Source organism: Crotalus tigris, unplaced genomic scaffold (genome assembly GCF_016545835.1).
Source record: "Crotalus tigris isolate CLP2741 ecotype Arizona unplaced genomic scaffold, ASM1654583v1 scf7180000024427.8105951120:4207309, whole genome shotgun sequence".
Lineage (NCBI taxonomy): Eukaryota > Metazoa > Chordata > Lepidosauria > Squamata > Viperidae > Crotalus > Crotalus tigris.
This window is the reverse complement of record NW_024100595.1, coordinates 3427753-3547972: the sequence shown is the minus strand read 5'-3', so window position 1 is coordinate 3547972 and position 120220 is coordinate 3427753. Positions and strand designations below refer to the sequence as shown.

The 120220-nt window shown below is 42.6% G+C and overlaps 1 protein-coding gene across 5 annotated transcripts; it reads left to right on the top strand.

Moving 5' to 3' along the window:
• Nucleotides 1-9383: 9383 nt before the first annotated feature.
• Nucleotides 9384-113363, top strand: HSD3B7 (hydroxy-delta-5-steroid dehydrogenase, 3 beta- and steroid delta-isomerase 7). Of its 5 annotated transcripts, none has more exons than XM_039330319.1 (8): nucleotides 9384-9437; nucleotides 36382-36461; nucleotides 73889-74053; nucleotides 91920-92063; nucleotides 104719-104827; nucleotides 107050-107149; nucleotides 109286-109448; nucleotides 112120-113363. In XM_039330319.1, the coding sequence occupies exons 2-8, from the start codon at nucleotides 36449-36451 to the stop codon at nucleotides 112542-112544; spliced, it is 1119 nt and encodes a 372-aa protein (XP_039186253.1). In that variant the 5' UTR covers nucleotides 9384-9437; nucleotides 36382-36448; the 3' UTR covers nucleotides 112545-113363. The 5 variants fall into 5 exon arrangements, with proteins under 5 accessions (XP_039186253.1, XP_039186255.1, XP_039186254.1 ...); XM_039330321.1 differs by lacking the exon at nucleotides 9384-9437 and adding an exon at nucleotides 14669-14696; XM_039330320.1 differs by lacking the exon at nucleotides 9384-9437 and adding an exon at nucleotides 24393-24445.
• Nucleotides 113364-120220: the final 6857 nt, after the last annotated feature.

Here is a 120220-nt window from a genome sequence, read left to right as displayed (position 1 = left end):
CACCGAGAACTGTGTGTGTCCCCACGTTTTGGACCACATGAAGTTTCCGGATGGTCTTCAAGAGCAGCCTCGTGCAGAACACATTGCAGTAATCCAACTGGAGAGTAACCACAAACAAAGTGTCGCAGTCCAGGAATGGCCACCACTGGTGCACAAGACGGATCTGTGTAAAGGGCCCCCTTAATCACAGCTGCCTCCTGCTCCTCAAATGGGAGCCCTGAGTACAAGAAGACCCTAAATTACACAACAGAGGTGTGTGAGAAGTGCTACCCCAACAAGAACCAAAAATGGACACATTACTGGACACCGAAGGCCCCAAAAGCCACAGGACTGGGTCTCGCTATGGTTGAGTCCAAATCAACTCCTCTCCATCCAAACCTTTATAGCTTCCAGGAACTGAGCCAGCACCGCAATCATGTCGTTTAGCCAACCAGATGTCTAAGTGGGCATCATGAAGATGCCCACACTGCATTCTGTGCCCCTAGATCGGGTCCCCAACCCCTGGTCCGTGGACAGGCATCGGGCCGCAGCATGGCAGCAACCATGCCGCACAAACAAGCAAAGCTCCATCTGCGGGATGCAGGCAGCACACAAAACCACGCCCCCTCCGGTCCGCGGAAAAACCTCTCACCATGTAACCAGTCCCTGGTGCCCAAAAGGTTGGGGACCCCTGCCCTAGATAACCTCTCCCAGCAGCCTCATGTACATATAAAAAGATAAGATAAGATAACATAAGATAAGATAAACCTTTATTGTCATTTTTATACTTGAGCACAACGGCACACATCAAAAATGAAATTTAGTTGCCCGCTCTCAAAGTGAAACACATACATAACACAAACCTAAACATACTATGAACAACGTATGTATAGACCCACATCCTTACATATACGTAGCAAATAAATATTAAATATTGTCCATCTTGAATACATAACGGAAGGAGGAAGCTTGAGAGTTCGCGAGGTTAATGCTGTAGGGAATGAAACTCTGGCTGAATCTGGATGTTCTGCTTCCGATACCCCTAAAGGAGAGACTCAAGCACCCCACTCTCCAGGGGCCTAGAACTCAATCTCTCCCTCCCCCAGCATCACAAAGGGAAAAGGCGAAGCAGCACAACACAATGTGTTGCTTTTTGCAGATAGGCACGAATATTTCACATTATCTAAAATTATATGGAAATAAGAGGCTAAAATCCTTCAACCAGCAGGGAAGTATAGGTCCTTGATTTACAACATTCAGTGACCGTTTGAAGTGCCAGTGGCACTGAAAAAAAGTGACTTATGGGACTGTTTTCACACTTAAAATCATTGTAGCATCCCCAGGGTCACGTGATCAAGATGAAGACACTTGGCAACTGACTCATATTTATGACGGTTGCAGTGTCCATGGGTCATGTGATCCGCGTTTGTGACCTTCTGACAAGCCCAATCAATGGGGAAGCCAGATTCACTTAACAACCGTGATACTAACTTAACAACTGCCGTGATTCACTTAACAACTGTGGCAAGAAAGGTCGTCAAATGAGGCAAAACTCACGTAACAACTACCTCACTTAGCAAGAGAAATTTGGGGCTCAATTTGGTCGTAAGTCGAGAACTACCTGTAACAGTGTGGTCAGAACAAACGAGGCCATTTATACCCGGCCATTCTTACTGACTTTCATTACACTTATATGAATTTCAGATGATATTCTCTTTATTTATTTATTTACTCGCCCGCTTCTGCCTCCTCTTTTTAAAACAGCTTTGATATCTCCCACTTTAAAAAAAAAAAAAACTTACAGAATCATTTTTCATGCCCATCTACAGATTTCAAGCAGGCAAGCTTAAATAAAACAGAAAGATCCTGGGGAAAGGAAAAGGAAAAGGGGTCATGGAAAATGCCAATTGATCTTCAGGGTGTGTGTGTGTGTGTGTGTGTGTGTGTTGCATGTATTTTCAGGAACTTTGCATATATTTCTTTATCTTTTTTTCTCATTGCTTCACAGACCATTCTAAATTTTGCTAAACCATCTGCTAAATCAGTGGTTCTCAACCTGTGGGTCGGGACTCTACTCTACTCTAGTCCATATTCTCTATTCTATTCTATTCTATTCTATTCTATTCTATTCTATTCTATTCTATTCTATTCTATTCTATTCTATTCTATACCATTCCATTCCATTCCATTCCATTCCATTCTTCACAAGCAGTCTTCATCCCAAGCTATTTTAAACCTAAATCAGGCAGTTGTTCCTTCTGGGCTGTTTCAGCAAGGATTAGGATGGTATTTCTTCTCCTATTTTAGATCCATATCTTCTTGCTTCATTCCTCTCTCTCCTTTAGGCCAGAAATGTCACGTCTCATTATTGGCAGAGTACTGTTTACCTGGGGGGCATTTTCCTTGCCTACGCTATCCTTGCACGTGTGCTCATGTACATACACAGAGGGGGGGGGGGGAGAGAGAGAGAGAGAGAGAGAGAGAGAGAGAGAGAGAGAGAGAGAGAGAGAGAGAGAGAGAGAGAGATATGCAGGTGCAAATAAATAAAGTCTGTAAAATATAGTTCATGTAGCAAACATTTGAAGCACAGATACCAGTGAGGAACAATGAGGTAGTCGTGAATAGACGTGTAACAGCTAATCCTGGCAAAGTCATGAAATACATGCCAGTTCATAATTTTTCTATTTCCTTTTTGTCATCCTTTGATCTCTCTAGGTTTCTTCTCTCTCTTTTCTCCCCCCGACCCCCCATACTTATAATCCTTGCCTCATTGCAGCTGTCCTTAGCAAAGCAGGGAGGCATTTCCTTTGCAAATTTTGAGTCACTTTCATATTCTGTGAGGTTACCAAACATCTAATGCCTGATACCTTTATATCCAGAATGCAGAAAATGTCACAAATTCCCCCCAAAGTGCTTTTTCAAAAGGCGAGCTGGGACTGGGCACTAACTAACAAAATGAAATTCAATGGTGAAAAAAGCAAGGTTCTACATTTAGGCAAGAAAAACCAAATGTACAAGTACAGCATAGGTGGCACCATGCTCAATAGTAGTAACTGTGAGAGGGACCTCGGAGTCCTAGTAGACAATCACCTAAATATGAGCCAGCAGTGTGCTGCAGCTGCCAAAAAGGCCAACACAGTGCTAGGCTGCATTAACAGAGGGATAGAATCAAGATCACGTGAAGTATTAATACCACTCTTCAATGCCTTGGTAAGGCCACACTTGGAATACTGCATCCAGTTTTGGTCACCACGATGTAAAAAAGATGTTGAGACTCTAGAAAGAGTACAGAGAAGAGCAAAAAAGATGATTAGGGGACTGGAGGCTAAAACATATAAGGAACGGTTGCGAGAATTGGGTATGTCTAGTTGAACGAAGAGAAGGACAAGGGGGGACATGATAGCAGTATTCCAATATCTCAGGGGCTGCCATAAAGAAGAGGGAATTAAGCTATTTTCCAAAGCACCTGAAGGCAGGACAAGAAGCAACGGGTGGAAACTAATCAAGGAGAGAAGCAACCTAGAACTAAGGAGAAACTTCCTGACAGTGAGAACAATTAATCAGTGGAACAGCCTGCCTCCAGAAGCAGTAAATGCTCCAACACTGGAAGTTTTTAAGAAGAGACTGGACAGCCATTTGTCCGAAATGGTGTAGGGTTTCCTGCCTGAGCAGGGGGTTGGACTAGATGACCTCCAAGGTCCCTTCCAACTTTACTACTACTACTACTACTACTACTACTACTACTACTACTACTATTATTATTATTAACTTGCTATGGAACAAGAGTTACACTAATATCTAAGAAATAGCGGAATAGAATCATTAAAGAAAGGATGCCAACGGAGGAACAAAATGACTGTGAATGACAAAAGTTCAAATAATGTTTTAATTGTTTTAAATAATTAAACTGAATAGTTGAATTGTCCTGTGGCAAGTTGGCCATAGTGAAGTGACCCGTGGTAAGTTGGCTGCAGTGAGTTAGCTGCAGCAAGTTGTCCTATTCCATTCAGACAGCCTTTAAAAATCTGGTGGTGGCCCAAGGTTGGGGGGCGGCTAAGTAGTTTGGATGAGTCTCCTTTTGGGGTATAGAGACGGTATGTTCTAGCTTTTGATTGTCTGCTTGCATAGGACATTTATGTTTTATACTTTGTTTTGTGTTGTTTTGTGGGCTCATAGATTGTGAAGTTGCCTATGTCATTTGGAATAAGGACAACCTAGTAAGGTGAGAACTAAATCCAGGACATAGTATATGGTTCCAGGACACTGTATTCCTGAGTTTATGAAGCTATTCCTTAGATTGAGATCCAAGAACATCTTGAGGCATTAAGACAGTGTTTCTCAAACTTGACAATTTTAAGGCATGTGGACTCAATTTCCAGAATTCCACAGCCAGCATTGCTGGCTGTGGAATTCTGGGAGTTGAAGTCCACATGCCTTAAAATTGTCAAGGTTGAGAAACACTGCATTAAAGAGATTCCACGCGCATTGGAAATTGGTGCAAACAATTCTGGTTCTCTGACTAGAGCAGTGGTTCTCAACCTGTGAGTCGGGACCCCATTTGGGGTCGAACAACCATTTCACGGGAGTTGCCAAACAACGCAGTCCGCCATTTTTTCCCCCTTTTCCTTAGCTGTGCTACTCCCTTTTATTCTATTGGCTTTTGAAAGCCAATAGAATAGACTCTCTTGAATAGAGTCTAATTCTATTGGCTTTCAAAAGCCAATAGGAATTGTCCAGGCTGTCTCTGCCCTGCTGAGCCCGCCAAAAGTCCCATTCTGCAAACGGTGCTGCACCAGTTGAGTAGTCCTCGACTTAGGACCGGTTGAGTAGTCCTCGACTTACGACCGGTTGGGGGTCGCGGCATTAAAAAGGTTGAGAACCACTGGACTAGAGTCTCCAGATGTTATTTACCATTAAATCTAGATCATGTAGAAACAGGTTTCTTTCTCTTCTCATTTATAGAATATAAAGATATTGTTTAGAAAATGGATTGCAGGCACTTACCTTAATATCAGGAAGATGAATCACACACAATTATCTTCTTTGTGAAGAAGAATGTAAAGAATGTAAATGGAGGTTTCAAAATAAAATCTTTCAGATTCATCAAAACAAAAATGTTGGGGCAAGATATCGTGGCAATTCCATGCCAGTCAGAGGTGTTTCTCCCCAAGTAGCTAAGTCACAGGAAAGATATGTTTTCCTCCAAGTGGTTTAAATTAATACCTTTACAAAAATCAGATTTATGTAATAAAAGATGCAGAGCTAACCAGGAGGAAAGAATATAGTTAATGGCTGTAGCTTTGCTTTAAACTTACTATAAAGATTCCAGGGAAGACCTTAAATGATTTTGATAGTTAACGGAAAATAAAACTAACCACAAAGGTATTTCTAACTTAGCCTGGTTCTTTTAGGAGAGTATAGAATACAAGAAGTAACCTGTGGAAGATCATTAAAGGAAAATCTAACCTAGGAGAAATTTCCTGACAGCGAGAACAATTAACCAGTGAACAGCTTCCCTGACTCATGTTTATGACGGTCGCATTGTGCTGGGGCCATGTGATCACCTTTTGCGACCTTCTGACAAGCAAGCAAAGTCAATGGGGAAACAATAGTCACTTAATAACCGTGCTACTAACTTAACAACTTCAGGGATTCACTTAACAGCTGTGGGAAGAAAGGTCGCAAAATGGGGCAAAGCTCATTTAACGACTGTCTCGCTTAGCAAGGGAAATTTTGGGCTCCATTGTGGCCGTAAGGCGAGGACTACCTGTATCTACTGGTTGTATTGTCCCTGACCTTCACCTACTTTCTTTGCTAGTACGACGCAGTCATTATGGTCCGTCTACAATAGACAAATGGCAGGCTTCTCTTTGTGAGTCTGCCTCTCCTTCGAGTCTGCCTTGAGCTTTGTCCATCTGGCTGAGAAAATAAGTTTCCCCACAGATAAAAAGTAGATTTTTCTCTGCCTATGTTGCTCTCGCAACCTGGGATGTTAACAGGATAACTATATGCATAACAATTCCTTTTATATTGCACAGTGTTATTACCGGTCCTAACCAGTGATCTGATGTAGGCATAAACCTGCACAGTTTAGGACAGTGATGGTGAACCTTTTAGAGACCAAGCGCCCAAACTGAAACCCAAAATCCACTTATGTATCATCAGGTGCCGGGTGGGCGTGGCCCATTGGGTGGGCGTGGCTGCGGTGGTAACGGCAGTTTGGGTGGCACTAAAAAGTTCAATCTATCAATTCCAACTTTGCAAGATCTTTTTTTTTCCCCGCGAGAAGCTGAAATTGATTGATTGATTGAACCTTTTTTTTCCACACAGCGACGGAGGACTAAAGCGAAAAGGTTTTATAAAACCCAGCTGAAGGCCTAGGACTGGGGCGACGGTGCGTGTGCCCACATAGAGGGCTCTGCGTGCTACCTGTGGCACCCGTGCCATAGGTTCACCACCACGGGTTTAGGATATGCGTGTCTGCACCCTGCATAATTAAAGCAAGGGAGGAAAGGAGATATGAGGATATCTGGGCCCTGTCCTTCCTGAGGATTAAAACACGTCGCTGAGATGAAAGCATGCTGAGGCCAGAAACCATAAGAAAGAAACAACGATAAGATGGGCAAAAAATTTTGGTTATGATATAGAATTAGAAAAATGGCAAATGTTATGGGAGAGAAACTGTAAATTAACAATGTCAACTTCATACAAAGAAAATCTGTACAAAATGTTTTAATATAGATGGCACCTTCCACCAGCAAGATTAGCAAAAATGTTTAAAAATATGTCAGATAGATGTTGGAAATGTAAACATAACATAGGCACGTATTATCATATTTGGTGGACATATGGGAAGGCAAAGGCCTTTTGGAAAAGCATACATATGTGGTTAGAAAAAATATTGGGCGAACAAGTGGATTTTAAACCTGAACTTTTTTTACTAGGCATTATGTCTGAAAAGATTAATGAGCAGAAATTATATTTAATTCTACATATTACCACAGCAGCAAGAATAATTTTTGCACAGTTCTGGAAGAATGAAGGATTGCCATCATTTGGGGTCGAACAACCATTTCACGGGGGTCGCCAAACAACGCAGTCCACCATTTTTTCCCTCTTTTCCTTAGCTTTTGAAAGCCAATAGAATAGACTCTCTTGAACAGAGTCTAATTCTGTTGGCTTTCAAAAGCCAATAGGAATTGTCCAGGCTGTCTCTGCCCTGCTGAGCCCGCCAAAAGTCCCATTCTGCAAACGGTGCTGCACCAGTTGAGTAGTCCTCGACTTACGACCGGTTGGGGGTCGCGGCATTAAAAAGGTTGAGAACCACTGTGCTAAATGGCATTCTCAAAACTTCCAATGCAGATAGTCCTCCTGGTCACAACGGAACCCAACATTTCTGCCGCTAAGCAAGGCAGTTGCGAAATGGGTTTTGTCCCATTTTATTTTTTCTGTTTTTTTTGCCACGCTTGTTAAGTCAATCACTGCAGTTGTTGAGTTAGGAACATGATGGTTAAGTGAATCTGGCTTCCTCATTGACTTGGCTTGTCAGAAGGTTGCAGAAGTGGATCACATGACCCCGGGACACTGGAACCGTCATAAATACATGCCGGTTGCCAAGCGTCTGAATTTTGATCGCGTGACCACAGGGATGCAGCAATGGTATAGGCAGTGATGGCAAATCTTTTAGAGACCGAGTTCCCAAAAACTGGCCCCGCCCCCGCTCCACCTCCTGCCCCGCCCCTGCCCCACCCCCATGCCCCACCTCCTGCCCTGCCCCTGCTCCACCCCCATCCCCCACCCCACCTGCCATGCCCTCTGCCTGCACCCTGCAGCATCAACTGTGCACGATGGGGCGTGAGGGCAGAGTCTTGTCTTTGCTGCCTGGCTGCCGTGTCCTTGGCTGTGCTGCTCTGCATGGGCCACGCGCAGGGGCGACTCTCCTCCAGGGGGGCTGCTGGTGAGGAGGGGGCCACGGGGGGAGGCGAGGCTGGGGCAATGGCACGTGTGCCCACAGAGAGGGCTCTGAGTGCTGCCTCTGGCACCCGTGCCATAGGTTCGCCACCACTGGTATCGGGTTTCCTGCCTGAGCAGTGGGTTGGACTAGATGACCTCCAAGGTCCCTTCCAACTTTATTATTATTGTTGTTGTTGTTGTTAGTATGAAAAATGGCCATAAGTCACTTTTTTCAGTGCTGTTGGTAACTTTGAATGCTCACTAAACAAATGGCTGTAAGTCAGGGACTACCTGCATGTTCATTGCCTCTTTTTTCTCAATCGCTGTAATGCTGAAATATCTACAGTAACCACTAATATAACGTTTAATGTACGTTTATTAAATTTACTGCATTTATTATGGAAAATAGTACGTCTTTAGCACGGGATTAATACATTCGTGCTCTCTCTTTGCTCAAGCTCAACTAATGCAGAGATCTAATTCCAAGGTCCTGTACAGTCATGCAGACTTTGGACAAGGGTTAACTTGTTCCCTCCACACCAACCACTTAACTCATGCAGGGAAGGAGGAAAAAATGCCTTTGGCCTCCAACAGTTCAGCACAAAGTTTATTGCCCAATCTGTCACCACAAAAGCAGCCGTGTGCGTGTGGCACCTCCTATAATAAGCGATTATATTATTACACACATTTTCATGGATTACAGTCTGTCTGACTCACAGCAGTGCAGAAATGACTACAGTACCTGTGGTCATTTTTAAGGTGGACCACAACTTTGTGTCGTTCTTTCAAGGCCACTCAGCCTATCGAAACCCTTCTGCTCTGTCGAAACATTTTTTAATGCAGCTTTGCTGGCTGAGGAATTCTGGCAGTGGAAGTCCACAAGTCTTAAAAATTGCCAAGGTTGAGGACCCCTGTCTTAATGCACGCCATCCATAAGAGTAATGGAATATCCATTGGGTTGCCAAGTTTAGATCAAGGGTGTCTGACTTTGGCAACTTTAAGACCTGTGGACTTCGACTCCCAGAATTCCCTAGCCAGCATATTGCTGACTGGGAAATTCTGGGAGTTGAAGTCTACAAATCTTAAAGTTGCCAACGTTGGACACTCCTGATTTAGACCAACTTTCCCCAAATTTTGCAGGGAAAACGGTAGGAAAAGATAACCAAAATCCAGTTAGGACAGTGGTTCTCAACCTATGGGTCACGACCTCATTTGGGGTTGAATGACCATTTCACGGGGGTTGCCAAACAACGCAATCCGCCATTTTTCCCCCTTTTCCTTAGCTGTGCTACTCCCTTTTATTCTATTGGCTTTTGAAAGCCAATAGAATAGACTCTCTTGAATAGGGTCTAATTCTATTGGCTTTCAAAAGCCAATAGGAATTGTCCAGGCTGTCTCTGCCCTGCTGAGCCCACCAAAAGTCCCATTCTGCAAACGGTGCTACAAGTTGTCTGCAGCGAAGGCGAGCTGTTTCCACCCCTCCCTGCTGAGCAACTACTAAAAATGTAAGTAAAAGAGGGCCAGGGGTGGGAGATGGGAGGCTGGCGGGCGCAGGGAGGGTTGCTGGCACGCATGGGGCCCGGCGAGTGCCTTACCTCCCTTGGCCTGGGCCAGTTGGTGGCCCAGCCAGTGGTCGGCCTGCGCTGTCTCTGCCACTCGGCCGGTGCAGGGTGCGGAACCACGCATGTGCGGTGCTCCCGGGCAGGGAAAGTCCTCAACTTACAACCGGTCGGGTAGTCCTCGACTTACGACCGGTCCGGTAGTCCTCGACTTACGACCGGTTGGGGGTCGCGGCATTAAAAAGGTTGAGAACCACTGAGTTCGGATGATAAAAGTAGGCAATAAGATCTGTATTTCTATATTATTTTTAGCTGAGTTTTGAAATGAAACATTTTCACTGTTTAGCAAAGGGGAAAATGGGATCGAGAGCACATCCGGAAGTAAAGACTCCTTCTTCCAGAAAATAAATTATGGTTTTCATCTGAGAGCATAATCCACAGGTGGAGTGGGAGTGGGCAGATTTCCTCCTAGTAGATCCTACTTGACGTGGGATCTGCTCTGTGGTCACATTCGCACCATGCTGTAGTTTGCATGGCTGAGTTGCCCAACACACTGAACCAATTTCAAGGTGTACAGCCAGAATAACAAGTCACACTGTACACTATGTCCAAACTAAATAAACAGATCTTTGGTCAAAAAAAGCAGCCAACCTTTGTTCTTGTTTAACTTTGATAGTTACTGAAGGGAGGCAAGTGCCTAAGAAAATGTGCCCTTCACTTCATTGCCAATTTCACCCAGAATCATATCTTAATCTGTCATGCAAAAGTCTTTTTTTTAAACGATCTTTTTTATTAATTTTTTTCCCATCAACATATGTTAATTTTTCCAATCAACAAATTGTCTGGTATTTGCTAAACTAATACATGTTCACTTCCTAATCCTTCATTCTTTTCTCTAACCAAGAATAAAATAAATTCCAAATTTTATAATAGTCCGTATCTTCTTTGTCTTTCAGCCTCATAGTTACTATGTCCATCTCTGCACATTCCAATATTTTCGTGATTATTTCTTTTTCTGATGGCAATCCTTCATTCTTCCAGTACTGTGCAAAAATTATTCTTGCTGCTGTGGTAATATGTAGAATTAAATATAATTTCTGCTCATTAATCTTTTCAGACATAATGCCTAGTAAAAAAAGTTCAGGTTTAAAATCCACTTGTTCGCCCAATATTTTTTCTAACCACATATGTATGCTTTTCCAAAAGGCCTTTGCCTTCCCATATGTCCACCAAATATGATAATACGTGCCTATGTTATGTTTACATTTCCAACATCTATCTGACATATTTTTAAACATTTTTGCTAATCTTGCTGGTGGAAGGTGCCATCTATATTAAAACATTTTGTACAGATTTTCTTTGTATGAAGTTGACATTGTTAATTTACAGTTTCTCTCCCATAACATTTGCCATTTTTCTAATTCTATATCATAACCAAAATTTTTTGCCCATCTTATCGTTGTTTCTTTCTTATGGTTTCTGGCCTCAGCATGCTTTCATCTCAGCGACGTGTTTTAATCCTCAGGAAGGACAGGGCCCAGATATCCTCATATCTCCTTTCCTCCCTTGCTTTAATTATGCAGGGTGCAGACACGCATATCCTAAACCCGTGGTGGTGAACCTATGGCACGGGTGCCACAGGTAGCACGCAGAGCCCTCTATGTGGGCACACGCACCGTCGCCCCAGTCCTAGGCCTTCAGCTGGGTTTTATAAAACCTTTTCGCTTTAGTCCTCCGTCGCTGTGTGGAAAAAAAAGGTTCAATCAATCAATCAATTTCAGCTTCTCGCGGGGAAAAAAAAAGATCTTGCAAAGTTGGAATTGATAGATTGAACTTTTTAGTGCCACCCAAACTGCCGTTACCACCGCAGCCACGCCCACCCAATGGGCCACGCCCACCCGGCACCTGATGATACATAAGTGGATTTTGGGTTTCAGTTTGGGCGCTTGGTCTCTAAAAGGTTCACCATCACTGTCCTAAACTGTGCAGGTTTATGCCTACATCAGATCACTGGTTAGGACCGGTAATAACACTGTGCAATATAAAAGGAATTGTTATGCATATAGTTATCCTGTTAACATCCCAGGTTGCGAGAGCAACATAGGCAGAGAAAAATCTACTTTTTATCTGTGGGGAAACTTATTTTCTCAGCCAGATGGACAAAGCTCAAGGCAGACTCGAAGGAGAGGCAGACTCACAAAGAGAAGCCTGCCATTTGTCTATTGTAGACGGACCATAATGACTGCGTCGTACTAGCAAAGAAAGTAGGTGAGGGTCAGGGACAATACAACCAGTAGATACAGGTAGTCCTCGCCTTACGGCCACAATGGAGCCCAAAATTTCCCTTGCTAAGCGAGACAGTCGTTAAATGAGCTTTGCCCCATTTTGCGACCTTTCTTCCCACAGCTGTTAAGTGAATCCCTGAAGTTGTTAAGTTAGTAGCACGGTTATTAAGTGACTATTGTTTCCCCATTGACTTTGCTTGCTTGTCAGAAGGTCGCAAAAGGTGATCACATGGCCCCAGCACAATGCGACCGTCATAAACATGAGTCAGGGAAGCTGTTCACTGGTTAATTGTTCTCGCTGTCAGGAAATTTCTCCTAGGTTAGATTTTCCTTTAATGATCTTCCACAGGTTACTTCTTGTATTCTATACTCTCCTAAAAGAACCAGGCTAAGTTAGAAATACCTTTGTGGTTAGTTTTATTTTCCGTTAACTATCAAAATCATTTAAGGTCTTCCCTGGAATCTTTATAGTAAGTTTAAAGCAAAGCTACAGCCATTAACTATATTCTTTCCTCCTGGTTAGCTCTGCATCTTTTATTACATAAATCTGATTTTTGTAAAGGTATTAATTTAAACCACTTGGAGGAAAACATATCTTTCCTGTGACTTAGCTACTTGGGGAGAAACACCTCTGACTGGCATGGAATTGCCACGATATCTTGCCCCAACATTTTTGTTTTGATGAATCTGAAAGATTTTATTTTGAAACCTCCATTTACATTCTTTACATTCTTCTTCACAAAGAAGATAATTGTGTGTGATTCATCTTCCTGATATTAAGGTAAGTGCCTGCAATCCATTTTCTAAACAATATCTTTATATTCTATAAATGAGAAGAGAAAGAAACCTGTTTCTACATGATCTAGATTTAATGGTAAATAACATCTGGAGACTCTAGTCCAGTGGTTCTCAACCTTTTTAATGCCGCGACCCCCAACCGGTCGTAAGTCGAGGACTACTCAACCGGTCGTAAGTCGAGGACTACTCAACTGGTGCAGCACCGTTTGCAGAATGGGGCTTTTGGCGGGCTCAGCAGGGCAGAGACAGCCTTGACAATTCCTATTGGCTTTGGAAAGCCAATAGAATTAGACTCTATTCAAGAGAGTCTATTCTATTGGCTTTCAAAAGCCAATAGAATAAAAGGGAGTAGCACAGCTAAGGAAAAGGGGGAAAAAATGGCGGACTGCGTTGTTTGGCAACTCCCGTGAAATGGTTGTTCGACCCCAAATGGGGTCCCGACTCACAGGTTGAGAACCACTGCTCTAGTCAGAGAACCAGAATTGTTTGCACCAATTTCCAATGCGCGTGGAATCTCTTTAATGCAGTGTTTCTCAACCTTGACAATTTTAAGGCATGTGGACTTCAACTCCCAGAATTCCACAGCCAGCAATGCTGGCTGTGGAATTCTGGAAATTGAGTCCACATGCCTTAAAATTGTCAAGTTTGAGAAACACTGTCTTAATGCCTCAAGATGTTCTTGGATCTCAATCTAAGGAATAGCTTCATAAACTCAGGAATACAGTGTCCTGGAACCATATACTATGTCCTGGATTTAGTTCTCACCTTACTAGGTTGTCCTTATTCCAAATGACATAGGCAACTTCACAATCTATGAGCCCACAAAACAACACAAAACAAAGTATAAAACATAAATGTCCTATGCAAGCAGACAATCAAAAGCTAGAACATACCGTCTCTATACCCCAAAAGGAGACTCATCCAAACTACTTAGCCGCCCCCCAACCTTGGGCCACCACCAGATTTTTAAAGGCTGTCTGAATGGAATAGGACAACTTGCTGCAGCTAACTCACTGCAGCCAACTTACCACGGGTCACTTCACTATGGCCAACTTGCCACAGGACAATTCAACTATTCAGTTTAATTATTTAAAACAATTAAAACATTATTTGAACTTTTGTCATTCACAGTCATTTTGTTCCTCCGTTGGCATCCTTTCTTTAATGATTCTATTCCGCTATTTCTTAGATATTAGTGTAACTCTTGTTCCATAGCAAGTTAATAATAATAATAGTAGTAGTAGTAGTAGTAGTAGTAGTAGTAGTAGTAGTAGTAGTAAAGTTGGAAGGGACCTTGGAGGTCATCTAGTCCAACCCCCTGCTCAGGCAGGAAACCCTACACCATTTCGGACAAATGGCTGTCCAGTCTCTTCTTAAAAACTTCCAGTGTTGGAGCATTTACTGCTGCTGGAGGCAGGCTGTTCCACTGATTAATTGTTCTCACTGTCAGGAAGTTTCTCCTTAGTTCTAGGTTGCTTCTCTCCTTGATTAGTTTCCACCCGTTGCTTCTTGTCCTGCCTTCAGGTGCTTTGGAAAATAGCTTAATTCCCTCTTCTTTATGGCAGCCCCTGAGATATTGGAATACTGCTATCATGTCCCCCCTTGTCCTTCTCTTCGTTCAACTAGACATACCCAATTCTCGCAACCGTTCCTTATATGTTTTAGCCTCCAGTCCCCTAATCATCTTTTTTGCTCTTCTCTGTACTCTTTCTAGAGTCTCAACATCTTTTTTACATCGTGGTGACCAAAACTGGATGCAGTATTCCAAGTGTGGTCTTACCAAGGCATTGAAGAGTGGTATTAATACTTCACGTGATCTTGATTCTATCCTCTGTTAATGCAGCCTAGCACTGTGTTGGCCTTTTTGGCAGCTGCAGCACACTGCTGGCTCATATTTAGGTGATTGTCTACTAGGACTCCGAGGTCCCTCTCACAGTTACTGCTATTGAGCATGGTGCCACCTATGCTGTACTTGTACATTTGGTTTTTCTTGCCTAAATGTAGAACCTTGCTTTTTTCACCATTGAATTTCATTTTGTTAGTTAGTGCCCAGTCCCAGCTCGCCTTTTGAAAAAGCACTTTGGGGGGAATTTGTGACATTTTCTGCATTCTGGATATAAAGGTATCAGGCATTAGATGTTTGGTAACCTCACAGAATATGAAAGTGACTCAAAATTTGCAAAGGAAATGCCTCCCTGCTTTGCTAAGGACAGCTGCAATGAGGCAAGGATTATAAGTCTGGGGGGTCGGGGGGAGAAAAGAGAGAGAAGAAACCTAGAGAGATCAAAGGATGACAAAAAGGAAATAGAAAAATTATGAACTGGCATGTATTTCATGACTTTGCCAGGATTAGCTGTTACACGTCTATTCACGACTACCTCATTGTTCCTCACTGGTATCTGTGCTTCAAATGTTTGCTACATGAACTATATTTTACAGACTTTATTTATTTGCACCTGCATATCTCTCTCTCTCTCTCTCTCTCTCTCTCTCTCTCTCTCTCTCTCTCTCTCTCTCTCTCTCTCTCTCTCCCCCCCCCCCCTCTGTGTATGTACATGAGCACACGTGCAAGGATAGCGTAGGCAAGGAAAATGCCCCCCAGGTAAACAGTACTCTGCCAATAATGAGACGTGACATTTCTGGCCTAAAGGAGAGAGAGGAATGAAGCAAGAAGATATGGATCTAAAATAGGAGAAGAAATACCATCCTAATCCTTGCTGAAACAGCCCAGAAGGAACAACTGCCTGATTTAGGTTTAAAATAGCTTGGGATGAAGACTGCTTGTGAAGAATGGAATGGAATGGAATGGAATCGAATGGTATAGAATAGAATAGAATAGAATAGAATAGAATAGAATAGAATAGAATAGAATAGAATAGAATAGAATAGAATAGAGAATATGGACTAGAGTAGAGTAGAGTAGAGTAGAGAAGAGAAGAGAAGAGAAGAGAAGAGAAGAGAAGAGAAGAGAAGAGAGGAGAGGAGAGGAGAGGAGAGGAGAGGAGAGGAGAAGAGAAAAGAAGAGAAGAGAAGAGATAATGTGAACTGGACTAGACGAGACGACTAGAATTAGACTAGATTAGACTAGACTAGGCGAGAAGAGAAGATAAGAGAGAATACATAGACTGGACTGGACTGGACTGGACTAGACTAGACTAGACTAGTCTAGACTAGACTAGACTAGACTAGACTAGACTAGAATAGAATAGACTAGAATAGAATAGAATAGAATAGAATAGAATAGAATAGAATAGAATAGAATAGAATAGAGCTGGAAGGGACCTTGGAGATCTAGTCCAGCACCCTGCTCAAGCAGGAGAACCTATACCATTTCAGATTGGAGACTGTAGTTGAATACACACATCATAAACCCAAATATTACTGCATCTCCTCTTTCAAATGAAAGCTTCAACAGTAAAATGCACCTCCCTTATTTTGGTTTTATCCTCAGCTTGATCACAGAAGATAAGATGCTGAGCGGCAAAGATTATCTGCATTTTTTCAGTCCTACTACAAAGCTATGGAATCCCATGCAGAGAGAGATCTTGGCCTGGATGATCACTTAAACATGAGCCAGCAGTGTGCAGCAGCAGCTCAAAAAGCTGATACAATCATTGGTTGTACAAACAGAGGCATGGAATCAAAATCACGTGAAGTATTAGTACCACTTTATAAACCCTTAGTAAGATCACACCTGGATTACTATATCCAGTTTTGGTCACCATATTACAAAAAAGATGTTGAGACTTTAGAGAAAGTGCAGAGAAGAGCAACTAAGATGATTAAAGGCTTGGAGACTAAAACATATGAAAAACGGCTACAGGATTTGGGTATGGCTAGTCTGGAGAAGAGAAAGACTAGGGATGATATGATAGTAGTGTTCCAGTATTTGAGGGGCTGCCACAAAGAAGAAGGGGATCAACCTATTCTCCAAGGCACCAGAAGGCAAGGCAAGAAACAGTGGATGGAAATTAATCAAGGAGAGAAGCCACTAGGAATTAAGGAGGAACTTGCTAATAGTGAGAACAATTAACCAGTTCAGCTTGCCTTCAGAAGTTGTGGGTGCTTCGTCACTGGACTTTTTAAAGAAGAGAATGGACAGCCACTTGTTTGAAATGGAATAAGGTCTCCTGCTTGAACAGGGGGTTGGACTAGAAGACCTCCAAGGTCCCTTCCAGCTCTATTCTGAATTTGAATGTGCTTGTTGTTGTTAATTGCGAAGTCGTGTCCGACCCATCACGACCCCATGGACAACGTTCCTCCAGGTCTTCCTGTCCTCTACCATTTTCTGGAGTCCATTTAAGTTCACACCTACTACTTCAGTGCCATCTCATTCTCTGTTGTCCCTTTCTTCTATTGCCCTCAATCTTTCCCAGCATTAGGCCCTTCTCCAGTGAATCCTTCCTTCTCATTAGGTGGCCAAAGTATTTGAGTTCCAACTTCAGGATCTGGCCTTCTAAAGAGCAGTCGGGGTTGATCTCTTCAAGGACTGACCGGTTTGAACGCCTTGCAGTCCAAGGGACTTGCAGGAGTCTTCTCCAGCACCATAGTTCAAAGGCCTCAATTCTTTGGCGCTCAGCCTTTCTTATGGTCCAACTTTCACATCCATACATTGCAACTGGGAAAACCATGGCCTGGACTATACACACTTTTGTTGGCAGGGGGATGTCTCTGCTTTTTAGTATTCTGTCTAGATTTGCCATAGCTTTCCTCCCCAGGAGCAAGCGTCTTTTAATTTCTTGGCTGCAGTCCCCACCTGAGGTGATTTGAATGTGCTAATCTCCAGAAATACCCCAAAGAGAACCAAGCTATTCTACAGATAAGTATCATTTGCTGCTATTCATCAGGAGTCTTGGCAAATCTATTAAGGCAGGCAAGGGGAAGAAAAAGACAAAAGAGAATCACGACTGCAATTATGAGGGTGAGAGAAAGCTGTTTTATGGTCTGTACAACTGGTTCTCCGTTAGTGCGGATCCCGTATCCCATCAAGCGGTTGTGTCATAGATTAGTCCTCACTTACTGACTGCAATTGGGAGCAACAATTCCATCACTAAGAGGTGCAACCGTGAAGGGAGATGTCACGAGAGATTTACCTTAGTTTTACTGCAGTTATAAAGCAAATCACTGCAGGTCACTAAGCGTGATGTCAGGTGATTGTGACTTCTAACTTCCTGCCCGCCTCCCCATTGGTTATGCTTGTCAGAAGGGAGGAAGGGAAGGAGGAAGGAAAACCAAATAAATTCCACTGACATCTAACCATTTTACTGCTGGATCAGCAGGATTAGATCCTGGGCAAATAACCTTATGTAAGCCACGTAAGCCACAAAGAGCAGAGCGTGTAGCTTCCTTCCAGTTGTACATCTCACTATTCAGCATGTCTGGATTAGAAATTAGGAATAGATTAGGAATCCATCAGGAATAGATTAGGAATCTATTTCTTTTGGCCCTTGGGTATTACAGCCGCCATCCTCCTTGGGTGCTAGGTCATCCTTAACCTACAACCAAAACTGGGACCGGCAAATTCATTGTTAAGTGGTGCAGTTGTTAGTCGAGACAGCACACGTGACATCACTGCAACCTTCCTTGCTGGTTTCCCCATTGGCTTTGTGACCTTGGGACGCTCCAAGCGTTGTTAAGTGCGAGCTGGTTGCTAAGCACCTGGATCGGGATCATGCAATTGTGGGGACACTGCAGTGGACGTAACTGTGAGGACCGTGGTCCCTAAACAAATGGTTGTACGTCAAGGATTACTTGTAGAGCAGGGGTGTCAAACTCAATTTCATTGAGGGCCGCATCAGCATTGCAGTTGCCCTTGGGAGGGAGCGGGTGTGTGTGGCCAGGGTGAGTGTGGCCTACTGCGTGGGTGTGGATGGAGTGGGTGTGGCCTATTGGATGGGCATGGCCAGCTCTACATTGTGTCAAGGGTGCCTGTGGGGGCCTGGGCAGGAGTGGGACAGATCTGAGGGTCTCTGGCAGAAGGGGGTGGGACTGGGGCAAGTGCCAAGGCATGGTCCACTGGAGGAGCCTCACTACCTGCTGAAATCCCTCTGCTGGAGCCCATCAAGCCTGATATGTGAAGTAGGTGAGGGCCATTTGCTAGTCCACGGGTCGGCAACCCACGGCTCCAGAGCCGCATGCGGCTCTTTCAGCCGTCTCCTGCGGCTCCCAGCCATGTGCAGTGCCAAAAAAAAAAAAAAATAGGACTAAAAAAGTTGAACCAATCAATTCAAACTTCTCACGAAAGAAGTTTGAATTGATTGGTTCAACTTCTTTGGTTTGTGGGACGCTGTTCACCATGGGCTCAACATAGATGGGGGGGGAGACAGCTCCGGAGGGAGTCAGCCCTGTAGCAAGAAGCCGGTGGTCCAAGTGGAGCGGCACGGAAGACCTACCGGTCGGCGTGGGAAACTTCAGTGTTGCCGGTGAGTAAGGCTTGGCCTCCTCGGCCTGATTCTGCACCCCAACGACCAGCTGGATTGGCTTTCACTGCTCCAGCCTGGGGATGCCAGCGGCATAGAAAGTGGTTTGGCAGCACTGCCGTGGCCGGGGTGTCCTTGCAGCGGACAACTTGGGCTCGGATATTTCCTGCGGCTTGCGGCTCGGGACTGGAGACACTGGTGGCGCACGGCCCGGACTGTCAGTAGTGCCATGGGACCACTGCCTGCGGTGCCAGTTAATGCGGCATGTTTCCAGCGGTGAAAAAGGGGCCTGAGCGGAGGCGGAACAAGATGCTAGGCAGCACGAACTGAGCATGGTCTTGATAAGCAACAAACCAAGGCCCCACGTCCCTCCTGCCACCGCTTAGTTTGTGCTGCCCAGCGTCTTGCAATCGGTTGGACAAAACAGGTGGATAGGATTGCAGCCAACGATAGTAGGACATTATGGCCGCCAACTCTGGTCTCCACCTGGGCGGGCAGGCAGGCAGGCGAGCAAAACCTCAAAATCTTTTTCATTCATTTGCAAAGAGAAGACACTGGTGGCGCATGGTCCGGGGGGGGGGGAAGACAGCTCCGGAGGGAGGCAACCACGCAGCCAGAAAGCGGCAGTCCCAGCAGAGCGGCACGGGAGACCTACTGGTTGGTGTGGGAGGCTCCAGCGTTGCCGGTGAGCAAGGCCTGGCATCCACAGCCCAGTTCCGCACCCCGACCAGCTGGACCGGTTTTCACTGCTTCTTTGCAAACGAACGCAAAAGGTTTTGGGGGTTTGCTCGCCACTTAGTTCGTGCTACCCAGTGTCTGCCTGCCTGCCTGGTTGCAGGCCTCTGTGCTCCTTCCCTGAAGCATGCAATTGCTCAGAACCCATCCGAAAAGGTGCTGCTTCCCTGGTAGGAGCTGAGTTTGCAAGCCTCCTTGGCAAGCCGGGAAAACTGAAGGTTTGGAGGATTCCCTCCTGCTGTGGAGCTGCAGTGCCTGGCCCTGGGCTGACGGGGGAGGGGGTGGAGGGTATCCGGGGCCTAAAAAGTCCTCCATGACAGGCTCGGGGCCGGCCCTCTTTCCCCGGCCACAGGAGAAGGGGAGGTGCAGGCTCTCCGCCCGGGCGGGCAGGCAAGAAAAACTCCGAAAGCAGGAGAGAACCCTCCGGACCTTCGGTTTTCCCGGCTTGCCAACGAGGCTTGCAAACTCGGCTCCTGCCAGGGAAGCTCCTTCCCTGAAGCATGCAATTGCTCAGAGCCTGTCCCAAAAGGTGCTTCTTCCCTGGCGGAACCAGCAGTCAGCTTGTTTGTGACGGCCTCCACACCTGATGCAACAAGAGAAAGAAGCTGCCTTGTCAGGTTGCTGCTGAGGGCGTTTTTCTGGAGGTTGCTGCAACCGATTGACTTCGTGGTCCGATTCAAAGTCTTCAACTCTCTCGGCATCCTCTTGATGGACAACCTCCGTGCAAGGAGGGTTCTTGGAGAGCCGCAAGGCCTTAACAGTTCCGCCTGCTGCTTCTTTGGCCGTTATCTCCCTTAATGTGGCAGCACGATCTCCCTTAATGCATCTTGAAATGAGATAGTCTCTTTAGCAAAGATCTTCTGTTGTAGTTCTCGGCTTCTTGACCACAAACTAAATGGTCCCGCAGCCTTTCTTCAAGATCTTTGAATTCGCATTGCCGTGCAGCTTGGCAAAAAGCGGCTATGAAGTCAGTGGTGAACTCGCTGGGACGTTGGTCTCGCTGTTTGAAGGTGTGCCGCCAAGCAATGACTGAAAGCTTGGGCCCAAAATGTTCTTTGTGCATCTTTTTAAGTTCTGCGTACGCAATGGACTCAAGCGGCGCTGGTGCAACCAAGTTCTCTGCGATGTCGAATGTTGCTTGACCGCAAACACACAGTAGTGTTGCAGCCTTCAATCCGTCATCTCGAACTTGGTTAACTCGCAGGTAGTTTTCAACTCTTGCGACGTAGGAGCTCCACCTCTCTGGAGGAGCGACGTCAAATTCAGAGAGTCTTCCTATCTTCACCATGGTGAGTCTTCCACGGCCTGTTTGATGCCTCGTGCTGCACAGGCTTCCGTGGGACTTCCAGGGCGGATCCTTGGAAGCACTCTCCTCCAGCGTTTCCATACTGGCAGGATAGAGTGAGCGGGGGGTGGAACGCCATTCCAACCAAGTGCTTGCTAGGCCTTTCCCCCGTAGTGACTCAGCTCTTCGAATTGTGGCAGCACGATCCCACCTTCATCACCAATATTTTGTTTTCTGCTTGGTTCAGCATTGAAGAAGCAGTAATAGAACAAGTACTTCTTTACTGAAGATCAAAACAGAAATTAACAAGCATTGCTCCACCCCTATTTATACATTCAGTTCTGGTCAGCCAATGAGAGCACAGTATTCTCCCTCTCAAATGAATAATTAACAGTCTTGTAGACAGCAAGTCTGGCTAGCAGGCCACGTGGTCTGCTAACCGTTCCTGTACAGATCTCAGCCATCTGCTCCATAAGTTTAACTCAATACATTACAAAAGGTGCCTCTGTGCTGTTGATCGGCTCTTGATAATGAATCTCTTTTTTCACAAATGGAGGTGAATATACATGTCCCAGGATAATGTTGCAGGATCCTATCTGTGTCTGTCACCAGGACCAGAGGTTTAGTCTTCTGAACTTTCAGACCTGTGCTGAAGCCCATCCTCAGGGAACTTCTCTCTAGCAGAGTGTGTACTGTTCTGTGTGTGGTATTGATAGTGTCTGTTGTAAGTGGCTTTTTAGATGTTGATTGGAGTATGTTGATGGCTGGCTTTTAAGTCATTAGCTGTCTTTTGCTTGTGATGCCCAGAGAGTGGTGGGATTCAGCCAGTTTACACCGGTTTGGTAGAACCGGTAGGTAATTTTTTGTTGATTTTGGTGAACTGGCTGATACCCTAGCCCTTTTTTGCAAGGACCAGAATGGATTGCCGAAGTGAGTGGATGCCACTTCCAGAAGTCCATTCTGAGCTGGGGAGGCTTCCCAGGCCCAGAACGGCCCACTGGAAGTGCATGGACACCACTTCCAGAGGTCCGTACTAGGCCAGGGAGGCCTCCCCGGCTCAGAACGGACTTCTGGAAGTGGCATCCACGCCCTTCTAGTGGGCCGTTCTGGTCCAGGGAGGCCTCCCTGGCTCAGAACAGACTTCTGGAAGTGGCATCCATGCAGAGAACCAGTTGTTCAGGTATTTGAATCCCACCACTGAGCCTAACCCTCGCCTTCTAAGCATTTGATAAGCTGGTGGTAAATCAGCACTCCTGTTGATTGATGAGGCGCCTGTTTCCCAGCCTTAAATCACAAATTGTGCACTGGAAAGATCGCTTGGAGGTGGGAGATACTTCGAATGTAATCTACCAAATCCTCTGTATGGATTGCCCCTGTGACTATGTAGGACAGATGGGGAGGCAGCTAAGCACCAGACTGCAAGAACACAAGCGGGCAGTCAGACAAGGAGGCCCAAACTCATTGGTAGCCTCAGATTGTAATGAACAAGGACATACATTCAATTTTGCAGCTACCAAGATTATTGGATGAGAAGGCACAAAAACAGCCAGGGAAGTGATTGAAGCCTGGGAAACAGGTGCCTTGTCATTCAACAGGAGTGCTGAGTTACCATGAGCCTATCAAGTACTTAGAAGCTGAAGGCTGGGCAGCACAAGCAAATGACAGCTTTTAATGACTTAAAAGCCAGCCATCAACACAACCCAATCAACATCTAAAGAGCCACTTACAACAGACACTATAAATACCACACACAGAACAGCACACACTCTGCTAGGGAGAAGTTTCCTAAGGATGGGCTCTAGCACAAGTCCAAAAGCTTGGAAGACAAAGCCTCTGGTCCCGGTGACTGACCCAGACTGGATCCCACAATCTCTTTTTTTTCCTTCCAGCAGAATTTCCAGAGTCCCAGAATCAATCGAACCAAAAAAATTTTTTTTTAATGCCAACAACAACAACAAAAAGGCTTTAAAGGGTCTCTCTCCTTTGCCCATTATCCTTTACTTATTATTGCAGTGGAAAATTTGCACTGGAAGACCGAAGGAGAAAAGGTGGAGAGAACTGCATTCAAATCCTCCCATCGTCAGGAAGTGCTCCATGTCATGGCTCAAATTAGCCTACCTGACAGAGATGTTGTAAAGGTGGCAAAAATCAGACCCCCCAATCTTGAGAGGTCCTTGTGCTCTCTAAGCTTAGCTGTTTCCTTGATTTTGATATTGTTTACTTCTTGATTGTTGGTCTGATGTTAATCTTGGTGAATCTATGTTTATCTGGGTGTTGATTGCCAGTGGGGAGGTGTTTCGGTCTTTTCGTTCCTTTTTTTGACTTGTTGATTGTGTCTTTTGCACAGTATGTAGATGTTGTGTATGTCTGTGTGTCCATTGATGGACAATTGGTCAGCTTGCCAGGCCCCTGGGAATTCTCTGGCGTTTTTTTTAGACTCGCCTTGTTCTAGGATGGCCACACTTTCCCAGTTGAAAGTATGCTTAAGTCTGTCCATATGTTGTGAAATTAAAGAATTTTCATCATGTCTTCTGAACCAACCAAACACCCCCCCCCAGGATCACTCCCACCAACACTGAACATGGCAAACCCCTAGAACATTGATGGCGAACCTTTTAAAGACCGAGTGCCCAAAAACTGGCCCTACCCCTGCTCCACCCCCTGCCCCACCCCCACCCCCCCTGCCCGCAGGGCCACTCATCGCCTCCAGGGCCGCTCAGGCAGCCCAGCAGCGCCATGATGGCCATGCTCTCTGCCCGCACCCTGCAGCATCAACTGTGCATGATGGGGCGTGAGGACAGAGTCTTGTCTACGCTGCCTGGCTGCCATGTCCTTGGGGGGAGATTCTCCTCCAGAGGTGAGGGGGTCGCAGGGGGAGGCAAGGCTGGGGCAATGGCACGTGTGGCCACAGAGAGGGCTCTTAGTGCTGCCTCTGGCACCAGTGCCATAGGTTCGCCACCACTGCCCAAAATATCAATTGAGAGCAAATCCCTTTCCTTACACACACTGTTGATGTTACCTAGTTTGGCTAAAGAAACATCTGCAAGAAAACAACCAAGTTCGGAGAGCATCAGGGTTTCTATTCTATTCTATTCTATTCTATTCTATTCTATTCTATTCTATTCTATTCTATTCTATTTTCAATAAAGATTCTGTTCTATTCTGTTCTGTTCTATTATATTCTCAATAAAGATTCTATTCTGTTCTATTCTATTCTTAAATTACTGTAGTACAAACTCCGCATTTCAACCAGGAGCTACAAATACTCTCCTTTATTGAGATTTCCCCTCCCCAACCCGCTCTGTCGCCCCCTAGTGCCCGCCTCTATTCTACCTGGTAATCAAAAAGTATATAAAATTAATCAAGTTTTCTGCAATCCGGACCGAGTCAAGAAACCGGCCCCTGAGCCAGAGTGGCGGATCCCCGAGCCAGGTTAAAAGAGGGGTGGTTGAGGGGAGGGGTCAATATGCGGCGCGGCCTCTACCCCACCAATCCCGGGGAGGGGTGGGGGTGTTTGTCCCGAGCGGAACTTCAACAGATGGGCGGGGAGCTGACCAGCTGAAAGAGACAGGCTGCAGCCGCCGGGAAGCAGCTGGAAGAGCTGCGATCTTTGCAGAGAAAGCGAACGGTCGGCGGTGGGTTTGCAGGTGCGTATGCGGCGGAAGACGGTGGCCGGGCCGGGCCTCGTGCAGTGGAGCTGCCTTTTGCCTCTGAGCGCGTGCAGAGCGCGCTTGCAGCGAGTTTGGGGAGCTAGATGTAGTTCTCAACCCTGGCGACTTTCAAACTCGATCGTCCCATCTCCCCTCCTCCCCTCCCCGGCATCTCTTGGCGATGGATGCAACCCGGAATATATATATACGAGACGCCCCTGGATATCGAAAGTCCGGACCGGGTTGCCGCCTCGTCCGCGACGAGTTGAACTTAGCTCCGCTCAATTCAGTTAAACCGACTTTCCCTTTTCTTGAAAAACTTTTCCCGCTCGCTCGCCAGGCGCTCTCTGGAGGTGACGAGTTCCTCTGCCCATCCTCCCCGGCTACCAAGGGTAGCAGGTGATGGGAGGTGCGTCCTGAACGTCGGGATGCGCGAGGCTGATCGCGAGTGTTTTGGGGCTCTTTAAGTCGGTTTCCCGTTCTTTTGCATGTTGAATGGCGTTTTCCCATCTAAATATTAATTTGCAAAACCGTCTTTCCTACCCGCATTCGCCAAGTCCGTAAGTTACAGTTTGCACCACGAGGGAAGAAAGAATTCCATTCCCTAATTTGGGAAAAAGGCTTTGCTAGGATCTCCTGTGCGCGCACACACACACACCACACACACACACAAGGTGTTATTCTTGCTCTGTTGGACGAGTCGTTTGGCTTGGCTTTCTTTCTGGAGCTCTCTGTTTTCTTCCGAAGGAGAGCAGTCATTTATCAAAGAAAATTTTGGGAAACACCCCCCCCCCCCCCACACACACACACGCATTGTTTCTGTGCGTTGGAGGGAGGGTTGAACCCTTGTTTTGGCCTTATGTGCAAAAAATGTGGACCCGATTAGTATTGGATGAGGGACCACCAGGAAATGCCACAAATGTGGGTTGGGCTGGGATCCAAGAGGAAGTCAGGGGCAAACTATGGCTATATGGAAAATAGCTTGGATGGATCCAGGTGTTTGGCTATCATCTCCTGTCCCCTTCCCTGCTCTCCAGCTCTGTCTTTGTTTCCCAAGAGACAAATTGTACCCTACCTTCACACCTTCTTTACAGGCAATTTTCCTCTAGTATCTTCCCAGCCACACCCAGGCCGTCCCTGCATGAGATATAGCTAGTCCTCGACTTGCATCCGTCCATTTAATGACCATGCAAAGCTACAAGGGCACTGGAAAAAAAAGTGGGTTATGATCGGTTTTCACACTACTGACCGTGTGAAACACATCCCCAAGGTCATGTGTTCAAAACACGGGTGTTTGGCAGCCGGTTCATAATTAAGACTGTTACTTTGGCCCAACCTTGGTTAGAGGGCTCTGCACATGCTCTGGCTGGCCTTTGTGGTTCCGAGGGTTGGGTCCCCAGCCTTAGGCATAGCATGGGAGATGCAATCTGGCCAGCAGAGAATCAAACTGCAAAGTTATTTCCCACGATTCAGCGACTGCATTCCAGAAGGGACAATGGTCAATTAAATTGAGTCTCACACACAGAATAAAATGCAGGCCGTCCTTGACTTAACAACCACAACTGAGCTCCAAATTTCTGCCGTGCGGTTAATGAACATCAAAAAGAGAGGAAGCATCAGTTGTGTGGGTGGTGGCACCATTTTGAACTTTTGGGCCCTCCCCTCCGCTTTGCAGATGTCCCTGCTCTTAATAGATTGCTTAGGATGCTGAACACAAAACCCAGCAATGTTTCTTAAATCAGGCTCCGATGGGGACCTACCTAATGAATGAATAAATGCCTTAGTCTGAGCAGGCCTGGACAACACTCCTGCCGTTGCATTCGGTTATGTGTTTTCAGGTGTGCTTTCCTGCAAGACCTGTTGATTAGCTCTGTTGGGCAAGGCTCAAGTTTTGCTACCTGAAATAGTTTTAAGCTACAGGGCTATTTCCACCTGCCTGGTGTGGTCCCCATCAGAGGGTTGAGATACCTGTACGGCAGAGTTTGCCAGCCCTGGCCACTTTAAGACCTCAACTCTCAAATCAAATCAAATCAGAATAGAGCTGGAAGGGAGTTTGGTGGTCTTCTAGTCCAACCCCCTGCTCAAGCAGGAGAACATATAAAGTTTGAGACAAGTGGCTGTCCAGCCTCTTCTTAAAAAATTCCAGTGGTGAAGCACCCACAACTTCTGAAGGCAAGCTGTTCCACTAGTTAATTGTTCCCACTGTTAGGAAGTTTCTCCTTAATTCCAGGTTGCTTCTCTCCTTGATTAGTTTCCATCCACTGTTTCTTGTCTTGCTTTCTAGTGCTTTGGAAAATAAATTGATCCCCTCTTTTTTGTGGCAGCCCCTCAAATACTGGAATACTGCTATCATGTCACCCCTGGTCCCACTTTTCTCTAAACTAGCCATACACTTTAATCATCCTAGTTGCTAATAGTAGTAGTAGTAGTAATAGTAGTAGTAGTAATAATAATAATAATAATAATAATAAAGTTGGAAGGGACCTTGGAGATCATCTAGTCCAACCCCCTGCTCAGGCAGGAAACCCTACACCATTTTGGACAAATGGCTGTCCAGTCTCTTCTTAAAAACTTCCAGTGTTGGAGCATTCACTGCTTCTGGAGACAGGTTGTTCCACTGATTAATTGTTCTAACTGTCAGGAAATTTCTCCTTAGTTCTAGGTTGCTTCTCTCTTTGGTTAGTTTCCACCCGTTGCTTCTTGTCCTGCCTTCAGGCGCTTTGGAGAATAGCTTGACTCCCTCTTCTTTGTGGCAGCCCCTGGGATATTGGAACACTGCTATCATGTCCCCCCTCGTCCTTCTCTTCATTAAACTAGACATACCCAATTCCATCAACCTTTCCTTATATGTTTTAACCTCCAGTCCCCTAATCATCTTTGTTGCTCTTCTCTGTACTCTTTCTAGAGTCTCAACATCTTTTTTACATCGTGGTGACCAAAACTGGATGCAGTATTCCAAGTGTGGCCTTACCAAGGCATTGTGAAGTGGTATTAATACTTCACGTGATCTTGATTCTATCCCTTTGTTAATGCAGCCCAGCACTGTGTTGACTTTTTTGGCAGCTGCAGCACACTGTTGGCTCATAGTTAAGTGATTGTCCACTCGGACTCCAAGGTCCCTCTCACAGTTACTACTATTGAGCAAGGTACCTCCTATACTATACCTGTGCATTTGGTTTTTCTTGCCTAAATGTAGAACCTTGTTTTTTTCACCATTGAATTTCATTTTGAAACTTTTTCCAAAGCTTCAACGTCTTTTTTGTAATGTGGTGCCCATGCTGGCTGGGGAATTCTGGGAGTTGAAGTCCAGAGGTCTTAAAGTGGCCAACGTTAGAAAAGCCTTTTTAAAGGAATTGACAGCTTTTCTGTGTACGTCTTTAAGGATATTGACAGTTTGTCTGCATACATTCAGCTGTTGATTTATCCACGACCGGGTTCCCTGTTTTATGAGAATAATAGTGAAAGCTAGAACTCCCTTCCTCTGAGAGTAAAAGAGTGTGCGTATAATAAGCTCACTGACCTTTCTTCCATAGCAATAGGGAACTCAGCCAAATAGCTTGGAAGATATCAATGTCAGGTGACATGGGGGAGAGAGAGCTGACTTGTGCATTTTCAGGTTGTGCAAATCGTTGGAAGAGGTGTTGAACCGGGCAGGTGCAAGCGATAAGAGTCTGTTTGCAAATCTCCCAATGCTGCCCTTATTTAGCACCCTCTTTCCCAGCATGCAATTCTGCAAATCCCATCCCTTTACTTAGCACTGCTTTCCCGTGCATTGATGATTTTATTATGTGGCATCAAGTCAGTTCCAATTCCAAGTGGCCACGTGGGTGGGTTTTCTCCATCAGGATTTCTCCCTAACCTTGTCTTTCCTTTCTTCCAAGGGGGTCCCCCATTTCCATCATAACTGAGTCCTTCCACCTTACTATGGAGCATCCTCTTTTTCTCCTTCTTTCCAACTTTCCCAGCTTTCAAGCCTTTTCCAGATGTTCTCTATCCATGTGGTTTTCTTGATAAAAATATTGAAAATATTATTAAGGAATGATTTTAAAGAAATACAGGTACAAGCACCTATGACTTCGGAAGGCAAAGCTGTTCCACTGGTTAATTGTCCTCAACGTCAGGAAGTTTCTCCTTAATTCCAGGTTGCTTCCCTCCTTGATTAGTTTTCATCCATTATTTCTTGTCTTGCCTGCTGGTGCTTTCGGAAGAGGAGGAGGACAGGGTGTGTTGTCTTTCACAATCATTTGTGCAAGCTGGCCTCTGAAGCAAAGGGATAGCTTTGCCAGCATTGGTTAACAGGGTTGTCCAATCAAAAAAATGAGATAAGATAGGTGTGGAAATATTTGTTTTTACAACTTTTGACAAGTTCTCTTAACTCCTGCATTGTTTTCAAGGAGCTTACAGCTTCCTCTATCGCTGATCCTAGATTCTCCCTAGGTTAATAGCAGGCAGTTATTGGGTTATAGGTAATCCTGTAAATATGGGTCAGTCGCCAAGCATCTGAAATTTGATCACATGACCAGGGGATGCTGCAGTGTTTATATTATTTTACAGAATAACCCCTTGCACAAGCACGAGACATTCTCTCCCAGGCTAACCTACCTCACAAGGTTGTTGGGGAGAAAAGCAGAAGGTTTAAGTGCTGTTTAAGTGCTAATTTCAGAAATTAGGTCGACTTATGTTAAAAATAGAATAAAACAATCATTTGGGCGAATGTTTGAAAAGTTCGCTTTGGTGGTAAAAGGTTGCTTGGGAGAACTGAATGGTCTAAAGCTTCTTTAAAAGCCGGTGTGGAGGATGGTCAGCAATGAGGATGCGGAGGCCCATCTGCAGGAAAAGAAACCTTGGAAATTATAACCATACAGGAAGAGTTATTTGTTTTCAGTTGTACATTCCAAAATAGCTGCATTTCTTAAGAACTTCAGCTTAACTCTTGTTAAACTGTATTATCTAGAGCAAATTCCTGAATGTGTGTATCAAAGTAAGGTGAAAAGTTCACCCTGTTTGAAAGTTTAAGGAATCAGGGCAGAGTTTGAGAATCCCTATGTATGGGCTTTGTTGTAGCAATAGCAATACCACTTAGACTTATATACCGCTTTACAACCCTCTCTAAGCGGTTTTACAGAGTCAACCTATTGCCCCCCCCCCAAAATCTGGGTCTCCATTTTACCAACCTCGGAAAGATGGAAGGCTGAGTCAACCTTGAGCCAGTCAGGATCGGACTGCCGAACTACTGGCAGTTGGCAGTCAGCAGAATTAGCCTGCAGTACTGCATTTTAACCACTGTGCCATCAGGGCTCATGTAACTTGCTAGATTTTGGTATCTTTCTCAAAACATTGTATTAAGGGGCCTGGGGCTGTCCTGATTTTAACTTTAGGTAATCCTCGACTTACAAATCCAAATTTCCCATCGCTAAGCAAGACAGTTGCTAAATGAGCTTTACCTCTTTTTACAATCTTTTTGCTACAATTGTTAAGCAAGTCGCTCCAGTTAAGTGAATCCTGCGGTCATTAAGTGGATCTGTTCCCCCCCCCCATTGACTTTGCTTGTCGGACGCTGGCTGAGAAGGTTCCAGATGGTGATCACATGATCCCAGGAGAGTGCAACTGTCTTAAGGACATGCCAGTTGCCAAGCACCCAAATTTTGATCACATGACCCTGGGGATGCTACAATGGTTGTAACTGTGACAATTCATCATAAGCCCCTTTTATCAGGGCTGCTGTAACTTTGAATGGTCACTAAATGTACCGTTGTAAGTCAAGGACTACCCATATTTTGATATTTCTCATTCAGAAGGGCTTCCATGATTAATTCATTTTTGAAATTATTGAAGTTGGAATGAGTTGCTGTCTAATTTCAGTAATAGCTTTGCTTTCTGAAGAAGAGAAAAAAGTGAAATTTGGAAGGGAAAATATTCTGTATATGCTTAGAAACACTTATCTGTTTGAGTGGCTACTGAAGGTGAAACCTATTGATTCTGTGAGTGAACAAGAGATTGTGTCTCTGTGAACACAGCTTGCTAGCTCCAAAAAAACAATAAAGAACATTAAGGCCTGATGCAATGGTATAGTTCCCATAATTTTGCAGGATGGATTCCCATCAGACACTGGATCACAACTGATCCCCATTTTAACCTAATGTGCAGTGTAAACTCACATTCTTTCTTAAGAAAGAATGAGGCTCTTTTAAACACATTATTTTTTTGCAATGATTTTATTAAACATAGCAATTAAACTAAAACAAACTAAAAGAATATAAAAGAAAAAAAGAAAAAATAGAGAGTGCAGAAAAGGGGAAAAAAGAAGGAAAAAAATAAAATAAGGAAAAAGAAAAGAATTATATAAAGAAATGACTTCCCCCTTCAACACAACTATAAATAACGTTAATAAGTTACCACATTATCTTAAAATGCAATAAATGATGTCTTCTTTCCATATCATTACCTCTTAACTATGAACAAATCTTCTTAAAGACATTATTCAGCCTTAGTCAGCAAAAGTCTATTAAGGGTTACCAGAAATAATAACATTATTTATTTTAACTTTGGTCAAATAAACCAAATTGACATTCCTTCCTTTTACTTTTAACTATCTTAATTTTTTAATCTCTTCAAATAATGTCCTACAACTTGAATTCTTTTCATTTTTTTTCCTTTGTCCATTCTCCCAAAAGTCTTCAAAGCTTTAATAAGACTCTTACGCAAATCTAATTTAGGAAAGCTACCCAGGTCATTCTTTAGGTTGTTATTTGTATATCCTTTTTAATTACTGTATTCATTAGAGAGCCAGCCTGATGTAATGGTTAAATTGCTGCCCTGGAAGTCTCAAGAGAAGATTGTCACTTTCAGTCCTGCCTTAGATATGCAAGCCAGCTGGGTGACTCTTTGTGTGTGTGTGTGTGTGTGTGTGTGTGTGTGTGTGAGAGAGAGAGAGAGAGAGAGAGAGAGAGAGAGATGACAGAATCTCCATAGACATCAAAAGGCAAATGAAATGTTCCAGAATCTTTTGGGATACAGAGAAGATCTCAAAAAGAGACTGGACTGCCACTTGTCACAAATGCTGTAGAGACTCCTGCTTGGGCAGGGGTTGGACTAGATGACCTACAAGGTCCCTTCCAACTCTTCTGTTCTTTTCTGTTCTGTTCTACTTTTTCTCCATTTGGCTTTGAGCAGCAAAACCCTGTAGACTTCATTTCTGGGCAAGCTCCCGGGTTAGCGTGGGTGAAAATATGCACATTGTATTTCGCAGGAGAGTGAATTAGTGCATAGGTCAGATAAGCCAAGGAATCTGCTCTATCTAATCATATCTCATAGTAAGTCATTCTCAGAATCCAATTACTGATAAAAGCAGTAGATATGTTTCCATTATGTATAGCAGAAAACTGCCCAACTCTTATGTAAGGATGTCTGTGTCATCCACGTGAAGCATATTGCTCTTAATATGCTTCTTGTTACACGAGACACACAATGCTTAGCCATGACGTTCCTTGTTTTTGGCTTGGTGGGATGACAAACTGGGATATTGTGGATTTATTGAAGAAATCGCAGCCAACACCCTAGCTTGCCAATTGCTGTCAGGATTTTTTTTTGTTTTTTTGTAAAAAAATGTTTTATATAAAGTATAAAAAATACTTCAGATAAAGAGTAAAATAAATTTATACACACAACTTTCGGTATTGCTCACCCATTTCCCCCCAAACCGCACCCACCCTCTAACCTCTTCTCTCACTTCCCTCTTTCCCTCTTCTTCCTCACTCTCTCCCTCTCCTCCTTTTCCTCAACCTTCCTACTTACTTCTCCCCTTCCTCCTATCTTTTCAGTCCGGATGCAGTCCAGGGGAAATGCCTGAGCAATTCCTCTCTCCAAATTTAAACATCAATATTATATACAATAAAACTATTTCTACTTATCTGAGCTATTTAACCTCCAACCCACCCTCCCCCCACCCCCCTCCCTCCCACTTCCCAGAGCCAAGTACAGGGTTATACAAACATATTAAACATAATCTATTTAAGTTTACTAATTTATACAATAACCAAAATCATACTAACTCTTAACTCTCTTCAAACTTTAACATCATAATTTTATAAACAAATCCATTACTCATAAAATAAATGAAACTTTGTAGTTCCATATTTCTTCTGAACATATTCTATCCATCTTCTCCATACAATAACATACCTCTCTTGTGAATGGTCCTTTAAATATGCAGAAATTTTAGCCATTTCTGCTAAATTAGAAACCTTAAATACCCATTCTTCTAAAGAAGGCAGAGAATCTTTCTTCCAATATTGACCCACCAGTAATCTTGCTGCTGTTATTAAATTCAACATTAAAAATTGCTGTCAGGATTTAACAACCATTGCTCAGGCCTAGTTTTCTCCCCAGTGATATGCTACAGACCTCAAGTGTCTAGATCAGTGATGGCGAACCTTTTAGAGACCGAGTGCCCAAACTGCAACCCAAAACCACTTATTTATCACTGGGTCCCAGGTGGGCGTGGCCTACTGGGTGGACGTGGCTGTGGTGTTCATGGCAGACTGGGTGGGTATGGCCATGGTGGGTGTGGTCACCTTGATGTTGCTCGTGGGCAGGGCTGGGAGAGATCCAGGGGATTTCTGGCAGGTGGGGCGGTGGGCAGGAGGCTTGTGCTGCGGGGTGAGGCAAGGCGAGGCAAGGCGGGGGTGCCATTGTCACAGGGCAAGGCGAGGCAGGGGCCGGGGCGACTGCTGCCTGACACCATCGGCCCCCGTACACAGAGGCCAGTGTGCTGGGATGCAGCTGGCCACATGGGACCTGGTGAGTTAGCGGGCGGCTGGTTGAAGAGGGACAGTTGCCATCTCCAGGGCATGGCGCATGTGCCCACAGAGAGGGCTCTGAGTGCCGCCTCTGGCACGTGTGCCATAGGTTCGCCATCACTGGTCTAGATTCACACATCAGAATTAGCCCAAACCTCAATCCACTGAGGTTAGCGCTGTTTCCTGAGATCTTTTCAACTCACAAGATTGAGGAACTAAACACCTTTTGTCTCTTATCTTTAGAAAGAAAAAAAAAAGATGTTCCTTCATAATGTTTTGCAGTTTAGGGTTTGTCATCTTGGGCTCTTGCCATCCTGGAGTTGACGGGAGTTATAGCATTTTGGGAGCTGTAGTATTTGGGGTGTTATGATATCTTGACAGCTGGGGGCTCCACCTGGGAAAAACTACACGAAAGGTTTGTGGCTGAAGGTTTTTACAGCAAAACAAATAAATAAATGTGGGTTTTGATTACAGAGAAGGGAAGGTAACTCTCTGATGCAGGAACCAGCAGACAAACCACAGTGAACAAAACTCCACTTCTTGTTCCCAAGCTGTGAGAAATAAAAGGGGTAATTAAGCTGTCACAGCCACCAGTCATGATGACAGCATAGTACAGTACTGTTTAAACTCTTGGAGATAATCTGCTTTCTGTTCTCCGTTGCTGGGGTTTCTTTCCGTGCCCCAGTTCTCCTCCTCATCTGGGGGACATTGACAGTCACTGTGCAAGCAAGCCTGCCCTAGCCACTGTCTCGCCACTCTTCCTCTTCCCTCTTCCCTGACTCTTTTCCTTCTCTAATTTTGCTTCCCTCCCTCCATCCCCATCATTTGCCCCCCCCCTCTTCTGGCAGCAGGTGCTACGTTTCCCAGCCTTCAACCGCTTTGAAGGTGCCTTTCTGCAGATTTAACGCCAAGGTGCAGGGGGGGGGGGATAAATCAATACCCTCTCCGCTCTGCAGCTTTGATGGTTTAGCCCAGTGTTTCTCAACTGCTTTAAGATAAGTGGACTCCAAACTTCAGAATTCCCCAGAGAAACTCTGATTTAGCTTGCAAAAAGGGTTGACTTATTCTGTTTCCCATCTTTCCACTGCCTGCCAAGCCGTTGAGCGTCTTCTGTAGAGCAAATGCTCCTTTTCTTTTCCTTTCCTTTCCTTTCCTTTCCTTCCCTTTCCTTCCCTTCCTCCTCTCCTCTCCTTTCCACTTTCCTTTCCTTCCCTTCCTTCTCTCTTCTCTCCTCCTCTCCTTTCCACTTCCCTTCCTCCTCTCCTCTCCTTTCCACTTTCCTTTCCTTCCTCCTTTCCTCTCCTCTCCTTTCCACTTTCCTTTCCTTTCCTTCCTCCTCTCCTCTCCACTTTCCTCTCCTTTCCTTCCTCCTCTCCTCTCCACTTTCCTCTCCTTTCCTTTCCTTCCCTTCCTCCTCTCCTCTCCACTTTCCTCTCCTTTCTTTCCTCCTCTCCTCTCCATTTTCCTCTCCTTTCCTTTCCTTCCTCCTCTCTCCTCTCCTCCTCTCCTCTCCTTTCCCCTTCCCTTCCCTTCCTCCTCTCTCCTCCTCTCCTCTCTTCCACTTTCCTTTCTTTTCCTTCTCCTCTCCTCTCCTTTCCACTTTCCTTTCTTTTCCTTCCTCCTCTCCTCTCCTCTCCACTTTCCACTCCTTTCCTTTCCTTTCCTTCCTCCTCTCTCCTCTCCTCCTCTCCTCTCTTCTCCTCTCCTTTCCCCTTCCCTTCCTTTCCTCCTCTCCTCCTCTCCTCTCCTCTCTTCCACTTTCCTTTCCTTTCTTTTCCTTCTCCTCTCCTCTTCTTTCCACTTTCCTCTCGTCTCCTTTCCTTCCCTTCCTCCTCTCCTTTTCACTTTCCTTTCCTTCCTCCTCTCCTCTCCTTTCCTTTCCTTTCCTTCCTCCTCTCCTCTCCCCCTTCCTCCTCCCCCTCACTCTTTCCCTTTCTCTTCCTCGCTTCCTCCCCCTTCCTCTCCTTCCCCTCCCCTTTCCCCTCTCCCTTTCGGTCTCCTTTGCCTCTCCCTCCCTTTCCCATCCTGCTCTCCTTTGCCTCTCTTTCCCTTTCCCATCCCCCTCTCCCTTCTTCTTTCCCTTTCCTTCCTTTCAACAGTACTCCAAAGCCTAGAAGACTTTCTGCTTTGAGGCTGGGGGATGTTTTCAGGACTCAGCCAGATCCTTCTTGCCTTGATCCCCCCCTGCCTCCAATTTTTCCAACTAACATCTTGGCTTCTTTCTAAATCTCTCTCTTCTACCACGACCCCATCTGAAGAGACCATTTGCCTTTTCTCAGGAAGTTGATGTCTGGGTAATAATAATAGTAATAGCAATAATAATAATAATAATGTTGGAACAACCTTTATTTCAGACAAATGGCTGTCCAATCTTTTCTTAAAAATGTCCAGTGTTAAAGCATTCACTCTTCTGGTGGCAGGTTGTTCCACTGGTTAATTGTTCTAGCTGTCAGGAAGTTTCTCCTTAGTTCTAGGTTGCTTCTCTCCTTGATTAGTTTCCATCTGTTGCTTCTTGTCCTGCCTTCAGCGCTTTGGAGAATAGCTTGACTCCCTCTTTTTTGGGGCAGCTCCTGAGATATTGGAAAACTGCTATTATGTCCCCCCTCTTCATTATATTAAACATACCCAATTTCAGCAACCGTTCCTTATATGTTTTATATCTGTAGAGAAACCAACATCAGTAAACCTGGCCAGCTAGCTGCTAATCTTGCCTACGTTCAGCTCTCTATAATTACTGTGGATGTCAAATAATAACTGGCAGGTGGTGTCACCTAACTTGAGTTGCTGGTGTGTTGTTTGTGAGCCTCTATATATTTATCTTCCAAGCCACACACATGTAATTAAAATAATCTGAATCATAGGGTGATTTAAAAAGGAAAGGCTGGAGATATTCTTCATCTTACTTGTTTTCTTTTTCCAGCATTTGAAGTCTTGGACTTCTCTTCCTTGATACCAGAACTGGAAGTTATTCTGGCAGTAACTCAAGAATGCAGATACCTGGTAAGTGTCTCATGAGAACTGAGAATGCCGGTAAGAAAGAAAACAGTAACTGCAATTATAAAATGCCTTACAGAGAACATCTTATCTTTCATTTCTTTCTTTCTCTCCCTTTATACTAGTGAACTTTATAGATCCGTTTCTCCATCCATCGTTTATATAATTAAATAGTGCAGAAAAAAAAGACAAAAACAAAGCAACAGAAAGAAAGTAACACAACAGTAAGAACCACCATTATATGTATCTCCGAACCCTTTTCAACTACATAGCTATTATGTGGAAATTGATGGTTGGATAGTGGAACTGGAATTTCTGCATTGTTACTTCTAGAAACCTAGTCCTCCAATGCTGGATAAATAAATTTATTGACCAGATTTCTTGTTGGATTGACATCTTGATGTTCCCTGTGAGTCACTTACAAACGTAGATTAAGTACTATGTGGACAATTACGATGCAGCATGCTCAGCCTTCATGAACATTGTTGTGGGAATTTTATATACATATCTATTTGTAATATAAATAAGTAGGGGAAGGGGCTCAGGAACAACATCAGAACTCTCTATCCAGAAAAATGCAGGGCTAGGAAGGGTTAGGATCCTTTCCCAGACTCTGGTAGAAGGCCTAAAATTGAGGAAGACACAGATCATCTACAAGGGTGAGAAAGGAATTTTTATAATATGCTCCTGTTTTTCCCCCTCTTGTCTGAATATTGATAGGACCTCTAGGTCTCCTGCTTTGGGTCTGGAATAAGGGGCAGGGGGATAACAGAATAACACAGTTGGAAGGGACTTTGGAGGTCTTCTAGTCCATCCGCCGCCTCATGCAGGAAACTATACCATTTCAAACAAATGGTTGTCCAGTCTCTTCTTAAAAACATCCAGTCTTGGGGCACCCATAACTTCTGGAGGCAAGTCGTTACACTGATTAATTGTTCTAAAAGATGGGTCCCTTGTTGTTTGCTTCCCTTTTGATTTTGCCCAACTAAATTCTCAAACCATTTCATCCTTCCAGTCCTCTTTTTCCAACTTCTCTGGAGCCTTTTACTTCCCTGTCTCTTAGATGGTGGCCTCCAAAGGCCCAGTCTCTCTCTTCTGCTGCTTCTGTTATTATTATTATTATTATTGTGGTTGATTGTATCATAATTTCAGCCAGATGTTCAGACTGAATTTGGGAAGGAGTCCACCTATCGAGTCCTTTCCAAGAACCTGGGATAGGTAGATGTTGATGTTCGATGGTGTTAGAGCAGTGTTTCCCAAACTTGACAATTTTAAGGCATGTGGACTTCAACTCCCAGAATTCCACAGCCAGCGTTGCTGGCTGTGGAATTCTGGGAGTTGAAGTCCTCATGCCTTAAAATTGTCAAGTTTGGGAAACACTGTGTTAGAGGTACCGTCACAGGATCTAAGCTGTTCTGAGTAAAGCTGCCTTTTGCAATTGACCGGTGGGGATTTTGTCAGTGCCGATGGTGTTCAAGTGATGCTCCGGATGTTTTGGAATTGCAGCCAAGGTGCCTATTAACTATTGGTACTGCCTTTGCTTTCTTTTGCCACGGACATTCTACTTCTACTTGCAGATCTTTGTATTTTGTTATCTTCTCCAGTTTCTTGTTTGCTACCCGTCTTGCAGTTTGAAGTGATCCTGAGCGGCTCCTCCTGCAAGATGCTCCTAAGGCAGGCCAAGACTTTTGATCCTACAGTTGACTTTTTTGCACTCTCTTGCAGAACCTCTTTCTCTATCTGTGCTTCTGTAATGGGCTGTGTGAATGACCTTGGGGAGATGAGGAAAAGAGGTGCTGCCAAGGAAATGGTCAGAGAAGAGAGAGAGAGAGAGGAGCCCTCAAGTCATTAAACAGTCAGAAACCTAGGAAGGACCTACCCTAACTGATCAAGCAGTTAAAAGTGACGGTGGGAAGTTTGTACCTTCAGACTTGCAAGATTCTATCAATGTAGCCTTACTATAAAGTCTAATCAGTTCTAGTTGCGTTTCCTGTCTGGCTTACCTAGACTCACTGATAGTTTCTGCTAATGCTGAAATAATAATAATAATAATAATAATAATAATAATAATAATAGTAATGAAGTTGGAAGGGACCTTGGAGGTCATCTAGTCCAATCCCCTGCTCAGGCAGGAAACCCTATATCACAGGTCGGCAACCTGCGTCTCCGGAGCCGCATTCAGCTCTTTGAGCCTTCCCCTGTGGCTCCCAGCCTCCTCTGCCATTTGCAGAGAGAGACAGAGACAGAGAGAGGCACTTGCACTTCCCTTGCACTTCCCTTCTCTCTCTCTCTCTCTCTCTCTCTCTCTCTCTCTCTCTCTGTGTGTGTGTGTGTGTAAAAAGAGTGGACTCACAGTGTTCTCCGATGAGCTGAAAAGCTTATTTGGGCAGGGCTTCTCCCTTTGCTGCGTCTCTGCAGGAAGCAGGGAGGGCAGCAGAGAGTTAGACTCGGGAATTCTGGGAATTGAAGTCCATGAGTCATAAAAGAGCCGAGGTTGCCTACCCCTGAGCTCGTTGGAGAACAGCTTGAAGCCAGCTTGCCAGGTGAGCAGAAGATTGGAGAGAGGGAGAGAGGGGGGGAGGGGGGGAGAGAAAGAGAGAGAGAGAGGGAGGGGAAAGAGAGAGGGAGAGGAAAGAGAAAGGGAAAGGAAAGAGAAAGAAAGAAAGAGAGGGGGGGGAAAGAGAGACAGAGAGAGACCCTTTTGACATCTCAAATAAAGATAACACTGCATATATCCTTTTTTACCTTTATTATAGGTATATGTGTATATATATATATATATAGGTCTTTGGTTGTTCGGGTTTTCTCCCGCGTAAAATTGGAAGTGTCTTGGCGACGTTTCGACGAAGTCCCATTCGTCATCTTCAGGCTGGTGTTTTCAGCTTCGTGCTTCAAGCAGCAATGTGTGGTCTTAGCTGTTTCTTCCTTTTAACTGCCAGTGGGGGTATGAACTGATTGGGTGGGAGCTTGGCTGTGTTCTGATTGGGTGGAGGTGTGTTCTGATTGGTTAGGGGCTTGGCTGTGCTCTGATTGGCTGGGGACCCCTCTGCAACTCAGACTAACCTGAGCACAACCAAACAGAACACTCCCCCAGCCAATCAGAACACAGCCAAGCTCCCACCCAATCAGTTCATACCCCCACTGGCAGTTAAAAGGAAGAAACAGCTAAGACCACACATTGCTGCTCGAAGCACGAAGCTGAAAACACCAGCCTGAAGATGACGAATGGGACTTCGTCGAAACGTCGCCAAGACACTTCCAATTTTACGCGGGAGAAAACCCGAACAACCAAAGACATATATATATATATATATATATATATATATATATACACACACACATACATACACACACACACACACACACAATAAAGGTAAAAAAGGATATATGCAGTGTTATCTTCATTTTAAATATCAAAAGAGTTTTGCAGCTCCCAGTGTTTTGTTTTCGGTAGGAAACGGGTCCAAGTGGCTCTTTGAGTCTTTTGGGTTGTGTACCCCTGCCCTATACCATTTCAGACAAATGGCTGTCCAGTCTCTTCTTAAAAACTTCCAGTGTTGGAGCAGTCACCGCTTCTGGAGGCAGTTTGTTCCACTGGTTAATTGTTCTAACTGTCAGGAAGTTTCTCCTTAGTTCTAGGTTGAATAGTTTCCATCCATTGCTTCTTGTCCTGCCTTCCGGCGCTTTGGAGAATAGCTTGACACCCTCTTCTTTGGGGCAGCCCCTGAAATATTGGAACATTGCTATCATGTCCCCCCTTGTCCTTCTCTTCATTAGAGTACATACCCAATTCCAGCAACCGTTCCTCATATGTTTTAGCCTCCAGACCTCTAATCATCTTTGTTGCTCTTCTCTGTGCTCTTTCTAGAGTCTCAACATTTTTTTTACATCGTGGCGACCAAAACTGGATGCAGTATTCCAAGTGTGGCCTTACCAAGGCATTGTAGAGAGGTATTAACACTTCACGTGATCTTGATTCTATCCCTCTGTTAATACAGCCTAATACTGTGTTGGCTTTTTTGGCAGCTGCAGCACACTGATGGTTCATATTTAGGTGATTGTCCACTAGGACTCCGAGGTCCCTCTCACAGTTACTACTATTGAGCAAGGTATCCCCTTGCTCTGCTAATGTCCTTCCTTCCACTATCTCCTCTGGGACATCAGAAAAGGAGGAATAAAATTTATTTTTATTTATTTATTAGTATCCTGTCTTACTTGTTTTACAAGTAACTCCAGTGGCGAACATATCCAACACACCTTTCTCTTCTTATTTTTCTCACAACAACTGGATTCAGCCTTCCAGGCTGGGAAGGTGGGGAGATCAAACACAAAATAATTTGGCGTCTCTGTTGAGTCCTCAGCTTAATGACAATAAATCACAGAGCATCTCGTAGTGTTAAGAAGCCTTTATTGTTGTTTCTTCAGCTCCGTTTCAGCTCTGAGGCACGCAGGCCTCTCTGCCTCTCTTAAGAACTCTTCCCAGGACCAAATGGCAACATTTGGCGTGCGCGCGAAGCCGGCACCAGCCAGTCTGGTCCCGGGCAGCTTGCAACTGCCCGGGACCGTTGCAATGTCCCGAGCCTGCCTTTGCAGGCTCAGGACACAACAGTCTCCTCTTCTGTTGATTTAGAAAGTGCAGTTCAGACAGTGCAAACTAAAACTGATGGTATTTGCCTTTTTTCGGGCAGCCACCTCACTTGGCAGTCAAAGGGCCTTACCTGTAGAAACAGAATAATTTAACATCTCCTATACAAATATGCAATCGACTTACGATTGCAACCAAGCCCAACATTTTCACTGCTGAAGTTACTAAGTTGGTAACATGTTTGTTGAGTGAATCTGGCTTCGCCACTGATTTTGCTTGTCAGAAGGTTTACATTCAAATTGCCTAGCACAGGGGTCTTCAAACTTGGCCCTTTTGTGACTTGTGGACTTCAACTCTCAGAATTCCTCAGCCAGGCATGCCTGGCTGAGGAATTCTGGGAGTTGAAGTCCACAAATCATAAAAGGGCCAAGTTTGAAGACTCCTGGCCTAGCATCTGAATTTGATGGTAGGGATTCTGTGACAATCGTTAAGTGAAATAAACAGTCATTTTTTTCAGTGTCATAACTTTGAGCGGTCACTAAATGAATCATTGTAAGTCGAGGACTATCTATAGTCTACTCCAGGAACTTGGTACATATGCTTGGATTGCAAAATAGAGCATTCTTCTCACTGACTGTCCCCGTATCCTGAAACTCCCACAACCTGAGTAAAATTATATTTCTGTTTCTGTTGCCTTTGTGTTGATATTTTTTTTATTAATCTTCAAATTGATCTTAACTCTCTTCACAGAAGGTCCATCTCATTATTTGGGCAACAGTACGGATTGTTTTCTCTTCTCCGATTTGTTTTGACTCTTCAATTAACCTTATAATCCCATTATCTTCTCGTCTTGCCCAACTCTGCTTGGCTTCTTAGTCAGATATGACCACTCTGATCCTGCTGCGTGCTGAAATATTTTGAATCAGAGTTTAGTCATTTTCTTGTCAGCTCAATTCTTAGGGCAGAGGCAAGATGTACATTTAATCATTCATGCCTCATTTGTTAACAGTACACAAATCCACTTTCTTGGGGCTTTAAATATGTTGAAAGGGGAGTATTCAAGTCTGCAGTCCTCAAGAGAAATGTTTTTAAAAAGGAGGGATCAAACTTGGAAGCAAAAATGAAGTTGATCAGGATCCACCAACCCTTGTGTTCTTGGAAATGTTGAAAAGATTTGTTTCCTGAGCCAGAACTGCATATAATCAGTGTGAAATCACTTGTTCTCTCAGATATCCCCAGATACCAAGATTGATGGTGAGGTGAGGCGGGATGATATGATGTGCTTCATATTTAAGGTCAGATAATTCCCATCCATCAATGTTTAGCAAAGAAGGACTATTACATCCTTCTATTTTGCAAAGCAGGGAATCTCAAAGATCTGTAACTTAGAATGGGTAGGGTTTATAAATTATTAGCATGGATTTCCTAATGTGTTGCTTGATGAGCTAATATATAATTTCATTATTAAAATCAGCAAACCGTACCAGTGAAAGTGTGTGCTGCCAGGATTACAAGGATTCAGCGATGCCAGTTGTCTTTCACTGCGTATAAAGTGGACATTGTGTGAAATTTTGCAGCCTCATAATCTTGGTTAGAAAGAACTAACCTTCCAGGCCTTACGGGTGCAAGAATATCTGGCTAGGTTTCAAAGTAATTGCAAAAGGGAGGTGGTGTGCCCATCAACCAAAGTTAGAGTATAACCAAAAAATAAGTGAAGCATAATAAATAAATGTGAGATACAGCCACATAGTCCTGATTCTCTTAATGGATGGGTTTCAATTTCTTTTGTTTAGTGTAATATTTCTCAACTAAAGCAACTTTAAGACGTGTCGCCCTTCATTCCCAGAATTCCTCTAGGCAGCTGGAGAATTCTGGAAATTGAAGTCCACTCATCTTAAAATAGCTGAAATTAAGAAACACTGGTTTACAGTATATGTACAGGTGATCTTCAACTTATACCAGTTCATTTAGTGACCGTTTGAAGTTACAGTGGCATCAAAAAAGTGACTTATGACTGCTTTTCACACTTACAACTGTTGCAGCATCCCCCTGGTCATGTGATCAAACTTCAGATGCTTGGCAACTTACTCATATTTATGATGGTCGCAGTGTTCCAGGGGTCATGTGATCACTTTTTGTGACCTTCTGGCAAGCAAAGTCAACGGGAAAGCCAGATTCAATTCAAAACTGTGCCACTATCTTAACAACTGCAGTGATACACTTAATAGTTGTGGCAAGAAAAGTCGTAAAATGGGGCAACGTTCACTTACCGGTAACAACTGCCTCGTTTAGAAACAGAAATTTTGGGCTCAGTTGTGGTTGTAAGTGCAGGATTACCCGTATAGATTTTTCCAGTCTCAAAGTAATTTAAAAAGTATTCTCCTTCAAAACATGCCCAAGGCCTATTGATTTTGCTGACCTAATACATGTACTTTTCTTGGGCAACAATATTGAAGAAATTTGCCCTTGCCATTTGTGTTTGATTCTGTGGATTCATTTTGGACCCCCGTAAAAGGATCCACTGGCCTCCCATCCAAAGGCTAACCTAATAATAATAATAATAATAATAATAATAATAATAATAATAATAATAATAATAATAATAAAGTTGGAAGGGACCTTGGAGGTCATCAAGTCCAACCCCCTGCTCAGGCAGGAACCCTACACCATTTCAGACAAATGGCTGTCCAGTCTCTTCTTTTTTTTTTTTTTTTTTTTATTGAAATTTTTCAAAAGTTTTACAAATAAAAATCCACCCCCCCCTCCCCAACCACCCCACCCCCCCCCCGACTTCCCAGAACTGAATATAGGATTATTTAACAAATATTTTAAAAATAACATTTGCAATTTATAAAATAATTAATAATAATAATAAAAATCACAGTAATAATATATATAATAATAATATACATAACATAAACTTTAAAATGAATAATATATACTAAAAAAGAAAAAAAAAATAAAAAAAGAAGAGAGAGAGAGAAAGAAGAAAGAAGAAAGTAGACGAAGAATAAAGCATATATATATATAAAAAAAAATATATATGAATAATAATACATAAAAAATGTATATATATAAAAAAGAAAAAGAAGAAAGAAAGAAAGAAAAAACAATCATTACAAATTATAAAAAGGCTAAATAATATTTTTCCATATCCAAATTATGTTGTATAAAATTTATCCATTTTTCCCATACCGCAAAAAATTTTTCTTGAGATTGCTCCTTTAAGAAAGCCGAAATCTTTGCCATTTCTGCCAAATACGAAACTTTATGAAACCATTCTTGTAAAGTAGGCAAAGATTCCTTCTTCCAATATTGTCCTATTAACAACCTAGCGGCTGTAATCAAATTTAACATCAATATAACCTCCTTAGCATCACAGTCAATAACAATACCTAGTAAAAATAATTGCGGAGTAAATTTTACCCTCCTTTTAAAAATTCTTTGAATATTCCACCATATCTTAATCCAAAAAGCTTTTATATGCTTACACGTCCACCAAATATGGTAATAGGTAGCATCCAAATATCCACATCTCCAGCATTTCGGCTGTAGATTAGGGTACATAATGGACATTTTCTTTGGGTCAAGGTGCCATCTATAAAACATCTTATAAAAATTCTCTCTTAAATTTTGCGCTTGTGTGAATTTAACATTTCTTATCCAAATAAGTTCCCAAGTATCCATTGAAATCGTTTCACCAATATTCTGTGCCCATTTAATCATACAATCTTTAACTAGTTCAAGTTCTGAATCTAATTCCACTAAAACCCCATAAACTCTCTTAATATGGGTTGGCCTTTGATCTCTTACTTGTTTTAAAAAAATTTCATCTTCTCTAAGCCAGCCCATTTTACAATCCATCTTCCATCTATCCACTATTTGTCTATATTGGAACCATGAATAAGTTAAGTTTTCATGTGTTAACTCTTCCAAAGATTTTAACTGCCAGTCTTGGCCATCCCATCTTAATAACTGTACGTAAGAGACCTTGTCCATATTTACAAAAAATTGGTCCCAGCCTTCCAAATGAAGTATTTCTGTATTTGTTAAATTCACCCAGTCGCTAATCAATGTCAATACTACAGCATCATAATACAATTTCATATTTGGTACCTTGAGTCCACCTCTCTCACGAAAATCTTGCATTATTTTAAGTTTCACCCTTGGTTTTTTCCCTGCCCAAACAAATTTATTAATACCTTTTTGCCATTCATCTAAATTACGTTCGTTCTTTAAGATAGGTAACATTTGAAACAAAAAAATAAACTTTGGCAGGACATTCATTTTAATAACTGCAATTCTGCCCATAAGGGATAACTGTAAATTATTCCAGTTTTTTAAATCCTTCTGTACCTCCATCCACAGCTTTTCATAATTATTTTTATACAATTTTACATTAGAAGCAGATAATGTAACCCCCAAATATTTTACCTTATCAACAATTTCAAAGTCTGTTAAGTTAACTAGAGCCTGTTTATCACCATTAGTCATGTTTTTAGCTAATATTTTGGTCTTATTATTATTAATTTTAAAGCCAGAAACACGTCCATATTGTTGAATCAATTGTAATAATTTCACCACCGAAGAAACAGGTTGAGACAAAGTAACAACCAAGTCATCTGCAAAGGCTCTTAATTTATATTCTTTTTTATTAATTTCTATTCCTTTTATTTCTTGAGACTCCCGAATTTTAATCAACAAAATTTCCAGTGTTAAAACAAACAATAACGGAGACAACGGGCATCCCTGTCTTGTTCCTTTTTCTATTACAAAAGCCTCTGACAAACCCCCATTTACAATAATTTGAGCAGTCTGTTTTTGATATATATTGGATAATACTTGTAATATATTTTGTCCAAAATTCATCTCCTTGATTAAACACAGCATAAACTGCCAATTCACTTGATCAAAGGCTTTTTCAGCATCCAAAAATATCAGGCCTGCAGAGACTTGGTTATTCTTTTCTAAATACTCTAATAAATTAATAATTTGTCTAACGTTATTCTTCATATACCTTCCAGTTATAAAACCCGATTGATCCCTATGTATAAACTGCTGCAAGATCCCCATAAGCCTGTTAGCTAAAATTTTTGCAAAAATTTTATAATCCACATTTAAAAGAGATATAGGCCTATAATTTTTAGGCAAAGTAAGATCTTGACTATCTTTTGGAATCAATGATATAAATGCATTACGCCAGGATGGAGGGATCTCTAACCCCTGTAATAAATTATTAAACAGTTCACACAACGGTTGAGTCATCTCTTCTACTAAAGCTTTATAATAAATAGATGTCAACCCATCCGTACCCGGCGCTTTGCCCAATTTCAATTGTTTAATAGCTGTAACAATTTCTTCCTTAGTAATTAAACCATTAATCTTTTTTTCCTGATCTTCTGTTAATTTAGGAAAGTTAACTTGTGCCTAAATAATTATTTATATCTGTAATTTGAATATTAGTACCCTTATATAATTTTTGATAGTATTCTAAAAAAGATTTCTTAATCAATTCTTTCTGATAAACCAATTTACCATTATAATTTATTTTATCTATATTCCTCTGTTTCTGTTTTTTTCTTAACTGATAAGCCAACCATCTCCCTGGTTTATTAGCATTACAAAATGTATTTTGTTTCATAAATAGCAAATTAGTTGCAGCTTGATCAGCCATCAGCATGTTAAATTGTGTTTTTAACAATTTTAAAGCTCCTTTAACCTTTTCATCTAAGGGATTTGAAATTAAAAGTTTCTCTTTTAATTTAATCTCCTCTTCCAAGTCTTTCCGTTTCTGAGTCTGTTTCTGTCTATGCAAATTATTCATTTTTATCAAAATACCACGCATAAAAGCTTTACTTGCATCCCAGACCATTGACATTGATGTTCCCTTGTTCATATTTAAAGTAAAATATTCCTTTAAACATTCCTTTAATTTATGAACATTTTTTTCTTGTTTAAATAAATTCTCATTCACCCTCCAGGATCTCCTATCTTCCTTCTCTACAAACAGTTCCATCCAAACTGGACTATGATCGGACAATGTCCTAGGAAAAATTTTTACATTCTTCACCCTGTTGTATAAATCTGTTGTGATCAAAAAGAAATCAATTCTTGAGGAAGATTGGTGTCTATCTGAGAAAAACGTAAAATCCTTTTCTTCTTGATTACGTTCACGCCAATAGTCTCTCAATTCCCAATCTTCTTTCATATCAAAAAAGGCTTTAGGTAATTTAGCCTGTTTAAAAAAGGTAGAAGAGCCTTTTTTGTCCATTTGTATATCTAAGACACCATTCCAGTCTCCCATTAAAATCACAGATCTATAGTCCAACAAAGTTATTTTCTGATGTAGTAACCTATAAAATTGCTCCTGTTGCTGGTTTGGTGCATACAACCCCACAATAAGAATTGTCTTGCCATATAAACCAAGTTCAAGCATAACATATCTTCCGTAAGGATCTGATTCTAACAAGGTAGCGGATAGATTCTGTTTAACATAGATTACCACACCCCCGTTCTTCCCAGGGGCGGGAGATACAAAATGAGATCCCAAGCGAGGATTATTTAAATATTTTTGATCTTTAGCTGTAATATGAGTTTCTTGCAAGCAAATAATATCATTGTTATGTTGTTTCAAATAGTGGTAAATTTTTTTTCTCTTTTGAGGAATGTTTAATCCATTAACATTCCAGGACAGGAGCTTTGCCATCTCCCTTGGCCTTCAGCCTGGAGAAGATCCGCTCAAATTCTGCTGCTGATGAATATGTAGCAGAGCTTTTGGGTCTTGCTCCTCCCACCGGCACTGAAGCAATTTGCTGAGTAGATTCTTCAATTTCTTTTTCTTTTTCTTTTTTCTGTTGTTCTTTTTCTTTACGTTTATGTGCTGCACGGGTCATTCTCTGTTCTTTAACCTCTGTTGAGACATCCATACCACCTGTCCAGCAGTCATCATCCCTGTACCTTCAGATTTCTGTTCCATCTCTTTGTCACTCAAGACTTTATGCATCATGGGCAAAGGAGAGCCTGCTCCCAGGACCGTTTTATAAAATTCCTTAGCTTTAGCAACTGTATTAAGTCTATAACGTGTCCCCGCATGGCTCAAAACAATGCCCATCGGAATCTCCCATCTAAATGGCATTTGTCTTGCTTTAAGTTCATTTACTAAAAAAGCAAAATCTTTTCTGCTTCTTAAAATTTTAGGTGGAATTTCCTTTAAAATAATAATATCTTGGGCAGCAATCTGAAATCTTTTATTATAAAAAGTTTGTAGAATCTGATTTCGCAAAGACTTCTTAGCAAAATATATCACCACATCTCTAGGCAAATTCCTCTGTTTTGCAATCCAAGAATTAACTCTATAAATTCTTTCCACATCCCCACGTAACTCTTCTTTATCAATATTCAAAATAACAGCCAAGTCATTAATCACCATTTCCATCAAATCTTGAGTTTTATCTTCTTTCAGACCCCTTATTCTCAAAGCATATTCCATCTGTCTATACTGGAACATAAGAATATCATCTTGTGAAGTCTCCACTTTTTTCTCCATATCTTGAAATTTATAATCCAAAAGTTCAACTGTTTCTTCAATTTCCTCTACTCTGGAGTCCAGCTTCACAACCACTGAGGCCATTCCAGATAGAGCTAGAAGTATATCATCCCTCAAAATAGCATTATTCTGTTCTAAAAGCTCCTTCATCTCTTTCTTCATTTCCTCCTTAGTTTCAGATTTATTCTGGTCCAAAAGTTGTTTCATTTCCTCCCTAAACTGTGAGACAGCACTTACCATTATTTCTTTAATGTCTTGTGCTGATGTGCCAGATGGGGGAGGTGAAGGTGGAGTGGATTTAGGTTGCTGCACTGAGGGTATTATTTTAAGTTGTTGTTGCACAGTAGAAGTAGCAGGAGAAGAAGTTACTTTAGAAGCTGCAGTAGCTGGTTGTCGTTTTGAAGCCATTTTAATTTATCTTCCTTTCTTCTTAAAAATACCGATAAAAATAAGTAATCCAAAAAAAAAATAAAAATAAGATAAAATAAAATAAAATAAAATCAATCTAAAAGTCCCCAAGAATAAAAAAGTAAAAAAAGTAAAAAAAAAGCAGTATTAAACAACAATTCAGCCGATCCGTCTTTTAAAGGAAAAAAAACTTTCAAAACAGTATTCTCCTTCAAAACATGCCCAAGGCCTATTGATTTTGCTGACCTAATACATGTACTTTTCTTGGGCAACAATATTGAAGAAATTTGCCCTTGCCATTTGTGTTTGATTCTGTGGATTCATTTTGGACCCCCGTAAAAGGATCCACTGGCCTCCCATCCAAAGGCTAACCTAATAATAATAATAATAATAATAATAATAATAACAAAAATGGTAGAAAAAAGAGCAAAGAAAATCAAAAATTGGTCAGCACCAGGTGAAGATGAACTGCATGGGTTTTGGTTGAAACATCTAACTGTTATACACCCACTCATTGCCAAGCAATTCAACAATATACTACAAGGAGGAGAATTTGAAAAGTGGCTAACAACTGGGAAAACCTACCTAATAATGAAAAATCCAACAAGAGGGGCAACACCAGGTAACTACAGGCCAATTACCTGCTTACCAACAACTTTCAAATTACTAACTGGTGTGGTAGCTGATGCAGTACAACAGCATCTAGTTGAAAACAATCTCTTTCCACCTGAGCAGAAAGGAAACCGCCCCAATAGCAGAGGAACAAAAGATCAACTCCTAATAGACAAAATGATCTTGGAAAACTGCAAGAGAAGGAAGACCAACCTGAATGTGGCATGGATTGACTACAAAAAGGCATTTGACTCTCTGCCACATGATTGGATAATAAAGTGCCTAGAAATAACAGGAGTCAGTAGAAACATCAGAAAATTTGTGCAAAGATCGATGGCACAATGGAAGACACAGTTGCAGATCAATGGTGAGAGGCTGGGAGAGGTTAATATCAAGAGAGGAATATTTCAAGGAGATTCATTATCACCATTACTATTTGTTATTGCACTGTTTCCTCTGTCAACAATACTGAATAACTCAGGACATGGCTATCAAACATCAAAAACATCTGCCAGACTATCCCACCTCCTTTATATGGATGATCTGAAGCTGTATGGAAAAACATCATCTGAAATAGAATCGCTGCTCAACACTGTCCGTATATATAGCCAAGATATTGTAATGGAGTTTGGCTTGGACAAATGTGCCCCACTTACTATCAAACAAGGAAAAATAGTGAAAACTGAAGGAATCAAGATGCCCCACGAAAATAACATTAAGAGTCTGGATGAGGAAGAGTACTACAAATACTTGGGTATCCTTCAAGCTGACAACATCAAGCACACTGAAGTCAAGAAAAAGATTAGAGTGAATACATCAAGAGAGTGAAGAAGATCTTAAAGTCCAAACTCAATGGAGGAAATACCATAAAGGCAATCAACACCTGGGCAATCCCAGTCATTAGGTACACAGCTGGAATAGTGGACTGGACTCAAGCAGAACTAAAAGCAATGGATAGGCAGACCAGAAAAATAATGACAATGAATCATGCCCTTCATCCACGCAGTGACATTGATAGACTTTATCTACCAAGGCAAATAGGTGGGCGTGGAATGCTACAAGTACATCAGATGGTTGAAGAAGAAAAAATGGCTTTGGAAGAATATCTGAAGAACAATGATGAAGATGCACTGAAATTAGTATATCAGGAAGGCTTACTAACTACTGGAGAGACCAAACTGGCCTACAAGAAAGACCAAATGAAGAACAGAATAGAGGCATGGGAAGACAAAGCACTACATGGCCAATACATGAAAAAAATAGCTGGGAAAGCAGATAATAATAAAACCTGGCAATGGCTAAGAGCAGGAAAATTGAAGAAAGAGACCGAGGACTAATTCTGGCTGCACAAGACCAAGCCTTAAGGACAAATGCATACAAAGTCAAAATTGAGAAGACAGCAACAGACAGTAAGTGCCGCCTATGCAAAGAAGCTGAAGAAACAGTGGACCACTTGGTAAGCTGTTGCAAGAAGATTGCACAGACTGATTACAAAGCAGCGCATGACAAAGTAGCAACAATGGTGCATTGGAAGATCTGCAAAAAATATCATTTGCCTGTAAGCAAAAACTGGTGGGATCATAAAATAGAGAAAGTCATAGAAAATGATAAAATTAAACTGCTCTGGGACTTCAGAATTCAAACAGACAAGCACCTGCAACATAACACCCCAGACTTAACAATTGTCGATAAGAAAGACAAAAAAGTCTGGATAGTGGATGTGGCAGTGCCTGGAGACAGCAGAATAGACGAGAAAGAACTGGAGAAGATAACAAAATACAAAGACCTACAAATAGAAATAGAAAGACTGTGGCAAAAGCAAGCAAGGGTAGTACCAATAGTAATAGGCTCCTTGGGTGCAATCCCAAAACAACTGGAGCACCACTTGAACACCATTGGCATTGACAAATTCGCTATTAGTCAATTGCAAAAGGCGGCCTTATTAGGAACTGCTTCCATCCTGCGACGATACCTGTAATACCATCAAACATCCACATCTGCCTATCCCAGGTCCTGGGTAAGGACTCGATAGGTAGACAAAATGCCAAATCCAGTCTGAACATCTGGCTGACTGTGCGATGATCATAATAATAATAAGTTGGAAGGGACCTTGGAGGTCATCAAGTCCAACCCCCTGCTCAGGCAGGAACCCTACACCATTTCAGACAAATGGCTGTCCAGTCTCTTCTTAAAAACTTCCAGTGTTGGAGCATTCACCACTTCTAGTGGCAGGTTGTTCCATTGGTTAATTGTTCTAACTGTCAGGAAGTTTTTCCTTAGTTCTAGGTTGCTTCTCTCCTTGATCAGTTTCCATCCGTTGCTTCTTCTTCTGCCTTCAGGTGCCTTGGAGAATAGCTTGACTCCCTCTTCTTTTTTGCAGCCCCTGAGATATTGGAACACTGCTATCATGTCCCCCCTCGTCCTTCTCTTCGTTAAACTAGACATACCCAATTCCAGCAACTGTTCCTTATATGTTTTAGCCTCCAGACTCTGCTTAGCTTCCCAACCCAAAATTCCTCAGATGCTTCTACCTGCTAAGGTTAAAACAGTTTAGAATTTGACAACATCATAATTCTAAATCTTCTGCCATAGCTTAACATTCTTGTTGCTGGGATCTTTTCAGACAAGTGGGTTTGCAATGGCCTGGCTTTTACAAGCCTATATGAGAACATTGACAAAAGAGCCAAAGAAGATAAGCATTGTGAGCAATGTTCTTTCTCAATTTTCCTCTTGCTGTGCTTGCCAAAACAGATCACCAAAGGTTAAAACCCTTTTGCTCAGGAGCTGCATTTTTAAATTCAGCTGTCCAGCTGGTGAGTATCTGAATAGCAAGAATGTCGTTTACCCGAACCCATCAGTAATAGTAACAGTATAACAGAGTTGGATGAGATCTTGGAGGTTTTCTAGTCCAACCCCTTCTTACTCAAGCAGGAGATCCTATACCATTTCGGACAAATGGTTGTCCAATCTCTTCTTAAAGTCCTCCAGTGATGGCGCACCCACAACTGAAGGCAAGCCGTTCCACTGATTAATTGTTCTCAGTGTCAGGAAAGTTCTCCATATTTCTAGGTTGCTTCTCTCCTTGATTAGTTTGCATCCGTGGCTTCTTGTCTTGCGTTTAGGTTCATTGGAGAATAAATTGACCCTCTCATCTCTGTGACAGTCCGTCAAATATTAGACGATGCTATCAAATCACCCCAATCCTTCTTTTTGTTAGGCTAGACCAGGGGTAGGCAACCTTGGCTCTTTTATGACTCGTGGACTTCAGCTCCCGGGATTCCTGAGCCAGCATGGCTCAGCTTGGAAATCTCTCCCTTTCCCCTCAGCATGGCTGGCTCAGGAATTCTGGGAGTTGAAGTCCACGAGTCATAAAAGAGCCAAGGTTGCCTACCCCTGCTCTAAACTAATAAAGTCTACATTAATTAACATTAATTATGCTTTCATATGTTCCTCTAGGTCAGGGGTAGGCAACCTTGGCTCTTTTATGACTCGTGGACTTCAACTCCCAGAATTCCTGAGCCAGCATGGCTCAGCTTGGAAACCTCTCCCTTTCCCCTCAGCATGGCTGGCTCAGGAATTCTGGGAGTTGAAGTCCACGAGTCATAAAAGAGCCAAGATTGCCTACCCCTGGACTAGACATACGCAGGTCCTGCATCCATTCCTCATATGTTTTATTAGCCTCCAGTCCCATAATCTTCTTTGTTGGTCTTCTCTCCACTCTTTCTAGAGTCTCAATATCTGTTTTGAATCAAGCTGACTAACCTTTCATACATACACAAACACTCACTTTTTTTGTTATTCTCTTCTGCACCATGGTGATTTTTAGAAAAGATTTCCAGTTCAGTTTCTAATTTCTTTCCTTTCTATCGTGGGTTTCCTACTTTTGAAATAGTGAACAGTGTTTGATCTTTGTCTGTGCTTGTTTATTTTGCAACTGACGCTAAAAAAGACTTCTTTATATTCTTGGGTTCCCTGGGCTGACATTTCTCAGAACTCGATGTAAGCTGAAACTTCCAGTAAATGCTTATTCATTTTGATGGGCTACGTGAAATGCTCCAAATATCTTGTTATCTAATATTTAATACTCTAACCATTCTAAAAATTTCTTGAGAAGAGTTGTGATAAAAAAAGCCAAATCAAATAAAACTGCTACTGAGAGGGAGAAAACAAACATCTTTTATCAGCATTCAAGTAAAAGCTAAAAGATGAAAAAGTGTAAATCAAAGTAAGATTGTTTCCTCTTGAAATGAGCCAAGACAGTTTATTTTCCACCCAAATATTTATCCTATGGAGTTGTTGGCAGGTCTCTGTCCATTAGACTTGGATCTGCATGTAGCTGGTAATTAATTTAGAATAGGCACTAAACAGGGATGTTGTTTTCTTTTTCATGAATCAGAATTACAATCATTCAAGATTCTGCGTTTGAAAAAATAAATAAAACACTGTCTTTTCAAACAAATTAAGCTCTGGCTGTTGCAGTTTGTGAAAAGTTGTTGAAATATTTGAAGCCAGTTCAGATTGTAGGTAGGATAAGAAGGAAGGGTTAACTAAAAACATCCCTTCCTCCTAAGTCTTTAAGCATAAGTAAATAGCAAAAATCCTCATTCTTTTTAATCTCATCTGCTTTTCTTTTTCTTCACTCCTGATTTATAGATCTTGATTTCTATGATAAATGTGCCTCTGGCTTTCTTGCTGCTTCTGTTAAATATTAGGGAGTGTCTGCTGGATTTGACAGCAGCTATATCTTAGTGTGCAGCCAGGTAATTTGAATCAGTTTTCAGAAATCTAAGCAGGATGGGCCAAGGTGAATTCAGTCTGCTCAAGTTCTCAGTGTGATGTAGGCCTTGACATGTTTTTCCAGCTCTTGGGAGTGTTGAAAAAGGAGTTCTAACAATAAGGTCTTTAACAGCTGCTCTCTGTCAAACTAGGTAAAACAGAAAGTGGGTCAGAGTGTTTTGCTTTCTGTGATTTACAGAGCTGTCTCTACAGTCAAACGATCAAATTGGCCAAGCAGGCTTGCTTATTCATCCTACGCAGATATCACAAAAACTGGATTCTGTTTTGTCTCCTTTTGCATTTGGGTATGGATGCAAAGCATCTCAAATATAATGTCATGGTTCCGAAAGATGAAACTCTTCAAAGAACTTTGAGGCATTGTTTGCCTTAAAGAATCTTTAATTGAGCAACATAGCTTTGGCACGTACATAGGCGAAGCCAAAATCTGAATTCTCCTCCCCTAAACACATAGTATCGAAGCATAATTCACTTCTCCATTTAACAGTCATTAATCACATTCTCCAATTAGTTTGAAGTGCTAACTTTCCCCTGGTTCCATAACCCACCATTTCTTATCTTCTCTTATTACAAATAACCTCAAAGAATACTCTACTGAGATATTGTTATGTCTAACAATCCCCATGCACATTCTTCCCTCTCCCCTCCAGCACCATCTAATTCTAACTCTAAAAGTAATACACAGGTTAAAGAGAAAATGGCTACGTCTTCATATATTGTCAAAGCAAGAACATTTGATGTTAGCAGCGTTGACAGCAAGGCTCAACCAGAAACTGAGTTAAAGTCGCTTAGTTCGTTTGCCAAAACTCTAGCAGCACCGTGGGAGGTACTTGCTGTGATCATCCTATCACAAGAGAATGGAAGCAGTAATCTAATACATCTCAAGGCCACCTGCTTGCACACAGTCTAACAGTTCATGATCGCCAGCCTCATTTCTTTTGGAGCATGAAAAGTAAAGTTTCTGAATTGCTCACAGATATGCTGTCCTGCTCACTCACAAACATAACAGTGGTTTAGTGGGTTTATTAATATTCTCCACCAATTCCCTTCACCAAAACCCTAGAACTGCCCCAATTAAGTCCAGCCAAAAGCAGACCAATGCTTGTCCACAAAGCAATGGTCAATGAGTCCACCAGGCAAAATTAAGTCCACAATACAAGAGGGTTCACAAGACAAGAAAAGTCCAAAGTTCACAAGGCACGGTCTAAGATGTCAATCCAAAGCAAAGCAGGAATCACAGCTATCAGAAAACACACAGCTAAGAAATGAACACATTCCCAGCATTGCTTCCATCTGTCTGCTGTGCTAAATAGCCAGCTTCCGATGCAGCCCATCAAGGGGGGCAAGGCTGCCTCCTCATGAGTAATCAGGCTGAGCTTCACTGCTCCTGCCTTTTCTCTGCCCTACATGTTCTCGGATCAGGTGCAGAAGGCAGTTCCTCTTCCTTGTCAGTGACTAGCTGCAGCTGTGAGCTTTCCCCACCTGAAGTCTCAGGGATGTCCTGCTGCAGCTAAATCCCTCTCAGACAGCTGCTGGGAGTCGTTGACCAACTCCCCTCTAGAGGTGCCCAGAACTGTTTCATTCTCCTCTGAACTGACATCTGGAGAGGTATCTGGGGAAGCGTCCAGGAGAAGTATCACACCCGAAACCTGTGAATGAGATTTGGTGATGATTAACTCGCATGGATCAATGATAGTGTAACCACAGGATTACTCAATAAATCAGATTGTATTGTTGCCCTCTCCTTGTTGACATAACACCCAATTATTTTGTAGCGCAGCATGCAGAAAAATGCAAGATGCAAAAGGCGGAACCACCTTTTCCTGAAAGGTTCATTATCAAATGTCTTTTAATACCCAGGAGTTTCATTTTCCCTCCCTCATCTCTCTGTTCGAATTATGTTGGGAAACATGGGTTCTGTTATCAGCTGGGTACCTTTCCCAGGCTTTCCCAGAATGCTGGACTACAGGTTCCATCATCCCCGGTCAGTACACCTCTTTTTTCTGCCCCCAAGAAAAACAAAGAGCTTGGTCTAAGGGTGGTTTCTAAGCCCAGCTGAGAGCTTTGCACTCCCATTCAAAAAGTGGAAGGCATCTTAGCCAATTCTCATGCTTTGGCAGTAGGAAACCATGGTTAGTACAAACTAAGTAAATGCATATCCCCTTTTAATTGTCATTACAGATGATCCTTGGCTTACAACCATTCGTTTAGTGACTCTTTGGAGTTACAATGGCATTGAAAAAAGGGACCTACAATCGGTCCTTGTATTTAAGACTGTCACAGAATTCTCACGGTCCTGTGATCAGAATTTGGGCCCTCGACAACCAGCGTGCATTTCCAATGTTCGCAACATCCTGGGATTGTGTGATCGCCATTTGTGACCTTCCTAGACAGCTTCCAACAAGCAGCGTCAATGGGGAAAGCTGAATTTGCCTAACAGCTGCGTGATTTACTTAACATCCGCAGTGATTCATTTAACAACCATGGCACACAGGTCGTAAAATCAGGCGTGACTCAGTTAACAAACACCTTGCTTAGCAATGGAACTTTTGATTCCATTTTGGTCGTAAGTGAAGGACTACCTATATTTGCTCACTTTTTAGTGCTGGGAAGCAGCAGCTAAATAATTCCAGCACAAACGGAAACATTTCTCATCAACGGACAAATAATTATCATTAGGGATGATGCTATAAACCAAGGCTTTTCAACCAGTGGTACAGGTACCACCTGTGGTACGTTGGAACCTGGCAGATGGTATGCGATCATCCTAGAAAAGTGGTAGCGGGAGAGGGGAATCAGCTGAACTGGTGGCAGCACCGCACAAGCCTGAGCGAGAGATGGCTGGAGCTGCAGGGCTGTCAGGGTTCAGGAGAAGCACCAGGATCAGCACCAGACTCCAGCTGAAGCTCGGTGCTGATCCTGGCGCTTCTGCTGAGCCCAGAAGAAGCGCCGATCAGCTGGAATGTTGCAGCCTCTCCAGGGTCTTGTGATTTACATTCAGATGCGTGGCAACTGATTCATATTTATGACAGTCATAGTGTCCCAGGGTCATGTGAAGTGACCAAAACCTGCTGCAACCACCCAGCAGATGGGGGGAATAAAAACCAAATACCCCCCCACCCCACCCCCGCTGCCAATCCTCAACAGAAATGCTCACAACAATGAAAACCTCGGACAGGAGGAAGAGCACCGCCGGATGGGCAGGCAGGTGTCTTGCTCGGCTGTGGCTTGGGGAGCACTTTTTCAGGGCCATTGTAACTTCGAACAGTCACTAAGCGAACTGTTGTAAGTCGAGGACTATCAGTACTTCATTACTTTTTTCCTTTTTTTTTTGGTCATCAAGTTTTTGACACCTTGCTAGGTGACTGGTGGTACTTGGATATTGCCATATCCTAAAAGTGGTACAATGGGTGAAAAGGTTGAAAAGCCCTGCTATAAACAATATCCATTGTTTATAAACAATTTTAGAATATTGTCAGTACTCTGTTTTTTTTTTTTTTTAATTGCCTTGATTTTGAGTAGTTATTCTAATTCATTGTCACATCCTATCTTTTTGGTATTTTTTGTTGAGGAATCCTCTTTTGGAGATGATTTTAAACAGGGAGTACCCATGAGAAAAAAATCCTGTCCTTTTTTCCTTTAAAAAATACTTTTTTCTTTAATGGAAATTAAAGAGCACAACCAAAAAACATAGACACAAAGACCAAAAATAAAAATAAAGGAGCAAAAAGAAAAGAAAAGAAAAGATATTTGCAAGTTGTATAAAACTGAATAAAAAATTTAAAGATAGTATTAAACCAATACTAATAATTAGTTTAAAAGTATTAATATATGCTATTGAGCTATATTTAATGGTATAACAGAATAACAGATTAATAGAGTTGGAAGGACCTTGGAGGAAATGGCTGTCCATCTCTTCTTAAAGACTTCCAGTGTTGGAGCATTCACCGCTTCTGGAGGCAGGTTGTTCCACTGGTTAATTGTTCTAACTATCAGGAAGTTTCTCCTTAGTTCTAGGTTGCTTCTCTCCTTGATTAATTTCCATCTGTTGCTTCTTGTTTTGCCTTCAAGCGCTTTGGAGAATAGCTTGACTTCCTCTTCTTTGTGGCAGCCCCTGAGATAATGGAACACGGTTATCATGTCCCCCCCCCCTTGTCCTTCCCTTTATTAAACTAGACATACCCAATTCCATCAGCCGTTCCTTATATGCTTTAGCCTCCAGTCCCCTAATCATCTTTGTTGCTCTTCTCTGTACTCTTTCTAGAGTCTCAACATCTTTTTTACATCATGGTGACCAAAACTGGATGCAGTGTTCTAAGTGTGGCCTTACCAAGGCATTGTAAAGTGGTATTAACACTTCACGTGATCTTGATTCTATCCCTCTGTTAATGCAGCGTAGCACCGTGTTGGCTTTTTTGGCAGCTGCAGCACACTGCTGGCTCATATTTAAGTGATTGTCCACTAGGACTCCGAGATCCCTCTTACAGTTACTACTATTTCTCCTTGGTTCTAGATTGGTTCTCTCCTTGGTTAGTTTCCATCCGTTGCTTCTTGTCCTGCCTTCAGGTGCTTTAAAGAACACCTTGACTCCCTCTTCTTTGCGGCAACCCCTGAGATATTGGAACATTGCTATCATCCTTAGTCCTTCTTTTCATTAAACTATATAGATATATCCAGTTCCTGCAATCATTCTTCATATGTTTTATTCTCGAGACCCCTAATCCTCTTTGTTGCTCTTCTCTGAAACTCGCTAGAGTCTTAATATCTTCTTTATATCATGGTGACTAAAACTGGATGCAATATTCCAAGTATGCCTTACCAAGGCATTATAAAGCTATACTTTTAACACTTCATGTGATCTTGATTCTATCCCTCTGTTAATCCAGCCTAGAACTGTGTTGTTTTTTTTGGCAGCTGCAGCACATTGCTGGCTCATACTTAATAATTGTCCGTTAGATCCCTCTCACAGTTAGTGCTATTGAGCCAGATTTCACCTAATCTGTACCTCTACATTTGGTTTTTCTTGCCTAAGTGTAAAGCTTTACTTTTCTCTACGTTGAATTTCATTTTGTTAGATGTTAGCTATTAAACACAGAGATGATATTTATATCAATATAATCAATCATATCATTTTGAAACAATAATTAAAATCAAATCACTGTTCACTAATGAGCAAAGGCAATTGGTATGACAAGATTCATTAATCAGGATGAACGATTGCTAAGATGTTTTTGGGGAAAAAAAAATCTATCCCTGTTTGTCACCGTTCAGACAAGGTCTCATATTTCAAAATCTCTTGTTAAAAAATAACTCAAACTTTAGATGTGGCACACCCATTTCTTCTTCTAGTCAGTTATGCATCAGCATAAAAGAATAAAACAGAAGTGATGACAGCAGTTTGAATGGAAAGCGAAGTTGTTTTTCTCTTTCTTTTCTGATATTTACTGGTCCCAAAAGAGGGGAGGTATCGTCCAGGAAAGGAGTAGCACTTTTGTCCAAAAAGCAAATTTGAGAGATTTTCCTTCATCTGAGTAAAAAAACTTTTCTCACTTCCTTCCTTTTTTTTTTTTTAAAAAAAATTCTTCTAAGCTGAACAGGGCCATGTAAACAAATGCATATATTATTATCTCCCACACCAGAGGAATTGGATCCATATACAGATATCCTCGATTTACGACCAGAATGGAGCTCACAATCTGTTGCTAAGCAAGGCAGTGGTGAAATGCATTGTGCCCCATTTTATGACTTGTCTTGCTACAGATATTAAACGAATCATTTCAGTCGTTAAGTGAATTGTGCAGTCATTAAGCAAATCTGGCTTCCCCCATTGACTTTGATTGTCAGAAGCCAGTTGGGAAGGTTAGAAATGGTGATCACGTGACCCCAGGACACTGCAATTGTCGCAAGTCCATGCCAGTTGCCAAGCACCCAAATTTTGATCACGTGATTATGAGGATGCTGCAATTCTCGTAAGTGTGAAAACTGATAATAAGTCACTTTTTTTCAGTGCCGTTGTAACTTTGAACCGTCATTAAATGAGTGGTTGTAAGTCAAGGGCTACCCCTAGTGCCATATTCCATGAAGCAGTTTTCCTGGCTTCCTCTTCTCCTCAAAACCTTCTTATAGGGAGGGATCCCAAAAATGAGGATCTTATTAGACTGAGCAACCATAATAAATTAAAAAAAACCCAACTCATAAGGAAGTGGAGGGAAAGATGGCGGTCACAACCATGTGATCAAAGCCCTGCCCCCCTGTATGGTTGTTGCCGCCATCTTGTCTTTTTTTTGACACCTACCCTGTGGACCCCCATGTTTTTTGCCTTCTATATCTATGCGATACTGGCGTTCTTGGGAAGATTTGAGGCAATTTATGCAGTTTTGCAAGTGAATGACTATAAGGTCGGTGTATTTGATGTCTTGGCTGGAATGGGGTGCAAATGCTGGTAGAGAAGGCACTGAGTCCTTGGGAGTAGAAGATGCTTTATTTCTGCTTGACCGCTTCGGAAAATGGGCACTGAATTACATCTGGGACCTAGTAGTTAGGTCTTAGAGTAGACCCAAGGAGACTATTGGCTCTAGAACAGAGATCTCCAAATTTGGCAACTTTAAGACTTGTGGATTTCAACTCCCAGCATTCCACAGCCAGCCATGCTAGTTGGGGACTTCTGAGAGTTGAAGTCCACAAATCTTAAAGTTGTCGAGTTTGGAGACTCTGCTTTAGACATCCATGGGAGCTTCGACTCAGATCGTTCTTTTCAAGACATTCCATCTAACATGGTGATTGTGCAGAAAAAGTGGAGGAAGGAATCTGATGGGCACCACCCTTTGCTCCTTGAAAGAAAGGCAGCCTTCACAATTGGCAGATGAAAGATCAATCCTTTCTACCCTTATGTTTATTAAAAAATAACTGGCCATGTAGGTAATCCTTGAACATCCTCAATCTAATGTAGAGTTTTTCTCTCTTTAGATGTTATGCAGAAAATACGTTGTACAAACCATGGCAACTTGAAAAAGTGTGGACTTCAAATCCCAGAATTCCCCATATGCTGGCTGGGGAATTCTGGGAATTGAAGTCCACATATCTTAAAGTTGCCAAGGTTGAGAAACTTTAGATTAGAATTAAATCCATCCTTAGCTATCCAAGAGCACTCAGTGTATCATATTCAGCTCAGGCTACCCCAGGTTGGGATAAAACAAAAGAAGATATAAATCTCATAACTCAAAACCAATCAGTGAATCTTAGCTGAAAGCCAGGAAAGAGGACTCTGAAAGCAAGGAAAGAGCATGGCCAGTCGTGAGGGCTGCTGGGAACTGTAGTTCAGCGCTATCTGAATGAGGCCTCTGTTGTATAGTCACTCAGCCAGCCTTCCGCAGTCAGTCTTAAAGGCACATCCACACCTTAAAGAAGAGCTCGACCTTTCTTATTAAGGATTAAGAAACCCAAAAGCCTTCCTCCCACTATAAAACTCTGCAAAAGCAGCCAAAATAGGATTTCGGCTTTGTAAAATACAAAAATCGATTGACCCTCTCATATGTATAATAGAGCCAGCTGCACATGAGACCAGCATTTGCTCTGAAGGTGTTTGTAGGATTTGAAGAAAAATGGATTGAATCTAGGCTGCCTCGATAAATTTTGCAGGATCTTTGTTGGATTGTGATTCCTCCCAGAAATTATATGCATGAAAGTTAGCTATTGACTAAGCCTTTGAAAAGTATGTGGAAGGGTAAATTATTCCGAAATGCATTTGCCAGCAGAGTCATCCAGAGGGTGGAAAAGTTCTCTTCCAACTTCATGAGCAACCAAGCCAATGTGCTTCCTTTCTTTTGCGAAGTCTTGATGACTTGACTAGTTTACAGTACATAAGAGGAACACCTCTGAGAAACGCTAAATCATAAAAACAAAAATAAAGCCCAACCCGATCTAATTTGTCAAAAACAGAGGCCAGAGAAAATTTCCTTTCAGATTTCTGGGAATTGTAATCACAGCTGCTTTTGCCAATCCTCACCGCTGCTGTTTCCTTTGTTTTTCCAACATCGCACGAACATCGCACGCTCATGTGGATGTCCAACGGGCAGGATTCTGACCCGTGATGTAAATAGTAGAGGTGCCAGATAAATAGCAACTCATCACCAATGGAAAGTATTTGGGCAAATGGGCAGGATTTTCTCAGCAACAATCTTTCAGGCCAGTGGTACCAGGAGAGAAATTCCAATGAAATCAAACTGTATTTTAATCAGATTGTATTTTGTAATACAGCTGCTTACTTAGTTTATTTAATAGCTAGCTTTGAGGGAATATTGTGCTCATTCTTGATCACGCAAACTGGCAATTGCTGCCCTCCAAATATTCAAAGAACTGCAGCATATAATCTTCGAGGCCGTTCTTGGGAAATTGTGAAATCACTTCCTAGGAAATTGAAATTGATTTCACCTGAATTTATCACATTCCTCTTCACAAAAGAGCAGCAGTTATTTAGAAGGCTTAAGAATCACTTTGGTCTAGTGCAGGGGTAGGCAACCTTGGCTCTTTTATGACTCGTGGACTTCAACTCCCAGCATTCCTAAGCCAGCCATGTTGAGGAGAAATGGAGAGGTTTCCATGCTGAGCCATGCTGGCTCAGGAATTCTGGGAGTTGAAGTCCACGAGTCATAAAAGAGCCAAGGTTGCCTACCCCTGGTCTAGTGGTTAAGGCAGCCGGCTAGAAACTAGAAGATGGTGAGTTCTAATCCTACCTTAGGCCTCAAAGCCAGCAGGGTGATGTTGGGCCAGTGATTCTCAGCCCAACCCACCTCACAGGAATGTGGTTGTGAGGAAATAGGAAGGGGAAGGGGTATAAGTATGCTCAGTGCCTTGAATTATTTATAAAAATAATAAAGGTGGATAAAAATAGAAACAAATAAATAAACTACAATGTTATTATTTCAGGGAAATTGGTGGGTACAAAGTGGCTGAGGTATTTTATGCCATCAAGGCGTGTTGCCCCCCCCCCTTTTTTAAAAAAAATATGGCTGATTTATTTACTTTACTATTTCATTTTACTTTTATTTTTTTGGCCTGCTCCGTAGTTCACAGGGCAAAGGTCACACAATTTTGTAGAGTAAACCCTGGCAATGTGTTTCTAATCGGGAAGATGCTGAGGAGTTGCAAATGGTATTATACTCAAAGATTTCTTTTGAGAGACGCATCGAGCTTTTTTTGAATTAGCTTGGCTTCCCTCTTCTGTTCCTCTAAACAGGTTGGGAAATCTTCTAAGATAAACAATAGGACTTTCCATCTCAAGGTAGGTCAGCTGAGAAATAACCCAGCCAGGGAGAACTTCCACAGTGTTTATTTGATTCCCCCCCCCCCCTTCAGCTCTAAACCAGAACTGAGGACAGCTTTATTTGCATGCAGGCCACATAGGTAGTCTACGGAGAAATTTCCTGACAGTCAGAAAAATTAACCAGTGGAACAACTTGCCTCCAGAAGCTGTGGGTGCACCAATACTGGAAGTTTTTAAGAAGAGACTGGACAACCATTTGTCCGAAATGGTATAGGGCAGTGGTTCTCAACCTTTTTAATGCCGTGACCCCCAACCAGTCGTAAGCCAAGGACTACTCAACTGGTCGTAAGTCAAGGACTACTCAACTGGTGCAGCACCGTTTGCAAAATGGGACTTTTGGCGGGCTCAGCAGGGCAGAGACAGCCTGGACAATTCCTACTGACAATTCCTACTCTCTATTCAAGAGAGTCTATTCTATTGGCTTTCAAAAGCCAATAGAATAAAAGGGAGTAGCACAGCTAAGGAAAAGGGGGAAAAAATGGCAGACTGCATTGTTTGGCGACCCCCGTGAAATGGTCGTTCGACCCCAAATGGCGTCCCGACCCACAGGTTGAGAACCACTGGTATAGGGTTTCCTGCCTGAGCAGGGGGTTGGACTAGAAGACCTCCAAGGTCCCTTCCAACTCTTATTATTCTGTTATCTCGTTATTTTGTAGTCCTTGATGTACAACCACAACTGAGCCCAAAATGTCAATATTACTAAGTGAGACGGTTGTTAAGTGAGTTTTGCTGCATTTTACGTCCTTTCTTGCCATAGTTGTTAAATGCATCATTGCAGTTGTTAAGTTGTTCACACAGCTGTTAAGCGAATCGGGCTTCCCCGTGGACTTTGCTTGTCAGAAGGTCACAAAAGGGGATCACATGACCCCAGGACACTGCAACCGTCATAAATACGAGTCTGTTGCCAAGCGTCTGGATTTTGATCATAGGATCCTGCAATGGTTGTAAGTGTGAAAAACAGTCCTAAGTGACTTTTTCAGTGCCGTTGTAACTTCAAATGGCTGCTAAACGAACTGTCTACGGAGATTCCCAGTCATCCAGGTCACGGTTATCCCAAAGGTGCTTTTTCAAGAGGCAATTTGGACTTCCTTTGTTTTTTTTCCTTGAAGATGTTTCGCTTCTCACCCAAGAAGCTTCTTCTGAAGAAGCTGAAGAAGCTTCTTGGACGAGAAGTGAAACGTCATCAAGGAAAAACAAAGAAAGTCAGTTGCTTCTTGAAAAAAACACCTTTGGGACATTAAATGAGCTGTTGTAAGTTGAGGACTACCTGTGGAGAAGAAAATACACATTTTTTTTCTTAACCACTAACTGGGGATGATGTAATAATAACAACAATAACAACAGCAACAATAACAAGAACAATAATAATAAAGTTGGAAGGGACCTTGGAGGTCATCTAGTCATCTAGTTCTGCTCAGGCAGGAAACCTTATACCATTTCAGACAAAGTCTCTTCTTTAAAACTTCCAGTGTTGGAGCATTCACCAACATTCTGGAGGCAGGTTGTTCCACTGGTTAATTGTTCTAACTGTCAGGAAGTTTCTCCTTAGTTCTAGGTTGCTTCTCTCCTTGATTAGTTTCCATCCGTTGCTTCTTGTCCTGCCTTCAGATGCTTTGGAAAATAGCTTGACTCCCTCTTCTTTGTGGCAGCCCCTGAGATATTGGAACACTGCTATCATGTCCCCCCTCGTCCTTCTCTTCGTTAAACTAGATATACCCAATTCCAGCAGCCGTTCCTTATATGTTTTAGCCTCCAGTCCCCTGATCATCTTTGTTGCTCTTCTCTGTACTCTTTCTAGAGTCTCAGCATCTTTTTTACATCATGGTGACCAAAACTGGATGCAGTTTTGTGGTACCTTCCATGTATTTTGAACTAACCATGGATGGAGAAGTTGCCTAAACATCTGGAGGGTTTTGGGTTTGAGCAATTCCAGACATTCGTGGCTGTGATGGGAACTTAGCATGGAAGGAAGGAAATGAGTAGTATTACACCTTGCTCGTTACGGCACTTCCTTTCTTTCTGGCTTCCTCTTTGCTCTCATATATGAGAGCTTGCGGTGCGCCTGGGCTTCTAAGCCACTTTTCTGCACCTGGTGACTAAGACGGAGGTTCAGCAAAGCACCACTTAAGTGAGCAACCGCCTCTTTTGTTTGGCTCCCTGATTCAGAGTTTGGAGTAATTTCATCCTTGAGCTTTTGCTGGTAAGACTTTCAGTCAATTTATTTCATTGTTTGTGCTAATGCACTCATGTAAACCTTACACGCTTCTACATGACTTGCTGCCCTGAAGGGATTTGTTAACACTTCTGTGTTTAACAGTGTCTTTAATGCCCTTGCGTAATATTAATCGTAAAATGATTGAATTTAAGTAATCAAAGTAAATGCAACATTTGGATCTTCAGCAACTAATTTTAGGCCACAATAAAATCCAGGGTGATGTTTAAAAAGAGCGTGTCTAAAAGGAAGCTGTTTTTAAAACACCTGCGAATTTTTTTGTCCTGCTGACATTTTTGTACTTGTTTTGTGCTCAGGTCGCTGGGTGGTGTTTTTTTTTAAAAAAAATATATGTAAGAGTGCTTTGAAACAATAATGTGTGAAAATAAGTGAGCACACGGAGGCTTTAAAGAAGTTATATGAGTCACTAAAAATAACAGAGGAATTAAACTCCATCTAAAATAATCTGACATCATTTCCCTTATTATCTAAGTTGTACGTGCCTTGGTCTTTTCGAGGAATTTTCTTAAATATTAGCCTGGTGTAGCCAAAGTAAATAAAAAGCAAGTCTTGGTTCTTTGAGTGTTGGGATGTGATAATAAAGATGGTGCAATATTGCTTCACGCTTAAAAAATACGCACTTCCTCAAGCTGCTTCATTACTGGAGGTTTTCAAGAAGAAATTAGACAGCCCCAGGTGTCCAGAATGGTATATAGGGTCTCTTATTTAGGCAGGGGGTTGGACTAGAAGACCTCCAAAGGTCCCTTCCAATCCTGCTATTCTGTGTTCTATGTTCTATGTTCTGTATTTAAATTGGCAAGCTGATAACACCGTTATCTTCTGAAGGGTTTATTTTAAGAAAGCTTTCATTTCTTTTAAGATGTTTTCTCCTCCTCCTCCTCCTCCTCCTCCTCCTCCTTCTTCTTCTGCCATGTTTGTTATCGGACATTGGCAATCATGTTGGTGATCCTGTTTTTATCAGCAGCTGCACAAAAAAGTGCTGCTGAGTTTTGTCCAAAACAGTCCCTTAGATTTTGAAGCCACAATGTTCTTCTTCTGCCTGGACCTCGTTTGCCTTCCATCTTTCCCTGGAGGATTAAATGGAGTATGCCGTATTTTTCTGGGTGTCGCATCACATGTCCGAAATATTCTAATTTTCGTTTTTTAATCGTTTGGATGATTTCCCTTGGCTTTCCCAGGCTGCTTATCACCTCCTGATTTATGATCTTGTCAAGCCAGCTTATACGTAACAGCTGCTGTAAATCCACATTTCAAATGCTTCCAGTCTCTTCAGGTGGCCTTCTGTCAGAGACCAACTCTCTACTCCATAAAGCAGGATAGGAAAAATATAGCATCTGACAAGCCTGATTTTCAGTCTTAGCCTTATGTCATGTTCTGTTCTAGAGTAGCAAACATTCTCCAACTCCCTTGAACAAAATCAGGTCACAGTTCTTACTAGATGGGTATAGGCAGTCCTTGACTTACAACCATTCATTCAGTGATGGATTGAAGTTACAATGGCACTGAAAAAAAATGATGTATGACCGTTTTTCACAACTTACGACTCTTGCAGCATCCCTGTGAGCGTGTGATCGCCTTTTGCGAAGCTACATTTGCTTAACAACCGTATTACTAACTCACCACCTGCAGCGATCCACTTAACAGCGATGGCAAGACTGGTCAGAAAATGGGACAAAACTCACTTAACAATTGTCTTGCGTAGCAACAAATGTGGTGGTTGCAAGTCGATGACTACCCTTATTGGTGTAGACAAGCATATCTGATCTCACTAACACTTTTGTCCTGCCCAGCTACCCCAGATCAAAGAAGGACAAAAATTGGTGGTAAAAATTCTGATTTTAAGTAGGACACCTTTTTTTTTTACTCTGAAAAAAGAAGAGATACCGTTCTCGAAGGGCCATTTGCCAATATCAAGTAAATCCCAACAGGGCAAATACTTGGACTGATTCAGCATTATTCTAGCATCTTCTTGGAAACTTCTTTTAGCATCTGTCTCTGGGAATTGAATCCAGAAGATTTTTTCTTGCAAGGCAGGACTCATCCCTTGTGCAGAAGGAAGCTAGGTGGGGACAATTTCAAGAAGAAGATAGGAGAAGAGACCACTGTGATAGGAAGATCTTCCCGGCTCCTAGCACTTCAGATCAAGAAGCATTGCGTAGGCTGGGGGTACTATGGGGTGCTCTTTCCTTTTTCAGAAGAAAGTTACTAGAGTTGAATTTAGGCAATTCAAAGTATTCTTGGCCCAGGGTCCATGACAACTCGCCACAGCCAACTTGCCACGGAGAACTCACCACGGGACGCTAATATCAAAGAAATAGTGGGACAGAATCATTGATAAGGCGGCACTTGGAATACTGCATCCAGTTTTGGTCACCACGATATAAAAAAGATGTTGAGACTCTAGAAAGAGTACAGAGAAGAGCAACAAAGATGATCAGGGGATTGGAGGCTAAAACATACAAGGAACGGTTGCTGGAATTGGGTATGTCTAGTTTAATGAAGAGAAGGACATGATAGCAGAGGGACATGATAGCAGAGTTCCATATCTCAGGAGCTGCCCCAAAGAAGAGGGAGTCAAGCTATTCTCCAAAGCGCCTGAAGGCAGGACAAGAAGCAATGGGTGGAAACTAATCAAGGAGAGAAGCAACCTAGAACTAAGGAGAACCTTCCTGACAGTTAGAACAATTAACCAGTGGAACAACCTGCCTCCAGAAGCAGTCAATGCTCCAACACTGGAAGTTTTTAAGGAGAGACTGGACAGCCATTTGTCTGAAATGGTATAGGGCAGTGGTAGCGAACCTATGGCCACGTGTGCCAGAGGCGGCACTCAGAGCCCTCTCTGTGGGCATGTGCGCCATCGCCCCAGACCCACCTCCCCCCATGGCCCCCTCACCAGCAGCCCCCCCAGAGGAGAATTGCTCCCGAGCGCAGCCTGCGTGGAGCAGGGCAGCGAAAACTTCACCCTTGCACCCGCTGCGTGCAGTTGATGCTGCGGGGTGTGGGCGGAGGGTGTGGCTGCCATGGCGCTGCTGGGCCGCCCAGGTGATCTGCGGCTGGCCGTGGAGGTGGTGGGTGGCCGTGCAGGCAGGGGGGGCAGTTTTTGGGCACTCGGTCTGTAAAAGGTTCACCTCACGCCTGAGCAGGGAGTTGGACTAGATGACCTCCAAGGTCCCTTCCATTTTTTATTATTATTATTATTATTATTATTATTATTATTATTATTATTATTACTACTACTACTACTATTATTATTAAAGGATGCCAAAGGATGGATAAAATGAAATGTGAATGACAAAAATTAAAATAATGTTTTAACTATTTCAAATAATTAAACTGAATTATTGAATTGTCCTGCGGTGAGTTGGCTGGGGCAAGTTGTCCAATTCTGGCCCAGATCCACTGAGAATGAGTGGGCAGCGATATAAATCTACAGAAATAAATCCATAAAAATAAATCAGAAATACCTTGTTTCTGTCTTTATTTGCCTGTCGGTAGAGGCTTAGCAAAGAAATATTTGAGCTTGGTGTTCTAATTACCTCAGGTGATCCAATAATTGGGAAAAGACTGGGAGGTTCCACTTGGCAGTATAGCACAGAGTTTGGCTGAGGTGCTCGCATTCTTGTCTGCTGGAGTGGATCCCTCCCGGGTGGGTTCAGCCCAAAGATCTCTCTCTGGACATCCTTGACCGTGGTTCTCCAGAAAGCATCCGGAACTTGAGGTTAGGAAACCACCACCCATGTTGATCTGAATACCAGAAATATTGATGGTGGATTTGCTCTTAATTAAGGTGACCAACCATCCTCCTTTAGGGAGGACAGTCCTCCTTTTGTAAGTTCTGTCCTCCCTCAAAAAGTGTCCTCCTACATGTCCTCCTTTTCGATATTTGAAGACTAAACTGCAGGGCTTTTTTTCCCCCTCATAGAACGCTCAGAACGGCGTTCCGGCACCTTTTTTTGATGTTTTTTTTCTTCAAGTTTTGCATGAGCTGTGCTACTCCCACTATTGGCTTTCGAAAGCCAATAGGAATTGCTGCTGAGCGCGCCAAAACACCCAGCTGGCAAACTTTGCACATGCAAGTTGTCTGTATTATTGTTGCAATGAATAAAATGATTCTTTTATTTACGATATATTTTTCTTCAATTTATTTGTGTCCTCCTTTTCATTGTAAAAAAGTTGGTCACCTTATCTTAATCCTTCTCTTTTTTTTTTTTTTTGCACTTGTTAAAAGGAGAATGTCATCTGACTGGTTTTGGTGAAGGGAAATCTGTGTGTGTTGTGTGTTGTTTACAGCCTGCTTGTCTGAGTTTGCTCCCCCCCCCCATGTTCTTAGCTAGCATCTTTTCTCTCCTCTGGGGGTTACATCTGAAAGGTAGTGCATTGGAGAAGACAGGTGTATTTTTAAAGATCTGGCTTCCCTTCTTGCTGACTATGGTGGCTGGGGGATTCTGGGAGTTGAAGTCCACACATCTTAAAGGTTGAGAAAACACCGCTGTGCTGTAGCATCTTGCTTGTGGCCAATGTTCAAAATAGAGGAAACCAGCCTTCCTTTTTGCATAGGTTAGCATTGATCAGGCAGTTTTTATCTGCCGACATCCTTTTTAAAATGTATATTTTTTTTTCACATCTAGATCAGGGCTTTTCAACCAGTGGTACAGGGACCCCCTGTGGTACATTGGCACCTGGCAGGTGGTATGTGACCATCCTAGAAAAGTGGTAGTGGGGAAGAGGAATGAGCTGAACCGGTGGCAGCACCGCACAAGCCTGAGCGAGAGATGGCTGGAGCTGCAGGGCTGTCAGGGATCAGGGGAAGCGCCAGGATCAGCGCCAGGCTCCAGCTGGAGCTTGGCGCTGATCCTGGTGCTTCTGCTGAGCCCAGAAGAAGCGCCAATCAGCTGGAATGTTGCAGCATCTCCAGGTCTTGTGATGTACATTCAGATGCTTGGCAACTGATTCATATTTATGACAGTCACAGTGTCCCAGAGTCATGTGAAGTAATCAAAACCTGCTGCAACCACCCAGCAGACGGGGGAATAAAAACAAAATACCCACCCCACCCCCACTGCCAATCCTCAACAGAAATACTCACAACAATGAAAACCTCGGACAGGAGGAAGAATGCCACCGGGGCACTTTTTTCAGTGCCATTGTAACTTCGAACAGTCACTAAGCGAACTGTTGTAAGTCGAGGGCTACCTGTACTTTATCACTTATTTCTTTTCTTTCCTTTTTTTTTTTTTGATCATCAAGTTTTTGACACCTTGCTAGGCGACTGGTGATACTCGGATATTGCCATATCCTAAAAGTGGTACAATGGGGGAAAAGGTTGAAAAGCCTGGTCTAGAGCAAAATAAGATATCGTGGAGAGGTTTTTTGGGGCATATACAAAAATAGGAGGAAAAATGTGTTCTTTGAACTGTTGACAGGGTGATAAAAATTAAAGGAAAAAGACCTGGAAGACCAGAACAAAGGCAGATTAATCTAAACTTCTTCGAAATCCTCTTCTTTGGTTTTTTTTTTTTTTAAACTAACATATAGGTTAGTTTGGTTGACTTATGACTAAAATTAAGCCCAACGTTTGTATTGTTAAGCAAGGCAGTTATGAAATGAGTTTTGCTCCATTTTATGACCTTCTTGCCACAGTTGTTAAGTGAATTGCACACAGTCATTAAGTGAATCTGGATTCCCCTATTAACTTTGCTTGTCAGAACCTGGCTGGGAAGATTACAAATGGGGATCACAGGACCCCGGAACAGGGCAGCTGTCTTATATACATGCCAGTTGCCAAGTGCCCAAATTTTGATCACGTGACTGTGAGGATGCTGCAATTCTCATAAGTGTGAAAACTGATAATAAGTCACTTTTTTTCAATGCCGTTGTAACTTTGAACCGTCATTAAATGAGTGGTTGTAAGTCAAGGGCTACCCCTAGTGCCATATTCCATGAAGCAGTTTTCCTGGCTTCCTCTTCTCCTCAAAACCTTCTTATAGGGAGGGATCCCAAAAATGAGGATCTTATTAGACTGATTGCAAGTGTGAAAACTGGTCATAAATCCCTTTTTTCAGTACCACTATAACTTTGAACGGTCATTAAATGAATGGTTGTAAGTAGAGGAATGCCTGAATATGTAGACCAGGAGTCTTCAAACTTGGTCCTTTTATGACTTGTGGACTTCAGTTCCCAGAATTCCTCAGCCAGCTTGCTTGGCTGAGGAATTCTGGGAGTTGAAGTCCACAAGTCATAAAAGGGCCAAGTTTGAAGACCCCTGATGTAGACTAAGAACCCCGAAGAATAGCTTGCTACAAATGTGTTGTAGAGTTGTCATTGTAGTGTGGTCTAATATTTCTTTTGATTATGTCTCCAGCACGAAGTCACATAGCACTTGACTGTAAATGGAGGCATTATGGTAAGCTTCCTGGCTTATAAATAATGGCCTGGATTTCAGCCCTAAATGAGGCACTAATTGGAGAAGCACAAACACACAAACAAACACACTCTGCAATTAGGGTTGATTCATGGGGTTTTTAGCACTCTCTGCCCTGGTTTTCTTTGCAGTCCTTTCATTACCCAAACTAGGGTACATCATCAATGCTAGTAAGGAACGGGATTTGTTCTCAATTTATATTCTAGTGGTGTGCCCTGACGTGGTTCTTTGGTTGGGCTGTCCACTGTTGACTTGTTTGGCAGTTCCTTGATGGGGGTATTGTTTACTTGTTAAACTTGGTGTTAATCTATGCTCAACTGGGTGCTGATTGGTGGTGGAGAGGTGCTGAGGTCTCTTTGTTCCTCTTTGCTCGTTGATTATCTCTTTTGCCAGTCTATTGGTATTGTCCATGTCTATGCGTCTATTGATAGCTAGGGCCAGGCCTCTAGAAATTCCCTAGCATTTTGGGACTTGGTTTGCTCTAGGATGGCCACAGTTTCCCAACTGAAACTATGATTAATTATTGTTGTTGTTAGTTGCAACCCCATGGACAATGTGTCCTCTACCATCTTCTGGAGTCCATTTAAGCTCACGCCTACTGCTTCAGTGACTCCATCCAGCCACCTCATTCTCTGTCCGTCCCCTTCTTCTATTGCCCTCAATCTTTCCCAGCATTAGGCCCTTCTCCAGTGAGTCCTTCCTTCTCATTAGGTGGCCAAAGTACCTGAGTTTCAACTTCAGGATCAGGCCTTCTAAAGAGCAGTCGAGGTTGATCTCCTCTAGGACTGACCGGTTTGATCACCTTGCAGTCCAGGGGACTCGCAGGAGTCTACTCCAGCACCATAATTCAAAGGCCTCAATTCTTTGGCGCTCAGCCTTTCTTATGGTCCAGCTTTCACAGCCGTACGTTGCAACTGGGAAAACCATGGCCTTGACTATACGTACTTTTGTTGGCAGGGTGATGTCTCTGCTTTTTAGTATGATTAATAGTTGATTCAAATCCATTTTTCCTCCCTGCTATAGCCTATATCCAGAAGCTCCAAAACAAACAATTTAGGAAAATACTCAAAATTTGAGAACTTGGACAAGTAGGAGAGCTATTGTCCTTCTGGTAGACGGCAGTGACGCCAATTCTAACATAGAGACAGTCTCTAGGAGCAATCGCATGAAAGGCAGCAATGATCCGTGACTGTTGGCTCACTGCCTTTCAGTTTGGAAAATGCCACTTGGAAAGTCAGCACCTTTCCTAGAAGCAGTGTGAAAGAAGAGATACATTCCAGTGGTTCATTGTTATTATTTTTTGCTCCTTTCCCCCTCCTTCTGGAGTATAGCCTCAGGGTCCTTCCTTTTTCCCATGTGTGACACGTGTGGTTCTTACGATTGCTCTTGAATTCATATTCTTAATCTCCGCCTTGGATTCTACTATTTCTATTTTTGTTCCTTTGCGTCTTCCACTCATTCCAACTTCTTGTAGTCCCAATTTAAGTGTGCTCTTTGGTTCTCCCTTTCCAGCACCGATGAAGTTGACTAGCAAAAACCAGATCTATCTGGTGACGGGAGGCTGTGGTTTCCTGGGAAAACATCTGGTTGAAATGCTTCTGGAACAAGAGCCCAACCTTGCCGAAGTACGGATTTTTGACCTGCATCTGGATGAAAATATGCGCAGCTTGGATAGAGGTGAGTCAGTCCTTTTCTTCTATGCGCAAGGAAGGTGCCGGTGACCTGGTCATTGGTACATGCTCACTTGGATTAAATCGTCATTACATTGTCATCCTTTCTCTGAATAATTGTTCATTTGCATCTCCAACCGAGCCAAAGAGATTACAGAGAAACCCTGTTTCTGAGTTTGGGACTGAAGCTCCACTTATTATTTCTCTGTGTTCTTTGTTCATAGCAACTTGTTTGTTCAGTCGCTGAGTCGTGTCTAACTCTTTGCGACTCCATGGACCCTAGCAGGCCAGCCCCTCCACCCCGTCCTCCACTGTCTCCCAGAGTTTATCTAAATCAGTGGTTCTCAACCTTTTTAATGCCGCGACCCCCAACCGGTCGTAAGTCGAGGACTACTCAACCGGTCGTAAGTCGAGGATTACTCAACTGGTGCAGCACCGTTTGCAGAATGGGACTTTTGGCGGGCTCAGCAGGGCAGAGACAGCCTGAACATTCCTATTGGCTTTTGAAAGCCAATAGAATTAGACTCTATTCAAGAGAGTCTATTCTATTGGCTTTCAAAAGCCAATAGAATAAAAGGGAGTAGCACAGCTAAGGACAAGGGGGAAAAAATGGCGGACTGCGTTGTTTGGCGACCCCCGTGAAATGGTCGTTCGACCCCAAATGGGGTCCCAACCCACAGGTTGAGAACCACTGGTCTAAATTCATGTCCATTGCATCGATGACACTATCTATCCTTTTTATCTTCTGCCATTCCCTTTCTCCTTTTGCCTTCCATCTTTCCCAACATCAGGATCTTCTCCAAGGAGTCTTCTCTCGTCTCATTTGGTGACCAAAGTATTTGAGCTTCAGCTCCAGTATCTGTCCTTCCAAAGGACAGCCAGGGTTGATTTCCTTTAGGATCAACTGTTTTGATCTCCCTGTAGTCCAAGGGACTCTCAAGAGTCTCTTCTTCAACACCATTTACTTATTTATATCCTGCCCTTATTATTTTTACAAATAACTTAAGGTGGCGAACATGTCCGACGTACCTTCCTCCTCTCATTTTCCCCACAACAATAACCTTGTGACATGAGTTGGGATGAGAGAGAGTAATTGGCCCAATCACCCAGCTGGCTTCCATGTCTGAGGTGGGACTTGAACTTATAATCTCCTGCATTCTAGTCTGATGCCTTAACCACTAGACCAGGGGTAGGCAACCTTGGCTCTTTTATGACTCGTGGACTTCAACTCCCAGAATTCCTGAGCCAGCCTGGCTCAGCATGGAAACCTCTCCCTTTCCCCTCAGCATGGCTGGCTCAGGAATTCTGGGAGTTGAAGTCCATGAGTCATGAAAGAGACAAGGTTGCCTACCCCTGCACTAGACCAAACTGGCTCTCTAACAATTATAGGAGGCACGTCTGCATCAAACAAAACCACAATTTATCTACCATCCCTTATGTTGACCGCTGCCCAATACAAAACCGTTTCCATGTTGCGCTATTCCTGGCATGGGTATAATAATACAGTTGGGATGACAGCATTAGAGGGGAAGGCAAATATTTTATTTTATTTTGCGTGTGATTTATTCAACGTGTGATTTATTTAGAGCCTTCATTTCGAATGATTTTAGAAAGCAAAGGAAATTTGTGAGCTCATAAGACATTTGAACCAAAATTGGATCTTGAAAAACTTTGTACCCCAAATTGCTGGTGGTTTAATATTATTTGTCATAGCTTGGTAGAGAGGAGAACGTGCTGCAGGTCATTCTCTCTTCTTTCAGAATTATTATTTCTTAGCATTATTAGTTTTATATTTATACCATTTGTTCTCCCGAAAGAGCCCAGGGCAGAGTACAAAAGGAAGAACAAGATTAAAAACAACCTTCAGTAAAAAATAACTTAATAAAACACTTAATACTAAACTTATCTGGCTTAAAACAAATCTATAAAAACTATAAAAAATATAGCTATTAAAATAAGATTTGCTTTAAAAAAGCAATCTAGAGAAGTTGTTATTCTATCTTAATCTGCCAGATTCTCTTACAAAGCCCTAGGTGAAACTGTAAGCTTTTATATAAATGGAAAAATTAAATATTTTTCCTACTGTTCTTGGTGATGAATGCATGTTTTACAATCTATCAGCCCAAACAATGCTAATATTCTTTAGGTTTTGGGATGAGGTCCTATTCCTTAAATGATGCATGCATCTTCAGATCCAAAGGTCCTCATTTTATTATTATTTTTTTAAAAAGGCAGCTGGTTTCATTTTTCTCTCTCTTCAAGCAGTCTCTTCAAAAATAAGCTTATGAGTAAAGTCTGTATTTAGGATTTGTAGCTTGTAGACGTAAAAATGCACACTGGCGGCCAAAAATTCATTTTTTTCTTCAATGCCTCATCTTTCAATCCCTTTGGCATAGCCAAAATTGGTACGTTGGGGCATATTTTAAAAGAAATCTTATATTTAGGAAATAGTAACCTTACTTGGAAAGATTTTTGCGACAAACCAAGGCCCAGTTGGCTTACTCAAATGAGGGCAGATGCAAGGGAGTTATTTTAGTCCTCAGTGAACATACATTTTAAGCCCCCTACCCAATTGGTTTTAGCGGAACCAGCTTCAAGTTCACATAGGCCTATTTTTGTCAACTTCGGCAACTTTAAGATATATGGACTTCAGCTCCTAGAATTCCCCAGCCAGCATGGGATCTTGATAGACTTGAACACTGGGCCCTATCTAACAAAATCAAATTTAATGTGGAGAAATGTAAGGTTTTACACTTAGTCAGGAGGTACAAGTACAGATTAGGTAAAACCTGGCTCATAAACAGTAACTGTGAGAGGGACCTTGGAGTCCTAGTGGACGATCACTGAAATATGAGCCAGCAGTGTGCTGCGGCAGCCAAAAAAGCGAATACAATCCTTGGTTGTATAAACAGAAGCACAGAATCAAAATCACATGAAGTATCAGTACTGATTTATAAAACCTTAGTAAGATCACACCTGGAATACTGCATCCAATTTTGGTCACCAAATTACAAAAAAAAGATGTTGAGATTTTGGAAATAGTGCAGAGCAGAGCAACTAAGATGATTGAAGGCCTAGAGATGAAAACATATGAAGAACAGTTGCAGGCACTGGGAAAAGAAGGACTAGGAGTATCACAATAGCAGAATTCCAGTATTTGAGGGACTGCCACAAAGAAGAGGGGGTCAACTTATTCTCCAAAACACCTGAAGGCAGGACAAGAAACAATGGATGGAACTAATCAAGGAGAGGAGCAACCTGGAATTAAGGAGAAACTTGCTAACAGTGAGAACAATTAACCAGTAGAACAGCTTGCCTTCAGAAATTGTGGGCGCTCCATCACTGGAGGTTTTTAAGAAGAGACTGGACAGCCACTTGTCTGAAATAGTATAGGGTCTCCTGCTTGAGTGGTGGGTTGGATTAGGAGAACTCCCAGGTTCCTTCCAGCTCTATTCTGATTCAAAGAGAAATTCATGGAGGATATCTATCAAGGCTTGTTGGTCTTCAGGATTCAGTGTTACCTCCAGGTTGGTGGCCATAAACACCAGTTGTAGGAGAAGAAGGCGAGAAGAAGAGCATCTCTCTCTCTCTCTCTCCCTGTTGTGAGACCTTTGAACTATCTGGTTGCCCTTTCAAAGAACCATACTCTAGATCAGAGGTATTGCTATTAGCCTGAGACGATATAACTATTTTAAAATTCTTATGGTGGAACTGCATGTCCTGTTCAGAATATGCATGCTTACAACGCTAAACTATTTGATTTGTGAATAAAAATAAAGAACCAACATTGGGGTAATGGTTAGATGGTACTGGAGAATCTCCGATCTTCAGTCATCCAGCCCAGGAGATGTGTCTTCCATGACCAATATGGCTTATCTTAATAACTTAAGCCAACCTATATGGCTTATCTTAATCACTTAACTACCTGTTGGCAACCTCACAGCTGCTGAACAGCTGTTAAAAGCATAATGATATCCTGAGATTCTGAAATACTGCTCTAAAGTATCTAAAGTATTGGTCACGCAAGGAAGTGCTTTGGCCCTCCTTGTGATGGAACACAGAAAGGAAAACACAAAGCCAAGCCAGCTGCAAATACATCTGCCGGTATGAGTGAAGAAGCAGAGAAGGGTCAGAGCTAAAAAAACAGATGGTTGTGGTTTGCTTCCAGACACACGCCTGGCCTCCATCCTTCAATCAAATCTTTTCTGCCTAAATATTTTGGACAAAGTGCAAACCGCTCCCAGTAGCTAGCAACTCTGTAGAGAGATGATAAACAGGAAGAAGGGAAAATATGGAAAGTGCAATTTTCCTTTAAGGACCCTGCTGGGATCAATGCCCAATAAGATTGGCTTTGGCTGAGATGGTGGAAACTCACATTTTGACTCCTTCCTCTTCTCATTTTGCTGCAAACCAGCTTGGTCTCAGTCCAAGACAATCCGTGCTCAGCCTGAAAAATGCATTTAACTTAGATTCTAGGAAATGAAACCATTAAACCCCATCAACTTTGCAAGATTCAAAATGGTTGAGTAAAGAAATTGCAGCATACGAAAGCCACTAAGGTCTCTTGGGTCAATATTCAAGGCTGTAGCCTTTAATTTAAATTCTACCTTGTAATATGACATTATTAGATACCATCTCCTTCCCTGCCATCGGTTTATAAAAACACACAATACATGCATGCCCCAGAGGCTTGTGAACGCCAACTAGCTAAACATACATCCTACTGTGTGTCATTTCCTTTGGCCATTGAAGGACGCTTTGTATGTGACATTCTTCTCAATCATTGAAAAAATGAAGCACGTAACACTGGGCTTCAATCCTTGGCTGGGTAGTTTAACTGGGGGATGAACCAAAGTTCAAACGTGCTTGAAAATAATGCATACTGCAGCCCTTTGAAGTAAGCTAGGTCAGGAAACAGACTCTAACCAGAATTCTGTTACTAATATCAGCTGTTGTAACGAAAACCCGGAAGCCAGGCTGAGTTTCCCCTTTCCTCCTTAATTTAGCCCCATGAATGAGGTTAGATTTACAGTGTTTCTCAACCTTGACAATTTTAAGGCACGTGGACTTCAACTCCCAGAATTCCACAGCCAGCATTGCTGGCTGTGGAATTCTGGGAGCTGAAGTCCACGTGCCTTAAAATTGTCAAGGTTGAGAAACACTGGGTTAGAACCAATCTGAGCTAGGCTGAAATTGTATCTTTGTAAGTGTCATCTCTGCCTTATTTCTCTGTGGTTCTCTACAGCAGGATGTAATTGTAAACACTGGGACAGATGGCTTGAGCACTCCAAGGGTCTGTAGGGTTTAGTGCTTCTGAGTCCTTCTTTTGCAAGGGCAAAATGAGGCCTAGAGATTGTAAAAAGAAATGTAGATAAGTGAAAGACCTGTCTGTCTGTCTATGTGTCCGTCTCTATCTGTCTATGTGTCTTTCTTTGTCTGTCTGACTCTCTCTCTCTCTCTCTCTTTGTGTAACTATTTCTCTCTCTCTCTCTCTCTCTCTCTCTCTCTCTCTCTCTCTCTCTCTCTCTCTCTATCTATCTACATCTATCCATCCATCCATCCATCCATCCATCCATCCATCCCCAGAGAGATGTTATGTAAAACCACACAACTAGCCCAGAAGTACAGATAGTCCTCAACTTAAAACAGCTCAATAAATGTTCTTCATTTAAATACTTCTGAACCCCTCAGTCCTACCTATGAACTGTAGAGGACATAAAAGTCTGTAGGTCCAATTGGGAGGATCACTTGAAGCATCTCCAGAAACTTTCAGTGACTTGTTAAGGTTTAACTATAAATCAAGCTGTAATTGAAGGGTTCATTTACAGGTCATTGAAAAGAGAAAGTGACGGCAATTGGGGGAATAAACTCTCCAGGGACCCCCCCCCCCCAAAAAAAGAAAAAGAAAAAAGGATGTGAGGTCATTCTTAAAGATGGCCCGTTTCATATTCCATTCCTCAACCAGAGTGCACATTCTCACAGCTTGACTAGCAGATCTGAATCAAGTAAGCTAAGTGAACAAGACAATGTCAGGAAGGATCTGAAGATGGAAAAAGTCTAATATAACTGGCCAGGATCAGAGAAGGTTCCTACGCTTTTTGAAATGACCAGACTACCTAAGCAAAGCTGGAGACCTTGGGCAACTGCTATCATTTTTGGTTGCTCAAGTGTTTGTAGGGAAATAAGAGTATTTTTAAAGCCTATTTTTTTGGCCAGGACCCTTGAACAAGATCCAGCTATAAATCTCCAGCCTCTCAACTTTTTACAGCTTAACCCAGTGGTTCTCAACCTGTGGGTCGGGACCCCATTTGGGGTCGAACGACCAGTCCGCCATTCCCCCCCCCCCTTTTCCTTAGCTGTGCTACTCCCTTTTATTCTGTTGGCTTTTGAAAGCCAATAGAATAGACTCTCTTGAATAGAGTCTAATTGTATTGGCTTTCAAAAGCCAATAGGAATTGTCCAGGGTGTCTCTGCCCTGCTGAGCCCGCCAAAAGTCCCATTCTGCAAACGGTGCTGCACCAGTTGAGTAGTCCTCGACTTACGACCGGTTGAGTAGCCCTCGACTTACGACCGGTTGGGGGTCACGGCATTAAAAAGGTTGAGAACCACTGGCTTAACCGGACTGAAAGGTTTTAACTCAGTTGAAGTTGCTGGGAGGCAGAAGACAACAGAACCGAGTCGTGTAATCATCATTTGCAAACTTCCCAGACAGGGTCTGAGGAGAAAAGTCAATGGTGGAAGCCAGATTACTTAAGGACAGCATAAGTCAGTTAACAGCTGCAGTGATCCACTTAACAACCATGACAAAAAGGGTCATAAAATCAGGCATGGCTTACTTAACAACTGCCTTAACAATGGAAATTCTGGTCACAATTGTAGTCGTAAGTCAAGAACTGCCTACGTAATACTAGTTCAGGGGTAGGCAACCTTGGCTCTTTTATGACTGGTGGACTTCAACTCCCAGAATTCCTGAGCCAGCATGGCTGGGTCAGGAATTCTGGGTGCTGAGGTCCACCAGTCATAAAAGAGCCAAGGTTGCCTACCCCTGAACTAGGGTGTCTCACGGAATCAAGCTTGGTTTGAGGGCTTCTAAGACTGTGATTTCTGTTGAAAAATCCCAGAACCCCAAAGAAGGGAGGTCAGTAAAGGATGGGTGTGTAGCTTCTGCCCTGAGAAAAACAAACAAGCCTTTCTGAACTCATGGAGAAGCCAGATGGACGGAAAGTGAAATAGATTGGTGGAACAGACCAGTTTTCAGGAAGAGCCATGGAACCCCCCCCCTCCCCGACAGCTGGTTCCTGGCAGGTGTTATGAGAGCGTTGTCACGGTAGGATTTCCTGGCAGGGCGTAAGAAGGTTTCCAGTCTACGCAGTGGAAGAGAAAGAGTGAATTACTTTCTGAACCCGATAAAAATTCCCATAAAATCCAGGGAGGTTTTGGTTTTGTTTCGTTTGCCTGTTCCCCAGGCCGTGACCCGTTTTGACACCTCAAGGCCCCACCGCAATTTTCTTTCTGTTCACCCCAGCGGGGTAGATCTCATTTCTGCCCTGAAAAATCATCAGTCTTGAGCAACCTGCAAGTGTAGCAATTACTACTATTATTACTACATCTACATCCTGGCCAGCTTCTGACAAGGGAAGTCAATGGTGGAAGCCGAGTTTGCTTAAGGACAGCATAAGTCACTTAACAGCTGCACTGATCCACTTAACAATCACAACAAAAATGGTCGTAATATAGTTTACCCCACAATTATTTTTATTGGGTGTTATTACAGATTGTGATGCTAAAGAAATTAATTTGATGTTGAATTTGATAACAGCTGCAAGGTTATTAGTAGGGCAATATTGGAAGAAGGATTGCTTGCCTACTATAGAAGAATGGATGATTAAAGTGTCAAATTTAGCAGAAATGGCTAAGATTTCTGCTTATCTGAAGGATCATTCACAGGAAAGATACATTTCGGTCTGGAGAAGATGGATAAATTATATTCAGAATAAATATGGGACTAAAAAGTTTCATTTAGCCTATGAGTGAATTTTAGAATATTATTATTATATTATTATTAGCAGTAGTATTAGCATTGTTTAACTATTTGGGGACTGTATTGTTTAATAATTAGGATATTAATTTGTTTATGTTCTCATTATTATTATGTTCACTTTTAATTTGTTTATATTTATGTTAAAGGGGAGTTAAAGTGCATTATGAATTTGGTTATTTATATAGTTGGTAATGTTAGTTAGATTATGATTATCATATTTGTAACCCTGTATTCAGCTCTGGGAAGAGGGGGTGGGAGGGGGGAGTTTGGGTGGGTTGATATTGTAATTTTTATAAAACTTTTTAATAAAAAAAAAGGTCGTAAAATTAGGCATGGCTTACTTAACAACTGCCTTAACAGTGGAAATGGTTACTACTACTACTACTACTACTACTACTACTACTACTACTACTACTACTACTATTTTTTGCACATTGTACAAATTCATCACAGTATCACATTGGAGTGAACAATGTTATGTGAAGTGCTGAAGACAATAAAAAAATAGTAAGCAAAATAAATTATAGGCAGGAGACTAAACGAAATCTAACTCAAGCTAATTGACTCGGGGGTTATCCATCTTACTTTTGTCCTTGTAAGGCAGTCTGCTTCCTCCACGTTGCTTCATTCACTGGCTTGTGTTTTTTACATTTCCCTCCTGTCTCAGCCCTCTGCTTTCTCCCTTGGCTCCCTCAAATGACCCTTCTTATAGAACTGTCCCATGCAATCTTCCATCCAAGGGACAAATTTAATCACACTTTAATCACAGGTAGTGTTTTGGAGGTTTTTAATCTACTGTACATTCTTCTCTTGTCTCTTTCTAATTTAAAGTGGTGAGTAAGCGAAATGTTAAAAGTCACTTGTCTGTCGGATTGAGGTTATGCCTTGGTTATGTCAGGGTTGAGGAAATCCTCATGGCCCATTCCCTGAATACACAGACTGCAGCCAGACTTTTCTGCACTAATTTTTCCATTCTAGGATTCTACACGTAGTCCTCAACTTATAACGGTCACTTAGCACCCGTTTAAAGTTTCAGTGGACTCACCATAAGCTACTTATGACCTGGTTCCAAAGTTCTACAGCTGGCTGCCCCTTGTGTGCATTTTGGACACTTAGCAACAAGCCCACATTTACGGCCATTTGCAGTGTCCTTAGTCACATTTACAATGTTCTTTTGTCAGACTCCAGCGTTTACTTCCTGTTTCCGGCAAAAACTGGCCCATAGCGAACCGAGAATTTGCTTAACAAGTGCAGCGTTCACCTTATAATTGCCATGTTCGCATAGCGACTGCTGTAAGGAAAAGTCATAAAATCAGATTGATCACATTATGACCCGGTTTATGACCATCGTGACTGGCAGTGGTAATTATGGTTGTAAGTCAAGGACTACCTGTATTGCAATCAGCCTGTTTCCAAGCAAATCAGGTCAGAGAACTGAAACAAGGGCCTCAACTCCTCCGCCATGATGGAAGATGATTCTGCCAAATACACAACCATCAAATAGTAACCATCAGTAAGGCATTTGATAAAGTAGACCACAGCTTACTACTTGATAAGACAGAAAAATGTGGGGTAGACAGCATCACCACCAGATGGATTCGTAGCTGGCTGACCACCCGTACTCAGCGTGTGGTCCTTAATGGAACTGCATCTACATGGAGAGAAGTGTGTAGTGGGGTGCCCCAGGGCTCTGTTCTGGGCCCGGTGCTCTTCAACATCTTCATCAATGATTTGGATGAGGGGATAGATGGGGAACTCATCAAACTTGCAGACGACACCAAGCTGGCAGGAATAGCCAACACTCCAGAAGACAGGCTTAAGATACAGAAGGATCTGGACAGACTTGAACACTGGGTACTATCTAAGAATATGAAATTCAGTGATGAAAAAAGTAAGGTTCTTCATTTAGGCAAGAAAAACCAAATACACAGGTATAGTATAGGGGGGTACCTTGCTCAATAGTAGTAACTGTGAGAGGGAGCTCGGAGTCCTAGTAGACAATCACTTAAATATGAGCCAGCAGTGTGCTGCAGCTGCCAAAAAAGCCAACACAGTGCTAGGCTGCATTAACAGAGGGATAGAATCAAGATCATGTGAAGTGTTGATACCACTTTATAATTCCACACTTGGAATACTGCATCCAGTTTTGATGAAAAAAAGATGTTGAGACTCGAAGAGCAACAAAGATAATCAGGGGACTGGAAGCTAAAACATATAAAGAACAATTACTGGAATTGGATATGTCTAGTTTAATGAAGAGAAGGACAAGGGGTGACATAATAGCAGTGTTCCATTATCTCAGGGGCTGCCACAGAATAGAGGGGGGATCAAGCTATTCTCCAAAGCCCCTGATGGCTGGACAAGAAGCAATGGATGGAAACTAACCAAAAAGAGAAGCAACCTAAAACTAAGGAGAAATTTCCTGACAGTTAGAACAATTAACCAGTGGAACAACCTGCCACCAGAAGCGGTGAATGCTCCAACACTGGAAGTTTTTAAGAAGAGACTGGACAGCCATTTGTCTGAAATGGTATAGGGTTTTCTGCCTGAGCAGGGGGTTAGACTACATGAACTCCAAAGTCCTTTTCAACTCTATTATTATTATTATTAAATATTTACCCACATCCAATTTGCAGACAATTGCTTAGAAATCTAGTTCAGACTGTGCTTATTAACCTTGTTCTTTCCAGCTTAGATGTAGTTCATCAGATTTAGGTCGAAGTTTGACTAAGAGGCTCATATCAATCTGGCAATCATCAACTCTTTCCCAATGAGAAGAATTTCACACCTCTAACCCTCAAGGGATTCTGCTGCCTGCCAAGTATCAGGCAACAGTGTTGTTGTTGTTGCAACACAAGCAACAAAATTAATGTTGATCTCACGGGATTAGCCAGATAGGACTCACAACCACACTATTAGATAGATGGGCTAATTCTATTTAATTACAACTTACAACGACTTACAACAGTTACAACAGCACTGAAAAAAGGGACTTAAGACCATTTTTCACACTTAACAACCGTTGCAGCATCCCCATGGTTTCGTGATTTGCATCCAGATGCTTGACAACTGGTTCATATTTCTTTTTTTTTAAATCAAGTTTTATTAATTTTTCAGTTTTTACATCCAAGTGCTTAGGAAACAACTAAGAGGGACCTCGGAGTCCTAGTAGACAATCACCTAAATATGAGCCAGCAGTGTGCTGCAGCTGCCAAAAAGGCCAACACAGTGCTACGCTGCATTAACAGAGGGATAGAATCAAGATCACGTGAAGTATTAATACCACTTTACAATGCCTTGGTAAGGCCACACTTGGAATACTGCATCCAGTTTTGGTCACCACGATGTAAAAAAGATGTTGAGACTCTAGAAAGAGTACAGAAAAGAGCAACAAAGATGATTAGGGGACTGGAGGCTAAAGCATATAAGGTTGCTGGAATTGGGTATGTCTAGTTCACAGGTCGGCAACCTGCGGCTCCGGAGCCGCATGCGGCTCTTTGAGCCTTCCCCTGTGGCTCCCAGCCTCCTCTGCCTTTGCAGAGAGAGACAGAGACAGAGAGAGGCAATTGCACTTCCCTGCTTCTCTCTCTCTCTCTTTCTCTGTCTCTCTCTCTCTGTGTGTGTGTGTGTGTGTGTGTCTGGGTGTGTGTGTGTGTGTGTGTGTGTGTGTGTGTTTTTGTGTGTGTGTGTGTGTGTGTATGTGTAAAAGAGAGTGCACTCACAGTGTTCTCCGAGGAGCTGAAAAGCTTTCTGGGTGGAGCTCCTCCCTTTGCTGCGTCTCTGAAGGAAGCAGGAAGCAGGAAGGGCAGGAGAGAGCTAGCTATCCCAGTTAGGCTGACTCAGGAATTCTGGGAGTTGAAGTCCATGAGTCATAAAAGAGACGAGGTTGCCTACCCCGGAGGTTGTTGGACAACAGCTTGAAGCTTGCCAGGTGAGCAGCAGATAGTAGGGGGGGGGAGAGAGAGAGAAAGAGAGAGAGGGAGAGAGAGAGAATGGGGGAAGAGGAGTGGCAGACCAAGGGCAGATAGAGAGGGAGGGAGAGAGAGACCCTTTTGACATCTAAAATGAAGATAACACTGCATATATCCTTTTTTTAACCTATGTGTGTATGTAATTTTATTCTCTTAAAGAATTCTCTTGGTGATCATTGTTTTAATAGTATGGATATTCCCAAGAGTCATATTTTTACTTTTATTTTTAATGTGTATATGTGTGTGTGTGTCTGTGTGTGTGTATATATATATACACATATACACACACACACATACACACACCTATAATAAAGGTAAAAAAGGATATATGCAGTGTTATCTTCATTTTAGATATCAAAAGGGTTTTGCGGCTCCCAGTGTTTTGTTTTTGGTGGGAAACGGGTCCAAGTGGCTCTTTGAGTGTTTTGGGTTGCCTACCCCTGGTCTAGTTTAACAAAGAGAAGGACGAGGGGGAACATGATAGCAGTATTCCAATATCTCAGGGGCTGCCATAAAGAAGAAGGAGTCAAGCTATTTTCCAAAGCACCTGAAGGCAGGACAAGAAACAACGGGTGGAAACTAATCAAGGAGAGAAGCAACCTAGAACTAAGGAGAAACTTCGTGACAGTGAGAACAATTAACAATAGAACAACCTGCCTCCAGAAGCAGTAAATGCTCCAACACTGGAAGTTTTTAAGAAGAGACTGGACAGCCATTTGTCTGAAATGGTATAGGGTTTCCTGCCTGAGCAGGGGGTTGGACTAGATGACCTCCAAGGTCCCTTCCAACTTTACTATTATTATTATTATTATTATTATTATTATTATTATTATTATTATTATTATTATTATTATTAACGTGGTGATGGGGTAATCAATAATCCAATAACAAAGTCATAGATATATTCCTCAGGTTAACTCCTTAAAGGTTCCCTCTCTATTTCCCTTAATTAATTTAACATATTAAAGTTAATACATTTCTAAATAGAGCTCACTCAATCAATTCATTTATCAATAACATTTCACTTATACAGATCCATGTCTTGTTTTTAAGCTTTCCAATTACCATATTCCAATTAGCCTTAAATGACCATATTGTTTGCACTTCAGGTAGCCCTGATTTCCCTCATTTCATTACATAATAATTATGATCTCTAAAATAAACATATTGTTCCAAAAGTTACATTCTTACTTTTCCCAAATCTATTCTAGTTCTTATCCTAATAACTCCTCGTTTTACAAATCCATTTCCTTATTCTCATTCCATTACAAAATAATTATCATACCTGAGATAGCCATATTATTCCAAAAATTACATTCTTACTCTATTTCACAGATAGAATATATCTGTGAAATAGAGTAAGAATGTAATTTTTGGAATAATACTTCTTGTCCTAGTAACTCTCCAGTTACTAATGAAGTATCTTCCATTGTCTCAAAGCTTTTTCCATATCACAATTCAGAACTATAATCTAACAGTTAGTTTTCATCTCCATTAGGAATCTAAATCCTAAATATTAAATCAGTCAACTGGTTCATCTTTCTGAGGGTCGCAGTGTCCCCGGGGACAAGCAAAGTCAACGGGGGAAGACAGATTCACTTAACCACTACGTTACTAACTTGACGGCTGCAGTGATTCGTTTAACCAATGGAGCAAGGAGAGTTGTAAAAAATGTCTCACTTAGCAATGTAAATCTTGGGCTCCATTGTGGTCGTAAGTCGAGGACTACTTGCATTCTGTTTATTGTAAAGCTACATTGACAGAATCGTGCAAGAATGAAAGTACAATTCTTCCTTTCCCCCTCCCCGTCTCCTTTACAGCCTGAGAAACTAGGGGGGGGGGTGTTTCCTGAATCCCTTTCTCCTATCCACTCTCTTGCTGCGGGCTAAGCTGTTTCTTATCTGATTGCTTCCTTGACAGCGTCCCTCCGCCCATCCTCCCGAGGCCTCTACCACACACCATTATACCATTACACCACACTGCCTCAGATTTCTCTTCCGAAGCTTGAGACATCGGTGAATGTCAAGTGCAAGCGGTGCTGCAAAATGGGATTTAAGGCAGGCCCTGAGAAAGATAGAGAGATAATCTGATTAAATAGCTTTGCTTTTTGGTTGCTTTATGTCCAGCATTTATCCCACACTTCTTAGCCTGAGCGGCTTGCATAGTAAGATAGCCCTCTCTTTAATACTACAGGTAGTCCCCAGTTCATTTAGTGACCGTTCAAAGTTAGTCATTTGTGACCGCCTTTCACACTTTCGACCATGGCGGCATTCCCGTGGTCACATGATCAAAATTCAGATGCCTGACACCTGATTCATATTTATGACAGTTGCAGTGTCCCGTGATCCCCTGTTGTGACTTTCTCACAAGCAAAGTCAATGGGGAAGTCAGATTCACCTCAGGACCGAGTTTCTAACTTAACAGCTGCAGTGATTCACATGACAACTATGGCAAGAGAGCTTGTAATAATGGGGCAAAACTCACCTCACACACATCTCACTTAGCGACAGAACTTTTGGGCTCGGTTGTGACCGTATGTTGAGGACTACCTGTAATGACATCAGAAAGCATAACATAAAAGGAAAGGGAGTGAGGTGGGAAGAGGAACGTGTGGCATTCTAGGCCTCAGTTGCTAATCTCCCTCAGAGCAAGAGCTAACTAATACACTGCAGAATGGTACCTTAAAATTGTCATCCAGAGATTTAAAATTGTATTGTGTGGTTTATGGATGGCGTTGTCTGGCGTTCCCTCTGCACAATTCTTACTTCCCTCCCCCCCAGTTCTATATAACGTTTTTTAGGGAGGAAACACCTGTTTTATCGCTCTGCTGGGGTCCGTTCCTTCCTCTTGGAGGCACAGCCCCTTCCAGTGCATGGTGGTTAATGCAGTTTTTGACCAGGATTAGTCAAAGTTGTTGAAACTGTTTACATCAGAGGTCCCCAACCTTTTGGGCACCAGGGATCGATTCCTTGGAGATAGGTTTTTGCATGGACTGGAGGGTGCGTGATTTTGTGTGTGCCTGCATCCTGCGGATGGGACTTTTCTTGTTTGTGTGGACCGGTTGCTGGCATGCCACAGACCGGGGATTGGGGACCCCTGGGATACATGACAGAAAATAGGTGCTTGATAAGGGAGATAGAAATGGGAGAATTGAGGGCAGGGTTTTCTTAAACTACACAGAAATTTGTTCACATTGTTTCTCAGAGGTAATTTACCTTGCCTGCAGGACTCCACACAGTGAACTGAATTTTTGAGATACAGTTAGTCCTTGACTTACAACCATTCGTTTAGCGACCGTTCAAAGCCATAACGGCACTGGAAAAAGTGATTTGCAACCGGTACTCACATTTAGCCACCCTTGCCGCATCCCCACGGTCTCGTGATCAGAATTCAGGCGCTTGGCAATTGGCACGTGTCTATCATGGTTACGGCCTGCCAGGGTCATGCGATTGCCATTCACGACTCAATGCAGGAAGCCGGATTTGCTTAATGACCGTACGATTCACTTAACTGAGTTTAACAACCATGGCAAAAAAGACCCTAAAATTGGGCATGGCTCACTTAACAGCCGCTTTGCTTAACAACAGAAATTCTGGTCCTAATTCCAGTCATAAATCAAGGGCTACCTGTATTCAGTTATTTTCCAAGCAGGAAAAACGATGGAACGTTACATAGGTTTTCTAAGCTGCAGGTCTCCAAACTTTTTTGGATCACTTGATCCTGAGCAATAAAGGGGTTTTTTTTAATACCCCCCCCCAATATGCTAGGTGTATTTATTTAGAAATTGTACAGTATATCTGTACGACGCTGCTAAGAAATTACCTACATTCTAAAATTTACCCCACATATATTTTGTATCTCTTGACATTATAAGAAATTATATTCATTTCTTTTATTCTTTTTAAAGATTAAATAATAAATATAAATAGACAGTTTATCTTTTTTTTTTCTCACTCCGGTTAACTGCCTTGTGGTTCCCTTGAGACGTGTGCCCCTCATGATTGTCCTAAATCCGTAGGGACTCCAAGGCAAATCCATTGAGAGCAAAGTCAGAAGTACTGTAACCACATGAGCTCCCTAAAGTAAATGATGCTGTGAGCTCAATCAAACCGTGATCTCCTCTTCAAGTGGTAACAAATAATGGTTTGGAAGTGTTATCAATGCTCCCCTCTTTAATAGCCTCCCTCCCCGTGTGTCTGGATCTAATCCTACCAGGCACTTGCTTTAACAGGTCAGTGTTTGGCTGACATCACATCTATCTTCCTCCTTCCCTTCTCTTTTCTCATTCCCATCTTCCTTCCTTCCTTCCTTCCTTCCTTCCTTCCTTCCTTCCTTCCTTCCTTCCTTCCTTCCTTCCTTCCTTTTTCTCATTCCCATCTCCCTCCCTTTCTCCCTCCTTCCCTTCCCTTTTCTCATTCCCATCTTCCTTCCTCCCTCCCTCCTTCCCTTCCTTTTTCTCATTCCCATCTTCCTCCCTCCCTCCCTCCCTTCCTCTTTCTCATTCTCATCTCCCTCCCTTTCTCCCTCCTTCCCTTCCCTTTTCTCATTCCCATCTTCCTTCCTTCCTTCCTTCCTTCCTTCCTTCCTTCCTTCCTTCCTTCCTTCCTTCCTTCCTTCCTTCCTTCCTCCTTTTCTCCCCTTCCTTTTTCTCATTCCCATCTTCCTCCTTTTCTCCCTCCTTCCCTTCCTTTTTCTCATTCCCATCTTCCTTCCCCCCTCCTCCCTCTTTTTCTCATTCTCAGCTCCCTCCTTTTCTCCCCTTCCTTTTTCTCATTCCCATCTTCCTTCCTTCCTTCCTCCTTCCTCCCTCCCTTTTTCTCATTCCCATCTCCCTCCATTTCTCCCTCCTTCCCTTCCTTTTTCTCATTCCCATCTTCCTTCCTCCCTTCCTCCCTCTCTCCCTTCCGAATCCTTTCATCTCAACAAATGTCTCTGAGTGTCGAACCAAATTAAAAATAATGTAAAACCAATCTGGAAAACAACGAGGTTAAAAGACGTTGCAGCCAAACATTGCTGCCTCGATGAACTTTCCGATATTTTAGAATTACTTTACATGGTCTACATCCCCTCCCTCCCTTCAAAGAGGGCGTAAGCAGCAGAAGGGCAGAACAGAGGCTCCTACACAGATCACAATATTCTTAGAAGACGGCAAGATCCAGAATCGATTTCTGGGCCGGGTTTCCACTTGCTATTTCCAGGCACCATTCACGTGTTCCAAACTCTGCCCCCCAGGTTGGAGCTGTGGTTCAGTTGTTGATGTCCTCTCGTTTCTTTTCTGCCCCTTTGATTTTGCCTGGGGAAAGGAAGAGAACAAGTCAACAATACTTTATCTGTTTTATTCTCTTGTGTGTTTCTTGCTGCTGTGTCTTTTTTTTTGTTGATAAAGCTGTGCTGCAGGCTTCTGACCATCACTTAAAAACCTCATTCATTCATTCATTCATTCATTCTCTCTTTCTCTTTCTATTTTTTCAATATATTTTGATATATAAAAAAGTGGAAAAACTAATCCAAATACGGAAGAAAAAAAAGGAAGAAAGCAAAGCGAAAGCAAAAAGGGCCAGAAAATTTAAGAGAAAGAAAGAAAAAAAAGATACGAAGAAGTGGCTTCTGATATACTTCACAGCAGTTTTAGGAACAATTATATTTTAACCCCTGTCTCTAAAGCTACATCGTAATACTCTTATTTTCTATCATCTGTCTAGTCTAATCACCAAAGCACACATGACAACTTCATTTTTTCTTGTCATTTTTATGCAAAAAGCCCTTAAGATGTTTCTAGTCACCCATTGATGTAGATTGTGTTTTTTCCTCTAATTAAAGAAGTTAATTTATCTCTTTCTTTTTGCTCTGGAAAATTAAAGTGACTCTCATCCAGGGAGACATCAGCAAGCCAGAGGATGTGAAGCCAGCAGTCAAAGGCGCCCATGTGGTCATTCACACGGCCGGTTTAGTGGATGTCTGGGGCAGAGTCCCACCTGAGAAGATCATGGCAGTTAATAAGCAAGGTAAGTTTTGATGGGAAAACCTTTGAATGTCTGACCAGTTTCTCTACACAACCCAAATTAGATCAAAATGCTCCTTCTGAGTTTTTGGAATTTGTCTCAGCAAGAAGGGTGGGGCAGGTGCACACAATTAATTGCATAAGGAAAAAAGTGTTTTTGTTGCTGAATCTGCTGCCTTTATGGAATTGTGTCATCATTGCATCCATTCATACACACATCTGTTTTGTTGAATGGAACCTTCAACGCTGTGCTTTTTTCCAGCCTATGGGGAAGAGTCCACTCCACAAAGTGGATGGGAGTAGTCCTTTTTACATTTACGGTACATTTGATTAAGATTAAGTGGATGTTATTTCCTATATGTTGTGTCATTTACTCCATCTGCCGTATCAAACATGTCTAACGTAGTAGAAACATCTGGAAGAACTTGGGTGTGTTTTCCAGGGCTTAGGCCAAACCTGATCCTTTTATTTGATCCCAGCTTTTAAAAATAAATATAATTGGCTTCCCAAAAATGTTTTGGCTTTTTCTAATTTATCTCTTCCATCTGTGATCAGAAAGGGTGAGGAAAGGTGGAGCAGCACAACTGAATCATCTGTAGTTTTTCTAAGCCCTCTGTTTACAATTATTCTGAACCCAGAATACACTTCTTAGTTTAACACTAAGCTAAGAAAGGCAATCTTTGCTTTGGAATCTGGAATTAGAGCAACAGTAACTAGGCTACTTTCTTTATCCTTGATGGGACTCTTATTTTTAAAGTTGATAGATAAATCTATCTGTCTGTCTATCAAAATGTTTAGCCCATTCAGTAACCATAGTTCCCTGGGTGGTTTATAATAAAATCTACCAAATGATACAATTTGAATATAAGCATATATACGATAAAATCAAATAAAATGATGGATGAAAACTAGGCCATCTAATTTTCAAAATCTAAAACAGTATAAATTAAAGTACAATTAAAGACAATTCAAAAAGCCTGAAAAACAGAAAAGTGCTGAGTTGCTCATGTGGCTGCTGGATGGGCCACTCTCGTAAATGGTTATGTCACTCCAGAAAAAGCCCTCTCCCTTTTTGATCCCCAGGAAGCAATAGGCAAAGCGGGTAAAAACCTTATTAGAACCAGAGGTGATCCCATGAAATTGAATACTAGAAGAAAGGAGAAAGACAAAAGAAAGGTCTTTCTTTTCTTTTTTTCCACAATGTCTAATTCAACTTTAGAATTGGCTGCCTTGAGATGGGGTGCTGGTGATCAGTAAGGTTAGCTTCCATAGAATAGAATAGAATAGAATAGAATAGAATAGAATAGAATAGAATAGAATAGAATAGAATAGAGTAGAGTAGAGTAGAGTAGAGTAGAGTAGAGTAGAAAACACAATAGAATAGAATAGAATAGAACAGAATAGAAAACAGAATAGAATAGAATAGAATAGGAATAGAAAACAGAATAGAACAGAATAGAATAGAATAGAATAGAGTAGAATAGAATAGAAAACAGAGTAGAATAGAATAGAAAACAGAATAGAATAGAATAGAATAGAAAACAGAATAGAATAGAAAGCAGAATAGAATAGAAAACAGAGTAGAATAGAATAGAAAACAGAATAGAATAGAATAGAATAGAAAACAGAATAGAATAGAAAGCAGAATAGAATAGAAAACAGAATAGAATAGAATAGAAAACAGAATAGAATAGAGAACAGAATAGAAAACAGAATAGAATAGAATAGAAAACAGAATAGAATAGAAAACAGAATAGAATAGAATAGAAAACAATAGAATAGAAAACAGAATAGAATAGAACAGAATAGAAAACAGAACAGAATAGAATAGAATAGAATAGAGATTCAGAATATAATAGAGTAGAGTAGAGTAGAGTAGAGTAGAGTTGGAAGGGACCTTGGAGGTCTTCTAGTCCAACCTCCTGCTCAGGCAGGAAACCCTATACCATTTCAGACAAATCTCTTCTTAAAAACTTCCAGTGTTGGAGCATGCACAACTTCTGGAGGCAAGTAGTTCCACTGATTAATTGTTCTAACTATCAGGGATTTTTTTTTAGTTCTAGGTTGCTTCTCTTCTTGATTAGTAAGGGGGCTGGATCAATTCATGAAATCAGGTAGATCAATGGCTCTTATGCCTTGATGGGGCTGCCCCTGAAGACCCTCTGCTGGGAGATTGATGGGCTTCCTTGTGCAATTGATTGTCCATGGCTTTATAGCCTGAGAACTGATGGGATAGTCACCTGTGACCACTATTCCCATCGATACTTTGAAATCTGTAGGATTTGAGTGTAGATTTTCACTTGGATATATATAGGTAGTCCTCAACGTATGACCACAACTGAGCCCAAAATTTGCTAAGCAGTACAGTTGCCAAGTGAGTTTTAACCCCACCCATTTTATGACCTTTCTTCACTGTAGTTGTTAAGTTAGTAACAATGTTGTTAAGTGAATTTGGCTTCCCCATTGACTTTGCTTGTCAGTCAATGGGGAAGCCAGATTCACTTAATAACATTGTTATTACCTTAACAACCGCAGTGATTCACAAGAAAGGTCATAAAAGGAGATCACATGACCCCAGGACACTACAGCCATTAGGAGTCAGTTGCCAAGCATCTGAATTTTGATCACGTGATCATGGCAATGGTGCAATGGTTGTGTGAAAAACGGCAAGTCCCTTTTTTCAGTGCCACTATAACTTCAAATGGTCACTAAATGAACTGTTGCAAGTCAAAGACTACCTGTACCCTTCACGAGAGCCAGTGTGGTGCAATGATTAAAGGCATAAGACTAGACACTAGGAGACCGTGAGTTCTAGTTCTGACTATTGTTGGGGGACTTTGGGCCAGTCATTCTCTCTCAGCCCTGGGAAGGAGGCAATGGTGAGCCACTTCTGAAACCTTGCCAAGAAAACCTCCGGGATCTTGTCCAGGCAATCACCCAGAGTCAACACTGACTTGAAGGCACACTACACACACTGAATCCGTAGTAGTAGTAGTAGTAGCAGTAGTAGTAGTAGTAGTAGTAATAGTAAAGTTGGAAGGGACCTTGGAGGTCATCTAGTCCAACCCCCTGCTCAGGCAGGAAACCCTATACCATTTTGGACAAATGGCTGTCCAGTCTGTTCTTAAAAACTTCCAGTGTTGGAGCATTCACCGTTTCTGGAGGCAGGTTGTTCCACTGGTTAATTGTTTTAACTGTCAGGAAGTTTCTCCTTAGTTCTAGATTGCTTCTCTCCTTGATTAGTTTCCATCCGTTGCTTCTTGTTCTGTCTTTAGGCGCTTTGGAGAATAGCTTGACTCCCTCTTCTTTGTGGCAGCCCCTGAGATATTGGAACACTGCTATCATGTCCCCCCTCGTCCTTCTCTTCGTTAAACTAGACATACCCAATTCCAGCAACTGTTCCTTATATGCTTTAGCCTCCAGTCCCTTGATCATCTTTGTTGCTCTTCTCTGTACTGTTTCTAGAGTCTCAACATCTTTTTTACATCGTGGTGACCCAGATAGTACCCAGTATCTGTTGACAGATTTCTAAGGGGTGAACAGTTGACTTTATATCCAATTTTTGGCTTACGTACTCTGTTCCTGAATCAGGAAACTGAAATTTAGCTTTGCGAAAACTCAGGTTTTTTTTTTCAATGAAAGTTTTTTATTTTTTCCATATAAACATTATAAAAAACAGTATACAATACAATTTTAAGATAAAATAAACATTATTACGACCTGCGCACTCCCCCCAGGCTGCGTCCACCCTCTCTTAAAACATTCCCTACTTCCCTCCTCTTTCTCACCTCCCATCCTACTCTCTTCCCCTCCCCCTCTCCTCTCACTGCCCTACTTCCTCTCTACACTTTCTCACCTCTCATCCCTATCAAACCCATGAACGCAGCATAAGGGGAGTGCCCAGGCCGCACCCCTATAAGCAACCATTATCTATATTACACTTACCCCCCCCCACATTTCCTCCCTCCCACCCCCAACCCCCCTCCCTTCACTTCCCAGAGCAGAATACAGGATTAATAATTAAAAGAATTTATAATAATAAGAAAGAAGAAAAGAAAAAGAAAAAAGAGAAAAAAAGAAAAAATAATAATAAAAAAAGGAAAAAAAATTATCATACTTAACCTTTAACTCCAATAGCCTATAAGACAATTCTCTGTAATATTTACTATAATATTCATTCATAAAATAAGTGAAACTTTTTAGTTCCATACTATTTCTGAATATAATCTATCCATCTTCTCCATACAGTAATATATCTTTCTTGTGTATGATCCTTTAAATAGGCAGAAATTTTTGCCATCTCTGCAAAACTAGATACTTTAAATACCCATTCTTCTAAAGTAGGCAAAGAATCTTTCTTCCAATATAAACCTATTAATAACCTTGCGGCAGTTAATAAATTCAACATCAAAATAGTTTCTTTATCATTTAAATCCACAAAGATACCCAATAAAAATAGTTGAGGAGTAAACTTTATCTTCCTTCTAAAAATCTTTTGAATGTTCCACCAAATCATAATCCAAAATGCCTTTACCTTTTTACAATTCCACCAAATATGAAAATATGTCGCATCTTTATTGCCACATCTCCAACATTTGGGCTGTATATTAGGATACATACAAGATAATTTTTTAGGATCTAAGTGCCATCTGTAAAACATTTTATAAAAATTTTCTCTCAAATTTTGAGCTTGTGTAAATTTAACATTTCTAGTCTAGAAAACTCAGGTTTTTTTAAACTAGTCTGACTTTCTAAAAGTTCTCTATAGCTGAAAATATTCATAATTTTGGATATTTGGTGCTGCTCTTCTCTTCTCTTTGGGCTTGCAGGCATAAGGGAGTTTTCTTTCTTACCCTTACCGGATCACTGTGCCACTTGTTCAAAATCTCACCACTGGGTGTAATTGGTTGCAAACAAAGCTGCCTGTCAAACATTCAGAATGTTTATAGGATAGAACTGAGGTGATAGCCATCTGAAACGGATATGCATGCTGCCAGGGGAATTGTGGGAATTAATCCACTCGTCTTAAAGGTGCTGAGATTGAGAAACTTCAGGTGAAGTGAACTTTAGATCACTTCAGGTGGGGATTTAGCTGGGTCAACTGGTAAAATCCAGTCAGTCACTAGAAGACAACAAAGAATTGGACTTTTCTGCCTTTCTCTGCTGCCATCTGTGTTTTTTGCTGTCTTGATGATTGCAGCCCAATTGATAGGACATTTTTTAAGAGGCTGTATCTTCTATGGCAGGGCTTTTCAACCAGTGCTACGGGTACCACCTATGGTACATTGGCACCTGGCAGGTGGTATGCAACCATCCTAGAAAAGTGGTAGTGGGGGAGGGGAATGGGCTGAACCGGTGGCAGCACCGCACAAGCCTGAGCGAGAGACGGCTGGAGCTGCAGGGCTGTCAGGGCTCAGCGGAAGTGCCAGGATCAATGCCAGGCTCCAGCTGGAGCTCGGTGCTGATCCTGGCACTTCTGCTGAGCCCAGAAGAAATGCCAATCAGCTGGAATGTTGCAGCATCTCCAGGGTCTTGTGATGTACATTCAGATGCTTGGCAACTGATTCATATTTGTGATAGTCACAATGTCCCAGGGTCATGTGAAGGGACCAAAACCTGCTGCAACCACCCAGCAGACGGGGGGGGGGAGGATAAAAACCAAACACCCCCCCAACGCTGCCAATCCTCAACAGAAATGCTCACAACAGTGAAAACCTCAGACAGGAGGAAGAGCGCCCCCGGGTGGGCAGGCAGGTGTCTTGCTCGGTTGTGGCTTAGGGAGCACTTTTTTCAGTGCCATTGTAACTTCGAACAGTCACTAAGCGAACTGTTGTAAGTCAAGGGCTACCTGTACTTTATCACTTTTTTCCTTTTTTTTTTTTGTCATCAAGTTTTTGACACCTTGCTAGGCGATGGTGGTACTCGGATGTTGTCATATCCTAAAAGTGGCACAATGGGTGAAAAGGTTGAAAAGCCCTGTTCTACGGCAGCCATTTTGGAAATGTGCAAGTCCTTTCTGGCAGCCATTTAAGAAGAGCCAACTTTCCATCGTCTCAAAATTCCAAAGATATTCAGACCTGCTAACCATAGCAGACGCATGCCACTTTGTACGTTCCCAAAATGTTATTTGGGATAAAAGCTTCCATCCCTGCTTTCTCCACAATTCATCAGTTGTCCAAGTTGCGGAATGTTTTCATATGGGAACCTTTGAGGCAAAATTGTGCCCCCATTTTGAAATGGCCTAGCAGAGAAATTCTTACTTCCACATCTCTTCTAGCACTTGCTGGTTGAGGAATATAATTCCATTTTTCTGATTCAGCTGCTATTTTTTTTTTTTTAAAAGTTTTTGGTTTCCACCAAGACAAGTTTTGGGTTTTTAAAAAGGGTTTCACGGCCTTATACCTTAGGTTGATCTTCATGCATGTTATGTTAGGCAAGAAAAGGGAGGAAACAATTCTCTTGAAATGATTCCACTTGCTTTTATTAAAATAACAACAACAACAACAATAATAATATACTGATGCTGATGAATGATGATGAATGATGATGATAGCATGAGATTTATTCCATATAGAATGGAATAAACAATCAGAATGGCTCATTGAACATGACAGGAACAGAAAACAAGATGAAAGTTGTTGATGTTATTTGTGCAACAAATACAATCCACATTTCCAAGAACAAAGTATTTACATCGCTGGTTTACATGCCCTGGAAGAATGGAATATACGGAACGGAATGGAATAATAGAATGGAATGGAGTGGAGTGGATTAGATTGGATTGGACTGGATTGGACTAGACTAGAATGGAACAGAACAGAACAGAACAGAATTTATAGAATTTGGCAGCTGCCAAAAAGGCCAATACAGTGCTAGGCTGCATTAACAAAGGGATAGAATCACGTGAAGTGTTAATACCACTTTACAATGCCTTGGTAAGGCCACACTTGGAATATAGCATCCAGTTTTGGTCACCACGATATAAAAAAGACGTTGAGACTCTAGAACAGTGGTTCTCAACCTGTGGGTTGAGACCCCATTTGGGGTCGAATGACCATTTCACGGGGGTCGCCAAACAACGCAGTCAGCCATTTTTTCCCCCTTTTCCTTAGCTGTGCTACTCCCTTTTATTCTATTGGCTTTTGAAAGCCAATAGAATAGACTCTTTCAAAAGCCAGTAGGAATTGTCCAGGCTGTCTCTGCCCTGCTGAGCCCGCCAAAAGTCCCATTCTGCAAACGGTGCTGCACCAGTTGAGTAGTCCTCGACTTACGACCGGTTGGGGGTCGCGGCATTAAAAAGGTTGAGAACCACTGCTCTAGAAAGAGTACATAGAGTATGGTTTACATGCCCTGGAAGAATGGAATGTACAGAATAGAATAACAGAATGGAATGGAATAGATTGGACTGGACCGGACTGGACTACACTAGAATGGAACAGAACAGAATAGAATTTATATTTGAAGGGTCTCTTCTACTTTTGTATTATTTTGATTGATTTTATTCTTAATACTCTCCTGCCCTCAAAGAAAGTATCTCGTCTCTCCATCAGGGGCTCCCGGTTGAAATGCCACAGGCTTCCGCCCTCGCCTTGTGTTGTGTGCCAATCCCCCCAAGGTCTTTGCCTATTTTTCTGGGCTTTCCAGAGCTCATTTGGTTTGGCTCCAGAAGCCTAATGTGACGCGTCTGCTGGGCATTTGGGAGACGCTTCAGAGGGCTTTTAAAAGAGACGTTTTGTGCCTCAAATGAGTCAGGAGCAAGAATAACAACACCCACATAAGAGGCATCTTTATTCTTTTGTTTGTATGATTAATGTCCCAGGGTGGATCAAACAAGCGAAGGATGATCCAAGAGGAGTTTTGTTGTCTTCCATTCAGACTTTTGCAGCATTATTCTTGGAACCAACTAACAGGCTCAGTTGTCAGGATGATAAATGATTATTTTCCAAAGTAACAACCTGTTGGGAAGTAGAACTGAGCGGTCTTTAGAGGAGAAATGCTGGGCTGCTCTATTTATTATATTTTAAACATGTACAGTTTCTTGTTTTCACAAGGACCCTGTGAGGTAGGATCATCATTCACTCAGGGTGAATTTCCATTTGGCTTTCCCTAGTTTGAAATCTCAGCAAATCCCTTCTTTGAATCCACTAGGATTATTGTCCATACAATTTAAGGAGCTTAGGTAGGAAAACAGTATTAAAATGTGGCCTTAGGACCCTCTCAGGAGGCCTCAAAATTGAAATTATTTTCCAACCTTTGTTGAAATATATAGGCAGCCCGTGACTTACAACAGTTTGTTTACTTACCATTCAAAGTTACAATGGCACTGAAAAAGGTGACTTATGACCGTTTTTTCACATTTTTGACCACTGCAGAAGCCCCATAGTCATTTGATCAAAATTCAGATTCTTGGCAACTGACCTCACATTTATGACCAATGCAGTATCCCAGGGTCATCTGATCACCTTTTGCAACCACTTGAACACTGGGCACATACAACAAAATGAAATTCAGTAGTGAAAAAAGTAAGGTTCTACATTTAGGCAAGAAAAACCAAATGCACAGGTATAGTATAGGGGGTACCTTGCTCAATAGTAGTAACTGTGAGAGGGACCTCGGAGTCCTAGTGGAGGACAATCACTTAGATATGAGCCAGCAGTGTGCTGCAGCTGCCAAAAAGGCCAACACAGTGCTGGGCTGCATTAACAGAGGGATAGAATCAAGATCACGTGAAGTATTAATACCACTTTACAATGCCTTGGTAAGGCCACACTTGGAATACTGCATCCAGTTTTGGTCACTGCGATGTAAAAAAGATGTTGAGACTCTAGAAAGAGTGCAGAGAAGAGCAACAAAGGTGATTAGGGGATTGGAGACTAAAGCATATAAGGAATAGCTGCTGGAATTGGGTATGTCTAGTTTAATGAAGAGAAGGACGAGGGGGGACATGATAGCAGTGTTCCAATATCTCAGGGGCTGCCACAAAGAAGAGGGAGTCAAGCTATTTTCCAAGGCGCCTGAAGGCAGGACAAGAAGCAACGGATGGAAACTAATCAAGGAGAGGAGCAACCTAGAACTAAGGAGAAACAATTAACCAGTGGAACAACCTGCCTCCAGAAGCTGTGAATCCTCCAACACTGGAAGTTTTTAAGAAGAGACTGGACAGCCATTTGTCCGAAATGGTGCAGGGTTTCCTGCTTGAGTAGGGGGTTGGACTAGATGACCTCCAAGGTCCCTTCCAACTTTACTATTATTATTATTATTAATTATTATTTAATTTTCATTTTTAATACGCCTGATATCTCTCTTTAATTGTTATTATTTATATTCAGGGAAGATCTGCTCAAAAATGTTCTCAAGAATGAACAAATAAATGAATGAATGCAGTACGTCAGCAATTTTGGGTTGAGATTTGACTTTTGGCATTGCACTTAATCTGAAAGCCTGCACGTTTGTATTTCAAAAGATCAAATGTTTTGGACAAGACCAAGATGGTTTAAATAGCAAAGTCATTTAAAGAGAATAGTTTCCCACCCTGTAAAATTCTCCTTCTCTGGGTTAATCTATTATAAACAGAGACTTTCATTTGCAAGCCAGAAAAAGGAGAGCCCCTCAGATCCTCCAGTACCTGACACCTGTCAGTTTCCTATTGTGTTTTATTTATTTTTATGAAAGGAAGCCCACCTAGAACTCAATCATTTTGATTATTCTATCTTGTCTCCTTGACAAACTTCATTTTCATCTCAAATGCCTCCCCTTTCCCTTAGCAAATCTATAGATCAGTGTTTCTCAACATTGGCAATTTTAAGACGTGTGAACTTCAATTCCCAGAATTCCTGAGCTAGCATGCTGGCTGGGAATTCTGGGAGTTGAAGTCCATATCGTTTAAAGTTGCCAACATTGAGAAGCACTTCCAGAGATGCTAGAACAGTGATGGCGAACCTTTTAGAGACCGAGTGCCCAAAACCCGGGCCTGCCCCGCCCACCCCACTCCATCCCTGTGCCCCGCCCACCCACAGGGCCACCCACTGCCTCTACGGCCTGCCGCAAATCATCCATGTGGCCCAGCAACGCCATGGCAGCCCCCCCTCCGCCTGCACCCTGCAGCATCAGCTATGCACAATGGGGTGTGACGGCGGAGTCTTGTCCCCGCTGCCCAGCTGCCATATCCTTGGCTGTGCTACTCTGCACAGGTCGCACTCGGGGGCGACTCTCCTCCGGGGGGGGGCTGCTGGTGTGGGCTCCGAGTGTCGCCTCTGGCACGCGTGCCATAGGTTCGCCACCACTGTGCTAGAAAATGAACGCTGTAATCCCTGTTGGCTGTCTTCTCATGAAATCCTGAACCAGCCCATTTCTCTAGCTGTGCCTTGCAAATCCAACTGGTGTAGCTGGTTTATGGTTCCACCATCCAGGCCCTGTACCTGTTTCCTCCAACGTTGACAATTTGCTCATGACAACCCACTAATTAGTACAGGATCCAATCTATTGTTGCATTAGAGTGCTATACTTACTGAGACAGAATTGCTCTGAAGTGAGTCAAAGAGTGTTTTAAAATAGCCGAGAAACATACCGTGACACACACACAGAATTAGTAATTTGGAGAAGGAAAAAGACCTAAAAAAAGATAACTGACCTAAAATGTAAACACTTCTTTAACATGAGATCTCTTATTCCCTGAAAGAGTGGGATCGTGGTTAAAAGGAGAATGGATCATAGGAGTACGAAGTAGCTTTTTTAAGTGGCTGGGCCATCTGACCATGTCCTGTTATTATCTCTACAGAGGCTTAGACTGGATCAGGTTCTCATTATGCTGCCAAATTTGAAAGACAGCTGTTGTTTTCTGTAACTTGGGGGGGGGGTGAATATAGCCTCTAGGTCCCACACATCTCCTAAGGGTTGTCTAGAAGTCCTAGCTTCAGGCTTCTTGTGGTTCACAAACTTGGGAAATGGGGTTTGCACAAATCCCTTCCAAATCCTTTTTTTTTTTTTTTTGTTACCATTCACGTCTGGAGTCTTGAGACACACACAGCCCAGTAGATAGCTTGCACCCTTATCATACAATCATGGCATGGGAGAATTCTCATGCTGACCTTGTCATTCCAGGCAGACCTGGAAGCCTGTTTATTTTCCCAGGACTGCAACAGAGGTGGGGTGTTGCATCTACTCCCAGCGATAGATTTGGTGAATTACAATAATATGCCTTTCCGCCAGCTGAATCATCACCCAAGTAATGTCTGATATGGACAAATGTGCAGGAAATGGCTTAATTTGCAAAGAAAGGCTATTTGACCAAGGTCAAAAGTATCTTGGCTTTTACAAAATAATCTTGACTTCCCCAGTTACTTCTTTCCAGGTTCTCTGCTGCAAAGAATAGAATAGAATAGAATAAAAAAATAGAATAGAATAGAATAGAATAGAAGAATAGAATAGAATAGAATAGAAGAATAGAATAGAATACAATAATAGAATAGAATAATAGAATAGAACAGTGGTTCTCAACCTTTCTAATGCCGTGACCCCATAATACAGTTCCCCATGTTGTGGTGACCCCCAACCACTTATACATCACCGGGTGCCAGGGGCATGGCCAAAGAAAAGGGGGAAAAATGGCGGACAGCCTTGTTTGGCGACCCCCATGAAATGGTCGTTTGACCCCAAATGGGGTCCCGACCCACAGGTTGAGAACCACTGGAATAGAATAATAGAATAGAATAGTAGAATACAATAGAATAGAATAGAATAGAATAGAATAGAATAGAATAGAATAGAATAGAATAGAATAGAATAAAGACTAGAACAGAACAGAATAGAGCTGGAAGGGACCTTGGAGGTCTTCTAGTCCAGTCATTATACCATCTCAGACAATTGATTGTTCAGTCTGCTCTTAAAAATCTCCAGAGATGGAACACCCACGATTTCTGGAGGCAAGCTGTTCCACTGGTTAATTGGCCTCACAGTCAGGAAGTTTCTCCTTAATTCCAGGTTGCTTCTCTCTTGGATCAGTTTCCAACCATTGTTTCTTGTCCTGGCCTCTGGTGCTTTGGAGAATAACATGATCCCCTCTTCTTTGTGGCAGCCCCTAAAATACTGGAACACTGTTATCATGTCTCCCCTATTTCTTCTTTTCTTTAGACTAGCCAAGCCCAAGTCCCACAGCCGTTCTTCATATGTTTTAGTCTCCAGGCCTTTGATCATTTTAGTTGCTCTTCTCCAAATTTTTTTTCCAAACTCTCAACATCTTTTTTGTGATATGGTGACCAAAATTGGCTGCAGTCTTCCAGGCGTGGTCTTACTAGGGTTTTATAAAACGGTACTAATACTTCACGTGATCTTGATTCTATGCCTCTGTTTATACAACCCAGGATTGTATTAGCTTTTTTGGTTGCTACTGCACACTGCTGGCTCATGGTTAAGTGATTGTCCGGTAGGACTCCGAGGTCCCTCTCACAGTTAGCCTCTGGTTTCTGCAGGAAAACAAGCTGCAAAAATGATTGGTTCCTACTCAATAAAAACCTCACAAATTCCTTCTTTTTTTTTCATTCCTGGCAGAACTGTTTCTTTTCTAGCAGGTGAAGGCCGTGGTGGACTGCCACGTTTTGCATTGTTTCTCCTCTTCTTCCTCCTCTCCTCATCTTATCCCCTTTTCCCCTCTTTCCCGCTAGGAACCAATAACGTAATTGAGGCCTGTGTCACAGAAGGAGTCCAGTATCTGATTTACACCAGTAGCATGGAGGTCGTGGGACCTAACACAAAAGGCCACCATTTCTACAGGTATGAGCTACATTTTTTTTTAAAAAAAATAATAATAATAATGTCGCGCTCCATTAGCCGAAGAAAACTGGTGAGTTTTTATACAATTTCTGCTGAATTTCCCTTGGGTTGGACTGGAAGACGACCGAGGCCTTTTTCAACCCTATTATTTTATGTTCTGATTTGGTCAGCTTTGGAGTTTCTTATTCTTTCGAGCCTTCTCATACTGTTTTAGCTATAGAAGGGCCTAAACATGCATTATTTTCTAAACAGAAGCGAACACCTAAAGAGTTAACTGAGTTTCAATGCTGGCTGTGAATAATAGGGAGTTCCCCTGATTTAGGCCAGACCCGGGATGTTTTGGCCCTGCCCAAGGGTTTCCCCCGGGTTCTCCTAGCAACGCCATGACAACAGGGATATAGTTACTAACAGACACCATGGAGACAGACAGAGAAGGAGTCTTAAAGGCATAGCGCTCTCTAGGGGTGTGGGCCAATCTGTTGGTTCTGTCCTCCCTTTTAAAAAGTAGGGAAAGTTGACTTGTTGTTCGTGTTTAGAAGCTTAGTCATCCCCAGGCTTGCAAATTTGAAAAATTTTCACGGCAGGGTACAAGTGATCCTCAACGTACAACCATTTATTCGGTCACCGTTCAGTTACAATGACACTGGAATTCTTGTACAAAACGAAAGAGACTTTTACAAATTCCAGAGGGTGTAACAGAGAGATTTATTGCGGCAAGGTTCAGAAGCAGTGAAGACAAGCAGTTCTGAGGGTGGGTTTAAACTACAGTTTTATACTTTTCCTTTCTCAGGAACAAAGGGGCACACATAGAAATCTACGTTGTAATACATCAGATTCATTTCTCACGGGCACACAATGGACAGTTATGCTACATACATTGTTTCCAAGTGCAGTGTTTCCCAAACTTGACAATTTTAAGGCATGAGGACTTCAACTCCCAGAATTCCACAGCTAGCATTGCTGGCTGTGGAATTCTGGGAGATAAAGTCCTCATGCCTTAAAATTGTCAAGTTTGGGAAACACTGTCCTAGTGCAATGCGCATTTGGTTAGTCACAGATCGCTAACACAGCTTTATTCCAGTAATTATTATGCAGACACACCATTGTTTTAATGATTTTTCATTATTATTATTATTATTCCACATTATTCTATATTATTCTACCTTAGAAAGAGTGGCTTAGGACCGTTTTTCACGCTTAGCACCATTGCAGTATCCCCATGGTCACGTGGTCAAAATTGGGACACTTGGCAACTGGTTCAAATGTATGATTCAGGTGATTTACCTTTTGTGACATTCGGCTAACCAAAGCCAATGGGGAATCCAGATTCACTTTACAACCAGGCTACTAACAGTTGCAGGGATTCACCTAACAGTTGTGGCAAGAAAGGTCGCTTAACAACTGTCTCGCTTAGCAACAGAAATTTTGGGTTCAACTGTGATCGTAAGTCAAGGACTACCTGTATCCTTGTACCTTTAATGGCTGCATATAGGAAAAACCTATTATTATTATTATTATTGATAATAAAAAGTTGGAAGGGACCTTGGAGGCCATCTAGTCCAACCCCCTGCTCAGGCAGGAAACCCTATACCATTTCAGACAAATGGCTGTCTAGTCTCTTCTTAAAGATTTCCAGTGTTGGAGCATTCACAGTTTCTGGAGGCAGCTTGTTCCATTGGTTAATTGTTCTAGGTTGCTTCTCTCTTTGGTTAGTTTCCATCCGTTGCTTCTTCTTCTGCCTTCAGCCGCTTTGGAAAATAGCTTGATTCCCTCTTCTTTGTGGCAGCCCCTGAGATATTGGATATCATGTCCGCCCTCGTCCTTCAAGAAACTAGACATACCCAATTCCAGCAACCGTTCCTTATATGTTTTAGCCTCCAGTCCCCTAATCATCTTTGTTGCTCTTCTCTGTACTCTTTCTTGAGTCTCAGCCTCTTTTAGAAACAACCCTTTCCATCATGGGGGAGTCAAGGGAGTCAAGTAACAGATTCCCCCCCCCCTTCTTCCTCATATCATTTAAGGGTTTAGGAACATTGTCCTCTCCTAAATAATGCTGGAGGCGGCCACCACTATAGCATTTGCACTGGATTTAGCTGAACAGTGCTGAAGTGTATTTAAGATGCATAACTTTATTAACTGTAACCTGGTTAGCTGCTCTTGGTCCCACCTGTTGCAAGCACTGGATTTTGATTGTCTGTGATGCTTTCTTCCCTTGCTTGCAGGGGCAACGAGGACACAAAATATGACAGCGTCTACCACCATCCATACCCACTTAGCAAAGCCAAGGCTGAGCAGCTGGTCCTTGAAGCCAATGGGAAATCGGTAAGCTAGAACTTGAGAGAGGCATTTGAATGTCTTCTGAGTTAACCGATAATTATTAACCAAGCTTTTGGGGGCCCTTCTGTCTCAAACCCTGCCTGTCCCTTGATCTGTAGCAGCTTCCGTGAAATTGGCGGCTCGGCAAAAGATTTAGGCCAGTGCTTCTCAACCTTGACAATTTTAAGGCATGTGGACTTCAACTCCCAGAATTCCACAGCCAGCATTGCTGGCTGTGGAATTCTGGGAGTTGAAGTCCACATGCCTTAAAATTGTCAAGGTTAAGAAACACTGATTTTAGGCAGTATGTGCTGGCTGTGGATTGATTTGTGCATTGCAGGTCAAATTATCTGCAGGGTACAGGGATGGGGAAGGTTATTTGAAGGAGCTATGCCTACTTACATAATTATTTATATAGTTTATTTATTTGCCCAAGTGTGCTTAGACAGACAAGGCATTTGTCTCTGGTACAGAAGAACTTCAGTGTACTTGCAAAACAGCACAATATAATAATAATACTAAAGTGCGCAGCCAATAAAAAGGAGGAAGTAAAAAATAATAAAGGGGATAAATAATAAAACTGCAGCCACACCCTATGAGTTAATATACATACACATTGGGGGGGGGACCCCACTTAGTACTGTATTTTGTCAGCTGCGAGAATTAGGGGTGAGGGCACAAGGGAAGAAACTGTCCCTGTGTCTAGTTGGCGTACAATGCTGTATAGTACTGTTAACACTGCCTTCGCTGTCTTTTTTTTCCCCAGTCATTTTGTGGGGTTTGAACCCTGCATCTCCTGGGCCCAATGCTGGTGTCTTGATTAAGACAGCCAGTGATACATCATGGTGAGGGAAGGCCCAGGTCCTGAATGATGGACGTTCACTCAATATCCCTGGGCCAGGGGTAGGCAACCCAAAACACTCAAAGAGCCACTTGGACCCATTTCCCACCGAAAACAAAACACTGGGAGCCGCAAAACCCTTTTGATATCTAAAATGAAGATAACACTGCATATATCCTTTTTTACCTTTATTTTGTGTGTGTGTGTGTGTGTGTGTGTCTGTGTGTGTGTATAAAATAAAGGTAAAAAAGGATATATGCAGTGTTATCTTCATTTGAGATGTCAAAAGGGTCTCTCTCTGTCTCTCTTTCCCTCCCTCCCTCTTTCTTTCTTTCTTTCTTTCTTTCTTTCTTTCTTTCTTTCTTTTTTTCTTTCTTTCTCTCTCTCTTTTTCTCTCCTCCTCTCTCTCTTTCTCTCCCCCCCCTCTCTCCCTTTCTCCAATCTTCTGCTCACCTGGCAAGCTGGCTTCAAGCTGTTCTCCAACAAGCTCAGGGGTAGGCAACCTCAGCTCTTTTATGACTCATGGACTTCAACTCCCAAAATTCCTGAGTCAGCATAGCTGGGCTAGCTAGCTCTCTCCTGCTCTCCCTGCTTCCTGCAGAGACGCAGCAAAGAGAGGAACCCTGCCCAAATAAGCTTTTCAGCTCGTCGGAGAACATCGTGAGTCCACTCTTTTTTACACACACATACACACACACACACACACGCACAGAGAGAGAGAGAGAGAGAGAGAGAAAGGGAAGTGCAAGTGCCTCTTTCTGTCTCTCTCTCTCTGCAAATGGCAGAGGAGGCTGGGAGCCACAGGGGAAGGCTCAAAGAGCCGCATACGGCTCCAGAGCCGCAGGTTGCCGACCTGTGCCCTGGGCCATGTATGGTCTCAGCCCAGTCTAGCTCATTGAGTTATTAGTGGAATCTGATTGGAGAAGCCCAGGTGTGGTCCACTTTCAGCTGTGAAAGTTCACAGGAGAAGTGACTTTGGGCCTGGTGGTCATCTCCATTGGCCTAACCCAGGGGTAGGCAACTTTGGCTCTTTTATGACTCGTGGACTTCAACTCCCAGAATTCCTGAGCCAGCACCCCTGGCCTAACCTACCTCACATGCTTCTTGTTAGGGGAAGCCAGGAGGAAGGATGGCCAGATCCCTTGCCTTAATCTCCAAGGAAACTTGGGATGAAAGTCCAGCAAACCAACACCTAAATAAAGACCCTGCCACCAACTTCTAGCTTGTCTCGATGGTGGATTGTCCACCCACAACATGCTCATTCTGCCAATCAGCAACAGCACATCTCTTCTTTTCCGCAGATGCCCAACGGGAAGCAGCTAGTGACTTGTGCCCTTCGTCCGACGGGCATCTATGGGGAGAACCATCTGCTGATGAAGGATTTTTATGAGAAAGGGCTGGTGACAAAGAAGTACATGATCCGGGCGGTCCCGGCTTCTGTCGAGCATGGCAGGGTCTATGTAGGTAAGTTGTGCTGGTGCATTCTTGACCCACCTTCTTTTATTCAGATTTTTTTTACTCTTCTTGTGCATGTTCCTGTACATTTGTTGTTGTTAATTGCGAAGTCGTGTCCGACCCATCGTGACCTCATGGACAACGTTCCTCCAGGCCTTCCTGTCCTCTACCATCTTCTGGAGTCCATTTAAGCTGTTCCTGTACATATGTGCTTCTTTATATCAGGCTCCGAACTTCTTAAGAACTGTGGGGTCCTTGGTGGTCTCTGAGCTTAGTTGTTTGCTTGCAGACATTTCATTACCTGACTAGATAATGTTGTCAGTGCCAAGGAAGGTGGAATTTGCTCCCTGTTTATGTACAGTAGCTTTCCTTGCTTTTATTGGTGGGGGTGTGGGTTTTTTTCCCCTTGGTAGTCCCTTGATTAGGGTATTGTTTTCTACTTGATTGTTTATTTGGTGTCACACCTCCGCTAACACTGGCAGGGCAAACTCTTATAAATAAATGGAGCAAACCCAGCAATCCTTCTCAATGATGATATTACCTAGTCAGGTAGTGAAATATTTGCAAGCAAACAATAAGTTCAGTGAGCACCAAGGACCCCACAGTTCAAACCCTGAGCTGCAGATGTTCTCTTTTATTGGGACTTCTTAAGAACCATCGCCCAGGCCTCTGCTGTCAAGCACATTTCTGAATTACCTTTTGGTGGCCGGAGCTTTTGGATATAACATTCAGACCCACAAAACAAGCCTGATGTGAATTAATAATAATAGTAACAGTAACAACAACAACAACAATAATAATAATAATAATAAAGTTGGAAGGGACCTTGGAGGTCATCGAGTCCAACCCCCTGCTCAGGCAGGTAACCCTACACCATTTCAGACAAATGGCTGTCCAGTCTCTTCTTAAAAACTTCCAGTGTTGGAGCATTTACTGCTTCTGGAGGTAGGTTGTTCCATTGGTTAATTGTTCTCACTGTCAGGAAGTTTCTCCTTAGTTCTAGGTTGCTTCTCTCCTTGATCAGTTTCCATCCGTTGCTTCTTGTCCTGCCTTCAGGCGTTTTGGAGAATAGCCTGACTCCCTCTTCTTTGTGGCAGCCCCAGAGATATTGGAACACTGCTATCATGTCCCCCCTCGTCCTTCTCGTCATTAAACTAGACATACCCAATTCCAGCAACCGTTCCTCATATGCTTTAGCCTCCAGTCCCCTAATCATCTTTGTTGCTCTTCTCTGCACTCTTTCTAGAGTCTCAGCATCTTTTTTTACATCGTGGTGACCAAAACTGGATGCAGTATTCCAAGCGTGGCCTTACTAAGGCCTTGTAAAGTGGTATTAACACTTCACGTGATCTTGATTCTATCCCTCTGTTAATGCAGCCTAGCACTGTGTTGGCCTTTTTGACAGTTGCAGCACACTGCTGGCTCATATCTAAGTGATTGTCCTCCACTAGGACTCCGAGGTCCCTCTCACAGTTACTACTATTGAGGAAGGTATCCCCTATACTATACCTGTGCATTTGGTTTTTGTTGCCTAAATGCAGTGCTTTTTGTCTAAAAAAAAAAAAAAAAAAAGGTGCCGGAACTCACATACATCATACAACCCGCCTTGCCTACCCTATAATGTTCCATCCAAAAAAGGTGCCGGAACTCCGTTCTGGGTGTTCTATGAGAAAAAAAGCCCTGCCTAAATGTAGAACCTTGCTTTTTTCACCATTGAATTTCATTTTGTTATTAATTTGACATTGTTGTTCAGGGCAGGTTCTCAAAGTTTGGCGTACGCTGGGCCCTTAGAGAAAGAATGGATGTGTATGCAAACTTTCCTCTCCCCATGAATAAAAATAATGTTTTCGTTGAGTTAGAGGAAAAACAAATACACCCCTTAGTATTTCTCACTGCATTTCTCAGACTTTCCAAGCCAGCGGCCTCCCTTCTTTTGCACACACACAAAAAAGGAGCAAAGTTTGCAGTGAGTCTTGACATTGTTTGCATTTTGTCTGGGTAAGCCTGATCAGATTTCAGCTTAGTTTGTAGCCCCCCAGAAGTTACTTAGGACTCCCTCGGGGATTCGGACAGGCAAACGTGAAAACCCTGTTGTAAGAGATATTTCTTTTTTTAAGAAAACCACTTCAGTTTAGCTGCTGGATTTATTTGCTATGTCTATTGCAGATAAGTGAGAGCAATGCGTAACTCCTTCCCAAAAATCCCCATTCCCACTAGGAGTTGGGAAATAACAAAATAGCAGGTGGAAGGGACCTTGGAGGTCTTCTAGTCCAACCCCTTGCTTAAACAGGAGACACTATATAATTTCAGACAAATGGTTGTCCAATCTCTTCTTGGAGCACCCACAACTTCTGGAAGCAACTCATTTCACTGATTGTTCTAATTTTCTCAAAAATTAACATGCTTGTACACACACACACACACACACACAATTTGTTGTGTCTATTTCAGTGTCTTGTGTGACTGGATCTTGTGTTTGATTTTTAATTTATAGAATGTACGAAGCACTGTTTTTAAAAACACGTTTGAGATCTTATTCCTACTGTCTTGGCTTGAGTAAACAATGCTGCTGTTACTGTGTCTCCCTGTTATCCCTGTCTTTTCACAAAAGGGGTGTTGGTCAGTGAAACGTCCCTCACTTGATTTATCTTTTTGGTCTCCCAACTTGCCCCTTCTGTAGGCAACGTGGCTTGGATGCATCTGCTGGTGGCTCGGAAGATCCAAGAGGACCCCTCAACCATCGGGGGCCAAGTTTATTATTGCTATGATGACTCTCCTTACAAGAGCTACGAGGACTTTAACATGGAGTTCTTGAAGCCGTGCGGCTTTCGCCTCTTGGGTTCCCGTCCCCTGGTGCCGTTCTTTCTCCTCCAGCTGATAGCTCTGGTCAATGTTATCCTGCAGTGGCTCCTGAAGCCCTTCTGCGTGTATGCCCCCATCCTCAACACCTACACCCTGGTGATCGTCAGCACCACCTTCACCGTAAACACTAACAAGGCCCTGAGGCACTTTGGATACACACCTCGCTTCACCTGGGAAGAGAGCCGGAATCGCACAATCAGGTGGCTGCAAGAGATCTCAGCAGAGAAGCAAGTGGAGAAGTAGGCCCAGAAGGACAGGACAACCTGAGTGGAGAGATGCTCTGGAGGAATGTCGGTTGTGGACTGGAAAGCTCCTGGATTTCAGATGTGTCAGTCTCGGGACATTTGCAATATCAAGCTATGGCCCTGTGTTGACTGGCTTGAGGTTGTGATGTTAGACATTTGTAAAAGATCTACCTTTTTGCCCTCAGATGACCTTTGGTAGCAGACCTAAGCTTCACGGGAATGGGTGGACCCTCTATTTCCCATGTGGAAATGTCACTACCAAAGAAATAGTTTTAAATTTTGGCTGAGTGCATCAGCGCCTCGTTCTCAACTCAGCAAGGGCTTTTTTTCAGCCAAAGTCCCAAACTGTTCTCAAAATAACTTTGAGATCTTCAGTGTTCCCATCATGTCACACATCCCAACCTCTCCAGTTCAATTTCTTGCTTCTGTCCTAGTGTTTATCCATCTGCTTGCACGGTGTTAATTTAGCATGTTCCAAAGATTATCCGGAAGGCAGCAAGATCCAGTTCATCTTCTATCATTCCTTTGCTTTCGAACATCACTACAGACCAGTTCCATGTTTTTCTTCCTACCTCAATCACTTCTAAGTGCAATAAGGTTCGAGGTCCATGGTTTTTGATGTAATCTAACCAGTTACTAATTATCTGAGTAAGCAGATAGACTCTTAAGTATGAAAGAAGATTAAGATGCTATCCTATCATTTTCTAGACACAATTACCTTGCAGAAACTTGTGCAGTAGAAATATATGACTGGAAAGTCTCCTTGATGGTCAACAATTAAGTTAAACAAGCAAATAAATATATTTTATGCTCATCAGAGCTAGAGTTGATTTTTATGATGTCTGGGAGAACTTTAAAAATTAAGGATGAAGAGACAGAACCTAAAGGGATATATCTGAGTGGGGACCTGCTGGAAGCAGGGGATGATGGGAATTAGTGGCCTTGAGTCGAATCTGTTGCTGTATAACCAATAGTGTTATTTAACAATAGTGTTATTTAACAGCTTGAAGTTTATTTATTCTGTTGACGATTGAGCGATGTGAAGGTTTTAACCATGTATATCATGGTTAAGTTTTTTTTAGCTTTGTTCCATAACAATGAATTTCTCTGTTTTTTTGGCTTCTGTCTATAATGAAAGCTACATGTTTCATTTCCATGGGAATATCTATGGATGGGTAGTTCAAAAAACAGCAAGGCAACTGCAGTACTGTTTGTCTCTTCAGTTTATACCTCTTATAAGAGAGCCCTGGATGCAACCTAAAATTATCCCAAGTGCTGAACACAGGTGCTGCTCTCCTCCATAGTTCCTTAAGAGCCGTAGTTCAGGGCTTTTCAACTTTTTCACCCATTGTACCACTTTTAGGATATGGCAACATCCGAGTATCATCAGTCGCCTAGCAAGGGGTCAAAAATTTGATGATCAAAAAAAAAAAAAAGGAAAAAAGTGATAAAGTACAGATAGCCCTTGACTTACAACAGTTCGCTTAGTGACTGTTCGAAGTTAAAATGGCACTGAAAAAGTGCCCCCCAAGCCACAGCCGAGCAAGACACCTGCCTGCCCGCCCGGCCACGCTCTTCCTCCTGTCTGAAGTTTTCATTGTTGTGAGCATTTCTGTTGAGAATTGGCAGCGGGGATGGGGTGGGGGGTGTTTGGTTTTTATCCCCCCCCCCATCTGCTGGGTGGTTGCAGCAGGTTTTGGTCACTTCACATGACCCTGGGACACTGTGACTGTCATAAATATGAATCAGTTGCCAAGCATCTGAATGTAAATCACAAGACCCTGGAGATGCTGCAACATTCCAGCTGATCGGCACTTCTTCTGGGCTCAGCAGAAGCATCAGGATCAACACCGAGCTCCAGCTGGAGCCTGGCGCTGATCCTGGCACTTCCACTGAGCCCTGACAGCCCTGTAGCTCCAGCCATCTCTCGCTCAGGTTTGTGCGGTGCTGCCACCAGTTCAGTTTATTCCCCTCTCCTGCTACCACTTTTCTAGGATGGTGGCGTACCACCTGCCAGGTGCCAATGTACCACAGGTGGTATCCGTACCACTGGTTGAAAAGCCCTGCCATAGCTTGTTGTGTGCTATGGTTTGTTGATTAAATAAGCATAGTTTGTTAAACTATGGTTTGCTGACTGAATTCACATATGTCAGTTGCATTTGCTACTTAAGGAGCCCCAGTAAAGCACAAGAACTCCACAGGATGACTTAGCTGAGTATTTATCCTAACCATTATATAAATACAGCCTCCAGATTGTAACTACATCCCCTAATTTCCTCCTCCTTTTAAAGCAAGTTGCCTGACACAAAGTTCTAGAGCACTTTATTTTATTTATTCAGTTTCTATAGCTCCTCATCTTAATCAAAGATTCTGGGCGGCTTAGAATTCAAATTTCATGCCTGCCTGTTACTTTGTCTTCTTGATTTTTCCCAGTGCACACCTACCAAGTCCCCTTTGAGTCCAGCCCCTACTGAGCTCCTGGATGTATATGTGCCCTTCTAGACCTCAACTGGGTGAGAAGTTTCTTCTAATTTCCAAGAACCAGACAGGCCCAAGACCTAAAGGAACTCTCATCTCCTTGACCCATGTTACACGTTTGGCCAAAGCAACTTCATTTGAACTTTTCCTGAATTTGGGATGATGGCCAGCAATTTGCCATCAGGGATAGTTTAACAAAACAGGTGAGTGGAAGGTGAAAAGAAAATAACTTTATCACTCTTTGGAAAAAGGGAAAACTCTGTCCAAAGCTGAGCAGATGCTAATATCATACACTGATATGTGGAACAGGGAATTAATTCAGGTCAGATCAAATCAGAGGAGGCCCAGCTGACAGCAATGACGTGTAGCAAACCACATTTGACTCCACAACGTAGATCAGGGGTATCAAACTCAATTTCATTGAGGGCCGTATCAGCATTGCGGGGGTGTGTGGCCAGGGTAGGTGTGGCCTACTGGGTGGGTGTGGACAGAGTGGGTGTGGCCTACTGAGTGGGCATGGCCAGCTCTACATCATTCGCGTCAAGGGTGCTTGTGGGGGTCTGGGCAGGGATGGGACAGATCTGAGGGTCTCTGGCAGAAGGGGGTGGGACCGGGGCAAGCGCCAAGGCATGGTCCACTGGAGGAGCCTCACTGCCTGCTGAAACCCCTCCCCTGGAGCCCATCAAGCCGGATATGTGAAGTAGGCAAGGGCCATATGCTGGCCACTTCAAGGCGATGATGCATTTCTTCATTCCTCACAAAGGGTGACACCTCCCCAGCATGCACCCGCTGAAGCGGCAGGGCCTGGTTCCTCGCTGGTTCCAGACTGCCTTGTGGAGCTAAGACTGAATGTGTTTCAGCATAGATGGCCACCATCTATGTACATTGGCTCCTGGCCGGCCTGGGCCAGGGCCAAGGCAGCAGGGGCCGTTCCCTCACTGTTTCCAGGATGGCTTCACGGGCCACATGAAACCACTTTGCGGGATTGTGTTTGACATGTCTGACATAGATCAACCAAGGTCACAATGAAATTCTAATGGGAACTGTTGCCAAAGGAAAAAAAACAGCTGTGCAGGCCTCTGGTTTAAGATCCCATTGCTTAGGAGATAGCAGCTCTTCAGAACCCAGGCTAGGTATAGCCAGCCATGCTGTGGGATATTTATTTAGCATATGGCATGTTATACATGGAGTTGCAGTATATTAACATTTCCCCTAGATTAAAAAAACCCAATAAAATATGAATGTTAAAAAGACCTATATTGAACTACCAATGTCTACCATCTAACCATTAAAGCACATCATTTAATATGAAAAAAATCAGATACTGGATCGGTATATATCCTCAACGTACAGTCGGTCATGATGCTGCATCCCAGTCACACTGAGGGGAGGATACTCTGCCCCATTTATACGGAGACTCCCGGCAGACGCTGTGTGAGGTGGAAATCCTAATCAGGACGGTCCCTGGCTGACATGGCAGTTCAAAGCCTGGCACTTATTTGGGGGGTCATTTATATGTCTTCCTATGATTGGGCGTTCAGCGACCCATTTAGCTTTCCATTGGGATTCATTGTTAAAGTTGTTGAGCAGATGTTGTGCAAGTGCCAATGGGAGCTTGCTTGATCTGAGCCTTCCAACTGATAAATGAGGAAGATTGGTTTGCACCGGTCGGAGTGATAGTAGCTGTGGAGTAGTAGGTGAGAATGCTTCCTTGATTTTTGTTTTAAATGAGCTTTGAATCTATAGAGTTTTATTGCCGCTCAAGCCCAGTGGTTTGTGCTGTCCTAGGCATAAGTTGAGGCTATTTTTCTGGCTGACAGCCACTCCCATCCTGACAAGATACAAGTCGCCAACCTAGTTGTAAAGGGGGAAGAAAGGCCATCTCCCTGGAGCTGCATTCCTGTGCAACAACAAGCAAAAGAGATCGAGTCATATATTCTCTAGTTCCGTGCCAGCTGACTCAGACAAGCTGAGTTTTGAAACCCTTAAAAACTTCCAGTTGCTAGGAACAATCTGACAGTTAGAACAATTAATTAGTGGAACAACTTGCCTCCAGAAGCAGTGAAGCTCCAACACTGGAAGTTTTAAAGAAGAGACTGGACAGCCATTTGTCCGAAATGGTATAGGGTTTCCTGCCTGAGCAGGGGGTTGGACAAGATGACCTCCAAGATCCCTTCCAACTTTTTATTATTATTATTATTATTATTATTATTATTATTATTATTATTACTATTTAAGGATGATTGATCGGTGACAAAGTCTGGGACTGAAACTAGGCTGATAATCTGCCAAGAACCTATAGACGAAGTGAAGAGACTTTTTGAGAAGCTGGGGTTTCAGTTAAAAAAAATATGTCCTGAGTTCTTGGAGTTGTGGGTGAATAGAAATAAAAATAATAGAAATAGAATAATACTTTATTGGCCAAGTGTGATTGGACACACAAGGAATTTGTCTCTGGTGTATAAGCTCTCAGTGTCCATACAAATAACAAGGTAATCAGTGAATGTGCAAACATACAAACATATACATAATGGATCCTTTGTTAATATATCCCTAAATGTCAGAAACACTTTACAGACACTGACATATGTCTGTAACCTCAAGAGGCCAAACTTTAGAGCAGTTTTTCTTAACCTTAGGGACTTTAAGATGTGTGGACTTCAGCACCTGAAGGCAGAACTAAAAACCATGGATGAAAACTAATGAAAGAGAGACCCAACCTAAAACTAAGGAGAAATTTCCTGACAGTGAGAACAATTAATCGGTGGAAAGACTTGCCTCCAGAAGTTGTGGGTGCTCCAACACTGGAGGCTTTTAAGAAGGGATTGGACAACCATTTGAGTGAAATGGATAAGAGTTTCCTGCTTGAACAGGTAGTTGGCCTAGAAAACCTCAAGGCCTCTTTCAACTTTATTATTCTGTTATTCTGTTACTCTGGGTCAATCTCTGTTTATCCTGCCCTGGCTATCTCACATAGACATTACGCTACCTTGAACTTGTAAATAAAAAAGAGATAAAAACCAAAAGCACCAATGAATCCCTACATCCCTGCTGGTTGCAAAAGAAGCAAACAAGCATTCTAACATTTGGTCAAGCTTCAGATCTCAAGGGTGGCTGTGGCCTTGGTCTCTCTTTGCCCTGTGAGTCAGAGTGGGGAGTATTCCAAAATAAAAAATATATCTGACCATAAACAATACAGAATTTAGGGGTGGTTCCTGAAATAGCTGCCAAAAGAGTGATCTGCCTGTCAGGGCAGTTTTAGGAATAATAATTTGGTAAGATTTAGGAGAAAGAAAAAGGGTTAGCAGAGGTCAAAAAACCTCCCAAGTCAAAATCTCAGAATTTGCTGGGTTTAAATAAAATCTGTGTTTGTTTACCAGTTGCCCTAACCCAGACATGTCAAACACAAGGCCCGGGAGCAGGATGTGGCCCGCAAAGTGGTTTGATGTAGCCCGCGAAGCCATCCTGGAAACAGTGAGGGAACAGCCCCCACTGCCTTGGCCCTGGCCCAGCCCAGCTGGGAGCCAATGTACAATTTTGTGGTGGCCATCTATGCTGAAACGCATTCAGTCTTAGCTCCATAAGCCCCCTCTCCCCCGAGAAGAACAGTGAGGCTCCTCTAGGGCAGGGCTTTTCAACCTTTTCACCCATTGTACCACTTTTAGAATATGGCAACATCCAAGTACCACCAGTTGCCTAGCAAGGTGTCAAAAACCTGATAACCAAAAAAAAAAGGAAAAAAGTGATAAAGTACGGATAGTCCTCAACTTACAACAGTTCGCTTAGTGACTGTTCGAAGTTACAATGGCACTGAAAACGTGCCCCCCAAGCCACAGCCGAGCAAGACACCTGTCTGCCCGCCCGGCAGCGTTCTTCCTCCTGTCTGAGGTTTTCATTGTTGTGAGCATTTCTGTTGAGGATTGGCAGTGGGGGTGGGTGGGAGGGTGTTTGGTTTTTATTCCCCCCGTCGGATGGATGGTTGCAGCAGGTTTTGGTCACTTCACATGACCCTGGGACAGTGTGACTGTCATAAATATGAATCAGTTGCCAAGCATCTGAATGTAAATCACAAGACCCTGGAGATGCTGCAACATTCCGGCTGATCGGCGCTTCTTCTGGGCTCAGTAGAAGCGCCAGGATCAGTGCTGCTTTCCAGGTGAAGCCTGGTGCTGATCCTGGCGCTTCCACTAAGCCCTGACAGTCCTGAAGAAGCGTCAATCAGCTGGAAAGCGGCACTGATCCTGGTGCTTCCGCTGAGCCCTGACAGCCCTGCAGCTCCAGCCGTCTCTCGGTCAGGCTTGTGTGGTGCTGCCACCGGTTCAGCTCATTCCCCTCCCCCACTACTTTTCTAGGATGGCCGGGTACCACCCGCCAGGTACCAATGTACCACAGGTGGTACCCGTACCACTGGTTGAAAAGCCCTGCTCTAGTGGACCATATCTTGGCACTTGCCCTGGTCCCACCCCCTTCTTCCAGAGACCCTCAGATTTGTCCCACTCCTGCCCAGGTCCCCACAGGCACCCTTGACGTGAACGATGTAGAGCTGGCCATGCCCACCCAGTAGGCCACACCCACTCCATTCATGCCCACCCAGTAGGCCACACCCACCCTGGCCACACCCACCCAGCCCCAAGGGCAACCGCAATGTTGATGCGGCCCTCAATAAAATTGAGTTTGACACCACTGCCTAACCCATTATTTGTGCTGAGTTTCCATAAACCAGGACGTAACCACATCTGCTATGTTCAAATGTGATGGGTTGGTGTGAATATTTGCACAACACCTCAAATTAAAGGTAGGTTTGCATTAATATAGATGAGGGAAGCCATCAAAGTCAACCACGTTCTTCATGCAGGAATCTGAATTAAAGCATCTCCCACAGGTGATTTTCCAGCCTCTGCTCGGACACACCTTACAGTTAAAAAAATCTTATTATTTTAAAAAAGAATAAAAAATATGGTTCCAAGCATTCAGTTCGAATCTGCTTCCTGCAACTTATATCTGTTATTCTGAACCTTGCATTCTGGAAAGAGAGAAAACGGATTTTGCTCTTCTTTGGAACTTCCTCCAAGTATTTGGAATGTGCTATCCAACTGCCTTGTATTTTTTACAAGGCTCAGCATTTTCCAGTTTCCTGTAACATTTTTTAGACTGCTGTTTTATAATAGTAATAATAATAATAATAATGATGATGAT

What these genes read in the sequence shown, in the direction of transcription:
- HSD3B7 (XM_039330319.1), top strand. An exon ending in TTGAAGCCAATGGGAAATCG is followed by an intron (nt 107,150 to 109,285) that starts GTAAGCTAGAAC and finishes TCTTTTCCGCAG; the next exon opens with ATGCCCAACGGGAAGCAGCT. An exon ending in GCATGGCAGGGTCTATGTAG is followed by an intron (nt 109,449 to 112,119) that starts GTAAGTTGTGCT and finishes CCCCTTCTGTAG; the next exon opens with GCAACGTGGCTTGGATGCAT.